Source organism: Salvelinus namaycush, chromosome 34 (genome assembly GCF_016432855.1).
Source record: "Salvelinus namaycush isolate Seneca chromosome 34, SaNama_1.0, whole genome shotgun sequence".
Lineage (NCBI taxonomy): Eukaryota > Metazoa > Chordata > Actinopteri > Salmoniformes > Salmonidae > Salvelinus > Salvelinus namaycush.
The window spans coordinates 730849-875027 of NC_052340.1; the positions used below are offsets into that span (position 1 = coordinate 730849).

General features: G+C 43.0%; 1 protein-coding gene across 1 annotated transcript; it reads left to right on the top strand.

Annotated features, from left to right (window-relative positions):
• Positions 1-9776: 9776 nt before the first annotated feature.
• Positions 9777-108106, top strand: nyap2a (neuronal tyrosine-phosphorylated phosphoinositide-3-kinase adaptor 2a). The gene is made up of 8 exons (XM_038974430.1): positions 9777-10166; positions 19805-20037; positions 33004-33275; positions 68799-68836; positions 71828-72950; positions 88732-88932; positions 90331-90440; positions 107867-108106. The coding sequence occupies exons 2-8, from the start codon at positions 19835-19837 to the stop codon at positions 108104-108106; spliced, it is 2187 nt and encodes a 728-aa protein (XP_038830358.1). The 5' UTR covers positions 9777-10166; positions 19805-19834.
• Positions 108107-144179: the final 36073 nt, after the last annotated feature.

The window sequence follows — 144179 nt, forward strand, 5'->3', positions numbered from 1 at the left end:
TATTTGGAAACGGTATATTGATTATATTTTTGTTCTATGGAGGGGTGATGCAAAACAGCTTCAAGCGTTCCATGCTTTCTAATCCACTAATTCAATCATTTGGCTTTTGGTCAGGGAAGCGATATAATGGAAAGATTCTGTTCTGAGCATCTGAGATTTACTATGCAATCTGACCCACGTCAAATCAGTTTTCTTGATCTTCTGATCTTGTGTGAAGATAATGTTCTATACACTGATCTTTAGAGGAAACCTACTGATCGTAACAGTTTGTTGAGGGCTGATAGTTGTCACCCACTTCCCTTGAAAAACAGTTTGCCCTACAGCCAATTCTGTCGAATCAAAATAATTTGTAAAAAACAATCAGATTTCGACAGAAATATGGCATACAAAAATGGTCAGATTAATACTGCCATTGAGAAAATTCAAAACCAAACATGACCTTGTTCAAGGTCAGTCTCGTAAAAATAAGCATTCTTGCGTTCTAAGTACCCGCTATTCAAAGTGCTCTGAACAAATGAAGGGAATCGTTCACAAACATTGGCACATTCTAAGATCTGATGATAAGTATCGGTAATGTGTTTTCTGGACCTTCCCTTGGTTGTATTCTCGCGGGGCAGAAACCTCAGAGATCAAATGGTAAACTCTGATTTTCCACCCCAGGATATTCTTGCACAACGTGTATTTGCACCCCTACTGGATGGAATCTACAAATGTAATGGCTGTGCTCAATGCAATGCACTTATAAATGTAGATCCTTCGAACACCCCCAAACAGGGAAACAGATCCCAATCAAAAGGTGTTATCACCTGCTCCACTAAGGCAGTAATTTATCTTATGACGTGTTCTTGTAGTAAAAAATGATGTGGGTAAAACAAAGTGCGAACTAAAAGTACGAATCTCGGAGCATCGTACAAAATTTACCCAGTTGCGGCCCACTTTTTGGAAGAAAACCACTCGATTTCATCTCTACGTTATAATGGCATCGAACATGTCCCCCTCCCTAGGAGAGGGGGTGACCTCGACAATTTATTGTTAAAACGAGAGGCTGCCTGGATCTTTAACTTAAAGACCCTTGCTCCCTTCGGTCTCAACGTAGACTTTGATCTGAAGCCATTCTTGTGATTATTGTGATTTTTCTATTGTAAATGTTTGTAGGCTTATGTAGCCAAATTGTATCTATGATCATACGCTATAATTTATGTTTTTTGTATGCTATTTTAATATATGAGAATTAACCAACGATATCAGGCCACACCCGGCCTGATTACAGACACCTGTGTGTGTCTTTTGACACTACATAAACGAGTCATCCTTCAGTGTTTGTCATTATACCCTGATGAAGACAGCTTGACTGTCGAAACGTTGGACATAAATTTTTGGGGATCTGAGCTCCTAGAGTGTGCGGCTCTCCTTAATTTTTTTCAGTGTTCCACTCCGCTAGCCAGCACCTCGCCTAAATAGGTGTGCGTTTCTTTCGCCTCTAAGATAGTTGGCCAGCCAGTTCAAATAATGACCATATCATATAGCTGACAGCGTCTTTACTTTAGCTCATGTGTCTTCATTATTGCGGCGGCAGGTAGCCTAGTGGTTAGTGTTGGACTTGTAAACGAAAGGTTGCAAGATTGAATCCTTGAGCTGACAAGGTAAAACTCTGTCATTCTGCCCCTGAACAAGGCAGTTAACCCACTGTTTCTAGTCATTGAAAATAAGAATTTGTTCTTAACTGACTTGCCTAGTTAAATTAAGGTAAAAAAACATGTTATACAAATATTGTAGGAAAATAAACTCAAGTCCATGATTTACAAGTGAATGCCGAGCCAATTACAGAAAATAGCTGACGGTTGTGAGCGTGATTAAATACAAACAGGGCATTCTACCAGAGAATTTTAGAACTTGGACAACGTTATATCCTAATTTCACTTTGGTGGAGGTCATGCTCGTCACATTACCGTCTCTGGTAAACACATGCTATATCAAATAAAATCAAAGTTAATTTGTCACATGCACAGGATACAGAAGGTGGAGTGAAATGGTTACTTGCATAGTGGAGTCTTTTGTTTGGACAATTAGCTAGCTAGCTAGCTAAACAATGAACCATAATCCCAACTCATAATGTTACTACCCTACATGAATCTGCAGGTAGCTAACCAACCAGGTGCAATGGTCGCTAGCTAGCTAACATTAGGCTATAACTAGCAATGCAAATGGCTCTGAGATACGAATAATATTACTGCACAGATCATACACATAACGTCAGCTAGCGAGGCAGCCAGCTAACGGTAGCTACCTAGCTAACAGTACGCTTTAACTTGAAATGAAAACGACTTTGACAAAATTAGAAACGTATAATATCTGAAAATGTAGCTTGCTAGGCTATCTTACCCGTATACATGGATGGATGTTTCTCCCTCTCTGTTATGGATGCTATGGTTGCCCTTAGTTTAAAGATATAATCTGGAGACAGGTGTTTTATACAACAGCCTTCTGTGTGTTCTCTTTTCGACTCCCTCTGCATATTTTCTATCAAACACCAGAATTTTCTCTATCTCCTTCCACCGGGCATTCTACTGATTTCAAATCTCGGTCCTCCAGAAAGTGGAGAGCAACACTTTTGCAGTTCTATTACATGATATATTTCAAAAAAGCCACGTTAGAAAGGATTACCTACACATACTGACCAGCTCATGGTATAAACAGAAGCGTGCTACATGGCAGACCAATCCGAACTCATCTCTCAGTATGTCCAGCCCAGCCATTATCTCAGCCATGGCTGGCTGGAAGGTTCCTGACTTTTTCCGTGGTTAAACCAACTAGGCTTATAATTTAACGATTGTATTTGCATTTACAGATGGCTTACAGTTTGTTATTAAGGCACATGAAAGTTCACATGTTCCTGAAGCATTTCTAGCAAAAAACGCATTTTGATTTAAAAAAAAAAGTTTACGTTCAAATGGCTTTCCTGTGAAGTAGTGATGAGCGACTTATGCCTAGCTTCCTGAAACGAGTCACACGTGACCAACACTTTACATGTTGCATTTATATTTTTGTTCAATGTATATCGCAATCTGTTGAGTAGAGTTTTCAATGTAACTGGTTTGATTGTGTGTGCTTGTGTATGTGGCTTTCGGTGATGCTAAAGGAGACCTTTTAAACCTGTCTTAGCGCTACTGTCAGCTACAGTATGTATGATGGATTTGATGACAAATGAAGGATTGTTTTGCTTTCTGCTTTCCTGAAAATTGCACCTGTCTCTGTAAATGCAACTTCCAACCGCGCAGTAGACCAGTGTAGTTGGAATTTGACCTATTACCCTTTCCAGAAATGGTCAAAATGCTTACATTTGTGCTTGCATCTGAGCGCTAATTGAAGTTCCAGCCCTACGACTGAATGTCTTTATTTGTGATTTTATTTCCACTTAATTATTTCACAGCATGCACAGACACACTCACTCTCCTCAGCATGGGCTTGAACAACAAGAAGTTTGAAAATATGAGCGCTTACCTGAGCAAATGATTCTGGAAGGGAACATTGAAAGATTGATTAAGCAAACAGTGGTGAATTCCTTAATGGTGTCTTATTAGTGACACCATGTTTTGTTAGCCTTGCAGTAAGGTTAATGGTAATCATTTTTTATATTGTCTGCTAATAAGATTACACATCATACTATATTTTCTCAGATTAATTTATTATTTTGTTTGTCTTTTTCATAGATCAAGCAAACACTTCAGAATGAGAAGGAGAGTTGAAGTTCTGAATAATTAACTGTCTGTGCATGATGGTGTGGTACAGACAGCAGTGTCTCACTGATGTCCAGAAGTAGGGAAAAAGTTGTATGTTTGTACAACTACATACAAATGTTTAATGGTGTTGCTCTCCAGCCTTGTGACAATTTACTTACTGACAGTCCTAATATAGGATCAAATGGAAAGTGCATTAAGATTAATCCTAGTTCTGTTGAACTTGTCGTTGACAAATGTGAGGTCCTCACCTCTAATGCTGTCAATTTAGCTTTGTATTTTCCATAACAGAAACAATGGAAGACAGTAATGATGACCTGTGTTCATTGAAACACCAAAGAAGGACCTGTCTGCAAGCATAACATCTTGCAGTGTAGTGTAAATTCTTTGAAACTGCTCATTATTATTATTATTATTATTATTATAATTTACAGTACCAGTCAAAAGTTAGGACCCACCTACATATTATATATTTGAGGTTCTTCAAAGTAGCCACCCTTTGCCTTGATGACAGCGTTGCACACTCTTGGCATTCTCTCAACTGGGCATTAGAGGAGAGGGTATGTATGTACATTGTGTCTTCACATCTTATCATTAACATAATCACTAAACTAATAGCATAGTCTTAGCATAGGTTTAAAAAAAGCTGTCTGGAATTGGAAAGATTCCACTTGAGGAGTGCCACTTGAGGAGTAACGCCAGAGAAAATGAACTGTCTTGCTTGTCATTTGACTTCCCTTAGTTGTTGTAATACCCTAAACGTACGTGGCAGTTTCTCAGAGCATACATTCTTGATTTACTACCATGTACAATTATTATTCTCACTCAGATCTGAAAATGTGCTCTTTTACATTGTCTTACATTATATGCAAATACTGTACACATTCATGAATAATATTTTAGACATTTCCAATATGTATTGTTCTATTTTCCTAGTTAAAGGTGACAGATGGAACCTCTCTGAAGATGGGACACCCAGCAATATTCTTGAGGAGACTTGCAGACCATGTCACCAATCCAGAGTCAGACATACCTACCTCAGACACATCGACCTGCAGGACGGGGACCTGGACCTAGAGGAGGACGAAGACCTCGACCCAATAAGACAACCCAGAGGAGGATGACATCTGCGCCGATGACAGCATCTCAGATGATCAGACTTTATTTTATTAGGATCCGACAGTTAGTCTTCCTGGGGTCCAACACATAACCGAAAAGACATTACAGACAAAAATGCTTTAAAATTGACCGAATTTTTTTGTGCACATGGAAAATGTCTGCGATCTTTTATTTCAGGTCACGAAACATGCGACCAACACTTTACATGTTGCGTTTATATTTTTGTCCGGTATATAATATTTTTTCTTCAGCGTATTTTCAACCAAGCTGAGATTGACTTTGAAGTGCAAAGTGTAGGAATAGGCCTACAGGTGAACTCAGTCATAGCAGGAAGATTGGAATGCCCTGAACAGAGATGTTAAATTCCCAGGTGAGGACATGTTAAACAACAATTACTGTATGAATAAACATACATAATGTAGTCATGTCAAAGTGTGTCAAATATGTAAAATTAAATGCACTGTTTTGTGGGTGGGAGAACCTTTCTTTGCGACCATCAGTTGAAGTCCCTAGTACAAACCGGGAACTAGACAAAAGCCTCCAGGGGCCCATGACACAACGTCCCAAGAATGTTCAGGGGACCTTGACATAACATCCCAAGAAAGTCCTAAAAACATCTTCAGGGACGTCCCCAGGACAAACCTGGAACTATTGTTTTATTTAACCTTTATTTTGACAAGGAAGTCATACTGAGACTACGGTCTCTTTTACAAATGAGTCCTGCATAAATACATCAAACGTATACAATGTACAAAATTACAAATCATATTAAGAAAAACATTTATCAACACAGTCTCTTATCATTACTCTGAACTGACCAAGGCGGACCAGAATGTCTAATTTCAGAGCGCTCGGGGACATCATTAGTAAATATTAAGTAGAGGGCCTACCTAGGCAGCTGCCTTGCGGAATACCATAGCTTAGACGTATACTGTACAGTATACAGCTTAGATGTATAATTATGTGGACACCACCCTAGCACAGCAGGACACACAGTACTAATTCAGTAATAACACCAGTAACTGTGCCCCAGGATAACTAGCCTAACCCCCACCTAAAATCAAGGTAGTTGAAGCTTCAGTAGGCTTTTTTAAATTAGTTTTGCGCTGAGTTTCAGTCAAATGCACAACAGCAAAATATAATTTACTGAGAAGCTGTTGTTCGTTTACCTTGCATTTACGTAGGCAAGTGATCAAGACTAATTATCCTGAAGTAAAAAAATGCTGAGACTGAAATGATTGGGAATATTCCCTGATTCTTGTGGCCTGGCTCCCAGCATCTTGGCGCTAACCAATGGTCCCTGTGACCCTGTCCATGACTGCTGGAGTGGTGGTGGGGGAGGGAAGGTTTGTACCACGGTCTGCATGGGGGCTGGTGAACTGTGGTGTTGGAACTACAGTCAATGTAGCGTTAGGCTTTCAGGGTGAGGACGGCGTAGGAGGTTTTCACATATACTGGGAACAAAGGACACGATTCTGATTAGCACTTTAAAAAAATATATTTTATTAATTTTTATTTTATTTAACCCCTTTTTCTCCCCAATTTCGTGGTATCCAATTGGTAGTTAGTCCTGTTCCATCGCTGCAACTACCGTACGCACTCGGGAGAGGCGAAGGTCGAGAGCCGTGCGTCCTCTGAAAACACAACCCAGCCAAGCTGCACTGTTCTTGACACAACGCCCGCTTAACCCGGAAGCCAGCTGCACCAATATGTCGGAGGAAGCCCCGCACACCTGGCGACCGTGTCAGTGTGCATTGCGCCCGGTTGTCTGAGGATCGCAGTGCTAGAGGTGTCATTACAGACCCGGGTTCGATCCCAGTCTGTATCACAACCGGGCGTCCCATAGGGCGACGCACAATTGGCCCAGCATCATCTGGGTTAGGGGAGGGTTTGGCCGGGGGGACTTTACAAGTAGGCCGTCATTGTAAATAAGAATTTGTTCTTAACTATCTTGCCTAGTTCAATAAGTGTAAAAAATATATAAACATCTATATTAACAATAATGACAGTTTTCATATAGAGACCCCGGCAGATTGGCTTTGTTCCGCTATATGTGAAGATCCATTGCATATGTTTAGGCGATTGGTTAACCTGTGGCAGTGTAAACCCTTTCAACCCGAGTGGAGTGTAAGGTCACACACAAACACACAAATCCCAAACATGCATGTGAAAATTCCACTGATACATTACAATACATTATGATCTCAGCAAAGGTTTAGTTTAGTTTATTAGGATCCTCATTAGCTTCTGGATATTCAGCAGCTACTCTTCCTGGGGTCCACATAAAATGTACTAATACATGACAAAGTACAGAACATTAATAGACAAGAACAACATCAGATATTACATTAAATTCAAAATAAAGTGGTTTATCATAAAGCTAAACTTGCTTTTTGCCTAAGTAACCTCTGGTGGCAGAGCGTTCTACGATGACATGGCTCTATACATAACTGAGCGACGCATTAAATCTATATTTGGTTTGGAAACCCATAGTGGCGTGTCTGGTGGGGTATGTAAGTCGGTTTGAAGTGTATGTATATAGATTGTACAAGTGGTTAGGCATTTTCAACACAAATGTTTCTTTAAAAGACTAAAAGAGAAGTAATCAATTTCTCCTCCAACTATTACGCATGTTGTTGATGTTAGTTCTGTGTGTGCAGTTAAGTGCAAGGTGTGCTGCTTTGTTTAGAGCCAGCTGCAGCTTTGCTAGGTCTTTTTTTGCTGCACCTGACCATATTACCGGACAGTAGATGGGACAAGATCAAAGCCTAGTAGGAAGGTTGCCAACAAATCGCGACTAGGGTTGCAAAGGGAAGGTTATTCCAGGAAACTTTAAAAGTTTACCAGTAAACTAACAGAATTTTGGTAACTTTCAAGGATTTTTAGGAATTTCATCAGATGACAACTAGTGGCCTTTTTGGGTAATTCAGATTCTCACAGGTGTCTGTAATTACCTGTGAGGCCTTATCACATGTAACATATATAACACAATCAAATAAGATGATTTTATAATACAACATTTAATGACAAAGCTGTACAATATTATCCCAAATATAAACCATCAACTTAGTGAATGCAATTGGTGTTTAATATGAGGGCATCAGCGTTACATCCTTAATTGTATTTTTAAATTTTTTATTTTAATATGTCAATATGTCTATGTTTTCAATATTTGGCACCAAACTGGTGGCAGTTGTGAAGAAAGTCATTATTTTGAAGAGTTGCAGATTTAATTGAAAATTATGCCATTGTTGACTAGATGTTTTTTAAATTAATGATGCTATTTTCACTTGAACCATATGGTCTATCCAATAGAAACTCATGGACCACATAGACATATATAAAAGATGAATACAATATATGAATAGATATTTTTGAAGTTATTCAAGTATAAATTACAAAAATGAATATAGATTATCATAGATTACCAAAATTACAGAGAATTCCAATAACTTTGGTAAATTACTTGCCTCATCACGCTCTAGCAATCACGCTGTGTGCCTGCAGGCTGACTGGATTAAGCGAGTGGGTGTTAAGAAACGTGTTGGAAAGAGGACAGGTACTGAAGGAACAACTTTCTCTATCAATGAACAACATCCCGGCGAAGTCATGGATAGGATGCGTGTACTGTTCGGAGATCAAACCCTTCCCCACCTCCAATAACCTTTTTGGAATCCTTTGCCTTACAAAGAACCCTCGAAAAACCCTGTTTTATTTTGACTTTTGCAGTGATTTTTCAAAATAAAAATGCACTGGCTTAGTGTTTGGCGAGTGCCAAACACTGGCCATGCATTCTGCAAGTTTGATTGTCTATTCAAACAATTTGAAAGTAAATGCTACAGCACACTTCTATGGAAAATACGACACTGTAGCCTGCTCTCTACCGATACTGTCAAATAATTTAAATAGGCTACTGATCTATTTACTTTCTAGCATGTTTGGCTATTAAATGAGTGATGGGGAAATAGAAGCCTAATATTTGTTGTGTAGTGGGAATAAACCAGTCATGTCATAAAAGGAGAGACAAGTCCTGCAATACGATAATGATTTCGGCCTATATAATAAAAGTTAAAGAAACATATTAGGCTACATGCTGCTATGCAATCTCCTTACCAACGGCAAATGCATCTGTTTTTACATTAGGCCTACATTTGAATGTTTTCTGTAGCCTACCGTTATTATAATTCCAATATAATTGATCAAACACAAGAAGTTGTGCATACGCATGGTCTGAGATGTGCACAGAGATACGCACACTTTCCGGTCAAGTTCCAAATGGATAAATACTAACCTTTTGTTTGAAAACAAATTATCTGGAGAGAGAGACGAGACAGAGCATGAGGCAGCGTGGAAGAGATACCGCATTGTGGGGGTAGAGCAAGGAGAACAGGCAGTTGCGAGCCAGTGAGGAGCAGGGGAGGAGATTGAAGTAGAAGGGATGGGAAGTGTAGATTAGCACACTTGTTCTTCATCTGTGTTGCGGTTTACCACTCGGAATCAGGGATTAATTCACAGCCGCTCTGCCACTCTGTGCTTGTCAGGCTGCCTGTGAGGCTACTACTGTATCATCATGTGAGGCAGCTGGAATGTGATAGAGAGCCAGACTGCCAAGGAGGTGACGCCATCACCAGGGAGGGAGAGTTGCCCTGGACCACTTCTGATCGCTGCCTCCTGCACCTAGCCTTCTCAGTTTGTTTTGCTGTGTTGCGTGTGTGTGTTTGTGTATGTGAGAGAACAGTGTGTGTCTGGGTGGATATGTGTGTGTGACACAGAGAGAAACACAGCCGCAGCGGAGGAAGGAGGAGCCAAGCAACCAGGGAGGGAGCTGGATGCTCGCGGGTTGCCGTGACAGCACCACAGCCTGCTGTTTCTAGTGACGACTGATGCAAGAATGTGTGTCTGAACTGTTCTAGGGAGGGGGAACCAGCGGCTGTCTGTGTCCAGCCCAGCTTGCAGTGTCCTGGGTGCCCCTTCTGTGCCTGTCTATCTGTCCGTCACAGAGGTTGGAGCTGGCCCTTGCTTTTTCACAACGCGGTACTCAGCACCTTGAAGATGGTCAACCTCCTCCTCCTCTTCCTCCTCATGCGTCCCTGTGATCTCCAACAGAAGCAGCAGCACTACCGGGCTCTCTCCTCTGTCGTGCTCTGTACCACTGGGGGCTCTATGGTGCTAAGCTCCGGGTGATCCTGCTTACCTGCAGCTCAGCCCCCTCTCCTCCCTCCTACCCTGTGTGGTGAACAGGACTGAACCCCCACTAGTGTGGTCAACCTCTAGGTTACCTTGGTCTGACCCCAGCACTACCCAGCCACTGTAAGTATCATTCCCCTTTGCCTGCTACACTATCCCGCTTTTATTCTGTTTTCCGGTTCCGCTTCAGCGTCTGCCTATGGATCTGTTTCAATGCTCTACGGTCAACATTGATTGTCTGTAGAATGTAGTCTACCTACTTTGAGCTGTATGTTGTTGGTAGTATACAGTATATGTCAATAGGGAAAGACAGTCCTCAAAAACCCACTTGGAGTATAGAGTAAACCCATTATATTGTACATACTGTCTATCCGTAGTGTTATTTGTATTCACACTATTCGTTATTGTCAGTTGTATACACAGTCTACGTCCATTGTAGCTGTATTGGTGGTGCACAGCTCACCACAAACCACTGCAGATATAACATTTCACGCTTCCCGTCTCTGAGGCGGAACAAATGTGTCTCAAACGATGAATTAGGAACTCCCTTTTCTGCATTATGTCACCCTCCACCGTGAGATGCTGTTGCCTGGCAACGGCCGGGGTCGCTCTCTATTCCATTTTTAGAATGCAGCTGTGACTCCATCAGGAGAGCAAGGAGTGGGGGGGTCGGGGGGGGGGTTGGATTAGGAGAATTGGGCCAAGGATTAGAGGAGAAATTTAGAATAGGAAAAAGAGGGACAAGCGGAGAGAAAGAGAGAGCGGGTAAGTGAGAGAGCGGGTAAGTGAGAGAGTGGGTAAGTGAGAGTGCAGGGAATGACAAAGGAGAAAAGAGATCGATTAACTCCTTTTACATTCTGCACCTTGATTTATTCACACCCATGTGCACGGACACGCGCACACACATACCTTCCCCCTCACCACATACAAGAAAACTCATCCTCCGATCTCTATAAATACAAACAAAAATACACACTCCCACCCCATCAGCTATGTATTGGTGTGTGCATTTGTGGGGTCGGGGGCAAGTCTTGGCTAGCAGCAGATCAGCCTGTTAGCCTGCTAGCTATGTAGAGTCTTGCAATGGGCTACACACAGCTTGCCTGGAAGAGGCTATGCTATCACCAGCTGGCTGAGGTCCGTACCACTCCCCCATTGTCTGTGTTCGAGAGCATCAAAACCATGATGTATCATTGATAAATTGTCACTGACTGACAAATACATCAAATAAAATTGAGTAGTTATTTATGAGGCAAGGCGATTTGTAGATCAGTCAGTCTCGACTCAACTTTAATGTCGGCTGCAATGTTAAAGGTGCCCAGTATCTCTGGCATGATGTAACTGTTACTCTGAGCGAGAGGTTACTCATCCAATCAGATCTCTCTGTGGTCTCTGGTGTGGCTAATAGGATCTCAACAACCTGCCCAAATTCACCCAAAATGCACTGCAACATAGGCTCACAAAAAAACTCTTTATGAAATATATATATATATATATATATATATAAACCTTATTTTGACAGCGAAGTCATATTGAGACTAGGGTCTCTTTTGCAGATGAGCCCTGCATAAATACATCAAACACACACAATATACAAAATTACAAAAAATATGAAGAAAAACAGGCACATTTATCAACATAGAGGTCTCTGATCATTACTCTGAACTGACCAAGGGGGACCAGAACATCTCATTTCAAAGAGCTCTGTAAGGTGTTCCACATAAAGGGTGCAAAAAAAACTAGAAGCAGCTTTACCCAACTCTGTGGAGACTGAAGGGGCATCCAGTGTTATCCAAGCCTGAGACCGGCTTTGGTCATTTGTAAGTCTAAATTCTATTAATGATGATAGATACATAGGAAGTTTCTGCATGAGAGCTTTGTAGATAACACAAGAAAATGCTGCTCTCTCCTTCCATACAATGAGGCCCAAACCACATTTTGATACAAAACACAATGGTGAGTTCTACAACCATCACCAGTAATCAACCTGAGGGCACAATGGAAAACAGCATCTAGTGGTTTAAGTGTAGATGCTGCTGCATGCATGTAGACAATATCCCCAAAATCTAAAATAAACCTAAAAGTGGCCTCTGCGATTTCCTTCCTAATTACGAAAGTCAGACATGATTAATTTCTGTAAAAGAAACCAACCTTGATCTTCAACTTCTTCAACAGCTCAGTGACATGTTTTTTAAATGGTCGTTTGTCCACAAGCCAGATACCAAGATATTTGAAGGATGGAACTCGTTAAATTTGTGTACCGTTCAAAGTAGTCATTACAAATTCATTTAAATATGGGTTATGGGACCTAGAAAAAAGCATGCATTTTGTTTCGTTTGCATTTAGCACACATTTTTGATTTGCTCTCACACAACTACACACACAATCCAACAAACATAGACAGGCTAATTTCAGTTGAAGCCATTCAAATATTCTCACAAAATCATACACAACGCTGTTAGTGCTCAAACACACAGACACACACACAGTTTTGTTGACATTTTATATTCATGCAAATCTACTCTAGATCCATTCAAAAAGAATTACCACTACCCCACTGGGCACACCATGTCATTTCAACGTGGAAATGTGGGTAATATTTGATTGAGAAGTTGATCAATGAGATTTCAACCTTTATTCACCCACTCAAAAAGACAGCCAAAAGTGTGTTGAATTACCAATCTGTTATTAAACCTCTTAGGGTTCGCGAACCGCTAGCGGAACACCTGTCGACAACATCCGGTGAAATTGGTGCGCGCCAAATTCAAATTGCAGAATCGTAATATTAAACATTCATGAACATACAAGTGTCTTATATCATTTAAAAGCCAAACGTCTTGTTAATCAAACTGCGTTGTCAGATTTCAGAAAGGCTTTATGGCGAAAGCATACCATGCGATTATCTGAGGACAGTGCCCCACGTCAAAATACTTTTTCAACCAGCACAGGCTTCACAAAATCACAAATAGCGATTTATTAAATCACTTACCTTTGAAGATCTTCCTCTGTTTTCCTCTCGTCCCAGCTACAAATGAATGTTAGTTTTTTTGATAAAGTCCTTCTTTATATCCAAAAAAACTCTGTTTGCGCCATTGATTTCAGTAATCCACTCCTTCAACATGCATACAAAGGAATCCAAAAAGTTCCGGTAAACTTCGTCCAAACAAGTCAAACAATGTTTCTATTCAAACCTCAGGTACCCTAATATGTAAATAAAGGATAATATTTCAGACGGAAAGAACGGTGTTCAATAGGAAAGGAAAATAACAAAGAGCGCACACTCATTCACACGCACCAAAAGCATTCTTTTCCTGTTGAGCTCACTTTGGAAAAACTACTATTACTTGTTAGTTTTTCAAGAAACAAGCCTGAAACCCTGTATAAAGACTGTTGACATCTACTGGAAGGATTAGGTTCTGCATTGGAAAGGCCTCTGACACCCCCCCAAAAAAAAAAAAATATCCTCAGGTTTTTGCCTGCCATATCAATTCTGTTATACTCACATACATCATTTTAACAGTTTTAGAAACGTCAAGGTGTTTTCTATCAAATTCTACAAATTATATGCATATCCTAGCTTCTGGGCCTGAGTAACAGGCAGTTTACTTTGGGCATGTCAGTCAGGCGGAAATTCAGTATACTACCCCCTAGCCTTAAATAAAATCACATTTTATTTGTCACATGCGCTGAAAAAACAGTTGTAGACCTTACTGTGAAATGCTTACTTACAAGTCCGTAACCAACAATGCAGTACAAGATTGAGTTAATTGCTAAATAATTGCTTTAGAAATGCTAAATAAATAAAAGTAAAAAACAAAATAGAAAGTAACACAATAAGATGTGCGGATGTACAGGTTAGTCGAGGTCATTTGTACATGTAGGTAGGGGTAAAGTGACTATGCATACATAATAAACAGTGAGTAGCAGCAATGTAAAACCAAAGTGTGTGTGGGGGGGGGTCAATGTAAATTGTCCGGGTGGCCATTTGAATAATTGTTCAGCAGTCTTAATACTTAGGGGTAGAAGCTTTTAAGGAGCCTTTTGGACCTAGACTTTGCGCTCCGGTACCGCTTGCCGCGCGGTAACAGAGAGGACAGTCTATGACTTGGGTGACAGGAGTTTTTGACCATTTTTTGGGCCTTCCTCTGACACAGCCTAGTATATAGGTCCTGGATGCCAGGAAGCTTGGCCCCAGTGATGTATTGGGCCTTACGCACTACCCTCTGTTACGCCGGGATGCTCTCGACGATGCAGCTGTAGAACTTTTTGAGGATCTGGGGACCCATGCCAAATCTTTTCAGTCTCCTGAGGGGGAAAAGGTGTTGTCGTGCCCTCTTCACGACTGTCTTGGTGTGTTTGGACCATGATAGTTTGTTGGTGATGTGGACACCAAGGAACTTGAACCTCTCAACCCGCACCACTACAGCCTCATCAGTGTTAATGGGGGCGTGTTCGGCCCTCATTTTCCTGTAGTCCAAATCAAATCAAATCAAGTTTATTTTATATAGCCCTTCGTACATCAGCTAATATCTCGAAGTGCTGTACAGAAACCCAGCCTAAAACTGGGAGAGAGGTCCCAGTTAGTCCACGGTCATCTCCTTTGCTTTGCTCACATTGAGGGAGATGTTGTTGTCCTGGTACCATACTGCCAAGTCTCTGACCTCCTCCCTATAGGCTGTCTCATCGTTGTTGGTGATCACTGTTGTGTCATCAGCCAACTTAATGATGGTGTAGCTTAGCCACGCAGTAGTGGGTGAACAGGGAGTCCAGGAGGGGACTAAGCACGCACCCCTGAAGGGCCCCGGGGTTGAGGAACAGCATGGCAGATGGGTAGAAACATGGCAGACTCTTACCACCTGGGGGCGGTCCGTCAGGAAGTCCTTGATCCAGTTGCAGAGGGAGGTGTTTAGTCCCAGGGTCTTTAGCTTAGTGATGAGCTTTGCGGGCACTATGGTGTTGAACGCTGAGCTGTAGTCAATGAATAGCATTCTCACATAGGTGTTCCTTTGTCCAGGTGGGAAAGGGCAGTGTGGAGTGCGATTGAAATGGCATCATCTGTAGATCTGTTGGGCATTGCGGCATTGCGAATTGGAGTGGGTCTAGGGTTTACGGGATGATGGTGTTGATGTGATCCATGACCAGCCTTTCAAAGCACTCCATGGCAACCAACGTGTGCTACGGGGTGATAGCCATTTAGGCAGGTTACCTGTGCCTTCTTGGGCACAGGGACTATGGTGGTCTGCTTGAAACATGTACAGTTGAAGTCGGACGTTTACATACACTTTGGTTGGAGTCATTAAAACTCGTTTTACAATCATTCCACAAATTTCTTTTTAACAAACTACAGTTTTGGCAAGTCGGTTAGGACATCTACTTTGTGCATTACTAAGTTGACTGTGCCTTTAAACAGCTTGGAAAATTCCAGAAAATTATGTCATGGCTTTAGAAGCTTCTGATAGGCTAATTGACAGCATTTGAGTCAAATGGAGGTGTACCTGTTGGTGTATTTCAAGGCCTACCTTCAAACTCAGTCCCTCTTTGCTTGACATCAGGGGAAAATAAAAAGAAATCAGCCAAGACCGCAGAATTTTTTTTTTAGACCTCCACAAGTTTGGTTCATCCTTGGGACCAATTTCCAAACGGCTGAAGATATCACGTTCATCTGTACAAACAATAGTACGCACGTATAAACACCATGGGACCACGCAGCCGTCATACCGCTCAGGAAGGAGACGCGTTCTGTCTCCCAGAGATAAATGTACTTTGGTGCGAAAAGTGCAAATTCCAGAACAACATCAAAGAACCTTGTGAAGATGCTGGAGGAAACAGGTACAAAAGCATCTATATTCACAGTAAAACGAGTCCTATATTGACATAACCTGAAAGGCCGCTCAGCAGGGAAGAAGCCACTGCTCCAAACCGCCATAAAAAAGCCAGACTACGGTTTGCAACTGCACGTGGGGACGTAGATAGTACTTTTTGGAGAAATGTCTCTGGTCTTATCAAATAAAAATAGAACTGTTTGGCCATAATGACTATCGTTATGTTTGGAGGAAAAAGGGGAGGCTTGCAAGCCGAAGAACATCATCCCAACCGTGAAGCATGGGGGTGGCAGCATCATGTTGTGCGGGTGCTTTGCTGCAGGAGGGACTGGTGCACCTCACAAAATAGATGGCATCATGATGCAGGAAAATGATGTGGATATATTGAAGCAACATCTCAAGACAGTCAGGAAGTTAAAGCTTGGTCGCAAATGGGTCTTCCAACTGGACAATGATCCCAAGCATACTTCCAAAGTTGTGGCAAAATGGCTTAAGGACAACAAAGTCAAGGTACTGGTGTGGCCACAAATCTCTGACCTCAATCCTATAGAAAATGTGTGGGCAGAACTGAAAAAGTGTGTGTGAGCAAGGAGGTCTACAAACCTGACTCAGGTACATCAGCTCTGTCAGGAGGAGTGGGCCAAAATTCACCCAACTTATTATGGGAAACCTGTGGAAGGCTACCTGAAATGTTAGACTCAGGTTAAATAATTTAAAGGCAATGCTACCAAATCCTAATTGAGTGTATGTAAACTTCCGACTTCAACTGTAGGTATTACAGACTCTGTCAGAGAGATATTGAAAATATCAGTGAAGACACTTGCCACACATCTGCTGCGAAAACCGTGATCACACAGTCATCCGGAACAGCTGGTGCTCTCATGAATGCTTCAGTGTTGCTTGCCTCGAAGCGAGCATTAAAGGCATTTAGCTCGTCTGGTAGGCTCGGGTCACTGGGCAGCTCTTGGCTGGGTTTCATTTTGTAGTCCATTATAGTTTGCAAGCCCTGACACATCCGACGAGCTTCAGAGCCGGTGTGGTAGGATTCAATCTTAGTAATGTATTGATGCTTTGCCTGTTTGATGGTTCATCTGAGGGCATAGAGGAATTTCTAATAAGCGTCTGGATTAGTGTCCCATTCCTTTAAAGCGGCAGCTCTAGCCTTTAGCTCGGTGTGGATGTTGCCTGTAATCCATGGCTTCTGGTTGGGATATGTATGTACAATCACTGTGGGGATGATGTCGTCGATGCACTTATTGATGAAGCCGGTGACTGAGGTGGTGCACTCCTCAATGCTATTGGATGAATCACGGAACATATTCCAGTCTGTGCTAGCAGAACAGTTCTGTAGTGTGGCACTATGCTTCCAGCCATCTAAAAGCACAACCAACTTCCAATGGAAAAACATTGTTTGATTTTTGGTTCAATTGACATCTAAATATGTTATCAATGTGCTCTCAACCATTATAAAAGCACCGCAAAGTTCAAATGGGAATACAATGTCAGATATTTTGTATTTATACAGTGCATTCGTAAATTATAGAGAACCCTTTGTTTACATTAGAGCCTTGTTCTAAAATTGATTAATAAAATATTTTCCTCATCAATCTTCACATAATATCCCATAATGACAAAGCAAAAACAGGTTTTTAGAAATGTTAGCAAATGTATTACACATAAAAACAGAAGTATCTTATTCACATAAGTATTCATACCCTTTGCAATGAGACTCGAAGTTGAGCTCTGGTGCATCTTGTTTCCATTGATCATCCTTGAGATGTTTCTACATCTTGATTATAGTCCACCTGTGGTAAATTCAATTGATTCGACATGATTTGGAAAGGCACACACCTGTCTATGTAAGGTCCCATAGACCGTGCATGTCAGAGCAAAAACTAAGCCATAAGGTCGAAGGAATTGTCCTTAGAGCTCCGAGACAGAAATGTGTCAATGTAAAGATCTGGGGAAGGGTACCAAAAAAATTCTGCAACATTGAAGGTTCCCAATAACACAGTGGGCTCTATCATTCTTAAATGGATGAAGTTTAAAACCACCAAGACTCTTCCTAGAGCTGGCCACCCGGTCAAACTGAGCAATCGGGGGAGAAGGGCCTTGTCAGGGAGGTGACAAAGAACCCGCTGGTCACTGACAGCGTTCCAAAGTTCCACTGTAGAGATGGGAGAACCTTCCAGAAGGACAACCATCGCTGCAGCACTCCACCAAGCAGGCCTTTATGGTAGAGTTGCCAGACGGAAGTCATTCCTCAGTAAAAGGCACATGACAGCCTGCTTGGAGTTTGCCAAAAGGCACCTAAAGGACCCTCAGACCAAAAGGAAACAAGATTATCTGGTCTGATGAAAGCAAGATTGAACTCTTTGGCCTGAATGCCAAGCGTCACATCTGAAGGAAACCTTCCACCATCCCTACGGGGAAGCATGGTGGTGGCAGCATCATGCTGTGGGTTTTGTTTTTCACAAATACAGGTTTGCCAACCTTGTAGTGTCATACCCAAGAAGATTCGAAGCTGTAATTGCTGCCAAAGTTGATTCAAGGTCTGAATACTTATGTAATTGTTTTTATTTTTAATACATTTTCAAAAATGGCAAAAAAACAGGTTTTGCTTTGTCATTGTGTGTATATTGATGAGGAAATACTTTTTGGGGTCCATTTTAAAATACGTCTATAACGTAACAAAATGTGGAAAAAGTAAAGGGTCTGAATACTTTCCGAATGCATTGATCTCCGCAGACCTACAGTATCTTGATCATGCACGCTTTCTATGATTAAAGAAGACATTTATAGTTACAGAAGGCTAACCTAAAATGTGGCCATGGATGTGCTTTTAACTTAAAGGTTGAATAAATACTGTTATATTAGTTTGTAAGATACTCTTTACTTTAGGCTATTTACTGTATTACAATTTTTAAATTGTGACTGGTTGACAACACAACCAAATACTAACATTTAAAGGATATCTAATGCTGGGATAGTTTCATCTAAGTCACTGGCTTAAAAACGGTCTTGTCTATAAATGAATATGAATGAATATGTCACGTCTCCATCTCAACCAACAATCTAAATTAAAGAATAGGACTAAATCAAATAAAATGTCAAATACACCTTCGATAAAGTTTGAGTTTTGTAATATTCTTGAACTCAGATTGTTGGTTGCGATGGAGATGTGAATCCCACATTTTAATGATTAACTTGAAGATTACATTTCAGATCAATCAAAGCTTGAAACCCTATGCCTAAATGTATTGTCTATTTGTAGTTGAACCCTGGGTTAAATTGAAACAGTTGTTGTTGATGATTTTGCCAATGCTATAGGCCTAAAAAGTATCATTGATGATATATGACTTATAAATTAAGGTTACATTTCATTTGCTCTGTTAAACCTACCTTTTGGAATGACTTCAATAGCAACATTGAACATATTTAGTTATTAAGAGGTCTCTCAATAATCGTTCTCACGATAGCACGTTGGTAGTAGTCAGTGACAAATACAAAAGCTAAGTAGGTCAGGCTTGGTTATAACCCTGGTTAACCCTGATACCAATTTAATAGCTGTAGATTAGCTCTGCAGTAGGAGGTGTTGCCCCTGAAAGTGGATATAATGTTGACGATCTGATGTTGTTTCAATGGTTCAAATTCAACATATCACATACAAGTAAATTGGTTACAATAACGACATAATCCTATGGTTGAAATGTCACCCTCAAAACAACAGTTTACGTTGATGACTTTATTCAAATCCAATGTATTTTCCACGTAGATTCCATGTCACAATACGTTGACAAATATTTGTGCCCAGTGGGACTTTGCATGTCATTTGCCTGCTCAACGTCGTTATACACCAGACGTCATTACTATTGACTTGACCTCCTTATCGTGTAACTCAGCCCTGTCTGTGTCTCTACCCTATCCCTCTACTTGCAGTGCTTTCTGCTCCACTGCCAGTGAAAAACAATGACTTCTCAAGAGGAGGAAGCATCGTTCAGCAGGTTCTTCCAGTATGTGGAGGACAGTGGACTCAGGGCCTATGACGGACTGGTCATCCAGAATGCCTCTGACATCGCCCGTGAGAGCGACCGCGTCCGGAAAGAGACCAACTGGGCCTACCTTCAGGAGAAACACGATAAGAAGAGAAGACAGGAAGAAGCCATTAAGAGGTAAGACAAAGAGCTCATGCGCATGCACACAAATACGAACTAAGACACGTCGTATGTATAAAAACCTGTGTGAAATGATGGGGGTTCTATTCCCAGCACTTCAATGACATACTGTGGGAATGTGTTCATTTTAACTTCACAGGACAATAACTTCACACACACATATACAGAGAAATACACACCAACACCCATGCAGTAGGGGAAAACTGGGACGAAAGTCACACTTTTTTTCCCCTTCCTAATTGCTCAGAGATCATATTTTATTACAAACTGATATATGTCCTCCACCATTAGAAATTTAATTTCTAGGGTAAATGAGTTTAAATTAAATAGACCGAGAAGAGAACTAGCCTAACGTTACTTTTGTACCTGCCGGCGGGACGGAAGGAACACTGTCTTGGGACGGAAGTAACAGCTGGTGAGAAGTGCACAATATATGTCTTATCTCCATGTTTCTGGTTTGTAGTATGTTACTTTAAAACAAATGTGACCGACCGGCTCAATTCAGTCTTATGGATTTTAAGGATTCACATGTGAGGCCATGGGCTAAACAGAGTAATTAAGGATGCTGCCCTTATCATCACCATGCCTATCTCTGGCCTTTTTAACCCTGTCTCTCCTCTCTGGGGAGGTTCCCAATGCTTGGAAGGCAGCCACGGTGCGTCCTTTATTTAAAAGGGGAGATAAAGCTGACCCCAACTGTTATTTTTTCTAATTTCTATTTTGCCCTGTTTATTAAAAGTGATGGAAAAACGTATCAATAATTAACTGACTGGCTTTCTTGATGTCTATAGTACTCTCTCTGGAATGCAATCTGGTTTCCGCTCAGGTTATGGATGTGTCACTGCAACCTTAAAGGTCCTCAAATGTCACCATTGCCATTGATTCTAAGCAATGTTGTGCTGCTATATTTATTGACTGGGCCAAAGCTTTTGATACGGTAGACCATTCCATTCTTGTGGGCCAGCTAAGGAGTATTGATGTCTCTGAGGGGTATTTGGCCTGGTTTGCTAACTACCTCTCTCAAAGAGTGCAGTGTATAAAGTCAGAACATCTGCTCTCTCATTCACTGCCTGTCACCAAGGGAGAGCCCCAAGGCTCGATCCTAGGCCCCACGTTCATCTCAATTTACAACAACAACATAGCTCAGGCAGTAGGAAGCTCTCTCATCCATTTTTATGCAGCTGTTCCCTCCCCTGGTTTTGTGTTAAACGCTCTGCAACAAAGCTTTCTTAGTGTCCAACAAGCTTTCTCTGACCTTAACCTTGTTCTGAACACATCCAAAACAAAGGTCATTTGGTTTGGAAAGAAGAATGCCCCTCTCCCCACATGTGTGATTACTTCCTCTGAGGGTTAAGAGCTTGAGGTAGTCACCTCATACAAGTACTTGGGAGTATGGCTAGATGGTACACTGTCCTTCTCTCAGCACATATCAAAGCTGCAGGCTAAGGTTAAATCTATACTTGGTTTCCTCTATTGTAATAACTCCTCTTTCACCCCAGCTGCCAAACTAACCCTGATTCACATGACCATCCTACCCATCCTAGATTATGGAGACTTAATTTATAGATCGGCAGGTAAGGGTGCTCTCGAGCGGCTAGTTGTTCTTTACCATTCGGCCATCAGATTTGCCATCAATGCTCCTTATAGGACATATCACTTCACTCTATACTCCTCTGTAAACTGGTCATCTCTGTATACCTGCTGCAAAGCCCACTGTTTGATGCTTATTTATAAAACCCTCTTCGGTCTCCCTCCCCACTATCTGAGATACCTACTGCAGCCCTCATCCTCCACATACAACACCCGTTCTGCCAGTCAGATTCTGTTAAAGGTCCCCAAAGCACATACATCCCTGGGTCACTCCTCTTTTCAGTTTGCTGCAGCTAGCGACTGGAACGAGCTGCAACAAACACTCAAACTGGACAGTTTTATCTCCATCTCTTCATTCAAAGACTCAATAATGGACACTTACTGACAGTTGTGGCTGCTTCTCGTGATGTATTGTTGTCTCTACCTTCTTGACCTTTGTGCTGTTGACATTGCCCAATAATGTTTGTACCATGTTTTGTGCTGCTACCATGTTGTGCTGCTGCCATGTTGTGTTGCTACCATGCTGTGTTGTCATGTGTTGCTGCCTTGCTATGTTGTTGTGGTATCTCTCTTGTCGTGATGTGTGATTTGTCCTATATATATATATAATTTTTTCTTCATCCCAGTCCCTGTCCTAGCAGGATGCTTTTTGCCTTTTGATAGGCCGTCATTTTAAATAAGAATTTGTTTTAATAACTGACTTGCCTAGTTAAATAAAGGTTAAATAAAAAAAAGAAAACATGTCGGTAGGGGTATGTGTGTGTGAGCGTATGTAGCTTGTACTCACGTGTGAGTGGAGTGCAATAGAGATTACATCCTCTGTGGATCTTTTTGTACAGTATGTGAATTGGAATGGGTCCAGGATGCCTGGGATGATGGTGTTGAAGTGAGCAATGGCCAGCCTTTCAAGGTATTTCATGGCTACAGATGTGAGTGCTACAGGGTGATAGTCATTTAGACAGGTTACCTTGTCGTTCTTGGGCACAGGGACTATGTTGGTCTGCTTGAAACATGTAGGTATTACAGACTGGGTCAGGGAAAGTTTTAAAAGTTAAATAAAGGTTAAATAAAAAATTCAAATAAATAAATAAAATGTCAGTGAAGACACTTGCCAGCTGATCAGCGCATGATCGGGTTACGAATCCTGGTATTTCGTCTAGCCCTGCGGCCTGAGAGCGTGCTCACACAGTCGTCCGAAACAGTTGGTGCTCTCATGCATGATTCAGTGTTGCTTTCCTCAAAGCAAGCATAGAATGTTTTCAGCTCGTCTTGTAGGCTCACGTTGATGGACCGCTCGAGGCTGGGTTTCTCTGTGTAATATTTGATCGTTTGCAAGCCCTGCCACATCCGATGAGCGTCAGAGCTGGTGTAGTAGGATTCTTGGTCCTTTACTGATGCCTTGCCTGTTTGATGGTTCGTTGGAGGGAGTTGTGAGATTTCTTAGATGCGTCCGGATTAGTGTCCCACTCCTTGAAAGTGACAGCTTTTACCTGTAATTCATGGATTCTGGTTGGGATGTGTACAGTACTAGTCAAAAGTTTGGACACATCTACTCATTCAAAGGTTTTTCTTTATTTGTACTATTTTCTACATTGTAGAATAATATTGAAGACATCAAAACTATGAAATAACAAATATGTTATCATGTAATAAGCAATAAAGTGTTAAACAAATCAAAATATATTGCCTTGATGACAGTTTTACACACTCTTGACATTCTGTCAACCAGCTTCATGAGGTAGTCACCTGGAATGCATTTCAATTAACAGGTGTTCCTTGATAAAAGTTTATTCCTTTTCTTCTTAATGCGTTTGAGCCAATCAGTTGTGTTGTGACAAGATAGGGGTGGTACACAGAAGATAGCCCTAAAGTCCATTATTACTTTAAGACTTGAAGGTCAGTCAATCCGGAAACATTTCAAGAACTTTGAAAGTTTCTTCAAGTCTTAAATACAAGTAAAACCAAGCTCATGCTGTTCTCTAGGTCATGAAATGTTGACCCTGAGGATCTGCATATGTACACTATAAATGGAGCCCACATTGATTTTTTTCTCAATATAAGTACCTGTGTGTCTGGATTGATGTAAAATTGTCCTTCGTAACGCATATAGAAAATCTGACTAAGAAGCTAAGATCCAAGATTTTGTTTTTGTATCTAAATAAATCAAGGCACAAGGCGAGACCTAAATGCAGACACAGGAGGCAGATGGTTGGAGTCTTATAATGTTTATTAACATTATCCAAAGGGATAGGAAAGAGAATGGTCGTGGACAGGCAAAAAGGTCAAAACCAGATCATAGTCCAGGAGGTACAGAGTGGCAGACAGGCTCGTGGTCAAGGAAGGCAGAATGGTCAGGCAGGCGGGTACAAAGTCCAGAAACAGGCAAGGGTCAAACCCGGGAGGACTCGAAAAAGGAGAATAGCAAAAAGCAGGAGAACGGGAAAAAACGCTGGTTGACTTGGAAACGTACAAGACGAACTGGCACAGAGAGACAGGAAACACAAGGATAAAAACACTGGGGAAAACAAGCGACACCTGGAGGGGGTGGAGACAACAAGGACAGGTGAAACTGATCAGGGTGTGACATTGGTATTAAAAATAGGAGAAAGATTGTTCAAACAATGCTTCTCCCTGCATTGGATTTTGTTTTAAAACCCTTGGTCACAGTCTACCATCCCGCAATACGTTTTATCAAAGGGGACAATTTTAGGACTCATTATTGTATTCTGTAAAAAAATGTGGGTTGGACCTCTCTGTCTGTAAGAAGAGAGCTCCATTCTCTTTTTTTATATACAAAGCAATCTTACAGAAACTCCCTCTATATGTAACATCATTAATTAAGATAAGAATCATAAGTTAACAAAACCATTCACAGGAATGGATAACACTAGAGATCCCTCCAGTCTCCACAGATTTGGGAAAATCTGCGTTTAGTTTATTTGGCCCTAATTTCTGGAACAATATGCAGTTCAATGCAGCTAGATGTGACACTCAGTCAGTTTAAATTATTGATTGAGGACGTTTATGTAGTTAAATGTGATTGCTTTTATTAAATATGTGCAAGGGGTGCGTAACTGTTGGCAGGGAAGTCAGACGCAGGAGAGCAGAACTAGGTAATAGTCGGAACAGATTAATTTCAAAACCAACGGCATAAAGAAATAACCAACATGGGTACAAAACCCAACGCGCACCAGTAAACATGTGCACAAGCACTTACAACAAACACTTCGGCATGGGGGGAACAGAGGGTTGCGAACACCGGGGCCTCACTGCGGTGCCGGTCTGCGCTGGCTTTCTGGCGCAGCATGGCGCAGCATGGCGCGCTGAAGGTGAACATGAGCGGCGTCCCATGTCTCCTCCGCGCGCCGGAACCAGTCGTCCACCGCAGAAGCCTCGGTCTGACTCTGATGCCAAGGAGCCAGAACCGGCTGATACCCCAATGCGGAAGGGGGAGAGGTTAGTGGAGGAGTGGAGGAGCGAGTTCTGGGCCATCTCTGCCCAGGGCACGAATGCCGCCCACTCCCCCGGCCTGTCCTGGCAATAAGACCTCAGAAACCTACCCACATCCTGGTTACCTCTCTCCACCTGCCCGTTACTGCCCGGGGTGAAAACCCGAGATAAGGCTGATCGAGACCCCCAGACGTTCCATGAACGCCCTCCAGACCCTCGAAGTGAACTGGGAACCCCGATCAGACACTATGTCCTCAGGCACTCCGTAGGGCCGGAAGACGTGTGTAAACAAGGCCTCCGCAGTCTGTACGGCCGTAGGGAGACCGGGCAGAGGGAGGAGATGGCAGGACTTAGAAAAACGGTCCACAACGACCAGGATCATGGTGTTACCCTGTGAGGGAGGAAGATCGGTAAGGAAATCCATCAACAGGTGCGACCACGGCCATTGTGGAACGGATAAGGGGTGTAGCTTACCTCTGGGCAGGTGCCTAGGAGCCTTACACTGGGCGCACACCGAGCAGGAGGAAACATAAACCCTCACGTCCTTAGCCTAAGTGGGCCACCTGTACATCCCACTCAGACAGCGCACCGTCCGACCGATGCCTGGATGACCAGAGGAGGGTGACGTGTGGGCCCAATAGATCAGCCGGTCACGGATAGCAGATGAAACGCACAGGCGCCCAGCGGGACACTGGAGGGGAGTGGGCTTTGCACATAGTGCCTGCTCAATGTCCGCATCCAGCTCCCACACTACCGGCGCCACCAGGCAGGAGGCCGGGAGTATGGGGGTGGGATCCATGGGCCGCTCCTCTGTGTCATACAGCCGGGACAGTGCGTCTGCCTTAGCATTCTGGGAACCTGGTCTGTACGAAAGGGTGAAAACAAAACGGGTGAAAAACATGGCCCTCCTTGCCTGTCGAGGGTCCAGTCTCCTCGTCGCCCGGATGTACTCCAGATTGCGGTGGTCAGTCCAGATGAGAAAAGGGTGTTTAGCCCCCTCAAGCCAATGTCTCCACGCCTTCAAAGCCTTGACGACAGCCAACAGCTCCCGGTCCCCCACGTCATAATTTCGCTCCGCCGGGCTGAGCTTCCTCGAGAAGAAGGCACAGGGGTGGAGCTTTGGTGGCGTAACCGAGTGCTGAGAGAGCACGGCTCCTATCCCAGCCTTGGACACGTCCACCTCCACTATGAACGCCAAAGAGGGATCTGGATGGGCCAACACGGGAGCTGAGGTAAACAGAGCCCTCAGGTGACCAAAAGCCCTGTCCGCCTCAGCCGACCACTGTAAATGTACCGGTCCCCCCTTCAGCAGTGAGGTAATGGGTGCCGCTACCTGACCAAATAAACCGCTACCTGACCGGATAAACCTCCGGTAGTAATTGGCATACCCTAGAAACCGCTGCACCTCCTTTACCTTGGTGGGAGTCGGCCAATTACGCACGGCTGAAATGTGGTCACTCTCCATCTCCACCCCTGAGGTAGAAATGCGGTACCCTAGGAAGGAGACGGACTTTTGGAAGAAAAGGCATTTCTCAGCCTTGACGCACAGGTCATGCTCTAACAGACGACCAAGTGCCCTGCGCACCAGGGACACATGCTCGGCACGTGTAGCGGAATATATCAGAATGTCATCAATATACACCACTACACCCTGCCCGTGCAGATCCCTGAAAATCTCATCTACAAAGGCTTGGAAGACTGATGGAGCATTCATCAACCCGTACGGCATGACGAGGTACTCATAGTGCCCTGAGGTAGTACTAAAAGCCGTCTTCCACTCGTCTCCCTCCCGGATACGCACCAGGTTGTAAGCACTCCTGAGATCTAGTTTGGTGAAGAAGCGCGCCCCGTGCATTGACTCAACCGCTGTGGCTATGAGAGGCAGCAGGTAACTGTACCTCACAGTGATCCGGTTTAGACCTCGATAGTCAATACACGGGCGCAGACCTCCCTCCTTCACAAAAAAGAAAATTGAGGAGGCGGGTGAAGTGGAGGACCGAATGTACCCCTGACGCAGGGATTCGGAGACATATGTTTCCATAGCCGCCGTCTCCGCCTGTGACAGGGCATACACGTGCCTCCTGGGAAGTGCTGCGTCTACCAGGAGATTTATCGCACAATCCCCCCATCGATGAGGTGGTAATTGAGTTGCCTTCTTTTTGGAGAAGGCGAGAGCCAAATCGGCATATTCTGAGGGGATGCGCACGGTGGAAACCTGGTCTGGACTTTCCACCGTAGTAGCACCAACAGAAACCCCTAAACATCTCCCCGAGGACTCTCGCGACCACCCGGTGAGAGCCCTCTGTTGCCACGAAACAGTGTGGTCATGACAAGCTAACCAGGGAAGGCCTAGCACCACGGGAAATGCAGGAGAGTCAATAAGAAAGAGACTTATTCTCTCCTTGTGATCCCCCTGCGTCACCATGCCCAGGGGAGCGGTGGCCTCCCTAATCAACCCTGACCCTAACGGTCGACTGTCTAAGCCGTGAACAGGGAAGGGCACAGCCACGGGAACAATGGGGATCCCTAAACTATGGGCGAACGATCTGTCTATAAAATTCCCAGCCGCGCCTGAATCGACGAGCACCTTATGCTGGGAATGCGGGGGGAAAATTAATGAGGGAAAAGAAAACCAGGTGTGTTGGAAAACAAGACAAAACAAATGGAAAATTAAAAGTGGATCGACGGTGGCTAGAAGACCGGTGACGTCGACCGCCGAACTCTGCCCGAACTTCGGTGGAAGTCGTGACAATATGTTTATTTTTGTTTATTGTGCTGAATTATATTTTATACACATATGTGTATGTTGTTTTAATATTCCGTTTTTATTGTAATTTGTTCAGGGCTCTCTTGTAAAATAGATTTTTTAATCTCAATGTGACTCCCTGTTTAAATAAAGGTTAAAACCATTAAGCGCTATGATGAAACTGCCTCTCATGAGGACCGCCATAGGAAAGGAAGAACCAGAGTTCCCTCTGCTGCAGATGATACGTTCATTAGAATTACCAGCCTCAGAGGTTTCAGCCCAAAATGCTTAAATGCTAAATGCTTCACAGAGTTCAAGTAAAAGTCACATCTCAACCAACAACTCACAGGAGTCTGCTTGAATCAAGCCTTCATGGTTGATTTGCTGTGAAAAAAACGCTACTAAAGGACACCAATAAGATGAAGAGACTTGCTTGGGCCAAGAAACACAAGCAATGGACATTAGACCAGTGGAAAACTGTCCTTTAGTCTTATGAGTCCATATTTGATATTTTTGGTTCCAACCTCCATCTCTTTCTGATACGCAGAGTAGGTTCCCACCGTGAGGCATGGAAAAGGAGATGTGATGGTGTGGGGGTGCTTTGCTGGTGATTTATTTAGAATTCAAGGCACACTTAACCAGCATTACCACCACAGCATTCTGCAGCGATACGCCATCCCATCTGGTTTGCGCTTAGAGGGACTATCATTTGTTTTTCAACAGGACAATGACCCAAAACACACCTCCAGGCTGTGTAAGGGCTATTTGACCAAGATGGAGAGTGATGGAGTGCTGCATCAGGTGAGCTGGCCTCTACAATCACCCGAACTCAACCCAATTGAGATGGTTTGGGAAGAGTTGGACTGCAGAGTGAAGGAAAAGCAGCCAACAAGTGCTCAGCATATGTGTGAACTCTTTCAAGAATGTTGGTAAAGCATTCCAGGTGAAGCTGGTTGAGGGAATGCCAAGAGTGTGCAAAGCTGTCATCAAAGGGAGGCTACTTTGAAGAATCTAAAATCAAAAATCTATTTTGATTTGTTGAGCACTTTTTTGGTTACTATCTGATTCCACATGTGTTATTTCATAATTTTGATGTCTTCACTATTAATTCAAATTCGGCAATAAAAGAAACGTCCCTTTTTCAGGACCCTGTCTTTCAAAGATAATTCGTTAAAATCCTATTTACTTCACAGATCTCCATTGTAAAGGGTTTAACCTCTCTGGTACAAGTGGGACGGTACCCACCTCGACAACAGCCAGTGAAATTGCAGGGCGCCAAATTCAAAACAACAGAAATCCCATAATTAAAATTCCTCAAACATACAAGTATTATACACCATTTTAAAGATAAACTTCTTGTAAATCCAACCACAGTGTCCGATTTCAAAAAGGCTTTACTGCGAAAGCACACCATGCGATTATGTTAGGTCACCGCCTAGTCACAGAAAACCATACAGCCATTTTCCAGCCAAGGAGAGGGCTCACAAAAGTCAGAAATAGCGATTAAATTAATCACTAACCTTTGATGATCTTCATCTGATGGCACTCCCAGGACTCCATGTTAGACAATAAATGTGTGTTTTGTTCGATAAAGTTCATCTTTATGTCCAAAAACCTAATTTGAAATTGGTGTGTTATGTTCAGAAATGCATTGTCAAAAACAAACATTCGGTGAAAGTGCAGAGAGCCACATCACATTACAGAAATACTCATCATAAACATTGATCTAAGATACAAGTGTTTAACATACGAATAAAGATAAACTTCTCCTTAATGCAACCGCTGTGTCAGATTTCAAAAAGGCTTTATGGCAAAAGCACACCATGCGATTATGTTAGGTCAGCGCCTAGCCACAGAAAACCATACAGCCATTTTCCAGCCAAGGAGAGGTGTCACAAAAGTCAGAAATAACGTTCAAATGAATCATTTACTTTTGATGATCTTCATCTGATGGCACTCCCAGGTCTCCATGTTAGACAACAAATGTTTGTTTTGTTCGATAAAGTTAATCTTTATGTCCAAATACCTCCTTTTTGTTGGCGTGTTTAGTCCTGGAATCCAAATGCACAATGCGCGGGCACTAAGTCCAGATGAAAAGTCAAAAAAGTTCCATTACAGTTTGTAGAAACATGTCAAACGATGTGTAGAATTAATCTTTAGGATGTTTTATCATAAATCTTCAATAATATTCCAACCGAACAATTCCTTTGTCTTTAGAAATGAAAGGGAACGGAGCTTGTGCTCACGGCTGTGCGCGTGACTAAACTAAAGGCTTTCAGCCAGACCACTGGTTCAAAGCGCTCTTATTCGCTCCCCCTTCACAGTAGAAGCCTAAAACAACGTTCTAAAGACTGTTGACATCTAGTGGAAGCCTTAGGAAGTGCAATCTGACCCCATAGACACAGTATATTGGATAGGCATTCACTTGAAAAACTACAAACCTCAGATTTCACACTTCCTGGATGGATTTTCCTCAGGTTTTTGCCTGCCATATCAGTTCTGTTATACTCACAGACATGATGTTATTAGTTTTGGAAACTTAAGATTGTTTTCTATCCAAATGTACCAATTATATGCTCTTCCTAGCTTCTGGGCCTGAGTAGCAGGCAGTTTAATTTGGGCACACTTTTCATCCAAAATTCCGAATGCTGCCCCCTACCCTAGTGAAGTTAAACACTGTTTCCCATGCTTGTTCAATGACCCATAAACAATTAATGAACACTTGTGGAATGGTCATTATGACACTAACAGCTTACAGATGGTAGGAAATGAAGGTCACAGTTATGAAAACATAGGACACTAAAGAGTCCTTTCTACTGACTCTGAAAAACACCAAAAGAAAGATGCCCAGGGTCCCTGCTCATCTGCGTGAACGTGCCTTAGCCATGCTGCAAGGAGGCATGAGGACTGCAAATGTGGCCAGGGCAATAAATTGCAATGTCTGTACTGTGAGACGCCTAAGACAGCGCTACAGGGAGACAGGACGGACAGCTGATCGTCCTCACAGTGGCAGACCACGTGTAACAACCCCCCTCTGAACATCACACCTGCGGGACAGGTACAGGATGGTAACGACATCTGCCCGAGTTACACCAGGAACGCACAATCCCTCCATCAGTGCTCAGACTGTCCGCATTAGGCTGAGAGAGACTGGACTGAGGGCTTGTAGGCCTGTTGTAAGGGCAGGTCCTCACCAGACATCACCGGCAACAACATTGCCTATGGGCACAAACCCACCCGCCGCTGGACCAAACAGGTCTGGCAAAAAGTGTTCTTCACTGACGAGTCGCGGTTTTGTCTCACCAGGGATGATGGTCGGATTCGCATTATGGTCGAAGGAATGAACGTTACACCGAGGCCTGTACTCTGGAACGGAATCAATTTGGAGGTGGAGGGTCCATCATGGTCTGGGGCGGTGTGTCACAGCATCATCGGACTGAGCTTGTTGTCATTGTAGGCAATCTCAACGCTGTGCATTACAGGGAAGACATCCTCCTCCCTCATGTGGTACCCTTCCTGCAAGCTCATCCTGACATGACCCTCCAGCATGACAATGCCACCAGCCATACTGCTCGTTCTACGCATGATTTCCTGCAAGACAGAAATGTCAGTGTTCTGCCATGGCCAGCGAAGAGCCCGGATCTCAATCCCATTGAGCACGTCTGGGACCTGTTGGATCGGAGGGTGAGGGCTAGGGCCATTCCCCCCAGAAATGTCCGGGAACTTGCAGGTGACTTGGTGGAAGAGTGGGGTAACATCTCACAGCAAGAACTGGCAAATCTGGTGCAGTCCATGGGGAGGAGATGCACTGCAGGACTTAATGCAGCTGGTGGCCACACCAGATACTGACAGTTACTTTTGAATGCCCCTTTGTTTAGGGACACATTATTCAATTTCTGTTAGTCACATGTCTATGGAACTTGTTCAGTTTATGTCTCAGTTGTTGAATCTTGTTATGTTCATACAAATATTTACACATGTTAAGTTTGCTGAAAATAAACACCGTTGACAGTGAGAGGACGTTTATTTTTTTGCTGAGTTTACAATGTAGAAAATATAAAAAATAAAGAAAAACCCTTGAATGAGTAGGTGTGTCCAAACTTTTGACTGGTACTGTATGTGGCAAGAATTTTCTGGGATTCTGTGCTTACTCCTTTTTGGATTTGTGAGTGGATTTGTGAGAGGCCACAAACAAACATAAAACTGCCGATAAATACTTTGATGAACTTTACAAGTGAGACACAATATTTTCCTCTAAAACTTGCTATACATATATACTGGGTGTACATAACATGACACATTTCCATGAGAGGTGCATTTTTGGGGGATTTTTAATTTTACCCTTCTTTTACCAGGTAAGTTGACTGAGAACACATTGTCATTTAAGGCAATGAACTACGGAATTGTTAGAGTTGAGAGGAGTCCAGGTGAAAGGTATGAACCCTTATTGATGGCACTTGTTAAACCCGCTTCAATCGGTGTAGATGAAGGGGAGGAGATAGATAAATTAAGGATTTTTAAAGCTTTGAGACAATTGAGACATGGATTGTGAATGTGTGCCATTCAGAGTGGGCAAGACATAAGATGTATGTGCCTTTGAACAGGGTATGGCAGTATGTGCCATGCGCACCGGTTTGTGTCAAGAACTGCAATGCTGCTGGGTTTTTCACACTCAACAGTTCCCTTGTGTGTATCAAGAATGGACATTCAGCCAACTTGACACAACTGCATTGGAGTCAACATTGGACAGCATCCCTGTGGAACGCTTTCAACAGCGTGTCCTTGTAGAGTCAATGACCCAACATGGTGAATTAAGACTAGGGCATCTCAATAATAGGAAGGTGTTCTTAATGTTTTGTGCACTCAGTGTATATGGGACAGATAGGACACATATTTAAGCTGTCTGTATATATTCTCTGTTGTTGTTGTTGTCGTGTGTGTGTGTGTGTGTGTGTGTGTGTGTGTGTCTGTGCGTACATGAGGCTGTATGTGTATGTGTGCACGTGTGTGCATCATTTGTCATAGTCATAGGCAACTTGGTAATATGGAGGAGAAAGTGCTTTTTGGGTCCATAATTGTGTCCTTGCATCTATGACATTTGGTATGTCTGAATCATTTTTCAAATGTAATGTGATTTTTGGATGAAACAAAATTATTTAAAAGATGTTTCCTGGCAGGATCGGTGAGGATGTGGCGAGGGCGACGGAGGGAAGCTACGCAGGGAAACACTTCCGCATGGGCTTCATGACCATGCCGGCGCCCCAGGACCGCCTTCCCTCCTCCTGTGGCCAGGGCTTCACTGTGCGTTCCCAGTCTCTACACTCCGTTGGTGGGGGTGACGAGGATGGGAGCCCCAACTCCCGTAAGCAACCGCCGCCCAAACCCAAGAGAGACCCCAACACCAAGCTCAGCATCTCCTCTGAGGGTGTGAACTCTGGATCTGCCTCCAGCAATTGCAACAGCGACAGCCTGGTCAAGTTTGACCGTGAGTGGCCTGGGCTGTGTGTGTATGTGTGTGTCCATGTCAACTTCAAATTAGATTACTGTTCTTATGAGGAAACCTTTTAGGTAGCCTGGTCCTAAATATTGTATATGGCATGACAACAAAATAGAAGTTGGCTACAGCACATACAATATGGGAATTGGCATCTTATTTGGTACATGCAACAAGACAAAACAGTCAACGTGAAGCCGCATTTCGTTGTCCTAGCACAAGGCCAGGGTGAGACTATTTTCTGTTTACAGTCCCGCACAGCATTGCCACAGGCTACTGTCCTTATTTACATAAAGTATACCAAGTTGCATTACTTTAATTTTAACATTCCAGAAGTTATATCCTTAAGTTTGCTATAGTGCTATTAGCTGGCCTGGAATGTCCATCTTTTTTTTCTTTCAAGATATCAACACCAAACTTGATATGTACCATCAGGATGGTGTCCTTGACCGACATGACAAGTTTCAAGTTAATGGAGCAAAGTGACACGCAGTTACCATGCGTTTAAATGGGGAAACAGTTTGACATTTTTTGATTGGCCAATTTCCCTGCCATCTTGGGAGATATCAAACTTTTAAGTGTCCTGAGCATACATACCATGTTTCGAGTCAATAGGACTAACAGTTCATGAGAATACGATTTTTTAAGGGTTTGACAAAATTAAGACTATACACTGTAAAGCATTTGCAAAGTCATCAACAGCTATTGTTTCAATTCAACCCAGAATGTATTTAAAAATAGACAATTCAATAGGCCAAGGGATTCCTAGGATTTCAGATGTAATGATGAGTGTCCAACGTATACGAATTAAAGCCAGACTAGGTCAGTGGCTCAGATGGAACTATCCAAGCAGTAGACACCTCTTTTAAATGTTGATATTTGTGACATGTTTCAGGAAACTAGGCGTATGTCACGGGTCACTACATTTGAACATAATCTTTTTTTAAATCAAAATCAAATGTATTTAAAAAGCCCTTCTTACATCAGCTGATATCTCAAAGTGCTGTACAGAAACCCAGCCTAAAACCCCAAACAGCAAGCAATGCAGGTGTAGAAGCACGGTGGCTAGGAAAAACTCCCTAGAAAGGCCAGAACCTAGGAAGAAACCTAGAGAGGAACCAGGCTATGAGGGGTGGCCAGTCCTCTTCTGGCTGTGCCGGGTGGAGATTATAACAGAACATGGCCAAGATGTTCAAATGTTCATAGATGACCAGCAGGGTCAAATAATAATAACCACAGTGGTTGTCGAGGGTGCAGCACCTCAGGAGTAAATATCAGTTGGCTTTTCATAGCCAATCATTCAGAGTATCTCTACCGCTCCTGCTGTCTCTAGAGAGCTGAAAACAGCAGGTCTGGGACAGGTAGCACTTCAAAATGCGGTTTTTGGCAGAAATGCCTTGTGGAACATGTGCACTTTCATGTGCCTTAATAACAAACGTGTATGCCATCTGTAAATATGAATAAAATAGTTAAATTATGAGCCTAGTTGGTTTAACCACAGAGAAAGTAAGCAACCTTCCTGCTAGCCATGATTGGCTGAGATAATGAGTGGGCTGGACATGCCGAGAGGTGAGTTTGGATTGGTCTGCCATATAGCACACTTCTGTCTATTTGAGCTGGTTAGTATGTGTAGGTAATCCTGTCTAACGCGGCTTTTTAAAACAAGTTTATTGCTTAGTAGAACTGCATAAGTGTTGCTCTCCACTTTCTGGTGGACCGAGTTTTGAAATCAGTGGAATAGAGTATGACAGCTAAGGAAATGGACAAAAGACCTGTCTCCGGATTACATCTTCAAACTAAGGGCAACCATGGCATCCGTGACAGGGAGAAGCATCCGACCATAATGTATACGGACGGGTAAGATAGTCTAGCCAGCTACATTTCCCGAAATTACATGTTTTTTTTTCATTTCAAGTTAAAGTGTACTGTTAGCTAGCTAGCTAACGTTAGCTGGCTGTCTCGCTAGTTAATGTTACATGTATGATCTTATTATTTGTATCTCAGAGCCATTTGCTTGGCTGGTTGGTTAGCTACCTGCAGATTCATGCAGGGTAGTAATGTCATGAGTTGGGATTATGGTTAATTGTTTACCTAGCTAGCTATGTAATCATATAAAGCAACGGTGTGCATGTTCAAGATAACATGCGTAGGTACTTGCAGGTCTGTGGAGAGCTTCACTATTGCTGTAAAGAACTCGAACGGCATTGACCACTTGCACTATGTACTTTTAATGTAATCTCAACTGCAATCCAGGTCTTTTGGTTCTGCTATTAGATGAAGCACAGTGATGTTGTACACCTATAAATAAACAAAATATCTGACATTGTATTCCCATTGCAACTTTGCTGTGCTTTTAAATATTTGAAAGCACATGTAGTGATAGACATTTGGGTGACAACTAAACCAAAAATCTGGTATTGTTTTTCCATTGGAATTTGGTTGTGCTTTTAGATGGTTGAAAGCTTAGTGATAACACAAAAGGAAATGAATCAAACCTTTGGCTGTCTTTTTAGCCCTTGGTTCAATTCCCACGGGGGGACCAGGATGAATATGTATGAACTTTCCAATTTGTAAGTCGCTCTGGATAAGAGCGTCTGCTAAATGACTTAAATGTAAATGTAAATGTCTTTTTGAGTGGGTGAATATAGGTTGTAATCTCATTGATCAACATCTCAAATAAATATTACCCAATTATTCACTGTACTCCACCTACAGTACATGCACATATTACCTCAATTACCTTGACTAACCTGTACATTGACTCTTTTTTAGCTTATTTAGCAAATCTTTTCTTAACTCTTATTTTTCTTTAAACTGCATTGTTGGTTAAGGGCTTGTAAGTAAATATTTCACGGTAAGGCTACACCTGTTGTATTAGGCGCATGTGACAAATAAAATTAGATTTTATATTATATTCACATTGAAATGACGTGGTGTTCCCATGTGGGATGGGGCTGAAGAAATCTAAACACTCAAGTGTATAGATAGAGCTATGTATGGAAGGACTGACCATCCATAATAACAAAATCATAGTTTAAACCTTGTTTTGTGGCAATACAGTGTTTGTTTACAATGACTTTGTTTTACAGGCAAAGGAGTAAAACCAGTTTATATTTTGGGTTCTGATGGGGCACATCAGTTGAACGAAGCTCCTGAAACATTTAAGTTATATTCTTCAAGAATTAATCAGTATAATCATTAATTAAAAGTAAAAAATGTATGTAGCAACTGCAGATTGCCCCTTTGAGGCAAATGTGTTCCTCATGAGGAGAGAGGCCTCTATACCCAACTTAGTGATGTTGTCAAACTGGGGTGTATCTTTATGTGTGTGTCAAATAAAATAAAATTGTATTTGTCACATGCGCCGAATACAACAGGTGAAGACTTTACTGTAAAAATCTTACTTGCGAGCCCTTTCCCAACAAAGCTGAGTTAAAAAATGTTTTATGGTAAAACAGTAAATAGCAATAACAAGGATATGTACATGGAGTACCGGTACATAGCCAATGTACAGGGGTATGAAGTAGTTGAAGTAAAATGTACATATAGGTAGACGTAAAAGTGACGAGGCAATTGGCAATCAGGATAGAAAATATACAGAGTAGCAGCAGCGTAGGTGGAGAGTGTAAAAGTGCATGTGTGTGTGGCGTCAATATGAACATGTCTGTGTGTTTTTTGTTTGTGTGTGTGTGCTGTTCAGATACCTTTTGGCCCCAGACTTGCCGTAGCAGAGTGTGTATAGCTTGAATGTCTGGGCTATTTGACAATTTTCTAGGTCTTCCTCTAGGCAAAGGGTGGCTACTTTGAAGAATATAAAATATAACACTTTTAGGTTACTATATTTTATATTTTATTTTACCTTTATTTAACCAGGTAAGCTAGTTGACAACAAGTTCTCATTTACAACTGCGACCTGGCCAAAATAAAATAAAGCAGTGCAACACAAACAACAACACAGAGTTACACATGGAATAAATGTCATGGCTTCCGCCGAAGTTGGCTCCTCTCCTTGTTCAGGCGGCGTTCGGCGGTCGACGTCACCGGCTTTCTAGCCATCGCCGCTAATTTTTTCATTGTTCCATTTGTTTTGTCTTGTTCCCTGCACACCTGGTTTACATTCCCTAATCACACTGCATGTATTTATTCCTCTGTTCCCCCCCATGTCTTTGTGTGAAATTGTTTTTGTTACGTGTTTCATGTGTATGCGCCAGGTTGGGTTTTTTCCCGTTATTCCGTGGTATTTTCACGAAGGATGTTAATTGTAAACATTTGCTCATTTTTGTGACTGTTTCGCACCTTGCACTTTTACCTTTGGCTGGAGGTTTTGACTCAGTGGCGTCTGTCTGTTTTATTGCCTCTGCCTAAATAAAGGGTGCGCCTGTTCACAACTCTCTGCTCTCCTGCACCTGACTTCTCCACCAGTAGCGCACACCTTGACAATAAACAAGCGTACAGTCAATAACACAATAGAAAAAAAAGAACGTCTATATACAGTGTGTGCAAATGGCACTCCAGTGTTAATTTAGCAAATTAACACTGGAGTGATAGATGAGCAGATGATGATGTGCAAGTAGAAATATTGGTGTGCAAAAGAGCAGAAAAGTAAATAAAATCAATATGGTGATGAGGTAGGTAGATTGGGTGGGCTATTTACCGATGGGCTATGTACTGCTGCAGCGATCGGTTAGCTGCTCAGGTAGCTGATGTTTAAAGTTAGTGAGGGCAAAATAAGTCTCCAGCTTCAGCGATTTTTGCAATTCGTTCCAGTCATTGGCAGGAGAGAACTGGAAGGAAAGGCGGCCAAAGCAGTTGTTGGCTTTGGGGATGACCAGTGAGATATACCTGCTGGAGCGCGTTCTACGGGTGGGTGTTGTTATCGTGACCAGTGAGCTGAGATAAGGTGGAGCTTTACCTAGCATAGACTTATAGATGACCTGGAGCCAGTGGGTCTGGCGAAGATTTTGTAGCTAGTGCCAACCGACTAGAGCATACAGGTCGCTGTGGTGGGTGTGGTATAAGCGGCTTTGGTGACAAAACAGATGGCACTGTGATAGACTGCATCCAGTTTGCTGATTAGAGTGCTGGAAGCTATTTTGTAAATGACATCGCCGAAGTTGAGGATCGGTAGGATAGTCCGTTTTTTGAGATATGTTTGGCTGCGTGAGTGAAGGAGGCTTTGTTGTGAAATAGGAAGCCGATTCAATATTTAATTTTGGATTGGAGATGTTTAATATGAGTTTGGAAGGATAGTTTACAGTTTAGCCAGACACCTAGATATTTGTAGTTGTCCACATATTCTAACACGGAACCCAAACCGGCTGCGCGCGTGCGCCATCGTTAGCTATCGTGCATAAATTAATTTTGTTCCTCTACACCAGGTTAAAATATCAAAACAAACTCTGAACCAATGACATTAATTTGGGGACAGGTCGAAAAGCATTAAACATGTATGGCAATTTAGCTAGTTAGCTTGCACTTGCTAGCTAATTTGTCCTATTTAGCTAGCTTGCTGTTGCTAGCTAATTTGTCCTGGGATGTAAACATTGAGTTGTTATTTTATCTGAAATGCACAAGGTCCTCTACTCCGACAATTAATCCATGTATAAAATGGCCAACCGAATCGTTTCTAATCATCTCTTCTCCTTCCAGGCTTTTTCATCTTTGAACTTATATGGTGATCAGCATCTAAACTTTCATAGTATTACTACGACTACCGGTAAAACAGTTCGTCTTTCAATCACCCACGTGGGTATAACCAATGAGAAGATGGCACGTGGGTACCTGCTTCTATAAACCAATGAGGAGACTGGAGAGGCAGGACATTCAGCGCGATCTGCGTCAGAAATAGAAAGGAGTTCTATTTTAGCCCTTGGTGTTGCAGACGCTCATTGGCGCGCACGAGCAGTGTGGGTGCAATAATTGAATAACATGGATTTCTACATTTATTTTGCGACGCTCGTGCATGCGACATGTCCGGTCTGGTCAGCATGTAAGTCAGAACTGTCCAGAGTAGTGATGCTAGTCGGGCGGACAAGTGCGTGCAGCGAACAGTTGAAAAGCATGCATTTGGTTTTACTAGCGTTTGAGAGAAGTTGGAGGCCACGGAAGGAGTGTTGTATGGCATTGAAGCTCGTTTGGAGGTTAGTTAACGCAGTGTCCAAAGAAGGGGCAGATGTACACAGAATGGTGTCATCTGCGTAGAGGTGGATCAGGGAATCACCCGCAGCAAGAGTGACATTGTTGAAATATACTAAGAAAAGAGTCAGCCTGAGAATTTAACCCTGTGGTACCCCCATAGAGACTGCCAGAGTACCGGACAACAGGCCCTCTGATTTGACACACTGAACTCTGTCTGAGAAGTAGTTGGTGAACCAGGCGAGGCAGTCATTTGAGAAACCAAGGCTGTTGAGTCTGCCGATAAGAATACGGTGAATGACAGAGACGAAAACCTTGGCCAGGTCAATGAAGACGGCTGCACAGTACTGTCTTTTATCGATGGTGGTTATGATATCGTTTAGTACCTTGAGCGTGGCTGAGGTGCACCCGTGACCAGCTCGGAAGCCAAATTTGCATAGCGGAGAAGGTACGGTGGGATTCGAAATGGTCAGTGATCTGTTTGTTAACTTGGCTCTTGAAGACTTTAGAAAGGCAGGGCAGGATGGATATAGGTCTATAACAGTTTGGGTCTAGAGTGTCACCCCCTTTGAAGAGGGGGGGGGGACCGCAGCAGCTTTCCAATCTTTAGGGATCTTGGACGATACGAAAGAGAGGTTGAACAGGCTGGTAATTGGGGTTGCAAAAATGGTGGCGGATAATTTTAGAAAGATATGGTCCAGATGGTCTAGCCCAGCTGATTTTTACGGGTCACGGTTTGCAGCTCTTTCAGAACATCTGCTGTCTGGATTTGGGTGAAGGAGAAGCTGGGGAGGCTTGGGCAAGTAGCTGCGGGGGGTGCGGAGCTGTTGGCCGGGGTTGGGGTAGCCAGGAGGAAAGCATGGCCAGCCGTAGAGAAATGCTTATAGACATTCTCAATTATCGGTGGTGACAGTGTTACCTAGCCTCAGTACAGTGGGCAGCCGTGAGGAGGTGCTCTTATTCTCCATGGACTTTACAGTGTCCCAAAACTTTTTGGAGTTAGAGCTACAGGATGCAAATTCCTGTTTGAAAAAGCTAGCCTTTGCTTTCCTGACTGACTGCGTGTATTGGTTCCTGACTTCCCTGAAAAGTTGCATATCCCGGGGACTATTCGATACTAGTGCAGTCCGCCAAAGGATGTTTTTGTGCTGGTCGAGGGCAGTCAGTTCTGGAGTGAACCAAGGGCTATATCTATTCTTAGTTCTACATTTTTTGAAAGGGGCATGCTTATTTAAGATGGTGAGGAAATTACTTTTAAGGAACGATCAGGCATCCTCGACTGACGGGATGAGGTCAATATCCTTCCAGGATACCCGGGCCAGGTCGATTAGAGAGGCCTGCTCGCAGAAGTGTTTTAGGGAGCGGTTGACAGTAATGAGGGGTGGTCGTTTGACCGCGGACCCATAGCGGATGCAGGCAATGAGGCAGTGATCGCTGAGATCCTGATTGAAATCAGTAGATGTGTATTCGGAGGGCAAGTTGGTCAGGATAATATCTATGAGGGTGCCCATGTTTACAGCTTTAGGGTTGTACCTGGTGGGTTCCTTGATAATTTGGGTGAGATTGAGGGCATCTAGTTTAGATTGTAGGACTGCCGGGGTGTTAAGCATATCCCAATTTAGGTTAGAACAAACTCTGAAGATAGATGGGGGGCAATCAATTCACATATGGTGTCCAGGGCACAGCTGAGAGCTGAGTGGGGTCTATAACAGGTGGCAACTGTGAGAGACTTATTTCTGGAGAGATTATTTTTTTAAATTAGAAGCTCAAACTGTTTGGGAATAGACCTGGAAAGTATGACAGAACTTTGCAGGCTATCTCTGGAGTCGTCTGCAACTCCTCCCCCTTTGGCAGGTCTATCTTGACGGAAAATGTTGTAGTTGGGTATGGAAATCTCAGAATTTTTGGTGGCCTTCCTAAACCAGGATTCAGACACGGCAAGGACATCAGGTTTGGCGGAGTGTGCTAAAGCAGTGAGTAAAACAAATTTAGGGAGGAGGCTTCTGATGTTAACATGCATGAAACCAAGGCTTTTTCGGTTACAGAAGTCAACAAATGAGAGTGCCTGGGGACACGCAGGGCCTGGGTTAACCTCCACATCACCCGACTCCATATGTGTTATAACATAGTTTTGATGTCTCCACTATTATTCTACAATGTAGAAAATAGTAAACATAAAGAAAAACTCCTGAATGAGTAGGTGTGTCCAAACTTTTGACTGGTACTGTATATATATATATAAACATACTGTTGACACGTACAGTGGTTGCTCATCTAAAAGTTTTGCGATTATGCTGTGGAACTTAGAGGTAATTTGTGGTTTAGTACGGTACCCTGCGTCACCACTTCATTGTTCCAGACCACCACAAGGGGGAGTTAGAGCACTGATTATGCTTTTGGGTCCTACTGTGTCTCTAACTGACAATGAATGGGCGACATAAACATAAATAGAAACTGAGAATTGTGCACAAATTCAGTATTACTTACTAAAACTGTTGTTACACTAAGGTTTTTATTATGTTATTAGGATTATTTTGCTCTTACTGTAGTACTGTAGCCCACTTCCAACCGGTCACGTTGTAGTGGAGCAAAGGTCTGAAACACTGCAAAGCAGTGCAAGCTACGTTGCTACAGATGCTGGTTCAATACCCATGCGTTGACTGGGAGACCCATGCGTTGAATGTAGGTTTTTGGTTTCTTTCCCTCTAAAAACCGAAATAAATAATTCTTAATAACAAACTGGCTTTATTTACAAATGAGTAACAATGTCTCACCCCATGTTCAAAAATTGCCTTTTTCTCGCTCATTTTACTTTATTTACAAAATAAATAATCTCCAAAATAGTATTATTTTTTAACAAAGCGATTATTATTATTATTAATTAATTTAGAATTATATAAAAGCCCCTTAGATATTCTCACAGATATATTATTAACCCTGTTATTAGCAGGACAATATATATTGGTCATGCAATGGGATTGCCTTGCAGTTTGTATCCACTGAAAGCGCGAGGTTCAAGGCACGAGGGCAGTGGGCACTGGATGTGCCGCAGAGCCGCGCACAGAAGACAGACTTAGCCCATGGGGAAGGGAGGAGGAGGGAGGGGAGGTGGACCCCCACCCCGCCAACTGGGTAGCACAGATCAACACTTTAAGGGACATTGCTCTAATAATAGCGCCGACGAGGGAAACATTCCCGCTGTACAATAGACTTGCCTAGATGGAGGGTAGGGGGAGAATTCTATTGTCAAATGTATTTCTAAGAAAGGTTCTAAGTTAAGTATTATTATTATCATTATGTATCACAGCTGAACGTGATTGGTAGTCCCATAGGGCGGTGCACAATTGGCCCAGTGTTTCTCCCTAAAAAAACTGAAATAAAGGTTTTGGCTTTTACAAATATTATTTTGGCCTTTATTCAGATTACTATCACTCACTTTCGTTTTTTTGAAAACGAAATAACCTCCAAAATGTCGTTATATGAATCCTACAGACGAAGAACCATATATGTGACATAAAAAAATTAGATATACATGAAAAATCATTATTGGACACCCTTTTTCTATAGTGAACCGGTTTCACAAGCTTTCCACGCGCTAATTAACAATCATTTTAAATTTAAAGATAGGCTCTCGTGGAATAACCGTTGATGTGCACCACTCAGAATGGGACAAGCGCACAACTTTTCTGTTGCTGATGAAAATCGCCGAAATGTGGGAAAGAGAAGTAAAAAAACCCTAAAAGAATGGAAAGACAGGCAAAGGAAGATCTTACGGGATGCGGGAAAACCCTATACAAATCGTAAGGGTCAAGAAAAAACTGTGAAAAGCTGTCCAAAAGAGGTATGTGGAAGAACCGTATATCAAACAATCAAGCTAGCTAGCTAGCTATAGAGTACAGTAATAACATGTATGTTATGGGTTGTCTAATTTGTAACTATAGAGAAAACATATTAGCTAAAGTTAATTGGCTACTAATTTATACATTATCGTTACAAATGTTATTGCTAGATTATAGAAGAAACATAGCTAGCTACTTTGACCCATCCACCGGATGATTCTACATGGCTACAGTAGCTAGCTAGTTATAGGTAACGTTACACTGTATCCTGCAGGGAAGAGCGTGTTCCACGACGTGCAGAAAGGATTGTGGAAAGTTGACTGATGAGCGCAAAGCTGCATCTGTTCAACAGTTTCTACACTGTCCCATACGAGAAACAACAAGCGTTGATTCTCTCCGGCTTAGAACAGGTTAGAAATAAGACAAAACGACTATTATTATAATAGCTATATTGAGTAATGATACGTACATTAAACGTTAACTCTAAAAGTGCAGTGTAACACAATGGTGCAATACAAACTCATTCTGTGTATAGGTTGGGAGTGTGTGAAAGATGGAGGTCCTGATCAAGCAATACCCTGAATGTGCAACAGTATATTAAATTCTGAATTTATCATTGTCGATTTTTATTGCAGCATGAGGTGAAACGGAGACGTTAACCTGAGGATACAAAGGAGAACAAACGACGGAAACAAACCTTCAAATACCATGTACACCAAGCAGGCCAGAGATTGAATGTGTGCAAGGTCACTTTCATGTCTGTGTTCCAGCTAACCAACAGCCGTCTTCAGGCAAGTGAAAATATGAATTAATGTCTATAATAATATCAATTACAAACATATTGTATTCTCTGTACTAGTTTTTAAGAACCTGCTGATTGAAATGTAATTGTTTTGGTCAGGTTGTTCAGGAAAAGTTAGGAGTTCAAGCTGAGGCAGGTGAGGTTGCAGGGACTCCAGATCAAGCTACTGAGGCTAGGTCTCCTTTAGAAGATGGAAGAGGGAAGCATAGCAATAGGTAATGCGCTATGGATTCCAGCCTGGATTATTTCACTATAGCAGTGCTCTAAACAATCTTCTAAACATTAACATAGAGTATCGAATGGATGAATAGCGAATTCTGAAACAAAAATATAAAAATGTTTATTACTTTTAAACAAAATGATGGTAACTAAGCTGTCCAACTACAACCTGAGCATTGAAGACTGAGTGCCGATTTCCTTCCCCCTCCCACCGGACAGCACTGGCCTAATTCTCGCAGCCCTACAGGCCCCCCGGCCACAAACGGCAATGGCGCGACCGGGATTTGTACCCCGGTTATAGCGACACAGTTGCACTCTAAGTCAGGTCCGTAGACCATTGAGAGAATACAAGTTTAACAACATCTTGTTGTCTCCTTACAGGCCACATCGGATACATGCTACAGTGAAAGAGGACATCAAGGAGCACATTCTATCTTTCCCAAGAACCCAGAACCACTACTCTCGGATGAAGGGGGATGTACACAGAGAATACCTCAGCCCTGATCTGAATTTGTTGCGAATGTACCGACTCTACAAAGAGAAGAATACCACATCTGCAAAATTCTGGGTTTATAGGGACATTTTCAAACAGCAGAGTCTCAATTTCGGCCAACCCAGGAGTGACACCTGTGGCAAATGTGACGCATTCTTCACTAAGATGTCAGCAGCAACATCTGAAGAGGAGAAGAGGAAGATTGCAGTTGAAAGTGAGTTGCACCATCGAAAAGCCGAAAAGGCCTACACACAGCTTCAAAGTGACACTGAGTGGGCTAAAGCCAATGCTGACTGCCATGTCATTTCTGTGGATCTACAGGGGGTGATGTACACCCCTAATCTGACCCACTCCAATGTCTACTACCAGCGGCAGCTGTCAAATTTTAACCTTTGCATCCAGGAACTTGGAAAAGAAGATCCTGCATACATGTGTGTTTGGCATGGGGGGATTGCACACCGAGGGTCCATTGAGGTGGCAAGCTGCATATTGCATATAAATTCACGCCACTCACCAAACCAGAGGTGCGCAAGTTGATCATCTTCAGTGACAGATGCTGTGGGCAGAATAACAACTGGCGGATGCTCAATCTGATGTCGATGCTCGTCTCTATGGGTTACTTTACGCAAGTTGAGCAGAAGTTCATGGTCTCTGGTCATTCTTTTCTTCCTTGTGATCGATCTTTTGCCACCATCGAGAAGAGGCGCAAGGTGTCAGTCCTTCATACACCTGATGATGTTTCAAAGATAATACTTGAAGCACAACCAGCAAAACCATTCAAGGTGATGAGGATGCAATGTGAAGACTTCAGGCACCTCCCAGATTCTGTTCTCAAGCGACCAGCTGGACTACAGATCACCTCAGTGAGGTGGTTAAAAGTCACAGGTATTGCACAGAGAATAGTTTACTAACATCCCATCAACATGCAACATGTTGTTCTAACAATAAAATATCCTAATGCTTGACTGTGAAAGTTGTTTATTGATGTCAGGAACTTAAAATGTTTCTGTTCTAATTTCAGTTGAGGATCCTTGGAATCTGTACGCCAGACAGAGCCACAGTCTATTTGAGGGATGGAAATCGTGGCTGATCTCCAAACCAAAACAAGGAGCTACACCACAACCTCCCTATTTTGCAAGCCACTACCCTAGAGCATATGAGAGTCCTCTGCCCATCAAAAAAAACAAGTACCAAGATCTGATGACCATGCTCAACTACTTGCCAGCTGCTGCACGCTCTTTTTATATATCACTGCAGAGTGAATAATTTGTTGTTAAACCAAGCTACATAATTAACCGTTTTTTCTGTGAGTTTATGATCCCCTGAACCTGTATAGTATGTTGAATCTGAATACATTTCAGAAGACATGTCACCCCTATTGTAGGAAATTAAATGTATAGTAGGTGTTTTCTATGTGAGTCAATTTGTGTATGATTTGAACCAGCACAATATATTGAATTAATTTAATTTTAAGATGTTGTTCCTAGTGTAGAAAATGTTATGTACAATGTGTTCTGTTGAGAATTATTTTGTGTGTGATCATTTGAACCGTTTTTAATCTGAATTAATTAAAAACAAATAAGTCATCACATACAGTATGTGAGTATTCATTTGATCTTGATTCCCTTTTTTTATTCATTACAATATACAGTACGTCTCTCTGTCACCACATTTAGCATCAACTCTAAGCAGTTAATACTTATTTACTGCTGTCACCTCAGTACAGAAGGACATTTCTTGCCTTTAGCATGGGTTTAACGCAATTCAAAACTTAATTGCTGATCATAGTGTTAAACGCAAAGAGAATGGTTTTCTGAACGTTTTGTAATATTGACCTTAGGGACCTGCATAATGGACATGCATATTGGCACATCACATTGATCCATATTTGATATGTACAAGTTGTGCTTGTTTTGATTGAATTTATTTAATTGTATTCTATTTGTGTAGTTATTCTATGGTATGTTCACATTGAGGGCTTCATTTTAAATGAGACTAAGATTTCATGACTCAACTTTTAAGAAAAGTCATCAGTGTTAAAGTTGATAGATCACCTTTAAATGAACCTCCATACAAATGAATTAACTACATATTGCATTTAAGTTATTTACATGAAGGGCATCTGTACTTGAAAGTACTTATAACATCATATCAGGTGTTAAAAAAAGGACATCTTACAGAGTCATGCAAAATGTCACATATACTGTTCTTCCACAAACTGAAATCATCACTGGAGATAAACTGTTCTTCCACATTCTAAAAATTAAAACAGCAATAAAAAAAGTATTTTTTGAAATAACAAAAAAAGATGAATTGTTGTTGGAAGATATGGGTATGGTGAATTATTTGTCAACCATAAAACACATAATGTGGTACACACAATTAATAATATAAAAATAACTGATTATCTTAAAATGGAAAAATTGTCACATATATGGTTCTTCGTCTGTAGGATTCATATATTATCAAGTTGATGGCACAGTCATATAGCGGCACCTACATAAGCTGTGACTCACTCATTCATGGTTTTGGATCAAAATAAATAAATACCAACATTATTTCTGATAGTCTTAAAAAAAAAAAAAGGGGGTTATCCTGACCTGGACACCATGTACAGTATTATAATAGCCCATTATGGGCTATTATCAGGACAATATACCTTTACCAACACCTCTCTGTATTTTGATACTTTGCGGATGGGGCCGCATTGCAATGCAAAATGCTTTGCTACAGATACCAGTGCAGGAAGCCTCCGGAAGACACGTGAGGTGGCTTTTGGTTTTAATTTAGAATCCTCCAATCCTCCAATCCTCTATATGTAATTATTGGTTGAGAGTCACGTCATATTTTTTGATATACTGTATGTCCTACCGTAGGCGACATGAGTCTCACTAGTGTTGAGTAATGTGCTGTTAAAAGTGGTGTAGGTCTTATTTATTTAAAGGGCATTTTGAAGTTAGAAGCAATAGGATATGAATCATTAGCCTACAACTATTTCAGCATCATTTCGCGCTGCTCTGAGACAAGCATGGGGACAGGTCTTGATAAATCAACAAGATTTGTATTTGGACTGAATCTCCGTTTGGGTATTGGTTAGACTACAATTATGGGGTAGAAATGTTATGCTCTTAGTGTAACCTTTAGTTAAGAACAAATTCTTATTTACAAGGACAGCTTACTCCTTCCTCCCAGTCAGGGAATTGAACCCTGGTCTCTTGCATGCCTGCGCACAACACAGGAATTCTTTAGCTAAATAGCCCAATACTGTGTAGACTACCACCAACCATCAAGTTGTACAGCGACTTATTTTTCGTTCCATCCTAACTGAAACCCAGAGGATTTTTCATTTTTCTTGGAATATCAACAACATAATATTAATGAAATGAATCCCAAACTCTAAAAGTAATTGGAACGGTAGATACAAATTATTTGTGACATTGTGGTTACAATAAAGAATGTAAACAAGATGCTGTGTTTTAATTTACAGTAGTGATGGACAGCTGGTGGCATTTTGAAAACAGGTTTTCGAGCATTTGTAGCCCGTTTATCAGGACAATAGACTCTTTATAGACCGGCTTCTCTATGTGTGAACACCTCCCTAACTGCAACATATTCAATGCTTAAGTACTCTGAAGTGTTACATTTCTCATTCAAAACAGCGATACAGTATTTATTCATCATCTTTATGCTTTCATTAATAAAATAACTTGAAAAAAGACATTCAAAATGCAGATGGTTATTTCAACCACATTTTAGTTGCACTTCCACTGTAACGCTTGTTCTCCTCCTCTTCGTCCGAAGAGGAGGAGTAGGGATCAGACCAACATGCAGCGGGTTTAGAAAACATAATGAATTTATTAAACGACGAAGACGAACACGAAACAACACTTGGAATAATTACAAAATAACAAAACGAACGAAGACAGACCTGAACTAGAGAACTTACAAATAACACGAAGAACGCACGAACAGGTATAGACTACAAACAAAAAACGCTACAGTCCCGTGTGGTACGAACATACATACAGACACGGAAGACAACCACCCACAAACAAACAGTGTGAACACCCTACCTTTATATGGTTCCCAATCAGAGGAAACGTCAAACACCTGTCTCTGATTGAGAACCATATAAGGCTAATTACCAATGACCTAAACATAGAAACACAAAACATAGAATGCCCACCCCAACTCACGCCCTGACCAACTAAACACATACAAAAATAACAGACAACAGGTCAGGAACGTGACATCCACTCTGTTCCACGACCAAGGGTAAAACCTTGCTGAGATGATCAATGTATTTGTTGCATTGTAGTATCATCAAATTCTCTAGTCAAAATGTCTTGATGGCCTCAAAAGTTTGGAGACACCTAATTCCAGGGTTTTTCTTTATTTTTACTAATTTCTACATTGTAGCATAATAGTGAAGACATCACAACTATGAAATAACACATATGGAATCAGTTACAAATTCTTATTTACTAGGACAGCCTACTCCTTCCTCCCCAGCAGGAATTGAACCCCAGTCTCCCACATGCCCACACAACACAGGGATAATTTTGCTAAACAGCCCAGCGCTGTAGCCTACTCATGACCGTCACGTTGTACAGTCGTGGCCAAAAGTTTTGAGAATGGCACAAATATTAATTTTCACAAAGTCTGCTGCCTCAGTTTGTATGATGGCAATTTGCATATACTCCAGAATGTTATGAACAGTGATCAGATGAATTGCAATTAATTGCAGTCCTTCTTTGCCATGCAAATGAACTGAATCCCCCCCAAAAACATTTCCACTGCATTTCAGCCCTGCCACAAAAGGACCAGCTGACATGTCAGTGATTCTCTAGTTAACACAGGTGTGATTGTTGACGAGGAAAAGGCTGGAGATCACTCTGTCATGCTGATTGAGTTTGAATAACAGACTGAATGCTTCAAAACGAGGGTGGTGCTTGGAATCCTTGTTCTTCCTCTGTCAACCATGGTTACCGGCAAGGAAACAAATGCCGTCATCATTGCTTTGCACAAAAAGGGCTTCACAGGCAAGGATATTGCTGCCAGTAAGATTACACCTAAATCAACCATTTATCGGATCATCAAGAACTTCAAGGAGAGTGGTTCAATTGTTGTGAAGAAGGCTTCAGGGCGCCCAAGAAAGTCCAGCAAGCGCCAGGACCGTCTCCTAAAGTTGATTCAGCTGCGGGATCGGGGCACCACCAGTACAGAGCTTGCTCAGAAATGGCAGCAGGCAGATGTGAGTGCATCTGCACGTACAGTGAGGTGAAGACTTTTGGAGGATGGCCTGGTGTCAAGGGCAGCAAAGAAGCCACTTCTCTCCAGGAAAAACATCAGGGACAGACTGATATTCTGCAAAAGGTACAGGGATTGGACTGCTGAGGACTGGGGTCAAGTCATTTTCTCTGATGAATCCCCTTTCCGATTGTTTGGGGCATCCAAATAAAGCTTGTCCGGAGAAGACAAGGTGAGTGCTACCATCAGTCCTGTGTCATGCCAACAGTAAAGCATCCTGAGACCACTCGTGTGGGGTTGCTTCTCAGCCAAGGGAGTGGACTCAGTCACAATTTTGCCTAAGAACACAGCCATGAATAAAGAATGGTACCAACACATCCTCTGAGAGCAACTTCTCCCAACCATCCAGGAACAGTTTGGTGAAGAACAATGCCTTTTCCAGCATGATGGAGCACCTTGCCATAAGGCAAAAGTGATAACTAAGTGGCTCGGGGAACAAAACATCGATATGTTGGGTCCATGGCCAGGAAACTCCCCAGACCTTAATCCCATTGAGAACTTGTGGTCAATTCTCAAGATGCAGGTGGACAAATAAAACCCCACAAATTCTGACAAACTCCATCAGTCAGGATGTGGCCCAGAAGTTAATTGACAGCATGCGGGGGCGGATTGCAGAGGTCTTGAAAAAGAAGGGTCAACACTGCAAATATTGACTCTTTGCATCAACTTCATGTAATTGTCAATAAAAGCCTTTGACACTTATGAAATGCTTGTAATTATACTTCAGTATTCCATAGTAACATCTGACAAAAATATCTAGACACTAAAGCAGCAGACCTTGTGAAAATTAATATTTGTGTCATTCTCAAAACTTTTGGCCACGACTGTACAGCACCATATTTTCCGTTCCATCCTAACGGAAACCCGAGGGCTTTTTGTTTTTTTTGGAGTAGAAACACCATAATATTAATCAAATGAATTAAGCTAAATTTCTTAAAATTAGTCCCATATACTATGTTCTTACAAAAAAAGGTTTTAAATTGTCTTGTACAGCCGCGATTGAAGGCTATCAAATGCTTCTCAAAGATGCCCTCTGGTGGACAAACTAGCACTAACTAGCATTAATGGTAGCAGTGGTTGGCACTTAAATAACGTGCTATAGAATTCTGCATTCCATATAATGTAACTTTTAAAGGACGAACCACTGTAGGCTATGGTGTAATGGAATGTTTTCCCTTGTGTGGTAGGTTTTGTTGGTTTTGACATTCTTATGTAGGTGTCATAATAGCCATAAAATAAGTACCGTGGTAGGTTTTGTTGGTTTTTACACTCTTATGTAGATGTCATAACCAGCCATAAAATAACACAATATATTTCACAACAGGTCTAAATAAATGTGTCATGTCCATGTTATGACCATATTATGAAATGGTCATGACCGTGTTATAACATGTTATGCGTTAGGTGTCAAGTAAAGTCTTACCAGACATTGTTTATGAGACCTGTGTTCATTTTCTCTTAAGGCCTGCTACAAGAAGTTGGTCATTATTAGTGGATGTGCATTGTGCATTGTTCTGGTTAAATTTGTAACAAAAATTGCATTTTCATAACCATACAAGTGTGTTATTACGGCACATGAAAGTTCACAAGTTCGAGAAGAAATGTCTGCCAAAAAAACGCAGTTTGATAAAAAATATTCAAACGGCTCTCCTGGGAAATCGTGACTTACGACATACGCTTAGTTTCCTGAATCGGGTCACAAATAAAGGTTAAATAAGACATTAACAAATATAAAAAATGCTGGGTGTTATCGTTCTGGAAGGCTTATATTTAGCATAGGTATAATTTTACAAGCCCTACCTACATTCATTAGATCATTCCTCACTGTTTGAAATGCAGTGTATTGACCTATAATTGCACAACAAATCTTTTTTCTAGAAAACATTAAAATAAATGTTAGTGTGAATCTATATATATATAGTGAATATATAGTGAACGTTTTTGAAACAATCGAGTTATGATTTTTAGGCCACATCGCCCAGCCCTAGCTTAGAGGTGACTATGGTGTTGAACGCTGATCTTGTCCATGTGGAAGAGAGAAGTGTGGAATGCAATAGAGATTGCGTCATCTGTGGATCTGTTGGGGCGGTATCTGAATTGGAGTGGGTCAAGAGTGTCTGGGATGATCTTGTTGATGTGTACAATGACCAGCCTTTCAAAGCATGGTTACAGATGTGAATTTAGGCAGGTTACCTTTGAGTTCTTAGGAACAGGGACAATGGTGGTCTGTTTGAAACTTGTTGGGATTACAGACTGGGACAAGGACATTTTGAAAATGTCCATGAAGATACTTGCCAGCTGGCACTTATTGATGAAACCCCTGAGTGAATTGGTAAACTCCTCAATGTTATCGGATATTCCAGTCTGTACTAGCGAAGCAGTCTTGTAGCTTAGCGTCCGCATCTTCAGACCACTTCCATATTGACCACTGGTACTTCCTGTTTGAGTTTTTGCTTGTAAACAGGAAACAGGAGGATGGAGGCATGGTTTGATTTGCCAAAGGGATGCAAGGGCCTTGTATGCGTTTCTGTGGGTAAAGTAAAAGTGGTCCAGAGTGTTGGTAAAAGTGGGGTCTCCCCACATTAAAGTCTCTACCCACTAGAAACGTTACCTTTGGGTGAGCATTTTCTCGTTTATTTACGTCACCGTCATTTCCCCAAGCCGCAGTAGCAGCACGTTGGTACCAGCAGTAGCAGTGTGCTGCTGATGTGCTGTATATGTCTATACTCTGAATCTTTCAGGAGAGAAATATAGGATTCTTCTTCATCTCCTCAGCATTGTCTGTATGCAGATGTCATCAATTCCCTCTCTTTCCTATCTCTCTCTGTTCCCCACTCTACACTTGTCATTCCTCTCTTAGGCTTTCACATGTCTTCATACATACTATGGTTGAATATTTTCACGGTATTTTGCTAATCTTCCATCCTGAGAATAAATAACTTTTCTCCCAACCCGGTGTTTCCTGTCAAAACCGGAAGTGTCATTTAGAAGCATATAAAGCACATAAATATGTCTGAATTTCATTTGAGCTGTGATCAGCATTACAATTCAAGCCTGATGCTACCTGAGCTTGATGAGCCATACATTACTGATTTTTTATGAGCTTAAGATTTTTTATGAGCCCAAACCCAAAAAAGCCCAAATGACTGTGCCGTTATCCAACACATGGATAGCACATTACGCACTACAGAAAAACATAAAAGCCCATAGATGTAGTTATGTTGTCTTGGATAAATAAATGAAACAAGCTCTAGTAGGCTAATCTTTTTGAGTGTGAACTATACTACTGTACTGTATTGTATTCTACTGTGTTATATACTGGAATTACACACCTCATTCGAACCATGAAGCTGGGAGAGAACATGCAATGCTGGTGCAGGACATGCGGCCCACAAAGTTGCAATTATATGCTAGCGAATTTGATTTGAATTTTGAAATAAGATACGACCTATTTAAAATTGTTATGTTTAGTAGGCAGACCCATATATACCATTCATAATATTTATCCTAATGTTGTGCGATGTGCGATGTGCGATTTACGCTGCTGCTACTCTCTGTTTATCATATATGCATAGTCACTTTAACTATACATTCATGTGCATACTACCTCAATTGGCCCGACCAACCAGTGCTCCCGCACATTGGCTAACCGGGCTATCTGCATTGTGTCCCGCCACCTGCCACCCACCACCCGCCAACCCCTCTTTTATGCTACTGCTACTCTCTGTTCATCATATATGCATAGTAACTTTAACCATATCTACATGTACATACTACCTCAATCAGCCCGACTAACCAGTGTCTTTTATTTGTATTTATTTTGTTTCACCTTTATTTAACCAGGTAGGCAAGTTGAGAACAAGTTCTCATTTACAATTGCGACCTGGCCAAGATAAAGCAAAGCAGTTCGACACATACAACAACACAGTTACACATGGAGTAAAACAAGCATACAGTCAATAATACAGTAGAAAAATAAGTCTATATACAATGTGAGCAAATGAGGTGAGATAAGGGAGGTAAAGGCAAAAAAAGGTCATGGTGGCGAGGTTAATACAATATAGCAAGTAAAACATTGGAATGGTAGATTTGCAGTGGAAGAATGTGCAAAGTAGAAATATAAATAATGTCTGTATGTAGACTCGCTACTTTTATAGCCTCGCTACTGTTATTTTTCACTGTCTTTTTACTGTTGTTTTTATTTCTTTACTTACCTATTGTTCACCTCATACCTTTTTTGCACTATTGGTTAGAGCCTGTACGTAAGCATTTCACTGTAAGGTCTACACCTGTTGTATTCGGCGCACGTGACAAATAAACGTTGATTATGATTTGATTTGATTTATTACTCTTTCTCTTGCTTCATTCCTTCCTCGCTTTCAACAGTTAACTGAAATTCGTTTCGTTGTCCTTATCGTCAGCATTGTAATGACATGCTTGAATAATATTGGACTAGAATAAGATGCAGGCAGCCTTCACTTCTCTTCACAAAGACTGAATGGTAATGGGTCTGAATAAATACCTGCTCTTTTTTCACTGGACTCCAGGAGCTAAGAAGCCTTTTTTAAGGCGTGAGGCCATGCATAACCCATTATTCATTAGCTAAATATAAGGCTAACACTGCGTAGAATGTATTACCTGAAAGAGTTAGGGTAGGACATCTACATACACATCATTATCAAAAGTATGTGGACACCTGCTTGTCAAACATCTCATTCCAAAATCATGGGCATTAATATGGTGTTGGTCCCCTCTTTGCTGCTATAACAGCCTCCAATCTTCTGGGAAGACTTTCCACTAGATGTTGGAACATTGTTGCGAGAACTTGCTTCCATTCAGCCACAAGAGCATTAGTGAGGTCGGGCACTGATGTTGGGTGATTTGGCCTGGCTCACAGTCGGCATTCCAATTAATCCCAAAGATGTTTGATGGGGTTGTGAGGCCAGGGCTCTGTCTAGGCAAGTCAAGTTCTTCCACACCGATCTCGACACACCATTTCTGTATGGACCTCACTTTGTGCATGGGGGCATTGTCATGCTGAAACAGAAAAGGGCATTTCCCAAGCTTTTGCCACAAAGTTGGAAGAACAGAATTTTCTAGAATGTATGCTAGTATGCAGTAGGGTTATGATTTCCCTTCACTGAAACTAAGGGGCCTAGCTTGAACCATGAAAAACAGCCCCAGATCGTTATTCCCCCTGCACCAGACTGTAGAGTTTGCACTATGTATTGGAGCAGGTAGCATTCTCCTGGCATCTGCCAAACCCAGATTCGTCCGTCGGACTGCCAGATGGTGAACCGTTATTCATCACTCCAGAAAACGCATTTCTACTGCTACAGAGTCCAATGGTGGTGAGCTTTACACCACTCCAGCCGACGCTTGGCATTACGACATGATAATATTAGGCTTGTGTGCGGCTGATAGGCCATGGAAACCCATTTCATGAAGCTCCCGACGAACAGTTCTTATGCTGATGTTGCTTCCAGAGGCAGTTTGGAACTTGGTAGTGAGTGTTGCAACAAAGGACAGACCACTTTTTATGCTCGATGCACTTCAGCCCTCGGTGGTCCCGTCTGTGAGCTTGTCAATGTAAATAGTTAGGGTGGCCATTTTATTAATTGTTCAGCAGTCTTATGGCTTGGGGGTAGAAGCTGTTAAGGAGCCTTTTGGACTTAGACTTGGCGCTCCGATACCACTTGCCATGTGGTAGCAAAGAGAATAGTCTATGACTTGGGTGACTGCAATCTTTGACAATTTTTTGGCCTTCCTTTGAAACTGCCTAGTATATAGGTCCTGGATGGTAGGAAGCTTGGCCCCAGTGATGTACTGGGCAATACGCAATACCCTCTGTGGCGCCTTACGGTCGGACGCCTAGCAGTTGCCATACAGTGGTTCCTCCTTTAAAAGTTGCAGTGTACTGAGGCACAGTTTGCATGGTGCTGCAGAATTCTATGGTACATTATTAAGTGTGAACCCCTGGTACCATTAATGCTAGTTAGTGCTAGTTTGACCACCAGAGGGCATCTTTGAGAAGCATTTGAAAGCAGGCACGCAGGAGACCGGGGTTCAATTCCCCGACTGGGAGGAAGGAGTAGGCTGTCCTTGTAAATAAGAATTTGTTCTTCACTGATTCCCATGTTAATGGGGGCCTGTTCGGACCTCCGTTTTCATGTCGTCCACGATCAGCTCCTTTGTCTTTCTGATATTGAGGGAGAGGTTGTTGTCCTGGCACCACATTGCCAGGTCTCTAAACTCCTTCCTATAGGCTGTCTCATCGTTGTCGGTGATCAGGCCTACCACTGTTGTGTCGTCAGCAAACTTAATGATGGTGTTGGAGTCGTGCTTGGCCACGCAGTCGTAGGTGAACAGGGAGTACAGGAGGGGACTAACCACACACCACTGAGGGGCCCCAGTGTTGAGGATCAGCATGGCAGATGTGTTGTAGCCTATCCTTACCACCTGGGGGCGGCCCGTCAGGAAATCCAGGATCCAGTTGCAGAGGAATGTGTTTAGTTCCAGGGTCCTTAGCTTAGTGATGAGCGTTGTGGGCACTATGGTGTTGAATGCTGAGCTGTTGTCAATGGACAGCATTCTCATATAGGTGTTCCTTTTGTCCAGGTGGAAAAGGGCAGTGTGGAGTGTGATTGACTAGTCTCCCAGTCCCTGCCGCTGAAAAACACCCCAACAGCATGATGCTGCCACCATCATGCTTCACCGTAGGGATGGTGCCGGGTTTCCTCCAGACGTGACGCTTGGTATTCAGGCCAAAGAGGTCAATCTTGGTCTAAGAGTCTTTAGGTGCCTTTTGGCAAACTCCAAGCTGGCTGTCATGTGCCTTTCACTGAGGAGTGGCTTCCGTCTGGCCACTCTACCATAAAGGCCTGATTGGTGGAGTGCTGCAGAGATGGTTGTCCTTCTGAAAGGTTCTCCCATCTCCACAGAGAAACTCTGGAACTCTGTCAGAGTGACTATTGGGTTCTTGGTCACCTCCCTGACCAAGGCTCTCCTCTCCCGATTGCTCAGTTTGACCAGGCATCCAGCTCTAGGAAGAGTCTTGGTACTTCCAAACTTATTGCATTTAAGAATGATGGAGGCCACTGTGTTCTTTGGGATCTTCAATGCTGCAGAAATTAGTTTTTACCCTTCCCCATATCTGTGCCTCGACACGGACAATTCCTTTGACTTCATGGCTTGTTTTTTGTTGTTGTTGCTGTGCTTGTTGAATATCCTTCCGTATCAGAGTGCTGAAAGACTGTTGTCAATTTGTTTACTGTAAAATAGCATTGTATCTGGGCGAACAACATTTTTCTCAAAAGTTTACTAAGGGTTGGTAACAGACTGATTGGTCGGCTATTTGAGCCAGTAAAGGGGGCTTTACTATTCCTAGGTAGTGGAGTGACTTTTGCTTCCTTTCAGGCCTCAGGGCACACACTTTCTAGTAGGCTTAAAATGAAGATAATGGCAAATAGCCCTAGTGGCTTGTCATTGTTGATTGACAATAATATGTTTTTCACCTCTTCCACACTCACTTTACAGAATTCAAAATTACAATGCTTGTCTTTCATAATTTGATCAGATATACTTGGATGTGTAGTTTCAGCGTTTGTTGCTGTAATGTCATGCCTAAGTTTGCTAATCTTGCTAATGAAAAAATCATTAAAGTAGTTGATAATATCAGTTATTTTTGTGATGAATGAGACCTGGTGCTTTCATTTAAGTGCTCCTGAGTGGCGCAACTGTCTAAGGCACTGCATCGCTGTGCTAGAGGCTTCACAACAGACCCTGTTTGATCCCGGGCTGTATCACAACCGGCTGTGATCGGGAGTCCCATAGGGCGGTGCACAATTGTCTTGGTTAGGGTTTGGCCGGTCTAGGCCATCATTGTAAATAAGAATTTGTTCTTAACTGACTTACCTAGTTAAATAAACATTTAAAAAGGTGCTCCAAAATGTTTTACTATTATTTTTCATGTCATGTGTCTTTGTTTCATAGTGTAGTTTATTCTTCTGTTTATTCAGTTTAGTCACATGATTTCTCAATTTGCAGTATGTTTGCCAATCGGTTGTGCAGCCAGACTTATTTGCCATTCCTTTTGCCTCATCCCTCTCAACCATAACATTTTTCAATTTCTCATCAATCCACAGGGATTTAACATTTTTTACAGTCATTTTCTTAATGGAGACATGCTTATTAGTAACTGGGACAAGCAATTTCGTAAATGTGTTTGCTCTTCAATACACACCACGGACCAACAAATATTCTTCACATCAACAACATAGGAATCACTACAAACTTATTGTATGACCTCTTATACACTATGTTATGGCTACTATATTTTGATCACTACATCCGATGGATCTGGATACTGCTTTCAAGCTAATTTCTGAAACATTAATAAACATGTCATCAATGCATGTTGATGATTTAATTCCGTTACTGTTTTTAACTAGCCTGGTAGGCTGATGATAACCTGAAACAGGTTGCAGGCATTGGTTATAGTTTGAAGCATTTTCTTGAGTGGGCAGCCTCATGACAGCCAGTCAATATTTAAAACACCCAGAAAATATACCTCTCTGTTGATATCACATACATTATCAAGCATTTCACACATGTTATCCAGATACTGACTGGTAGCACTTGGTGGTCTATAGCAGTTTCCCACAATAATGGGCTTTAGGTGTGCCATATTGTAACGGCAGTCTAGCTCTTCCTCCTCCTCGGACGAGGAGAGGAGAGAAGGATCGGAGGACCAATGTGCAGCGTGGTAATTTTCCATGAATTTAATAAACACAAAGACAAGATACTGACAAACTAATACAAAACAACAAACGACCGTGAAGCTACAAACGAAAGTGCAATACACAAGCTACTAACGTTAGACATAGACACGATACAAAATAACAAACGAACTAACCGTCACAGTCCTGTGTGGCACAAAAACTGACACAGGAAACAACCACCCACAATCCCCAACACAAAACAAGCCACCTATATATGATTCTCAATCAGGGACAACGATTGACAGCTGTCTCTGATTGAGAACCATATTAGGCTGAACACAGAAACAGACGAACTAGACACACAACATAGAATTCCCACCCAGCTCACGTCCTGACCAACACTAAACAAGCAAAACACATAAGAACTCTGGTCAGGACGTTACAGTACCCCTCCCCCTGAGGTGCGGACTCCGAACGCACCCCTAAAACTCAAGGGGAGGGTCTGGGTGGGCATCAGTCCGCGGTGGCGGCTCCGGCGGTGGACGAGGACGCCACTCCACCACTGTCTTTGTCCCCCTCCTTAGCGTCCTTTGAGTGGCGACCCTCGCCCACGACCTTGGCCTAAGAATCCTCCCCAAGGCCCCCACATGATTTAGGAGGTAGCTCAGGACAGAGAGGTAGCTCAGGACAGAGAGGTAGCTCAGGACAGAGAGGTAGCTCAGGACAGAGAGGTAGCTCAGGACAGAGAGGTAGCTCAGGACAGAGAGGTAGCTCAGGACAGAGGGGCAACTCCGGACAGAGAGGCAGCTCAGGACGAATGGCAGCTCCGGACTGAATGGCAGCTCCGGACTGAATGGCAGCTCCGGACTGGAGGGCAGCTCATGACTGGAGGGCAGCTCATGACTGGAGGGCAGCTCATGACTGGAAGGCAGCTCATGACTGGAGGGCGGCTCATGACTGGAGGGCGGCTCATGACTGAAGGGCGGCTCTGGCAGCTCCTGACTGGCTGGCGGCTCTGGCAGCTCCTGACTGGCTGGCGGCTCTGGCAGCTCCTGACTGGCTGGCGGCTCTGGCAGCTCCTGACTGGCTGGCGGCTCTGGCAGCTCCTGACTGACGGACGGCTCTAGCGGCTCCTGACTGACGGGCGGCTCTAATGGCTCGTGGCAGACGGACGGCTCAGATGGCGCTGGGCAGACGGATGGCTCAGACGGCGCTGGGCAGACGGATGGCTCAGACGGCGCTGGGCAGACGGATGGCTCAGACGGCGCTGGGCAGACGGATGGCTCAGACGGCGCTGGGCAGACGGATGGCTCAGATGGCGCTGGGCAGACGGATGGCTCAGACGGCGCTGGGCAGACGGATGGCTCAGACGGCGCTGGGCAGACGGATGGCTCAGACGGCGCTGGGCAGACAGATGGCTCAGACGGCGCTGGGCAGACAGATGGCTCAGACGGCGCTGGGCAGACAGATGGCTCAGACGGCGCTGGGCAGACAGATGGCTCAGACGGCGCTGGGCAGACAGATGGCTCAGACGGCGCTGGGCAGACAGATGGCTCAGACGGCGCTGGGCAGACGAGCAGTGCAGGCGGCGTTGAGCAGACGAGCAGTGCAGGCGGCGTTGGGCAGACGGCCGACTCTGACCTGCTGAGGCGCACAGTAGGCCTGGTGCGTGGTGCCGGAACTGGTGGTACCGGACTGGAGACACGCACCTCAAGGCTAGTGCGGGGAGCAGGAACAGGGCACACTGGTTTCTCAAAGCGCACTATAGGCCTGGTGCGTGGTGCCGGAACTGGTGGTACCGGACTGAGGGCACGCACCTCAAGGCTAGTGCGGGGAGAAGGAACAGTGCATACAGGGCTCTGGAGACGCACAGGAGGCTTGATGCGTGGTGCCGGAACTGGAGGCACTGGGCTGGAGACACGCACCACAGGGAGAGTGCGTGGAGGAGGAACAGGGCTCTGGAGACGCACTAGAAGCCTGGTGCGTGGTGTAGGCACTGGTGGTACTGGGCTGGGGCAGGAAAGTGGCGCCGGATATACCGGACCGTGCAGGCGTACTGGCTCCCTTGAGCACCGAGCCTGCCCAACCTTACCTGGTTGAATGCTCCCCGTAGCCCGTCCAGTGCGGGGAGGTGGAATAACCCGCACTGGGCTGTGTTGGCGAACCGGGGACACCATACGTAAGGCTGGTGCCATGTACACCGGCCCGAGGAGACGTACTGGAGGCCAGATATGTTGAGCCGGCTTCATGGCACTTGGCTCAATGCTCAATCTAGCCCGCCCAGTGCGGGGAGGTGGAATAACCCGCACCGGGCTATGCACACGTACAGGAGACACCGTGCGCTCTTCCGCATAACACGGTGTCTGCCCGTACTCCCGCTCTCCACGGTAAGCATGGGAAGTGGGCGCAGGTCTCCTACCTGACTTCGCCACACTACCCTTTAGCCCCCCCCCCCCCCCCCCCCCCAAGAAATTTTTGGGATTTCCTCTCGGGTTTCCAGCCTCGCTTACGTGCTGCCTCCTCATACCACCGCTCCTGGGCTTTAGCTGCCTCCATCTCTTCCCGAGAGCGGCGATATTCTCCAATGTGAGCCCAGTGTCCTTTACCCTCCAGAATTTCCTCCCATGTCCAGGATTCCTGTGTAGTGGGCCGCTGCTGCTCGTACTCACGCTGCTTGGTCCGAGTTAGGTGGGTGGTTCTGTAACGGCAGTCTAGCTCTTCCTCCTCCTCGGACGAGGAGAGGAGAGAAGGATCGGAGGACCAATGTGCAGCGTGGTAATTTTCCATGAATTTAATAAACACAAAGACAAGATACTGACAAACTAATACAAAACAACAAACGACCGTGAAGCTACAAACGAAAGTGCAATACACAAGCTACTAACGTTAGACATAGACACGATACAAAATAACAAACGAACTAACCGTCACAGTCCTGTGTGGCACAAACACTGACACAGGAAACAACCACCCACAATCCCCAACACAAAACAAGCCACCTATATATGATTCTCAATCAGGGACAACGATTGACAGCTGTCTCTGATTGAGAACCATATTAGGCTGAACACAGAAACAGACGAACTAGACACACAACATAGAATTCCCACCCAGCTCACGTCCTGACCAACACTAAACAAGCAAAACACATAAGAACTCTGGTCAGGACGTTACACATATGAACCTGTAGCCATATTACTTCAACAGTATTTAACATGAGATCCTCTCTAAGCTTTACAGGATTCTGGTTCTGAATGCAAACATCAACACATCCACCATTGGCATTTCTGTATTTTCTGTAAATGTTATAACCTTGTATTGCTACCACTGTATCATCAAAGTGATTACTAAGTGAGTTTCAGAGAATATGAATGTAATCTGTTACTAGCAAGTTATTAATTTCATGAAACTTGTTTCTTCAGCTACATATGTTTAACATGGGCTATTTTGAGCACTTTTCTGGGATTCTTGCTTGTTTTCATTGCTTTACTGTGAAGCTTAGCAGAAGTAGACATGCTCATGTTATTTATGTTAGTGCAGGGTGAGCTGCACACAGTGGACTTCCTACCAGGGCACACCGCCTCAGTCCTAACAGCATACATCTGGTTCATGGGCACATGATTGCTGCATACAATATATGTAGGATCAGCAGAGGAATTCAGGGCAGTTACCAACACCCCTGGTTTAATGTACATTTGCTGAAGAATTATGACAACTCAGCAACACAATGGTAGGGATTAACTGAGCTGGGCTTGGGTCATTGATAAGTCATTGTCTCAGCACAGCCATATAATCCTGTGAAAGGATCCAGGAACCCAAATGATTTGGGTGGATTCCATCCTCCTTATTAAATGGGTTTTGTTTCCAAAAGGTATCGAAATTGTCAACAAAAGTTATACACATTGAGCAGCAATAATCACGTAGCCAGTTGTGAAGAGAAAGAATCCTGCTAAAACATTGCATGCCACAATTCAGAGAGGGCACAGTGTCGGATATGATGTGTCTTTTATCAGTGTATAGCAGAGAGTCAATCAACTCTTTAAAATCCAGTTTCAACTGTTCAGAGCTGCCCTTCATAATGTCAATTAAACCCACATGGACCGCAATAGAATCGATTTCTATCTACTAACGTTGTACATTCGGGAGCAGCTTATTTATGTCATTGACTCGATATAGTTTATGCACCAGGAACAGTCACATTTCTTACCATGGAGCTGCCCAAAATCACTCCTGGCGAGAAGGACGAGGAAATCCGCCCACTCCCATGCTTCACAGGATTCGGAGAACCCTTTAAGAATGTGTGAGTGGCAGGATAACTTGAGCCCGTAGCTCCTAGTGCCTGGTGCAGGCATCCGACAGATGGAGAAGCCATCGATCCAGAGTGGGGCTCAAGTTAGGGGAAGGAGTAGGAGTAGGCACAGTGGCCGCAGACACAGGTACCTCCAGCGACAAATGTGCAGGAAGATCAGGGTCCAGGGTTGTGAAACTATTCGTTGTTTCAATCCGTTCTGGGCCTCTCGTTGGGAGTGTAGACTGCTTTGCGGGAGGCCGCTGTGTTCGGCTTCTACAACTTGTGACATGCGACCATCGTCGATTGCTATGCTCCTCTTGCTGTGCTCCTTCGACTCCGCAATCAGATGGGGGATGAGAGGCAGGAGATGCAAACGAACTCCGGGCAACACCGGCCTAGAAAAGGTAAACATTCCACTCTGTGCTTTCCAAAGTTTCTTACCTAGACTGTTGACCTGCGTGCTCAAGGAAGCAACCTCAAGCCCACACACCTGTCTATATAAGGTTGACAGTGCATGTCACGGACATGAGTTGACAGTGCATGTCACAATAAAAACCAAGTCATGAGGTCCAAGGAATTGCTCGTAGAGCTCCGAGACAGGATTGTGTCGAGGCACAAGCGTCACGTCTGGAGGAAACCTAGCACCATCTCTACATTAATGCATGGTGGTGGCAGCATCATGCTGTGGGAATATTTTGAGTGACAGGGACTGGGAGACTAGACAGGATCTAGGGAAGATGAACGGAGCAAAGTACAGAGAGATCCTTGATGAAAACCTGCTCCAGAGCACTCAGGATCTCAGACTGGGGCGAAGGTTCACCTTTCAACAGGACAATGACCCCAAGCACACAGCTAAGACAATGCAGGAGTGGCTTCTGGACAAGTCTCTGAGTGTCATTGAGTGGACCAGCCAGAACTTGAGATGATCTGTAGAGAAGAATGGGACAGACTCCCCAAACACAGGTGTGCCAAGCTTGTAGCGTCATTCCCAAGAAGACTCAAGGATGTAATTGCTGCCAAAGGTGCTTCAACAAATTACTGAGTAGTGTCTGAATACTTATGTAAATGTATTATTTCATTTTTTAAAATGTTTTTTTTGCAAAAATGTCTAAAAACGTGTTTTTGCTTTGTCATTATGGAGTATTATTGTGTGTAGCTTGATGAGGGCGAAAAAACATTTTAATACATTTTAGAATAAGGCTGTAACGTGACAAAATGTCAAAAAAGTCAAGGGGTCTGAGTACTTTGCACTGTAGTTCCGTATTTCAAAATGTTCAGTGGTGATAAATACAAACAATTTAACTGTTCTTTAGTTCCAAAAGCCTGTGGTATTTTCTTTCCAAAATTTGTCATTCTTCCAAAGAGAATCTCTGCTGCTATTACATTCAATGGAGGATATGGTTGATGGTAACTTCCTGTTGGTGTGGGCTTTTCGGATTCTTCTCTGGGGTTTAAGAGGTGCCACCACCTACTGTACGTAGTGTGCATTTCTCTAGTATTGACAGTGTTGTAGTGAGAGTATGAATCATAGACTGTAGCATATATCAAGACTTAATAAGGCAAAAAATATATATTGTCTTTCAAATGAACCCATGGCTAGATTGCTTGATGAGGTTTTACAGTGGTCCTCTGAGTGGGGGCTTCCTGCCAGAGATGCAAATAACATCTTAAATGGCAAACTCTGCTCGCCCTCTAGTGGTAGGAATTTAAAGCCTTGGGTATAGGGAAATGGCAAATATCAAGCCAGAGGCCTTTTTTTGCGTACTGGGTAGTGAAGTGTTTCAATATGATAGGTTTGTTTGCTTTTGAGATTGTGCGTAGTAGGAACAGTGTGTGCACAGGAAAAAGCCTATGAAATAGGAGGCCATCAATGGTCTATTGTTTGGGTGCTATTATTTCCTACAATTGACAAGAACTTTTGAACATCATCTTGGCAATTACTTACCCCAATTCTGGCTTCAACTTCGACTCATCTGCCCTGGGCTCTCTCTGTAATTCCAACCCAATTTTTGGGCTACCAAGAATAAACTCCGGCGTTACAGAGGCAAGAGGGTGGATCCTAGTGAGATGAAGGCAAATGGTAAACCGGCCACCTCTTCCCTCCATTCTACTCGCCAGTCACTTGATAATTATCTGGATGACTTCCAATCGGGGATTTACCACCACTCTCGAAACTGCAATATTCTTTGCTTTTCTGAAACATGGCTCTCCAACTTGATGGATTCTCCATTCACCGGGCGGACAGGACAGTGGAGTCTGGGAAATCGAGGGGGGAGGTTTGCCTCTTCATCAAAACCAACTGGTGTGCTTACTCCAGCGCGGTGGAAGTGTTCACCTGTCTTGGAATGCCTGATGGTCAAACGCTGACCCTTCTACCTCCCGAGGGAGTTTGCGTCTGTTATCATGACTGCTGTATACATTCCGCCTCAGGACCAACAAAAATAACAAGCGAACTGTACAAGGCTATAAACAAGCAATAAAACCTGTATCCAGAGGCTGCTTTTCTGGTTGCCACCGATTTTAATTCTGCGTCACTAAGACACGTGATGTCCAACTTCCATCAACACATCTCCAACGGCACTAGGGACGATAAAGTCTTAGACCACTGCTATTCTACCTACAAGCAAGAATACAAGGCCCTCCCTCGTCCGCTATTCGGAACATCCGATCATGACTCTACTCCTGCTTCCTGTTTACATACAGAAATTCAAACAGGGAGTACGCGTGACTCGCTCCGTTGAGAAATGGCTACCAGAATTAGAGATTATGCTACAGGACTGCTTTGCACTGCTTTGCTAGCACTGATAGGAATATGTTTTGAGACTTCCCCGATAGCATTGATGAGCTAACCACCTCTGTCACCGGCTTCATTAGAAAGTGCATTGACTACATTTTCCCCACAGTGAGGGTTCCCTGCTTCCCCAATCAAAAGCCCTGGAATAACACAGAGGTTGAGAACAGGGCTACCACACACAGAACTATCGTAGACAACCCTGAGACTATGCCGACAGGAATAAGTACAAGTCCCACAATGACCAGTTGGCAGGCATATTCACAATCATTTTCAACCTTTCCTAGTACCAGTCTGTAATCCCCACATGTTTTAAGATGATCACGCTCATTCCTGTCCCCAAGAACTCTAATGCTTCATGCCACAATGACTACCGCCCTGTAGCACCCACTTCTGTATTCATAAAGTGCTTTGAGAGGCTATTTATGGCACACATTAACTCCACAATCCCAGATACCCTCGACCCACTCCAATTTGCATACAGCCCCAACAGATCCATAAATTATGCAATCTCAACGTAACACTGGCTTTGAGTAAGGCCAATGTGTCTATGTATGCGGGTGACTCAACACTATACACGCCAGCTACTACAGCGACTGAAACGACTGCAACACTTAACAAAGAGCTGCAGTTAGTTTCGGAATGGGTAGCAAGGAATAAGTTAGTCCTAAATATTTCCAAAACCTAAAGCATTGTATTTGGGACAAATCATTCACTAAACCCTAAACCTCAACTACATCTCGTAATGAATAATGTGGAATTTGCGCAAATTGAGGTGACTAAACTGCTTGGAGTAACCCTGGATTGTAAACTGTCATGGTGAAAACATATTGATACAACAGTAGCCAAGATGGGGAGAAGTCTGTCCATAAAAAAGTGCTGCTCTGCCTTCTTAACAACACTATCAACAAGGCAGGTCCTACAGGCCCTGGTTTTGTCGCACCTGGACTACTGTTCAGTCATGTGGTAAGGTGCCACAAAGAGGGACTTAGGAAAATTGCAGTTGGCTCAGAACAGGGCAGCACGGCTGGCACTTAAAAGTACACGGAGAGCTAACATTAATGAGATGCATGTCAATCTCTCATGGCTCAAAGTGAAAGAGTGATTGACTGAGCCAACTCCTCGTGTTTACCATGGGGAGCTTGTAACTGGTCAGGCACCGTGTTATGCAGAGATGCACACGGTGTCTCCAGTTCGCATTCATAGCCCGGTGCGCTCTATTCCAGCTCCTCGCATTTGCCGGGCTAAAATGGGCATCCAGCCAGGACGGATGGTGCCGGCTCAGCGCTCCTGGTCTCCAGTACACCTCCTTGGGCCAGGATATCCTGCGCCGGCTCTGCGTACTGTGTCTCCGGTGCGTCTGCACAGCCCAGTGCGTCCTGTGTTAGCGCTCCGCACTTGCCGGGCTCAAGTGAGCATCCAGTGTTCTTTCTTTAATAAAAAAGAATGTACGCATACCACGCTGCACCTTGGTCCGATCTTTATGACAAACGTGACAAGTGAAGACATCAAAACTATGAAATAACACATATGGAATCATGTAGTAACCAAAAAAGTGTTAAATAAATCAAAATATATTTTATATTAGAGATTCTTCAAAGTAGCCACCCTTTGCCTTGATGACAGCTTTGCAAACTCTGGGTATTCTCTCAACCAGCTTTATGAGGTAGTCATCTGGAAAGCATTTCAATTAAAAGGTGTGCCTTGTTCAAAGTTAATTTGTGGAATTTCTTAATGCTTTTGAGCCAATCAAAAGCATTACCTTGTTGTGACAAGGTAGGGGTGGTATACAGAAGGTAGCCATATTTGGTAAAAGACCAAGCCCATATTGTGGCAAGAACAGCTCAAATAAGCAAAGAGAAACGATAGTCCATCATTACTTTAAGACATAAAGGTCAGTCTATTCAGAATATTTCAAGAACTTTGAAAGTTTCTTCAAATGCAGTCGCAAAAACCATCAAGCGCTATGATGCAACTGGCTTTCATGAGGACCACCACAGGAAAGGAAGACCCAGAGTTACCTCTGCTGCGGAGGATAAGTTCATTAAAGTTACCAGCCTCATAAATTGCAGCCCAAATAAATGCTTCACACAAGTAACAGACACATCTCAACATCAACAGTTCAGAGGAGACTGTGTGAATCAGGCCTTCATTGTCCAATTTCTGCAAAGAAACCAGTACTAAACGGCACCAATGAGAAGAAAATACTTGCTTGGGCCAAGAAACGGACATTAAACGGACAAGAAATGGACATTAAACCAGTGGAAATCTGTCCTTTGGTCTGATGAGTCCAAATGTACGATTTTTGGTTCCAACCGCCATGTCTTTGTGAGACGCCTAGTAGGTGAAGCATGGAGGAGGAGGTGTAATGGTGTGGGAGTGCTTCGCTGGTGACATTGTCAGTGATTTATTTAGAATTCAAGTCACTTTTAAACATTATGGCTACCACAGCATTCTGCAGCGATGCACCATCCCATCTGGTTTGCGCTTAGTGGGACTACCATTTGTTTTTCAACACGACAATGACCCAAAGCACATCTCCAGGCTGTGTAAGGGCTATTTGACCAAGAAGGCGTGTGATGGAGTGCTGCATCAGATGACCTGACCTCCACAATCACCCGACCTCAACCCAATTGAGATGGTTTGGGATGAGATGGACGGGGAGTGAAGGAAAAGCATCCAACAAGTGCTCAGCATATGTGGGAACTCCTTCAAGACTGTCTGAGAAAATGCCAAGAGTGTGCAAAGCTGTCATCAAGGCATTGAAGAATCTAAAATGTAAAATATATTTGGATTTGTTTAACACTTTTTTTGGTTACTACATTCCATAAGTGCTATTTTATAGTTTTGATGTCTTCACTATTATTCTATAATGTAGAAAGTAGCAAAAATAAAGAAAAAACATTGAATGAGAAGGTGTGTCCAAACTTTTGACTGGTATTATACATGTTGTCGCTATTATTAGGCTAACAGAAGAACACATATCTTTGGACAGATCCAGGGAGGCCCGCCACGAGTCCCAGGGATTGCTGGTGGTCATAGGGACAAAGAAAGTACCTTCCTGCCGCTGGCAAGTTGAAATTAAATAGAATGGATAGTTCATGAATAATTTAATAGCCTAGGCAACTTATTGGAAATGTCAGAATAATTGGGATACCAATAGTTACTGTAGGCCATATGCATTTAATTTTAATTTCAAAGTTCCAATTAGTTGTTTACTCACATAAATCCTGCATATTATTGTTAAGAAAAAGGATCACTTCCACGGTGGAGGGTTCAGGCATGGTTCTCCTTTTGCCTATGGTCCAGCTTGCCACGTCGGATACTCATTCACTGCTGCTGCTGGCCTGGGACGCAAATCACACTTCTCGCCAACTTGGCTAGCCGTGGATATACTGTGCTCTTTTGGACTTCCCCCAGCCAAACATATCTCTTTTGTCTGCCATCACAGGCCTCTGTTGTGTATCTTGTCACGTCGTCATCATCTTCTTTTTTCCCACTCTGAAAAGTCCAACTCTCTTCTCTTGGCGGGTTGTGGCACAGACGCTTCGTATTCTGTAGGCTCCTCTGATGGTGGCACGACCATGGATTGTAAAAGTTTGCGCACATGGTCAAAGACATCTTGCCTGTCTTGGGCGGGCAGCATCCTCAACTGGTTGAACTTGGGCCAGAGGAATGTTGCCACCTTGTGTGGGTCTTCGATGTTCACCTTCCTCTCCAATCAACCGCTGTGACGCTGTCGAATCAAGTGCGTGGGGTTGACAGGGATACCTTAGTCTCTCTAACCCGAGACAAACCAGGTTAATTATGAGGAAGATACTTTTCCAGTTCCTTCTGTGTGTCAGAAAATGGCTTTAGGAACTCCAGGGGATACTGCAGGTAATTATTTTGCCTCTCTCTGAGGGCCTCTTTCTGCGGGCCTCCAGCTTCGCGTGCACTTCATTGTACATGTCCTGAACAGAGTTGAGGGTCGGGTACACCGTACTAAACCTTGTGTCTCCCATCTGCAGCAGGATCTTTGAGAGTTGCGCAGCCAGCCCAGACTGCTTGACATAGCTGTAGAGAGTATAATAAGCACATCATAAACTTTCAAACCCGTTACATGGCAAATAAGATGCCCATGGAAAGCTATATGAATGCATTAGGTCTACATTGTTATTATTATTATATTGGCTATATTCATTATATTCCTAAATGCATTGTTGCTAAAGGTATTACATGTTTATATAAAGCAAAATAATTAGGATAACATACTGCATTGTATTTATTTTGCTTATATCATCATGTCATAAGTAGCCTACCTGACAAGGGACTTTACTGCGGTGAGCGTTTCAGCAACGTCAGGTGCATCGATGGCCAGTGCTGCTCCCTCAAGGCCATGTCACAGCACCGCATATAGAACTTGGTTCCCGGCAGTCCAGTCTCTGATATGGCCGAAGGGCTAGAACGATGTTGGAGCCCTGGTCAGTTACCCAAACAATTTTGCTTAAAATGACGTAGCGTTGAGGCCAAATTTGGTCACTAGCAGCTTCACTATTTCCCCCGGTTTTGGCATCTTCTGCTGGAAACTGTGCTGTGGGTCAGGTTGGAAATCTGGAAATCGGCAGTAGTATAACGGCATGTTATCGTCAGATAACTAAGCTGCCGATAGTCATCAGTCCGTATGTCAGGATGTTTCAACTTCTCTGTCAGGGTTTCTCTCTTTTCGTCTGCCAGGCTCAGACATCTGGCGGAGACAGTCTGGTGGAGGGGCAGAACAGAGGTAGCATGCACCTCCCCGTAAGTAGCCAGCACATCAATAAGCTTTTGGGCGAGCTCGTCAAAGCCTGCCCCTTCTACAGTACAGGGCCAAACATCCTTACAGCAAAAACTGACGGATTTGTCAGGTACCGACTGCTTTACTTTAAGTGGCGCAGTTACGTTTTTGTTTACAAATGCAGACATAGAGGTTTGGACTGGGGAAGAGGCCGTCGCACCAGGGCACCTGTTAAAATGGCACTACAGAGAAGACGTACCAGTTGTCTTGCTGTCATACTTTAAAAATGCCCCGCAAGCTTTGCATTTTTCATTGCCAGAGGATTCGCCAGTGGTTGAACAACCAGGTCAAATGTTTTCCAGAGATCAGACTTCCCCTTTCCCTCCTGAGCAACCAATATACATTCGCCTGTGGCAAGACCCTTCTTCACATCCATTTTGCTGTGTTATAACAGTTTTCTGAGGTTATAACCAATTTATTAATGCAATTATGGTTGGCTGTCCTATGGTCCGGCCCTACCTTATCGGTCATGCCCTACTACATGCAAGTGCCACATGAATAGAGCATGGTAACGGTTGAAGGGAAATGGTTTTGCTGTCGAAACAAATGAGGGATTTCATTAATAACAGAACTTTTCAGTAAGAGAAACAACAAGTAAAAAAATGAATAAAATGACTGTAATTGGGTATAGCGTCAGCAACATGGACAACGGGATACACACTGTTGCTGGCTGCACTGCCTGTCCTGCTCATTGACAGAGAGGAGGAGAGAGACAAGGTGCTGCATTTATTTTATTTTATGTACACAGCCAGACAAGCCCGAGCTGGAATTTGAGGCCCGGCTTGGAATGACAACTCTACCCCTAACCTTGAGCCTAATGCTAACCCTAACTCTGAAGAAACAAGTACCCATGTACTTGCAAGTGGGGGAACAAAATACAGTGTGGCAGTCCCCTGCACCTCTCCATGTATATGTATGTTTATGTATCTGTGTCTTTCAGAAGGGTAAAAAAGCGTAAGTCAAATTTGGCTGGACCAATAAAGTGATCTTAAACTTAAACAATTCTGCCACTATTGTCCTTTGTATCATGGCCATCTGCTGATGACCTGTTTTAACGCTGCTGTCTGTCTGTCCCCCGTGCAGGGTCCAAGTCGCGACCGTTCAGTGAGGAGTACAAGCGGATCCCTCCTCCCAAGCCAAAGAGGAACCCTAACACGCAGCTGAGTACCTCCTTTGATGAGTCCTACATCCAGAATCATGGCAACAGGAAGGAAGGAAGGAGGGAAAAGTCCTCATCGCAGAGCCAGAGCCCGAGCCCAGCCCCAGACACGGAGGATGAGGACGAGCCTGTCTACATCGAGATGGTGGGTAACATTCATAGGGACCTGAAGCAACGCCTCCTGGAGGACGAGGACCAGAGTGAGTCGGTCTATGAGGAAATGAAATACCCCATGTTCGACGACATGCTCCAGGACGCTAAGTGGGAACAGGACATGGAGCAGGGTCGTTCCTCCTCCTCCCACACCACCCCCCGGGGGTCCCTCTGTGACATCCCCGCCCCCTTCCCCAACTTGCTCACCCACCGGCCGCCCTTGCTGGTCTTTCCGCCAGCGCCTGCCCAGTGCTCGCCTAACTCGGATGAGTCACCCCTCACACCGCTGGACGTCACAAAGCTGCCCATGCTGGAGAATGTTGCCACTGGGTACACCAACAAGCCCGGGGGGGGTGCCTCACCCACGACCTCTGAGGCTCCTCCCCCCTCCTCCTCCCCCCACCACCGCAAGGGGGAGAGAGAGAGAGACAGGAAACGAGAACGGGAGAAGGATAGAGAGCGGGTAGAGCGGGATCACCAATTCACCCACACTATCACTGCGTCTGGTCGCTCCTCTGCCCCTCCCATGCCCTCCACTCTCTACAAGGCATCGGCGTCGGCCCATGGGTATCCCAGAAGCCATTCCGCATGTCCCTCACCTGTAAGCATGGGCCGCTCGATCACACCGCTCAGCCTCAAGCGCCCACCACCTTATGACGCCCTGAAGCTAGGCGGCAGCATGCCTCGATCCACCTCCGTTGCGCATGCCGCCAAGAGCTCGGTTGGTAAGGAAGGGGGAGGCAAACTGAGTAACTCTTCTTCGGCCCACAGCTCCATGCAGAATGTGTCGCGTTCCCGCACCTCTACAAGCCCTCTGGATGAACTCACCAACCTGTTTACCGGTGGACGGAATATGCTAAAGAAGGGATCGGGAGGGAGGAAGGTCAAGGAGTCCGCTGAATGTGAGTGCCTATGATTAGGTATTGGCACATACAGTATTTTGTGCATGAGGGTTAAATTGTCTCAAACTATCTATGTAAATTCAAAGGGTGACTGCTAAAAAGTTGCTAAAAGGTATTGAATAAATTCACACATGGATTATACCTGTCAATCTGTCTCCTGACCAGAGACCATGAGAGACACATAGAGAGAGACAGGCCATGTCAGAGAGAAAAAAGAGTGAGAGAGAGAGGCAGTGTCAGAGGGAGAAATATAGAGAAACAGTGTTGGGAATAGAGGAAAATACACAAAGAGATAGTGTCAGTGTCAGAGGGGTTTTCAAGACGTTCAAACATTCATAGATGACCAGCAGGGTCAAATAATAATCACAGTGATTGTAGAGGGTACAACAGATCAGCACCTCAGGAGTAAATGGCTTTTCATAGCCGAGCATTGAGAGGTTGAGACAGCAGGTGTGGTAGAGATAGAGAGGGAGGGAGGGAGGGAGGGAGGGAGGGAGGGAGGGAGGGAGGGAGGGAGGGAGGGAGGGAGGGAGGGAGGGAGGGAGGGTCGGTCGAAAAAACAGCGCGTCTGGGACAAGATAGCATGTCTGGTGAACAGGTCAGGGTTCCATAGCCACAGGCAAAACAGCAGAAACTGGATCAGCAGCATGGCCAGGTGGACTGGGGACAGCCAGGAGACATCAGGCCAGGTAAACCTGAGGCAGTCCTGAGGCATGGTCCTGTAGAGATGAGTCAGAACAAGCCAGAACTGTGCGATATAGTAGGGAGTTGTGGTTTCCAACAGACCAATATTCTACATAGATTAGTGCAGAGCACGTGGCAATAAACTACAATGGCCATAATGCATTGCTCACCCGCTTTGGTGTGTCAGGTAGCCTAGTGGTTAGAGCATTGGGCCAGTAACCAAAAGGTTGCTGGATTGAATCCCAGAGCTGACAGGGTAACAATATGTCACTCTGCACCTGAGCAAGGCAGTTAACCCACTGTTCTCCGGGTGCCGAAGACTTGGATGTTGATTATGGCAGTCCCCCGCACCTCTCATTCAGAAGGGTTTGGTTAAATGCGGAAGACACATTTCATTTGAAGGTTTTCAGTTGTACAACTGACTAGGTATCCCCCTTTCCTTTCCTTACTTGTCAGGGAGAGAAGAGAGAATGCACTAGAGGGAAAGAAAGCAGTTGCTTTGCGAGGTACAGTATCTCTACCTGAAAATACATGATCTTAGTCACTGGTTACCAAAAATATATATTTTTAAAACATGTTTTAAAAAACAAAAGCCTATGCAACATTAACTTATATAAAAAAAAGTCTAAGTCGTTATTTAATCAAATACATTTTGCCTTTACTACTATAGCCCATAGAAACGCATTGAATAACACAGTCATAACCGGGAAAAAAAGTAACATAAATAATCAGGAATAAGTAAAAATTCCCTGTCTTAGGTCTGTTAGGATCACCACTTTTTGTGTAAGAATGTGTAATGTCAGAATAATAGTAGAGAGAATGATTTATTTCAGCTTTTATTTCTTTCATCACATTCCCAGTGGGTCAGACGTTTACATAAATTCAATTAGTATTTGGTAGCATTGCCTTTAAATTGTTAAACTTGGTCAAACGTGTCGGGTAGCCTTCCACAAGCTTCCCACAAAAAGTTGGGTGAATTTTGGCCCATTCCTCCTGACAGCGCTGGTGTAACTGAGTCAGGTTTGTAGGCCTCCTTGCTCCCACAAGCTTTTTCAGTTCTGCCCACAAATTTTCTATGGGATTGAGGTCAGGGCTTTGTGATGGCCACTCCAATACCTTGACTTTGTTGTCCTTAAGCCATTTTGCCATAACTTTGGAAGTGTGCTTGTGGTCATTGTCCACTTGGAAGGCCCATTTACGTCCAAGCTTTAACTTCACGACTGATGTTGCTTCAATATAGCCACATAATTTTCCTTATTCATGATGCCATCTATTTTGTGAAGTGCACCAGTCCCTCCTGCAGCAAAGCACCCCCACAACATGATGCTGCCACCCCCGTGCTGCACGGTTGGGATGGTGTTCTTCGACTTGCAAGCCTCCTAATTTTTCCTCCAAACATAACGATGGCCAAACAGTTCTATTTTTGTTTCATCAGACCAGAGGACATTTCTCCAAAAAGTACGATCTTTGTCCCCATGTGCAGTTGCAAACCATAGTCTGGCTTTTTTATGTCGGTTTTGGAGCAGTGGCTTCTTCCTTGCTGAGCGGCCTTTCAGGTTATGTCGATATAGGACTTGTTTTACTGTGGATATAGATATTTTTATACCCGTTTCCTACAGCTTCTTCACATGGTCCTTTGCTGTTGTTCTAGGATTGATTTGCACTTTTTACAACAAAGTACATTCATCTCTAGGAGACAGAACGCGTCTCCTTCCTGAGCGGTATGATGGCTGCGTGGTCCCATGTTATTTATACTTGCATACTATTGCTTGTACAGATGAACGTGGAACCTTCAGGTGTTTGGAAATTGGTCCCAAGAATGAACCAGACTTGTGGAGGTCTACAATTGGCTGATTTCTTTTGATTTTCCCATGATGTCAAGCAAAGAGGCACTGAGTTTGAAGGTAGGCCTTGAAATACATCCACAGGTACACCTCCAATTGACTCAAATGATGTCAATTAGCCTATCAGAAGCTTCTAAAGCCATTACATAATTTTCTGGAATTTTCCAAACTGTTTAAAGGCACGCTTTTTTTAGTGTATGTAAACTTCTTACCCACTGGAATTGTGATACAGTGAATTAGAAGTGAAATAATCTGTCTGTAAACAATTGTTGGAAAAATTACTTGTGTTATGCACAAAGTAGATGTCCTAACCAACTTGCCAAAACTATAGTTTGTTAACAAGAAATTTGTGGAGTGGTTGAAAAACGAGATTTAATGACTCCAACCTAAGAGTATGTAAACTTCCGACTTCAACTGTATTGTGTATGGGTTACCTTCAGACGAGTCCCGTGACACTTGTGAAAAAACCCCCAGAGATTACCAGTGTGTATGTGAGAGTCTCCCCTTTCCACATAGTTGTCATACTAGTTTGAAGGCCAAACCGTTCGTACGCTACTATTTTCGCAAGAAGACCAATTTTCGGGACGTCTCATGCTCTGACAAACATAGCTGTATATCGTCCACCTTCCACCGCAGTTGCGGAAGGCCGACATTGGCAGATGTGGTGGATTGAAACGCAGCCCATGCAGAAAAACTGACATCTCTAGCTTAAATTGACAGATTCTGACGGGCATTTTTTTTAAAAATTATGTTACTTGAAGGGGGTGTCAATAGACTCTTAAGGATACAAAACTGTTCTGTAAGCAATGAGGTTTGTGCAGTAGGCTATAGGCCTATGTTGGCTTTGGTTGAATTGCCCTGCCAATGGTGTTCTTCTCAGACCATTTAGAAATTATATATATATTTTAAATGTATATGATCACAATGGTAATAGATTATTTGTTATATTCGTTGTGAGACATGGCGGAGTGAGCATAATAATTTGCCTTCTTTATTTTACTGGACTGATGGCATGCATCTGATGGTTGGAGGGTAGGGAGGAAAGGAGGCTGCCTCTCACCTGTCTCACCGTTCCTCTGCTCTCCCTCCTTGCGCTGAGAAAAGGGGACACAGTCATCAGTCCAGCTGATGTGGTGCATCATGTTGTTATACCTACGACCAGAGAAAGTGAAATATTCCTCGATACTAAAAAAGAGACATGCTACTAACAATAACAACGCAAGCTTATTGAAACACTTCGTTATACTCATTCATTGCATCTCCAGTGCTGGTTGTAGCATGAGTGCAAGTAGGGAGAACATGCATTCTATGATTTACAGTGGCTTCGGAAAGTATTCAGACCCCTTGACTTTTTCCACATTTTGTTACATTACAACCTTATTCTAAAATGGATAAAAAAAAAAAATCTACACACAATACCACATAACGACAAAGCAAAAACTGGTTTTTAGACATTTTAGCAAATTTATATATGAAAATAAATATTTATCACATTTACATAAGTATTCAGACTATTTAGTCAGTACTTTGTTGAAGGACCTTTAAAAGTGATTACAGCATCGAGAGTCTTGGGTATGATGCTCCAAGCTTAGCACACCTGTGTTTGGGGAGTTTCTCCCACTCTTCTCTACAGATCCTCTCAAGCTCTGTCAGGTTGGGAGCTCTATGGACAATTCCTTGAACCTCATGGCTTGGTTTTGCTCGGAAATACACTGTCAACACACTGTCAACTGTGAGACCTCATATAGCCAGGTGTGTGCCTTTCCAAATCATGTCCAATCAATTGAATTTAACACAGGTAGAATCCAATCAAGTTGTAGAAACATCTCAAGAATGATTAGTGGAAACAGGATGCACCTGAGCTCAATTTCGAGTCTCATACCAAATACTTATGTAAATAAGGTATTTTTATTGTTTAAAAATGTCCACAAATCTCTAAAGTTTTTGCTTTGTCATTATGGTGTATTGCGTGTAGATTGTGATTTCTTTTTTCATCCATTTCAGAATTACTCTGTAACTTATCAAAATGTGGAAAAAGTCAAGAGGTCTGAATACTTTCCGAAGGCACTCTATAAAAGTGTTGAAGAAACTATTGACAGCTCTTTGTTGTATTAAATTAGTCTCTCTCTAGTCAGGGCTTTAAACGTTTTGAAATCTCACTGTATCAACTTTGCTGTCCGCTCGAGGCTTGTTTTTACAGTCTATGGCTCGATGAAACTGTGCAAACACAGTAATCTGAGCTATCTGATTGGTCGGCAGTAGGCCTATAGCTGCATTTAATTTTCTCTCTGGGCCTGCCGGGTTTGCAGAGTTCTACCTTCAGACACATTAAATGGTTAAAAATGGGAAGTCATTAAATAAAACAAATATTTTATTAAAGTCAATTAACGTGAATACATTATGGTTAATAAGTGAGAAGCAGTAATGGGCAGTCACTACCATCATGTGACTTTTATTTTAAAAAAAATATTCTGTGTTGTTTACAGCATTCAATCCACATAATGCATATTGCATCTACTGTACTGTGTAAAAATCGTAATCAAAAACTGTGATCATTTTTTCAACATCGAACCGAAACCGAACCGACTTAAAAAAATACTAATCGCTCAGCACTAGTGTGTGTGCCCGGATGTATCAGAGAGCCAGCGAGATGTGGAGAGAGACAGCAGACAGTGTGTGCTGTGGGATTGAGGGTGCATGGAGGAGGTCAAATCAGCGGGTGGTGTTTGTGCATGGGCACTGTCAGCAGTGTTAGGAGTATGTGTCCAGCAAGGAGAATTAGCATGAGCCTAGAACTTCTGTGACACACTGTCTCTCCCATAAACCTGTCATGATGCAGATCACAAGCATGGGCACACACACACACAGACACACAGAAAGACTCCCTCAATCTCACACACTCATCCCCCCCACACACATGCAAACTAAGAATAAAAAAGCAACTGAAGTACTCAATTTAAAAACACGTTCCAAACCAGTTCTCAATGAGATTATTAATCCCCACTTGGAATCCTGGAATCCTGTTAGATAGGACCTTTAACGTTGCTGTGGATGTCGCAGATTGAACCAGATTATAGAGCAAGTGCGCCACAGATTATAGTAAACTCTCATGAGGACCTCTTCACCATCAACCACATACTGGCATGCAAGGCAAGCCACACGGTAACGCACGGCAAGGCAACCCATAAGGTGCCCTAAATGGGATCAAGAGGGTAAAGTCTGATTTCTGTGTCTAGAATGGCACTGATTTAGGTTAAATCCATTGATTTCAGTTTTTATGAAATAATACACAGAGCTTTTTAATGTTTGGTGTCCATATTAGGAATCTATTCTTCACAGCATTATATTCTTCACTATAATTCTGTGTTGACTTGCCGGGCTGATACCAGTCTCCTGTCATAGGACTTGGCTGCGCTTGTCTTATTGTTTTATTGTTTCTGATTGGCGAAGGCCTTTGCTCTGGTGCCAGGGGGATTGGCTGCGATACCTCAACGAAGCTCTGTGCACCCAATAAAAGTATAACCTCCAGGATTCAGCAGCATGGGGCTAGAGAAGCAGGGGAGGTTAGAAGATTCTGGAGCATAGCAGTGTAGCAGCAGTATAACACAGCATGGCTGGCCTATTTATAGGCCTGAAATTGCATGCATCCTGAGACTCACAGCACAGCACAGCACAGAGTGTAGCAGGAATACAACACGCGAACAGGAATAGGAACAAACACATGGCACGGATGATAGTCGAGAGTCGTAGTGTTTACCCACATGGAAAATATGTATACAGTACCAGTCACAAGTTTGGACACACCTACTAATTCAAGAGTTTTTCTTTATACTCTCTGGTACAACGCTAGCGTCCCACCTCGACAACAGCAAGTGAAATTGCAGGGCGCCAAATTCAAAACAACAGAAATCCCATAATTGAAATTCGTCAAACATACAAGTATTACAAACCATTTTAAAGATAAACTTCTTGTAAATCCAACCACAGTGTCCGATTTCAAATAGGCTTTACGGCGAAAGCACACCAAACGATTGTTAGGTCAGCGCCTAGTCACAGAAAACCATACAGCCATTTTCCAGCCAAGGAGAGGGCTAACAAAAGTCAGAAATAACGATTAAATTAATCACTAACATTTGATGATCTTCATCAGATGGCACTCACAGGACTTCATGTTACACATTAAATGTGTGTTTTGTTCGATAAAGTCCTTCTTTATGTCCAAAAACCTCATTTGAAATTGGTGTGTTATGTTCAGAAATGCATTGTCTCAAACAAACATCTGGTGAATGTGCAAAGAGCCACATCAAATTACAGAAATACTCATCATAAACATTGATAAAAGATACAAGTGTTAAACATACGAATAAAGATAAACTTCTCCTTAATGCAACCGCTGTATCAGATTTCAAAAAGGCTTTACGGCGAAAGCACACTTTGCGATTATGTTAGGTCAGCGCCTAGCCACAGAAAACAATACAGCCATTTTCCAGCCAAGGTAAGGTGTCACAAAAGTCAGAAATAGCATTAAAATTAATCACTTCCCTTTGATGATCTTGATCTGGTGGCACTTCCAGGTCTCCATGTTAGACAATAAATGTTTGTTTTGTTCGATAATGTCCCTCTTTATGACCAAAAACCTCCTTTTTGTTTGCGCGTTTAGTCCAGTAATCCGAATGCACAATGCGTGGGCACTAAATCCAGACTAAAAGTTTTTTTAAAGTACAATAAAAGTTCTTAGAAACATGTCAAACGATGTTTAAAATCAATCCTCAGATTGTTTTTGTCATAAATAATCAATAACATTTTAACCGGACAAAAGCTTCGTCAATAGAAAAGGAGAAACAAGAAAGGCGCGCTCCCGATCACGCGCTTGGCTCATGTCTGGAAATTTCCACTGTCCTCTCATTGAAAGTGCTGTATCTCCCTTATTTTCAGAGTAAAAGCCTGAAACAATGCCTAAAGACTGGTCACATGTAGAGGAAGCCATAGAGCTCGTGAACTGGGTCCTAAGTCTTTGTATGGTGGATAGGCTTTCAATGGAAAACAGCCTTTCAAAATAATAGTACTTACTGGTTGGATTTTCCTCGGGTTTTTGCCTGCCATATCAGTTCTGTTATACTCACAGACATTATTTTAACCGTTTTGGACACTTTAGAGTGTTTTCTATCCAAATCTACTAATTATATGCATATCCTAGCTTCTGGGCCTGAGTAACAGGCAGTTTAATTTGGGCACACTTTTCATCCGGAGGTAAAAATACTGCCCTCTGCCCAAGAGAGGTTATTTATACTATTTCCTACATTATAGAATAATAGTGAATACATCAAAACTATGAAATAACACTTATGGAGTCATGTAGTAACCAAAAAAGTGTTAAACAAATCAAAATATATTTTAGATTTTAGATTCTTCAAATTAGCCACCCTTTGCCTTGATGACAGCTTTGCACACTCTTGGCATTCTCTCAACCAATTTCACATGGAAAGCTTTTCCAACAGTCTTGAAGGAGTTCCCACATACGCTGAGCACTTTTTGGCTGCGTTTCCTTCACTCTGCGGTCCAACTCATCCCAAACCATCTCAATTGGTTTGAGGTCGGGTGATTGTGGAGGCCAAGTCATCTGATGCAGCACTCCATCACACTCCTTCTTGGTCAAATAGCCCTTACACAGCCTGGAGGTGTGCTTTGGGTCATTGTCCTGATGAAAAACAAATGATAGTCCCACTACTGTGGTAGCCATGCTGGTTAAGTGTGCCATGAATTCAAAATAAATCACTGACAGTGTCACCAGCAAAGCACCCCCACACCATCACACCTCCTCCTCCATGCTTCACGGTGGGAACCACACATGCAGAGATCATCAACCGTTCACCTACTCTGATTCTCACAAAGACACAGCGGTTGGAACCAAAATTCTAAAATTTGGACTCATCAGACCAAAGGACAGATTTCCACTGTCTAATGTCCATTGTTCTTGTTTCTTGGCTCAAGCAAGTCTCTTCATCTTATTGGTGTCCTTTTGTGGTGTTTTTTATGTAGCAATTCGACCATGAAGGCCTGATTCACACATTCTCCTCTGAACAGTTGATGTTGAGATGTGTCTGTTACTTGAACACTGAAGCATTTATTTGGGCTGCAATATCTGAGGCTGGTAATTCTAATGAACTTATCCTCTGCAGCAGAGGGAAGTCTGGGTCTTCCTTTCCTCTGGCGTTCCTAATGAAAGCCAGTTTAATCCGAAAAAATTCAAGAAACTCCGGATTTACTGACCTTCATGTCTTAAAGTAATGATGGACTGTCATTTCTCTTCCTTTATTTTGAACTTATTTGAAATTCCACAAATTAACTTTTAACAAGGCACAAATGTTAATTGAAATGCAATTCCAGGTGACTACCTCATGAAGCTGGTTGAGAGAACGCCAATAGTGTGCAAAACTGTCATCAAGACAAAGGATAGCTACCTAAGTATAACATATATTTTGATTTGTTTAACACTTTTTTGATTACTACATGATTTCATATGTGTTATTTCATAGTTTTGATGTCTTTACTATTATTCTACAAATTTGATACTAGTAAAAATAAAGAAAAACCCTGGAATGTGTAGGTGTGTCCGAACTTTTGACTGGTACTGTAGATGTTTTCTCAAATATGGAAATTATTTTGTTAATGACAGATGGCTGCTATGTTTATTTTTATTTTGGTTGAGACAGGTTGGTTTGAGAATGTTGTACTAAGAGGGACTGACCCAGATTTTCCCGGAGCCCCACCTCAAGTGTAGCTTCTTAAAGTAAAACTTCAATGAATGTTAATCTTCAGTACTGTTACAAACGTCTCAAATTATCTATGTAAATTCAGAGTGACTGCTAAAAAGTTGCAAAAAAGTACTGAATATATCCACCCACGGATTATACCTGTCAATCTGTCTTCTACCCAGATACCCTGAGAGAAAAATAAAGACACAGGCCATTTAAGAAAGAAAAAAAGAGGAGGGGGCGGGTGGATGCATTGTCAGAAGGAGAAAGATAGACAGTGTTGGGAATAGATTAAGAGACACAAAGAGAGAGGGAGGCAGTGTCAGATGTGTGTGTGTGTGTGTGTGTGTGTTTGTGTATGTGTGTGTGCACGTGTGTGTGTCCGGTGTATAAGAGAGCCAGTGATATGTGGAGAGAGAAAACAGACAGTGTTTGTATTTATAATGGATCCCCATTAGCATCTACTCTTTCTGGGGTCTGGTAAAATTAAGGCAGTTATATACAATTTAAAAAACATTACAATACATTTCACAACATACAGTTGAAGTCAGAAGTTTACATTCGTTTTTCACAATTCCTGACATTTCATCCGAGTAAAAATTCCCTGTTTTAGGTCAGTTAGGATCACCATTTTATTTTATGAATGTGAAATGTCAGAATAATAGTAGAGAGAATGATTTATTTCAGCTTTCGTTTCTTTCATCACATTCCCAGTGGGTCAGACGTTTACATACACTCAATTAGTATTTGGTAGCATTTCCATTAAATTGTTTAACCTGGGTAAAACATTTTGGGTAGCCTTCCACAAGCTTCCCACAAAGAGTTGGGTGAATTTTGGCCCATTCCTCCTGACAGAGCTGGTGTAACTGAATCAGGTTTGTAGGCCTCCTTGCTCCCACAAGTTTTTTCGGTTCTGCCCACAAATTTTCTATAGGGTTGAGGTCAGGGCTTTGTGATGGCCACTCCAATACCTTGACTTTTTTGTCCTTAAGCCATTTTGCCACAACTTTGGAAGAATGCTTGGGGTCATTGTCCATTTGGAAGTCCCAATTGCGACCAAGCTTTAACTTCCTGACTGATGTCTTGAGATGTTGCTTCAATATATCCACATACTTTTCCTACCTCATTACGCCATCGATTTTGTGAAGTGCACCAGTCCTTCCTGCATCAAAGCACCCTCACAACATGATGCTGCCACACCCGTGCTTCACGGTTGGGATGGTGTAAGGCTTGCAAGCCTCCCCCTTTTTCCTATAAACATAACAATGGTCATTATGGCCAAACAGTTCTATTTTTGTTTCATCAGACCAGAGGACATTTCTCCAAAAAGTACGATCTTTGTCTCAATGTGCAGCTGCAAACCGTAGTCTGGCTTTTTTTATGGAGTTTTTTGAGCAGTGGCTTCTTCCTTGCTGAGCGGCCTTTCAGGTTACGTCGATACAGGACTTGTTTTACTGTGGATATATATACTTTTGTACCTGTTTCCTCCAGCATCTTCACAAGGTCCTTTGCTGTTGTTCTGGGATTGATTTGCACTTTTCGCACCAAAGTACGTTCATCTCTAGGAGACAGAACGCTTCTCCTTCCTGAGCGGTATGACGGCTGCGTGGTCCCATGGTGTTTATACTTGTGTACTATTATTTATACAGATGAACGTGGTACCTTCAGGCATTTGGAAATTTCTCCCAAGGATGAACCAGACTTGTGGAGGTCTACAATTTTTTTTCTGAGGTCTTGGCTGATTTATTTTGATTTTCCCATCATGTCAAGTAAAGAGGCACTGAGTTTGAAGGTAGGCCTTGAAATACATCCACAGGTACACCTTCAATTGACTCAAATTATGTAAATTAGCCTATCAGACGCTTCTAAATCCATGACATAATATTCTGCAATTTTCCAAGCTGTTTAAAGGCACAGTCATCTTAGTGTATGTATACTTTTGACCCACTGGATTTGTGATACAGTGAATTATAAGTGAAATAATCTGTCTGTAAACAATTGTTGGAAAAATTACTTGTGTCATGCACAAAGCAGATGTCCTAACCGACTTGCCAAAACTATAGGTTGTTAACAAGAAATTTGTGGAGGGGTTGAAAAACAAGTTTTAATGACTCCAACCTAAGTGTATGTAAACTACGACTTCAACTGTATTAAGTATGTGCCCTCAGGCCACTACTATACTATCACATATCTTACAACATAAAATCCATGTGTATGTGTGTGTATAGTGTGTATATTTTCTGCTGTGGAATTGAGGGAGCATGGAGGAGGCAAGACCAACGGGTGGTGTGTGTGTGCACAGACGCTGTCAGTCAGTGTGTGTCCAGCAAGGAGAATTAGCATGAGCCCAGAACTGAAATATATTTATATTTTTTACTTTTACCCCGTTTTGTCCCCAATTTCGTGGTATCCAATTGGTCGTCAGTCATGTCTCATCGCTGCAACTCCCGTATGGACTCGGGAGAGGTGAAGGTCGAGGGCCGTGCGTCCTCCAAAACACAACCCAGCCAAGCCGCACTGCTTCTTGACACAATGCCTGCTTAACCCGGAAGCCAGCCGCACCAATGTGTCGGAGCAAACACCGTACACCTGCACCCGGCCCGCCACAGGAGTCGTTAGGCTGCGATGGGACAAGAACATTCCTGCCGGACAAACCCTCCCCTAACCCGGACGACGCGCGGCCTATTGTCTGCCACCCCATGGGTCTCCCAGTCGCGGCCAGCTGCGACAGAGCCTGGACTCGAACCAGCATCTCTAGTGGCACATCTAGCACTGCGATGCAGTACCTTAGACAACTGCGATGCAGTAGCTTAGACCACTCGGGAGCCCAGAACTTCTGTGAAACACTGCTTCTCCCATAGTCCTATCATGATGCAGATCACACACACACGCACCTGACCAATTGTGCTATTTTGTGTTTTTCAACCTCTCCTTGACCTAGTCTGCAATACCTACATGTTTCAAGCAGACCACCATAGTCCCTGTGCCCAAGAATGCCAAGGTGCTCAATGAACAGCATGCTCAATGAACAGCATTCTCATGTAGGTGTTTCTTTTGTCCAGGTGGGAAAGGGCAGTGTGGAGTGCAATAGAGATTACATCATCTGTGGCTCTGTTGGAGCAGTATGCGAATTGGAGTAGTTCCAGGGTGTTTGCGATGATGGTGTTGATGTGAGCTCACCAGCCTTTCAAGGCATTTCATGACTAGAGATGTGAGTGCTACAGGGCGACATAGCAACACGAAAACACACACACTCTCTCCCTCTCTCTCTCCCTCTCTCTCCCTCTCTCTCTCTCTCTCTTTCTCTCTCTCTCTCTCTCGCCCTCCCTCTCTCACTCTCTCTCTCTCTCTCTCTATTTCGCTCTCTCTCGCTCTCTCTCTATATTCTCTGCTCTGGCTGGCAAATGGACCGTGCTCAAGAAGGTTATTACGGCTCATACACTTGCCAGTGAATATAATTGAAAAAAGCTTTCATCTGCTAGCAAAGCAATTTCCTTAATGCCTTTAGAGCACATGAAGGACGTGATGAATGTGGTGGCAAATGGACAGGCTGTGAGCGCAGGTTGCAGGGTTTAAAAAGACAGCCCAGCCGCCCAGCAGAGGACAGGAAGAGAGGGATGAGGATGTGTGGGCGGGCGGAGAAAGGAGAAAGCATGAGTAGAATAAGCATGCAGAAATGGACAGTGTAGAAGAGAAGGGATGACCAGAACACGACACCATGATCTCGCTGGTGTAGGGTGCTAGACCATACAACCTGAGGGGTTGTACAGAGATAATAGGCCATCTGGCTTTGCTGTAGCATCCTCTTGGCACAATGTACACAACCTTAGACATCTGCAACATTTTTGGAAGTATGGCCTCCTCCCTTCCTTGCTACACACCTCTGCACCCAACAGTATTCAGCTCTGTAGTGACACCCCGTGGTCATATCATACTGCAGTATCTTAACATCCCGAAAGACCCAAGGACTCCCTAGGGACCTGTTCTGTGTTGATCTGAGAGGATTGGAGTGGAGCCCTGATTGAAGATCTGATCCTTTCTTATCTACATACATTTGTATTTGTATTTATTTGGGGGGTGATTTAACATTTATTTAGTCAGGGATGTCATATTGAAACTCATGCTGCTGTTTTTTTAGTGACCCCTGCACGACATACAACATAATAAACACATACATCAATACAAAATAAATACACTCTGGAAGTAAATATGAACCTTTGCTTAGACAGGGAAGTCATATTGAGAGACTCGGGTCTCTTATTCAAATGACCTATGCACAACATATAAAATACAAAACACACACATCAAATATAATGTATACACCAGGGAAGCAAATACCAAAATACACATAATCAATCAAATAATCATGGCATTAAAACAACCTTAGGGGGATAGCTTTGTCCAATTCTTCCTGGAGTTCATTCCATGTCTGATATATATATATATATATATATATATAATCGAATGCAGTTTTCCCTAATCATGATGAGGTACGGGGGACATCAAGAAGAAGCCAGTTCTGTGAGCAAGTCAATGGCTGTGTTTACACAGGAAGCCCAATTCAGATCTTATGCTAATTAGTTCCTTATCTGATACCTATCTGATCTTTCCACTAATGGGTGAACAGGTGAAATGGGTGAACAGGCAAAATAAATATGCAATCTAATCTTTTGACTTCCACTTCCAAATGTGGATCTCAGTGGAGGCTCTTCAGAGGAGGAATGGGAGAACCATCCTCCTCAGTGAATTTCATAAAATGTTTAATTGTAAAACATTTTAAAAGTAAAACTTTTTAGATAATACTATACTAAATATAATCACATCACCAAATAACTGATTAAAACACACTCTTTTGCAAAGGTCTACAGTAGCCTCAACAGCACTCTGTAGGATAGCACCATGGTGTAGCCGGAGGACAACTAAGCTTCCGTCCTCCTCTCGGTACAAATTCAATACAAAACCTAGGAGGCTCATGGTGTTCACCCCCTCCCATAGACTTACAGAGTAATTATGACAACTTCCGGAGGTTGTCCTCTAGCCTATCAGAGCTCTTGCAGGATGAACTGACATGTTGTCCACCCAATCAAAGTATCAGATAATTAATCTAGCACTGACAGCATAAGCTACAGCTAGCTAGCACTACGGTGAATAAAAGTTGGTGAGTAGTTGACTCAAAGAGAGAGGAAGACAATAGTGGAACAGTTTTAAACAAATTAATTTCTTCCAAAAAGAAGGAGAAGCAAGAGAGAAATAGAGAGGGAGAGATTTTGTCATTTATTTCACTCTCAGTTTCACTTCCCTAACTAGCAAATGCAGCTAGCTAGCCTAGCCTACTGAAACACCCTGCTCAAACAGAGGGATGCTATGTTAGCTAGCTGGCTATGACTTTCCAACACAACACTGGAACTCTTCCAAGTCAAGGTAAGCTTTTGATTTGTTGTGCATTAAAGTCCACAAGCAAATACAGTGTGGCTGTTATGAGAGTGAACTCTGTTAACGCGTGATCAAAGGTGTAGTCATTCCGCTGATTCTGTTGAATTTTTTTTTCTTAAACGTAACAAACTGCAACTGTTGGACTAATGATTACACCCTATAGCAGCTAGATGCAGGCAAGAGTTTGCAAGGCGGTATTGAATGTCACTTTCTATCACCTCAAATTTGTCTCTCGAACCTGTGTGCACCTACGTTGTAAACTTTCATTCATCGGCTAGGTTGTAGCAACCTCATGAGCATAGGGGAAATTAAAGTACCATGTGAACTGGGTGAATTGAATATGAATGAGAGTCATCCAATATGCAGTAATAGAAATAAGGCCATGCTCATGAAGCATGTTTTGTCCTCCCTCATCTTAAACGGCACTGACCGCCACTGGTAGATCTCAATCCTGATACAATTCTCATGTTCCATATGTGACCTCAGTCTGGACCCTCAGATCAGATTTTTTGGGCTGTGAATTGGCTTTTTTTGCATATGACCTGCAGCTACCACAACAATCACCCAAAATGTAAAGGAACAGTGACAGAAAATGAGCATTCCATCTGTATGCTACTTCAGAGGCTGCATCAGTATAAATGCGCAACTTTGATATGGGCCACATGTAAATCTGAGTAAAATTGGATACAAATCTGAATTAGGTTCTTAGTTTGGTAGTATAAACACAGGTGGTATGCCTCCAATTAAGAAGGGATGAGTGATAGGTATGCTGTGCTTATTCCCACGTATTGGTCTTTTGACAGCTCTTTCTACAATATTTGGGGAAAAGATCGGAATTGGGCTGTCTGTGTAAATGCAGCTGTAGGGAGTTTCTGTAAAACTGCATTAAGCAGCAATGGAAACCAGGCCACAGTAGATGGTGGTCTGGTTTCAGTAATAACAGGAAGGGGACTATGGTACACCGAGTCCAGAGGTTTTAGTGTAGTGGTGGCAGCGTGCATATAGATTGCGTATAAGCATTTACTAAATGTGATAGCCTTTTGAAAACAACCCTCTCCCTCCCAGGTGAGGCCAAGACCAGGAGCCACAGTACAGAACCTCTATCCAGGCACGAGAGCAAAGCTCACCACGGAGGCAGCCAGGAGTCTCCCAAATCCCAGGAGTGGGATGGGCCCTCCGGACATTCATCCAACCCCACTGCCATGCCCAGCCGCCTGGGACGCTCTTCTGTCAGCCCCACCATGATGCTTGGGAGTGGGGTCACAGGTGAGGGCCTCTGCCTGGAGTTACACACAAATTGTTTTTAATTACAGAAATGAATGTGGAAGAGAATGTTTCCATAATTGATTGGTTTTGAATTAATGTGTTTTAGATGGAAATAGTTCAAAATGATTTGACTTCCAATGTTGGAGCCCATAGTGTTCGATTGCTAAGAGCTAATAATTTAGAAGGCACATGAAATGTGTCTACAAAATGTATTGGCATGACATCTGAGAATTATAAGTAGGCTATATGAGTATTTTTTTACAGAAAAAATGCATTATATCAAGGTAGGCTAAATAATTCAGATATGGTGAAAGAAATGAATGTTACTTCTTTAAATTTTAATGTGTACAAAATGTGGCTCAGAATCCTTGATACAGTGCATTGGGAAAGGATTCAGACCGGTTGACAATTTGTGACGTTGCAGATTTAGTCTAAAATGTATTTTTTTTTTTATTCCCTCATCAATATACACACAATACCCCATAATGACAAAACAAAAACAGGTTTTTAGATTTTTTTTAATGAAATATCACATTTACATAACTATTCAGACCCTTTACTCAGTACTTTTTTGAAGCACCTTTGAGTCTTCTTGGGTATGATGCTTGGCACACCTGTATTTGGGGAGTTTCTCCCATTCTTCTCTGCAGATCCTCTCAAGCTCTCTCAGGTTGGATGGGGAGCGTCGATGCACAGCAATTTTCAGGTCTCTCCAGAGACGTTTGATCGGGTTCAAGTCCGGGCTCTGGCTGGGCCACTCAAGGACATTCATAGACTTATCCCGAAGTCACTCCTGCGTTGTCTTGGCAGTTTGCTTAGGGTCGTTGTCCTGTTGGAAGGTGAACCTTCACCCCAGTCTAAGGTCCTGAGCGCTCTGGAGCAGGTTTTCATCAAGGATCTCTGTGTACTTGGCTCTGTTCATCTTTCCCTCGATCCTGACAAGTCTCCCAGTCCCTGCTGCTGATGAGGAAATTTAAAGAAAAATTCATTTTAGAATAAGCCTGTAACTTCATAACAACATTTGGAAAAACGAAAGGATTCTTAATACTTTCCGAATGCACTGTACATTAAGATTGATCTCTTCTTGAATTTACTGTTGAGTTGGTTAAAGTCATATGCAACTGAAATGCAACTTGTGTGACCACTATGCATTTCTGACATTCAGTGCAACTGAGATGAAGTTAATAAAACGCAGGTGCTGAGGACAGAGCAGTCAAGGTTAGCTAACCGAAAGAATTGTGTTTAATTATTTGGGTTTTATCTCCTTTTGAAGGCTAAAGCACAGCTAAACGAAGGACAGGGCAAATGTGCCTATAGGTCCTGACAACACAGGTCCTCACAACATCTCTCGCAACAACGTACTGTACATCCTAATTGACTGAGCATGTCTCCCTACAGAATCCAAAGCGGTGTGCAAACTGGGCCGGTCAGCCTCTACATCGGGGGTTCCTTCCCCGTGCGGTACTCCCCAGCACCAGCCCTTCGAGCCCCAGCCAGGCTATAGTCAGGTACCGCCGCATGCCACCACAGAATAAGAGACCAAGCTGGAAAGAAAGTGCTTGTGAGCCCACGTGGGGCCCTTGTCCCTGTCTCTCTGTGTTCACCTGTGTGTCGGCTGTCTGACCCCATCCCCAAATCGTATTTTCCTCACCCCGTAGCCCCGTCCCCCTGTCACCTGTCCCACCACTATGTAGCTGTTTTGTCTCGTCTGTATTGCATTCATCCAGGGGCACTCTGCTTATTTGTGTTTTGTGTTTTGTGGAGACATCTTCATCCTGTGGTATTTCAAGGTGATTGGTATACTCATATATACAGACATCAAACCTCAGTGATATAATAATCTGTTTCCATCTCAGGACAAGGAGCCAGGGCAAGCTTTCTTCCTCCCTCCTCCTTTTACTTTTACCACTATACCTACCTGGCCCTCCTTAATTTAGCTGGCCCTTACTTACTTCAGCTAAGCCCTTCCCTTTGTACACTAACTGAAACTTCCAATTTACTGGAACTGTACCACTGCCCTTTGACCTTACCTCCACCTGTGCCTTTAGCTGGCCCTTAACCCGGACTTCGATCTGGTCCATAACTGGCACCTGCCATCTTCCCTTTTCTTTTACCTCTATGACCATCTGTGCTATAACCTGACCCTTTAATCTGTACATTGACCAGCACTTTGAACTATGCCTGGCATTTTAACTGTTCTAACTGTCTTTTACCCAGCGTTTTACCTGCTTTTCTCCCTGGCAGCACCGTCAGTTCCCAAACCCCTAGCAGATGTGCAGTTTCTACTTCTAAAAATGACCAAACGTGACTCATTTCATGTTTGATGTATGAATATACAGGGCCATGAAAAAGCATTTGCCCATTTCTGATTTTCTCTATTTTTGCATACTTTTGATACTGAATGCTATCAGATCTTCAACCAAAACCTAATATTAGATAAAGGGAACCTAAGTTTAAAAATAACAAAAAATCTATCTATTATTTGTATTTATTTAATTAACAAAGTTATGCAACACCCAATTCCCCTGTGTGAAAAAGTAATTGCCCCCTTACACTCAATAACTGTTTGTGCCACCTTAAGTGCAATGACTGCAAAGAAAGCTTCCTGTAATTGTTGATCAGTTGCATAACTTTGTTTATGAAATAAATTAAATAATGTTGTAATTGTTGTGTTATTTGTTCACTCAGGTTCCCTTTATCTAATATTAGGTTTTGGTTGATTACAAAATCTAATAACAAATATGCAAAAAATTTGAAAATCCGAAAGGGGCCAAAGGCTTTTCCGCACTACTGTATGTATACACAACATACAGTGCCAGTTAAAAGTTTGGACACACCTACTCATTCCAGGGTTTTTCTTTATTTTTACTGTTCTACATTGTAGAATCATAGCGAAGAAATCAGTGAAGACAAATTATGAAAAAAACACACATATGGAATCATATAGTAACCAAAAAAGTGTTAAACAATTCAAAATATATTTAGCCGTCCTTTGCCTTAATGACAGCTTTGCACACTCTTGGCATTCTCTCAACCAACTTCATGAGGAAGTCACCTGGAATGCATTTGCTGCAGAGTATAAGTTCATTAGAGTTACCAGCCTCAGAAATTGAAGCCCAAATAAATGCTTCACAGAGTTCAAGTAACAGACACATCTCAACATCAACTGTTCAGAGGAGACCACGTGAATCAGGCCTTCATGGTTGGATTGTTGTGAAGAAACCACTACTAAAGGACACCAATAAGAAGAAGAGACTTGGTTGGGCCAAGAAACACGAGCAATGGACATTAGACCGGTGGAAATCTGTCCTTTGGTCTGATTAGTCCAAATTTGAGATTTTTGGTTCCAACCGCCTTGTCTTTGTGAGACACAGAGTAGGTGAACGGATGATCTCTGCATGTGTGGTTCCCACCATGAAGCATTGAGGAGGAGGTGTGATGGTGTTGGGGTGCTTTGCTGTCTGTCTGTGATTTATTTAGAGTTCAAGGCACCCTTAACCAGCATGGCTACCACAGCATTCTGCAGCGATACGCCATCCCTCTGGTTTGCGCTTAGTGGCACTATCATTTGTTTTTCAACAGGACAATGACCCAAAACACACCTCCAGGCTGTGTACGCCAAGGTTTTTGATCAAGAAGGAGAGTGATGGAGTGCTGCATCAGATGACTTGGCCGAAAACAATCACATGACCTCAACCCAATTGAGATGGTTTGGGTGAGTTGGACTGCAGAGTGAAGGATAAGCAGCCAACAAGTGCTCAGCATATTTGAGAACTCCTTCAAGACTGTTGGAGAAGCATTCCAAGTGACTACCTCATGAAGCTGGTTGAGAGAACGCCAAGATTGTGCAAAGCTATCATCAAGGCAAAGGGTGGCTGCTTTCAAGCATCTAAAATATACGTTTTTGATTACTACATGATTCCATATGTGTTATTTTATAGTTTTGATGTCTTCACTTTTATTCTAAAAAGTAGAAAATAGTTTTAAAAAAAGATCACTATGTGTTTGTGTATGCTGTTGGTTATGGAACAAGTTTTTACTTTTCTTATATCTCTTTATGAGTGATCAACCATTCTTGAACATGTCACATTGATGTATACATATGTATCTCTCTACTGGGGAGGCAGCATATGACGCTTCAGAAGTGACATACTACACACAACACACAACACACACACACACACACACACGTCACTCAACCATTTGCACGAATCAGAACTAAGCTACCCAGCTTTCTTCATTCTCACTCCCCAGCTTATAGAAAAAGTAGTCTAACTAAAAACAGAAGGCCTATCCTACTGAAAGTCATCCAATCAAAACAGAAGCCAAGAAAATAAAACCTTGTCAAATCCTTCTGTCATTCCGCCCTTTCTGTGTCCTTTTTGTGTCTGTGTCCTTGTCTATATATTGTGAGAATGCTGAAAAAGCATTTGTTGTTCTGTGTGTTTTCAAATGAATGTCTTACTGTGTGCATGTTTGTGTATTTGTGTGTTTGTGTGTATGAACATGCAGTGGGCCATGTTTCACAATTAGATAAATACTGCTTAAACTTCCTATCTGAATAATTGATTATTTGATTACCGTAATGTCTACATTTGAATTTACTGTTATATAAGCCTTGGTCAACGATGACACTGTTTTACTGTTCATGGAAAGGAGGACAGTCTTATACATATCAATGCATCATATAGTGTTATACACACGTAGACTACGTAGGCTTTTCAGACAAAATCAATACACACTTCACAACCAACACATCTACCGAGACAATACACACATTATCATAGACTTGTGGTGTCATTCAAAAAACACCACTGTCTGTACCTTTCCTTAACATTAGGAAAGTAGTAGCACTCACTACCAACTATTTTCTACTTCTGTCTATAACATAAACCTAGACCATTGGTTCCTAACCTTTTCTTAACCGTGGCACACCTTGATGGGATAAAACATTCTGTAGCACACCTAAACTTTTCCTAATAAGGTATTTTGTGGTAATCTGATCCATACTGCAAGTAATCAATTTTATGTAAAAGAAAAAAAATCATCGAATAAATAGGGTTTATTTAAACTATTTTCATAGTTCCTTACTCATGTTTAGTTTGTATGGACCCATTTATAAGCGTCCTGCAAATCTCCAATAGAAAGAAAAACTCTGGTAGATCCAGTAAAATAGGTCTTTGGGTTTTTGGCATTGTAAAATGTGCAACCCCAAACACAAAGCCATGCTCCGTTTGTTTCTTTGGCAGAGGCTGTGGTATTGCTAAGTCTCGTCAGACTTGCCTGTGCAAAGGGTTCTCGCAGGAGAAGTAAAATTATACGAATGACCATGCTCGTTGTGCGCCCCTCAAATGATACAAATGTAACAGCTCCAGCGCATTGGACTTGAAACAACGATACAGATGCAACCATGTGTGCCATTCAATGTATTATCTACAGTCGTGGCCAAAGGTTTTGAGAATGACACAAATATACATTTTCACAAAGTCTGCTGCCTCAGTTTGTATGATGGCAATTTGCATATACTCCAGAATGTTATGAAGAGTGATCAGATGAATTGCAATTAATTGCAAAGTCCCTCTTTGCCATGCAAATGAACTGAATCCCCCAAAAACATTTCCACTGCATTTCAGCCCTGCCACAAAAGTACCAGCTGACATCATGTTCGTGATTCTCTCGTTAACACAGGTGTGAGTATTGACGAGGACAAGGCAGGAGATCACTCTGTCATGCTGATTGAGTTCAAATAACAGACTGGAAGCTTCAAAAGGAGGGTGGTGCTTGGAATCATTGTTCTTCCTCTGTCAACCATTGTTACCTGCAAGGAAACACATGCCGTCATCATTGCTTTGCACAAAAAGGGCTTCACAGCCAAGGATATTGCTGCCAGTAAGATTGCACCTAAATCAACCATTTATCGGATCATCAAGAACTTCAAGGAGAGCGGTTAAATTGTTGTGAAGAAGGCTTCAGAGCACCTAAGAAAGTCCAGCAAGCTCCAGGACCGTCTCCTAAAGTTGATTCAGCTGCGGGATCGGAGCACCACCAGTACAGAGCTTGCTCAGGAATGGCAGCAGGCAGGTGTGAGTGCGTTTGCACGCACAGTGAGGCGAAGACTTTTGGAGGATGGCCTGGTGTCAAGAAAGGCAGCAAAGAAGCCACTTCTCTCCAGGAAAAACATCAGGGACAGACTGATATTCTGCAAAAGGTACATGGATTGGACTGCTGAGGACTGGGGTAAAGTCATTTTCTCTGATGAATCCCCTTTCCGATTGTTTGGGGCATCCGAAAAAAAGCTTGTCCGGAGAAGACAAGGTGAGCACTACCATCAGTCCTGTGTCATGTCAACAGTAAAGCATCCTGAGACCACTCATGTGTGGGGTTGCTTCTCAGCCAAGGGAGTGGGCTCACTCAACATTTTGCCTAAGAACACAGCCATGAATAAAGATTGGTACTAACACAACCTCAGAGAGCAACTTCTCCCAACCATCCAGGAACAGTTTGGTGACGAACAATGTCTTTTCCACCATGATGGAGCACCTTGCCATAAGGCAAAAGTGATAACTAAGTGGCTCGGGGAACAAAACATCGATATTTTGGGTCCAGGGCCAGGAAACTCCCCAGACCTTAATCCCATTGAGAACTTGTGGTCAATCCTCAAGAGGCGGGTGGACAAAGAAAAACCCACAAATTCTGACAAACTCCAAGCATTGATTTTGCAAGAATGGGCTGCCATCAGTCAGGATGTGGCCCAGAAGTTAATTGACAGCATGCGGGGGCGGATTGCAGAGGTCTTGAAAAAGAAGGGTCAACACTGCAAATATTGACTCTTTGCATCAACTTTATGTAATTGTCAAATAAAGCCTTTGACACTTATGAAATGCTTGTAATTATACTTCAGTATTCCATAGTAACATCTGACAAAAATATCTAAAGACACTGAAGCAGCAAACTTTGTGGAAATTAATAGTTGTGTCATTCTCAAAACTTTTGGCCACGACTGTAAGTGGCACTGGTGCTCCCAAGTCAAAATCCCATGTTCATTCCACAGGTCACGTTTATAAGTGTTATAAGAGTGTTCCAAAAATGTTTACCCGAGAGTTCCTCAAGTCACACCAGTGTGCCGCGGTACACAGGTTAAAAACCACTGACCTAGACTACTCACAATTTGTACTCTTTCCAGACACCAACAACACACACTTCAGGACACATACATCTATCATACAAATACAGTGTCTAGTGAAAGTCTACACACCCCTGTCACAATTGTCACATTTTGCTGCCTTAAAATGTTTATCTAAAAAGGGATTCAATTAGATTTTTACCATTTTTACTATGATCCCTTATTGATTTCACTAGTTAAATCTACCTCCGTGTAGATTAATGGGAGGAGATAGGTTAAATTAGGATTTTTAAGCCTCGAGACAACTGAGACATATATTGTGTATGTGTGGCATTCAGAGGGTGAAAGGGCAAAACACAAGATTTAAGTGCCTTTGAACAGGGTATAGTAGTAGGTGCCAGGCGCACCGGTTTGAGTGTGTCAAGAACTGCAACCCTGATGGGTTTTTCATGCTCAACAGTTTACCGTGTGCATCAAGAATGGTCCAACACCCAAAGGACATCCAGCCAACTCATTGGCGTTGACATGGGCCAGAATCCCTGTGGAAAGCTTTCAAAACCTTGTAAGAGTCCATCCCCGATGAATTAAAGCTTTTCTCAGGGCAAAAAAGCGTGCAACTCAATATTAGGAAGGTGTACCTAATGTTTTGTAGACTCACTGTATATCCATTGTTTTTTGTCAAAATTGCTGAAGCTCGGTAGATTTGGTTGGGAATCATTATTGGACGGCAATCTTCAAACCTTTTCAAGCAGTTTTAATGTCAGGACTGAGAATGCACCCCTCAGGAACACTCAACAACTCTTGGAAAGCCATTCTGTTATCTTTGGCATAAACATTTGTTTAATTGTCCCACTGAAAAATACAACTCTATCCCAGTGTTCAAAACATGCATTCAGAAGACTGAGGCATGTTTTCCTCTAGCTTTTTACCTGGGCTTTGCTCCTTTCATATTCTTTTGATCCTTTCAAACTCTACAGCCCCTGCCAGTGACAAGCATACCCATAACATAATGCTGCCACCACAAAAGGGATCAACAATATGACATTCACTCCACATTGCTGGCCAGTATGACAACATGAAAAGAAGGAAGCCTGCATTAAAACAAATCTATTTCAAATCATCTATTATGTTTGCAAAAAGGTCCTTAAGTAATACTGTAAGACAACATGGCAAATAAATACACTTTTTGCCTTCAGGTTTGGGACAAATCTAATAAAACACATCACAGAGTGAACCCCTCTGTATTTTGAAGTAATGTGGTGGCAGCATTATATTATGTTTATGGTTGTCACCGGCAGGGAAAGATGAGTTTGTCAGGATCAAAATAAATATATATACAGTACCAGTCAAAAGATTGGACACACCTACTCATTCAAGGGTTTGTCTTTATTTTTTACAATTTTCTACATAGTATAATAATAATTCAGACATCAAAACTATGAAATAAAACATATGGAATCATGTAGTAAAAAAGTGTTTAACAAATCAAAATATGTTTTATATTTGAGATTCTTCAAATGTAGCCACCCTTTGCCTTGGTGACACCTTTGCACACTCTTGGCATTCCCTCAACCAGCTTCATGAGGTAGTCATCTGCAATGCATTTCAATTAACAGGTGTGCCTTGTTAAAAGTTAATTTGTGGAATTGCTTTCCTTCTTAATGCATTTGAGCCAATCAATTTATATTATTATTATTATTTATTTTTTTAACCAGGTAAGCTAGTTGAGAACAAGTTCTTATTTACAACTGCGACCTGGCCAAGATAAAGCAAAGCAGTGCGACAGAAACAACAGCACAGAGTTACACAAAAAATAAACAAGCATACAGTCAATAACACAATAGAAAAAAAATAAAGTCTATATACAGTGTGTGCAAATGGCATGAGGCAATAAATAGGCCATAGTAGCAAAGTAATTCCAATTTAGCAGATTAACACTGGAGTGATAGATGAGCAGATGATGAGCAGATGATGGTGTGTAAGCAGTGATACTGGTGTGCAAAAAAGCAGCAAAGTAAATAAAAACAATATGAGGATGAGGTAGGTAGATTGGGTGGGCTATTTACAGATGGACTATGTACAGCTGCAGCGATCGGTTAGCTGCACAGATAGCTGATGTTTAAAGTTAGTGAGGGAAATGTAAGTCTCTAGCTTCAGCGATTTTTGCAATTCGTTCCAGTCACTGGCAGCAGAGAACTGGAAGGAAAGGCGGCCAAAGGAGGTTTTGGCTTTTGGGATGACCAGTGTGATACACCTGCTGGAGCGCGTGCTACGGGTGGGTGTTGTTATCGTGACCAGTGAGCTGAGATAAGGCGGAGCTTTAACTAGCACAGGCGTATAGATGACCTGGAGCCAGTGGGTCCGGCGACGAATATGTAGCGAGGGCCAGCCGACTAGAGCATACAGGTCGCAGTGGTGGGTGGTATAAGGGCGGCAGGTTAGCCTAGTGGTTAGAGCGTTGGACTAGTAACCGAAAGGTTGCAAAATTGAATCCCCGAGCTGACAAGGTAGAAATCTGTCGTTCTGCCCCTGACCAAGGCAGTTAACCCACTGTTTCAAAGGCCGTCATTGAAAATAAGAAATAGTTCTTAACTGACTTGCCTAGTTAAATAAAAAATAAATAAATAAATAAGGTGCTTTGGTGACAAAACGGATGGCACAGTGATAGACTACATCCAATTTGCTGAGTAGAGTATTGGAAGCTATTGTAGATGACATTGTAGATGAGCCAGACACCTAGGTATTTGTAGTTGTCCACGTATTCTAGGTCAGAACCATCCAGAGTAGTGATGCTAGTCGGGCAGGCGGGTGCGAGCAGCGAACGGTTGAAAAGCATGCATTTGGTTTTGCTAGCGTTTAAGAGCAGTTGGAGGCCATGGAAGGAGTGTTATGGCATTGAAGCTCATCTGGAGGTTAGTTAACACAGTGTTCAAAGAAGGGCCAGGTGTATACAGAATGGTGTAATCTGCATAGAGGTGGATCAGGGACTCACCCGCAGCAAGAGCGACATCGTTGATATATACAGAGAAAAGAGTCGGCCCGAGAATTGAACCCTGTGGTACCCCCATAGAGACTGCCAGAGGTCCGGACAACAGGCCCTCCAATTTGACACACTGAACTCTGTCTGCGAAGTCGTTGGTAAACCAGGCGAGGCAGTCATTTGAGAAACCAAGGCTATTGAGTCTGCCGATAAGAATACGGTGATTGACAGAGTCGAAAGCCTTGGCCAGGTCGATGAAGACGGCTGCACAGTACTGTCTTTTATCGATGGCGGTTATGATATCGTTTAGTACCTTGTGCATGGCTGAGGTGCACCCATGACCAGCTCGGAAACCGGATTGCACAGCGGAGAAGGTACGGTGGGATTCGAAATGGTCAGTGATATGTTTGTTAACTTGGCTTTCAAAGACTTTAGAAAGGCAGGACAGGATGGATATAGGTCTATAACAGTTTGGGTCTAGAGTGTCACCCGTTTTGAAGAGGGGGATGACCGCGGCAGCTTTCCAATCTTTAGAGATCTCGGACGATACGAAAGAGAGGTTGAACAGACTGGTGATAGGGGTTGCAACAATGACGGTGGATCATTTTAGAAAGAGAGGGTCCAGATTGTCCAGCCCAGCTGATTTGTACGGATCCAGGTTTTGCAGCTCTTTCAGAACATCTGCAATCTGGATTTGGGTGAAGGAGAAGCTGGGGAGGCTCGGGCAAGTAGCTGCTGCGGGGGGCGGAGCTGTTGGCCGGGGTTGGGGTAGCCAGGAGGAAAGCATGGCCAGCCGTAGAGAAATTCTTATTGACATTTTTGATAATCATGGATTTATCGGTTGTGACAGTGTTGCCTAGCCTCAGTGCATTGGGCAGCTGGGAGGAGGTGCTTTTGTTCTCCATGGACTTTACAGTGTCCCAAAACGTTTTGGAGTTAGAGCTACAGGATGCAAATTTCTGTTTGAAAAAGCTAGCCTTCGCTTTCCTGACTGACTGCGTGTATTGATTCCTGACTTACCTGAACAGTTGCACATCGCGGGGACATTTACATTTACATTTAAGTCATTTAGCAGACGCTCTTATCCAGAGCGACTTACTATTCGATGCTAGTGCAGTCCGCCACAGGATGTTCTTGTGCTGGTCAAGGGCAGTCAGGTCTGGAGTGAACCAAGGGCTATATCTGTTTTTCGTTCTACATTTTTTGACAGGGGCATGCTTATTTAACTTCTCTAGGATATGTGGGACGCTACCGTCCCACTTGGCCAATAGCCAGGGAAAATGTAGAGCGCCAAATTCAAAAAAATGATATAAAATCAAACTTTCATTAAATCACACATGTAAGATACCAAATTAAAGCTACACTCGTTTTGAATCCAGCCACCATGTCAGATTTCAAAAAGGCTTTTCGGCGAAAGCATAAGATGCTATTATCTGATGATAGCACAACAGTAAACAAAGAGAGTGTAGCATATTTCAACACTGCAGGCATGACACAAAACGCAGAAATAAAATATAAATCATGCCTTACCTTTGACGAGATTCTTTTGTTGGCACTCCAATATGTCCCATAAACATCACAAATGGTCCTTTTGTTCGATTAATTCCGTCCATATATATCCAAATTGTCTATTTATTTGGCGCGGTTGATCCAGAAAAAAACAGCTTCCAATTTGCGCAAAGTCACTACAAAATATCTAAAAAATTACCTCTAAACTTTGCCAAAACATTTACAACTACTTTTGTAATACAACTTAAGGTATTTGTAAACGTTAATAATCGATCAAATTGAAGACGGGTCTATCTGTTTTCAATACAGGAGATCAACAAACTAACGCTACCTTTCTAGTCTTGCGCAACTCTCAAACAGTACACATGACATTACACTGTTTCCAGGTGGCCTCACTTCTTCATTGCACAAAGGAATAACCTCAACCTATTTCCAAAGAGTGGTGACATCCAGTGGAAGCGGTAGGAACTGAAAACAGGGTGATTAGAAATCCAGTATTCCAATGAAAACTCATTGAACAGACAGTGACTTTAAAAAAATAAAAATAATAATGGTTAGTCCTCGGGGTTTTGCCTGCTACATAAGTTCTGTTATACTTACAGACATGATTCAAACAGTTTTAGAAACTTCAGAGTGTTTTCTATCCAAATCTACTAATAATATGCATATCTTATATTCTGGGGATGAGTAGAAGGAAGTTAAAATTGGGCACGCTATTTATCCAATAGTGAATTTGCTGCCCCCTATCCTAGAGAAGTTTTAAGATGGTGAGGAAATTACTTTTAAAGAATTAGAAATGCCTGCTCGCAGAAGTGTTTTAGGAAGCTTTTGACAGTGATGAGGGGTGGTCGTTTGACCGCGGACCCATAGCGGATGCAGGCAATGAGGCAGTGATCACTGAGATCCTGATTGAAAACAGCAGAGGTGTATTTGGAGGGCAAGTTGGTCAGGATAGCATCTATGAGGGTGCCCATGTTTACGGATTTAGGGTTGTACCTGGTGGTTTCCTTGATAATTTGTGTGAGATTGAGGGCATCTATCTTAGATTGTAGGACTGCCGGGGATGTTAAGCATATCCCAGTTTAGGTCACCTAACAGAACGAACTCTGAAGATATATGAATTGATTGTCCCCCATCTATGGTGTCCAGGGCACAGCTGGGAGCTGAGTGGGGTCTATAACAGGCGGCAACAGTGAGAGACTTATTTCTGGAGAGATTAATTTTAAAAATTAGAAGCTCAAACTGTTTGGGCATAGAACTGGAAAGTATGACACAACTTTGCAAGCTATCTCTGCAGTAGATTGCAACTCCTCCCATTTGGCAGTTCTATCTAGATGGAACATTTTGTAGTTGGGTATGGAAATCTCAGAATTTTTGGTGGCCTCCCTAAGCCAGGATTCAGACACGGCAAGGACATCAGGGTTGGCGGAGTGTGTTAAAACAGTTAGTAAAACAATCTTAGGGAGGAGGCTTCTAATGTTAACATGCATGAAACCAAGGCTTTTTCGATTACAGAAGTCAACAAATGAGAGTGCCTGGGGACACACAGGGCCTGCTTTAGCCTCCACATCACCCGAGGAACAGAGGAGGAGTGGGATGAGGGTACGGCTAAAGGCTAGCAAAACTGGTTGTCTAGTGCGTTGGGGACAGAGAATAAAGGAGCAGATATCTTTGCATGGTAGAATAGCTTCAGGGCATAATGTGCAGACAGGGGTATGGTGGGGTGCGGGTACAGTGGAGGTAGCCCAGGCACTGAATGATGATAAGAGAGGTTGCATCTCTGGACACGCTGGTTATACTGCGTGAGGTCACCGCATGTGTGGGAGGTGGGACAAAGGCATGTACAGTGGGAATAGGGGCTCCGCAGTAAACTAAAACAATGATAACTATCCTAAACAACAGTATACAAGGCATATTAAAATTTGAGAGAGACATAAAGCGAGGCATAAAGCAATCACAGGTGTTGATTGGGAGAGCTAGCTAAGACAACAACGGGTAAGACAACAACAGCTAATCAGCTAAGACAACAACAACAGGTAAAATGGCGATGAATGGGCAGAGAGCGTCGGTTAACTACACACAGGGCCTGAGTTCGGGGCTAGGGCCGACAGATAAACAAAGGTAAACAAAGTGGAGTACTGTGATAAATTAACAGTCAAGCAGGCATCAGCTATGTAGCCAAGTGATCATAGGGTCCAGTGTACAGCAATAGATGGAACAGGGAAGCCGTGGGGTAGTCGTTGCTACGCTAGCACGCGGGAGACACAACGTGTTAAAGTTAGCAGTCCGGGTTAAGTAGAAGCGTCTGCTCTGACATCCAGCAAAGGCCGGATGAAGGCACAGCTGATGGAATTACGTCTGCGGACCAGTCGTGGTGGTACGGCGGGGCGCCGAATCGACGAAGGGACCGGGCCAGATGGCGAAAGAGGTATTGTAGTTGTGGTAATTACATTTGCTAGCCGGGAGATGCGCCTGGCTCAGGGCTAGCTTCGGGGCTAGCTAGCTAGCTGTGATGATCAATGGTCCAGGGTTTATGGCAGGAATCCGGCGTTGTAATGGAGAAAAACAGTCCGAGGCTGGCAGGTATTATCCAGGCTAAAAAACAGGCTAGTGCCTGAGCAGAGGGTAAAGGTCGCTAGCAGTGGCTAACAATGACTAAATAACATTGAGTGAGGCGCGTTACCGGAAGGTTTATTTAATTGAAAAATGGAAAAAGAGATTGAAAAATAAATTGAAGTATATAAAAAAAGACAATAAAATACAAAAAGTAAACGAGAGGACGAAAAACCACATCTGCACTGCTACGCCATCTTGGTTCACAGTTGTGTTGTGACAAGGTGGTGTTGGTATACAGAAGATAGCCCTATTTGGTCAAATACCAATTCCATTTTATTGCAAGAACAGGGCAAATAAGCAAAGAGAAATGACAGTCTATCATTCCTTTAAAACATGATTGTCAGTCAATCCGGAAAATTTAGAGAACTTTGAAAGTTTCTTCAAGTGTAGTCGCAAAAACCATCAATTGCTATGATATACAGTTGAAGTTGGAAGTTTACATACACTTAGGTTGGAGTCATTTAAAGTTTTTCAACCACTCCACAAATTTCTTGTTAACAAACTATAGTTTTGGCAAGTCGGTTAGGACATCTACTTTGTGCATGACACAAGTCATTTTTCCAATAATTGTTAACAGACAGATTATTTCACTTATAATTCACTGTATCACAATTCCAGTGGGTCAGAAGTTTACATGCACTAAGTTGACTATGCCTTTAAACAGCTTGGAAAGTTCCAGAAAATGATGTCATGCTTTAGAGGCTTCTGATAGGCTAATTTACATAATTTGAGTCAATTGGAGGTGTACCTGTGGATGTATTTCAAGGCCTACCATCAAACTCAGTGCCTCTTTGCTTGACATCATGGGAAAATCAAAAGATATCAGCCAAGACCTCAGAAAACAAATTGTAGACCTCCACAAGTCTGGTGTATACTTAGGAGCAATTTCTAAACACCTGAAGGTACCACGTTCATCTGTACAACCAATAGTACACAAGTATAAACGCCATGAGACCACGCAGCCGCCATACCGCTCAGGAAGGTTCTGTCTCCTAGAGATGAACGTACTTTGGTGCGAAAAGTGCAAATCAATCCCAGAATAACTGCAAAGGACCTTGTGAAGATGCTGGAGGAAACAGGTACAAAAGTATTTTTATCCACAGTAAAACGAGTCCTATATCGACATAACTTGAAATGCCGCTCAGCAAGGAAGAAGCCACTGCTCAAAACCGCCCTAAAAAAGCCAGACTACGGTTTGCAACTGCACATGGGGACAAAGATCGCACTTTTTGGTCTGATGAAACAAAAATAGAACTGTTTGGCCATAATGGCCATTGTGCAATCCGAAGAACACCATCCCAACCGTGAAGCACTGGAGTGGCAGCATCATGTTGTGGGGGTGCTTTGCTGCAGGAGGGACTGGTGCACTTCACAAAATAGATGGCATCATGAGGAAGGAAAAAATGTGAATATGTTGAAGCAACATGTCAAGACATCAGTCAGGAAGTTAAAGCTTGGTCGCAAATGGATCTTCCAATTGGGCAATGACCCCAAGCATACTTCCAAAGTTGTGGCAAAATGGCTTAAGGACAACAAAGTCAAGGTGTTGGAGTGGCCATCACAAATCCCTGACCTCAATCTGATAGAAGATTTGTGGGCCTACAAGTAGGCCTACAAACCTGACTCAGTTACACCAGCTCTGTCAGGAGGAATGGGCCAAAATTCACCCAACTTATTGTGGGAATCTTGTGGAAGGCTACCCGAAACATTTGACCCAAGTTAAACAATTTAAAGGCAATGCTACCAAATACCTATTGAGTGTATGTAAACGTCTGACCCTGTAATGGCTGTCAATGTCGTTCTCCTCCTCAGACGAGGAGGAGCATGGATCGGACCAAGATGCGGAGTAGTAGGAATTCATGTTTTAATGGCAAACCAACAAACACTACAAATTAACAAAACAACAAACGTGACTAACCTGCAACAGTCCTGTGTGGCCCAAACGCTGACACAGGAACAAACACCCACAAACCACCAGTGAAACCCTGGCTGCCTTAGTATGACTCTCAATCAGAGACAAACGACCCACACCTGTCTCTGATTGAGAATCATACCAGGCCGAACACAAAACCCCACATAGAAATAGAAACCTAGACTAACCCACCCAATTCACGCCCTGACCAACTAAAACAAATACATAACAAAGGAAAACAGGTCAGGAACGTGACAGACCTACTGGGAATGTGATGAAATAAATAAATAATTATCTCTACTATTATTCGGACATTTCACATTCTTAAAATTACGTGGTGATCCTAACTGACCTAAAACAGAGAATTTTTACTAGGAATAAATGTCAGGAATTGTGAAAAACTGAGTTTAAAGGTATTTGGCTAATGTGTATGTTAACTTCCAACTTCAATTGTAAGCATTAAGACACTTTATTCAGTATTTTGTTGAAGAACCTATTGCCAGCGATTACAGCACTGAGTCGTCTTGGGTAGGATGCTACAAGCTTAGCGCACCAGTATTTGGGGAGTTTCTCCCATTCTTCTCTACAGATCCTCGCAAGCTCTGTCAGGTTGGATATGAAGCTTGCTGCACAGCTATTTTCAGGTCTCTCTCGAGATGTTTGATCAGTTTCATGTCCGGGCTCTGGCTGTGCCACTCAAGGACATTCAGAAACTTGTCCCAAAGCCACTCCTGCGTTGTCTTGTCTGTTTTCTTAGGGTTGTTGTTTTGTTGGAAGGTGAACATTAGCCCCCTTTCTGAGGTCCTGAGCGCTCTTGAGCAGGTTTTCATCGAGGATCTCTGTGTACTTTGCTCCGTTCATCTTTGCCTCGATCCTGACTAGTCTCCCAGTCCCTGCTGCTGAAAAACACCCCCACATCGTGATGCTACCAGCACAATGCTTCACCGTAGGGATGGTGCCAAGTTTCCTCCAGACGTGACGCTTGGCATTCAGGCCAAATAGTTAAATCTTGGTTTCATCAGACCAGATAATCTTGTTTTTCATGGTCTGAGACATTAGGTACCTTTTGGCAAACTCCAAGCGGACTGTTATGTGCTTTTTACTGAGGAGTGGCTTCCGTAGTAAAAGGCCATAAAGGCCTGGTTGGTGGAGTGCTGCAGAGATATTTGTATTTCTGGAAGGTACTCCCATCTCCACAGAGGAACTCTAGAGCTCTGTCAGGGTGACCATCGGGTTCTTGGTCACCTCCCTGACCAAGGCCCGTCTCTCCCGATTGCTCAGTTTTTTAAAATCAATTTTAGAATAATGCTGTAATGTAACAAAATGTGGAAAATGTCAAAGGGTCTGAATACTTTCTGAAGGCACTGGAAAAATGTTAAATGTTTTGCCACATTTTTTGCAGTATTACTTTAGTGCCTTGTTGCAACAACAATGCATGTTTTGGAATATTTTTTTTCTTGACAGATTTCCTCCTTTTCACTCTATCAATTAGGTTAGTGTTGTGGAGTAACTACAATGTTATTGATCCATCCTCAGTTTTCTCCTGTCACAGCCATTAAACTCTGAAACTGTTTTAGTCACCATTGGCCTCATGGTGAAATCCCTGAGTGGTTTCCTTCCTTTCCGGCATCTTAGTTAGGAAGGACGTCTGTAACTTTGTAGTGACTGGGTGTATTGATAACCATCCAAAGTGTAATTAATAACTCTCCCATGCTCAAAGGGATATTCAATGTCTGTTGTTTTCACCCACCTACCAATAGCTGCCTTTCTTTGCGGGGCTATGGAAAACCTCCCTGGTCTTTGTGGTTGAATCTGTGTTTGAAATTCACTGCTCGACTGAGGGTCCTTACAGATAATTGTGTGTGTGGGGTACAAAGATGAGATAGTCATTAAATAATTAAAGAATCATGTTAAACACTATTATTTCACACAGAGTGTGTTCAAAATTCTAGTGCTGTGGAATGCCAAGGTTGTGGGTTCAATTCCCATGGGGGACCAGTAAAAAAACATATGAACTCAGTACTGTAAATTGCTCTGGATTAGAGCATTTGCTAAATGATTAAAAATAAGCTTAATAACCTCTATGGGATCGGTGTCCCTCCACAATTACGGTTGAGCTAAGGTGATTAGCATGATGTTGTAAGTAACAAGAACATTTCCTGGGACATAGACATGTCTTATATGGTCAGAAAGCTTATATTCCTGTTCACTGAACTGTCCAATTTACAGTAGCTATTACAGTGAACAATTACCATGCTGTTGTTTGAGGAGAGTGCACAACAACAAAAACATTTTATCATGGCAACTGGTTTGATACATTCACCTCTGAAGGTAAATAATGTACTTACATTCAGTAATCTTGCTCTGATTTGTCATCCTGAGGGTCCCAGAGATAAAATGTAGCATTGTTTTGTTTAATAACATCTATTTTTATATTCAAATGTAGGAACTGGGTTCATGTCTTCTCAACTTTTTATTTCACATTGAACATGTAGATCAAGTTGTGTTGATATGTAGGAAAAACATCTAATGTAAATCCCTTTTTAGATTAAATTTTAAGGCAGCAAAAATGTGATAGCTGTGCAAGGGGTGTAGACTTCACTAGGCACTGCACATATTATTGACTGAGTTTATTACACTCAACTTACTTTGCCAGTAAGATTGCACATGTCTGTTGATAGAGACGAATTACAATCATAGTCTCTCTCTTCGAATGCTGCTGTCTGTCTATGGCAACACCAACATTCTGGGCAACCCCCTCATACCCTCTGTCCCCCACCCCTCCTCACCCCAGATGATCCCTCCCATGCTGTGGGCTTGCGGAGACAACACCATGATGGAGATGATTGAGAAGAAGCGCAGCCTGTGTCGGGAGATCAAGGCCCGCCGAGGGCCAGCAGACAACAACCTGTGTAAGCAGGACAGCATGCCCATCTTGCACAGCTGGAGGAAGAGCAGCAATGGGACCAAGAAGTATGGCGGCCCTCCCCCTTACTCCACACAGACCACCGTCTTCTGGGACACGGCTATCTGACAGGAGTGATCCACCCTGTCCTGGGCCTTGTCACGGGCCTTGTTCAAATGGAAGAACCAGGACTTGACCAGTATGTCCAAGACTACCTGGACTTGACTAGTGAGAAACACATTTTGTTTTCCGTTGCAAAACATTTTAAAACGTTTCTGTTGCGTGCCCTAATGAACACAACCCTGTCCTCAGACTCCTCCCCCTTCCTTTCACAAGCCAGATATGGGCATTGAGCTGGTGACCAATCAGAACACAGGGAGACAAGAGTTCCCCCCCACCTCTCTGTTGTAGCAATTCAAATATCTGGTATATCTCCCTGGTTTCGTATTGCTAATTTATATTTAAAAAAATTGTACCTCAGTAATTGTCTTAATATTGAATATGCTTAGAACAATTATATATTTTCTAAAGATGAAAAAATATAAAATAATTAGCAAATTTTAGTCTACTGTTGTTAAATGGTTTTTCAAACCTTGTCTTGGATATTTATGTTGCAACGACACTTGTCTGTGCGTTGGAGAAAATAATATGTTGCCAATACGTTGAGCCAATTCAGTAAGAACACCATGTTTTTTTATACAACAAAATCTAAAGGATAAATGTTCTTATTACTATGAAAAAAGCACTAATTTTAAATGGAATATATTTTGGCATCTTGAATTTAGATGTTGTTGTATTGGAATGCTGTGGTGAACCATTTGAATGATCCACAATGTAGGTTTGGCTTGCTCCACTGCCCTAACAATCACTATGACCATGTCCCAATACTTAGGGCAAATCAGCCATATCATATAGGGCCAGGACCTAAAGTAATGTGGTAGCACAAATCCTATCAAATCAGTGGTCGCACAAAGAGACAAGGGTAACAATTCACTTGACACCCAGCGTCATAACACGTTATGACACGGTCTTAACATGTCACATGTCATAACAACTGACGTAACGTGTCATAACCTGCTATAATATAGTCATAACACTGTCATGACCCATACATTTACAAATGTGACATTTATTGCATTCTTTTATGGCTGGTTATGACACCTACATAAGTGTCAAACCCACAAAACCCACCGCACAAGGCAAAACATTCCATTACACCATAGCCTACCTGTCAACAGTATATTTATGTTATATAACATTTTCTGAAATTGAACATATTCAATTATTATTGTAATTGCGCACAAATTAATGTCATACATGCACCTACCCCAATGCTCTGTTGCTGATGACTGGGATGAATGCAGCAGAAGATTTCAGGAGCAGGACAAGACAACTTCTTTATGACTGATTACTGACATAAGGGCATGTATGGCTTATATGATTATGATGGTCATAATACCTCTTGACAGTGTCATAAAGTATATTTTCTTAATCCAAGTAAAGTGACACAGGAAGGTCATAATGCTTCATGACAGTGTCATAAAGTGTATTTTCTGCAAGTGATTTAAAATATGATGAAAAACAACATGACTGGAGATAATGAATTACGACAACAACAAAGCACTTAAGAAACAATCTTTCAAATGAAAGGAACCTTCTTGGCTGGGATTTTTCTTTAAATAAATGTGGGTTTTGACAGTCTTATGTAGGTGTCATAACCAGTCATAAAATAATGCAATATATGTCACATTTGTAAATATATGGGTAATGACAGTGTTATGACCATATTATGACAGGTTATGACAAGTTATGTCAGCTATTATGGCATATTATGACATGGTCATGACCGTGTCATAAAGTGTTATGAAGCTGCGTGTCAAGTAAAGTGTTACCGAGACAAGAATATAGGAGACAAGGAGATAGGAGGGAAGGATGCCATTTATTAAGAGTGTTGGGACAAGATGGTTTGTACAGTACCCAACAAGTGCTTCATAATCTTTTCACACGACTGAGCCCAGCCAAACTTCACTGCCCTGGCCTGCCCTGGTTACACATCAACCGTAGTTGCTGGAGCCATGCTGGAAAGAACAATGTGAAAACAAAATGTTGACGCTAGCAACTACGGTTCGGGTCTACACAAAAGTGTTAAAAAAGTATAAGAGATTATAAGAGAGTCGGTGACCCACATCACCGTGCCAGAATAGTGACTGACCGGGCAGTGGAAGACTCGGCCATAGGGATGGAGATACTGTCATGGTGTATTTAATGAAGGCAGTTAAGATTATCTACCTTTTCAGACAGGAACTAAGCTTGAATTAAAATTATGTCATGTCTTATCTGAGTCTGGGGGTATTTCTCTGGCCTCCAAATGAAAACAATGATAGTGAGTTTGAACTTTCCCACTGATTAACCGAAGTTCTACACATGTTATATCTTTCCAAATCGAGTCGTATCAAAATAATGTGAGGAGACATGATTATTGTTTATAAATGACCACACATACCATAACATATACACACACACATCAGGAGCCTATTCGGGAGGATGTAGCCTCCGGAGCTAAGGCGTCTCACATTCTGTTTGAAAGCCTGGGGAAGTTCTCATCCGAAAAGGTGATCAAAAGTGGTGGATCACGGCAGAGTCTCGTGACACATTTCCACTTCTCAAACAAATAAAGTATTTTACATGGTTGGAGCTCCAAAAGAGCTGATGTTTCTGAAAAATGTTCTGACTTGCAACAAGCGAGCTAACATAAAGACAACAAATAACCCCATCTAAGCTACGAAAGAGGCACAGACCAAAAAATAAAGAAATACAAGTAAAGAAAAAGGAAACGCGTATCCTGAGGGGGAACATCATTTCTACTCAGAGCCAATCAAATACAAGCAATGAATGCCACCGGTCCCATTCAAACGCAAAATCCAATACTGAAGTTCTCCAAGTCAAGTAGATATAATTTGGACGGATTCAGCGAGACTAAAGATGTCACAGTGCATTCAAATAGAAAACTATTGTGTAGAACAATAAGGATTGTCCATCAGATAAAATAGGGTTCGAGTATTGTCTGCTCTTTTCATTCTATTTCTATCTGCAACATTCAGTTGTTTCACTTCCCATTCAGTGTCAACAAAGTTTCTAACATGCAATAATTAGTGATTAGCTAGTTGTGTCATCTAATTATTTGTGATTGGCTGGCTGTGTTATACTGTCATCAGTGATTGGATGGCTGTGACATTTGATTAGTCATGTTTTGCCGGCTGCCTTGATGAGGTTTGTAACAGTAGTCTACAGAGAGACCATGTCAGTTGTAGATCATTCCGCTAATAAGGACAGTATCTACAGTGGCCCAAAAACGTGTCATCACTGTCAATCAGTCTGGTAGAAGTTGCCCTTGAACACAGATCTAACCATTTAAGGGGGAAAAGACACAACTGCCCTCAGGTCAGTGTCTAGTGACAACTTCATCCTTCTCCCTGACATCAGCCAAACTGGCCTGTGAAGTTCTAACACTACACATCTGCTCGGTAAGAAATGTACACTTGGAGCACACATGAGAAATTGCAGAATGCTCAGGCGAGCTATGGCAGTGGCCTATGGAGGGACCAGCACTCTTGCCATCTCCTTACTCCTTGTCACTATTTTCTTTAATCTTTCTTAACCTGCTATTTACTCCATTGCATTTATCCTCAATTGCCCTTGTCGCCTCATTCTGATTCTCTATTCATCCTGTTTTGATCCTTTCCCCTTAGAATACTGTGTGAGGCACACACACACACAGTATTGACAATGATGTACGCCAGTGTGGAAATCCTTGCTATAAACATTGCTTTGGAGACCAGGGTTTACTGTGACTCAGAGAGATGGTCACTAAAGCTCACAGAAATAGATATATGACCTAAACATTTATGATTACAGACCAGTGACAAGGTTTTACTTCAGAGGACGGATCTATCTATCCACACAGTAGGTTTTCATTGACCCAGGTGTGTTTGACAAAAGCAATGTCGCAACATGTGTAATGGAAAAGGTAGATATATATAGGAGACCTTTTCTAAAGATCAACAACATTTGTATCCGTTCGACAGGGGTGGATTATTCTTTTGTCGAACATTATTGCGACAAATGACAATGGAAACTGTGATTTTCAAAATAAATGATGATTGCCCAATATTTTTTAAGGCACGTGATGTCAACACGTAACTATGAAACTCCACACCACATTTAATTATAAATGCTTACTGCCTGTTAAATCTATTTTTCAACTATACAAATAATGTTTCTTTGCAGGATCCTTCCAAGACTGGCTGAATTGCTTTGCCTTGCTTTTCTGGTTGGCTGGATGCAAGTTTCACCATCCAATTACTTCACCATGGCACAGACTGTGGAGAAAAAGTTGGCACAATTCTTGCATTCCATCCATACTGGCTTCTGCGGGTTACCTGAGACATGAAACAGATAGGTGGGAGGGCATACAGACTGTCACCAATTTATGAATGTCCAATTTGCCTAAATAGGTAAAGCAAACTTGATTTTTATTAGACTGTAGGTTTTTGCAAAAAAATATATGTTTTTAAAGGTGTGATGTCATTACGTTCAGCTGTTCTTATTATCGACACAAGATGGTTAAATTATTAAGCGTAGGGGAGAGTGGCATAAGTTGAGCCAAAGGGTTAGTTGAGCCACCTCTTGTTTTTACATTAACATTTTTGTCCTTTAGCAGATGCTCATATCCAGAGCAACTAACATTTAGTGCATTCATCTTAAGATAGCTAGGTGGGACAACCACATATCTCAGTCACAGTAAGTACATTTGTACATTGTTTCTAGGAAACCATAAACAAAATGAATAATGTCACCAAATATGTAGGAAGAGGTCACAATTTCATGGAGTCTGTGAAGGAAGAGACCACATGGAAAAAGTTAAATCAAATCGAAACAAATTTTATTGGTCACATAAACATGGTTAACAGATGTTAATGCGAGTGTAGTGAGAAACGCTTGTGCTTCTAGGTCTGAGAGTGCAGTAATATCGAACAAGTAATCTAACAATTCCACAACAGCTACCTAATACACACAAATCTAAAGGGATGGAATAAGAATTTGTGCATATAAATATATGGATGAGCGATGTCCCGAGCGGCATAGGCAAGATGTAATAGATGGTATAAAATACAGTATATACATATGAGATGAGTAATGTAAGATACGTAAACATTATTAAAGTGGCATTATTTAAAGTGACTAGTGATCCACTTATTAAAGTGGCCAATGATTTGAGTTTGTATGTAAGCAGCAGCATCTCTATGTTATGATGGCTGTTTAACAGTCTGATGGCCTTGAGATAGAAGCTGTTTTTCAGTCTCTCGGTCACAGCTTTAATGTATCTGTACTGACCTCGCCTTCTGGATGGTAGCGGGGTGAACAGGCAGTGACTCGGATGGTTGTTGTCCTTGATTATCTTTTTGGAATTCCTGTGACATCGGGTGCTGTAGGTATCCTGGAGGGCAGGTAGTTTGCCCCCGGAGATGCGTGATATGCACCACCGTGTGGAGAGCCTTAAGGTTGAGGGTGGTGCAGTTGCCATACCAGGCGATGATACAGCCGGACAGGATGCTCTCAATTGTGCATCTGTAAACGTTTGTGAGGGTTTATGATGACAAGCCAAATTTCTTCAACCTCCTGAGGTTGAAGAGGCACTGTTGCGCCTTCACCACACTGTCTGTGTGGGTGGACCATTTCAGTTTGTCCGTGATGTGTACACCGAGGAACTTAAAACTTTCTACCTTCTCCACTGCAGTCTCATTGATGTGGATGGGGGGGTGGTCCCTCTGCAGTTTCCTGAAGTCCACGATCATCTCCTTTGTTTTGTTGACGTTGAGTGAGAGGTTGTTTTCCTGACACCTCAATCCGAGTGCCCTCAGCACCTCCATGTAGGCTCGTCATTGTTGGTAGTCAAGCCCACTACTGTTGTGTTGTCTGCAAACTTGATGATTAAGTTGGAGGTGTGCATGGTCACGCAGTCATGGGTGAACAGGGAGTACAGCAAGTGGGATGAGCATGCACCCTTGTGTGGCCACAGTGTTGAGGATCAGCGAAGTGAAGATGTTGTTTCCAGGACCAAATTGCACAGGGCGTCTTTGAGACCCAAGGCTTCAAGCTTAATGATGAGCTTGAAGGGTACTATGGTGCTGTAATCAATGAACAGCATTCTTATATAGGTATACATAGGTATTCCAGATGGGATAGGGCAGTGTGCAGTGTGATGGCGATTGCATCATCTGTGGACCTGTTGGGGCGGTATGCAAACTGAAGTGGTTCTAGGGTGGCATGTAAGGTGGAGGTGATATCATCCTTGACTAGTCTCTATTCACAGTCATCTTTCCATGGTTAAATGCGGATGTTGGCGCTTCCAGTTTTGCGCGAATGCCGCCATCTATCCACAGTTTCTGGTTAGGATAGGTTTTAATAGTCACAACATTTCCAATGCACTTCCTTATAAACTCACTCACCGAATCAGCGTATAAATCGATGTTATTCTCTGAGGCTGCCCGGAACATTTCCCAGTCTGCGTGATCAAAACAATCTTGAAGCGTGGATTCCGATTGGTCAGACCAGAGTTGAATGGTTCTTGTCATAGGTACATCCTGTTTGAGTTGCTGCATATAGGACGGTAGGAGCAAAATGGCGGGGGAGGGTGTTGTATGTATCACGGAAGTTAGAGTAGCAGTGATCCAGCGTATTGCTACAATCAATATGCTGATAGAATTTAGGTAGCCTTGTTCTCAAATTTGCTTCGTTAAAATCCCAAGCTACAATAAATGCAGCCTCAGGATATATGGTTTCCAGTTTATATAGAGTCCAGTGAAGTTCCTTGAGGGCCAACGTGGTATCTGCTTGAGGGGGATATACACGGCTGTGACAATAACCGACGAGAACTCTCCTGGGAGATAAGATGGTCGCCATTATATTGTAAGTAATTCTGGGTCAGGTGAACAAAAGGACTTGAGTTCCTGTATGTTTTTACGATTACACCATGAGTCGTTAATCATGAAGCATACACCCCACCCTTCTTCCCAGAAATATGTTTATTTCTGTCGGCGAGACGCATGAAGAAACCCGGTGGCTGTACTGACTCCGACAACATATCCAGAGAGAGCCATGTTTCCGCGAAACAGAGAATGTTACAATCTCTGATGTCTCTCTGGAAGGCAACCCTTGCCCTAATTTCATCTACCTTGTTGTCTAGAGACTGGACATTGGCGAGTAATATACTTGGAAGCGGTGGGTGGTGTGAACGCCTTCGAAATCTGACCAGGAGGTCTGTCTACCTCGCAGCGACGTTGTTTTGGGTCGCCTCTGGAATTAGATCCAATGTCTTGGCTGGTGTTCCAAACAAAGGATCCGCTTCGGGAAAGTTGTATTCCTGGTTGTAATGTTGGTAAGTTGACGTTGCTCTTATATCCAATAGTTCTTCCAGGCTGTATGTAATAACACTTAAGATTTTCTGGGCTAACAATGTAAGAAATAATACATAAAAAAGAAAATACTGCATAGTTTCCTAAGGACTCGAAGCGAGTTGACCATCTCTGTCGGTGCCATCTTGCTAGGTAAGTAGGTAAGTGGAAAGCAAGTTAGGTCCAACTAAGATTTTCAAATACATACAATCAAATACATTTCTTGTGTTATAGGTTTCATTATTGCTTGTTCTAAACCAAATTAGATCATTGTAAGATTGTTTTATATATCAGTTGGGGTCTCTATGAGCTAAAATGTGATATTCTAAACCTAGCATGAAAGTGCATCCTTGTAGCTACAGTATGTGGGCTAATATAGTGAAAATGTTTGCCATGGGGTAACTTGAGGTAATGGCCACCATACCCCATACAAATGATGATAGCATTTTGTTTGTTTTATGCATAATAGGCCCGATTCAGAATCTATTCAATTTTTTTTGCATTTTGATTTAAGCACTTCTCTGTATTTGGTATTCAGACCTAATGTGATTTGAACCTTTGAAATGCTAAACGGTCGCGGTATACAGCCACCCCTTCATCCCCTTCCAACCTCCCTACTTTCATTTCTGTCTTAAATGACTATACAATTATTATCGTCTCATGAGTCCAGTCAGATAATATGAATAAAAACACAGGAAAAACTGGATTTTGACTGCACAGTGCCCTTTCAATAAGTAATCTCAATGGGCTGGCGAATCGGGCTGCTGAATCGGGATTACACTGAAAACAATTACAGTATATTACGGTTTTATGTGCCGTCCGATATTCTTAAAGTTGAAGCATTGCAATATTTGTAAAAGAGGCTATATCAAATAGGCAAATACATAATGACAAAGAAACAAAACATATAGGCAATATCAGTGCTTTAATGGTGAATAAGGAAGGAAAATTGTTCATTAGGAAGTGATGATCAAGTTTATTGACGTGCGTAATAGGCCTACTGCTTCAGAATTCCATCTTACAAGAGCACAAAACGTAGCCACATTAAAGAGGAAGTCTGCATTCTTAAATACAACAAAGGAACACCTCATCACTGTTCTGGTAAAAAGCTGAGGTATGGGGACAAATGTAACCTCTCTCAAATTCATAGACAGAGCTGTGGCTGCAAGGACTGGCCATCCATGATATCCAAATGATAGTTGATTTACTTTTTTTTCAATTACTTTGTTTACAAACAATGGTGTTAACCTATTTTAGGTTCTGATGGGGTATGACAGTTTATTTATTTATTTTTATTTAACCTTTATTTTGACAGGTCAATGCTGAGACCAAGGTCTCTTTTCCAGATGAGCCCTGTATAACACAATACACATAAAAATACAATAAACACATTCAACATCAAAATACACGTTACTAAACACAACAATACATGTCAAGCAAAAAACAATCAGACACATTCTTTGGTAAAAAGGTCCTGGAAGTTTATGCAAAAGGTTTATAGACAAAAATAGTTCAATGCATCGATCCACGAGACTTCAAGGAGGGCCAGTCCACATTCTGATACAAAATGCAATGATGTATACTATCATAAATTGCTATGATAAAGTGCATCCAATAGCTTCAATAAGCTGCATTCTGCATTCATATACAGATGTAGGATCTTAATTTGAGCCAGTTTGCTAGAGCAGGAAAAGAATCCTGCAGCAACAGGAAATGTGATTTGATTATAATGAATGGACATTTTTTTTGTAGGGCTTGATACATTTTTCATTAGGGCATGAAAAGACAGGACATGTTCCTATAGAAGGAGCCTGTTGAATATTGAATGAGGCATTTATAAGTTATATTTTTCAAGAATCAATGGGTATATACAGTCGTGGCCAAAGGTTTTGAGAATGACACAAATATAAATTTTCACAGTCTGCTGCCTCAGTTTGTATGATGGCAATTTGCATATACTCCAGAATGTTATGAAGAGTGATCAAATGAATTGCAATTAATTGCAACGTCCCTCTTTGCCATGCAAATGAACTGAATCCCCCAAAAACATTTCCACTGCATTTCAGCCCTGCCACAAAAGGACCAGCTGACATCATGTCAGTGATTCTCTCGTTAACACAGGTGTGAGTGTTGACGAGGACAAGGCTGGAGATCACTCTGTCATGCTGATTGAGTTCGAATAACAGACTGGAAGCTTCAAAAGGAGGGTGGTGCTTGGAATCATTGTTCTGCCTCTGTCAACCATGGTTACCTGCAAGAAAACACGTGCCATCATTGCTTTGCACAAAAAGGGCTTCACAGGCAAGGATATTGCTGCCAGTAAGATTGCACCTAAATCAACTATTTATCGGATCATCAAGAAATTCAAGGAGAGCGGTTCAATTGTTGTGAAGAAGGCTTCAGGGCGCCCAAGAAAGTCCAGCAAGCGCCAGGACCGTCTCCTAAAGTTGATTCAGCTGCGGGATCGGGGTACCACCAGTACAGAGCTTGCTCAGGAATGGCAGCATTCAGGTGTGAGTGCATCTGCACGCACAGTGAGGCGAAGACTTTTGGAGGATGGCCTGGTGTCAAGAAGGGCAGCAAAGAAGCCACTTCTCTCCAGGAAAAACATCAGGGACAGACTGATATTCTGCAAAAGGTACAGGGATTGGACTGCTGAGGACTGGGGTAAAGTCATTTTCTCTGATGAATCCCCTTTCCGATTGTTTGGGGCATCAGGGAAAAAGCTTGTCCGGAGAAGACAAGGTGAGTGCTACCATCAGTCCTGTGTCATGCCAACAGTAAAGCATCCTGAGACCATTCATGTGTGGGGTTGCTTCTCAGCCAAGGGAGTGGGCTCACTCACAATTTTGCCTAAGAACACAGCCATGAATAAAGAATGGTACCAACACATCCTCAGAGAGCAACTTCTCCCAACCATCCAGGAACAGTTTGGTGACAAACAATGCCTTTTCCAGCATGATGGAGCACCTTGCAAGTGATAACTAAGTGGCTCGGTGAACAAAACATCCATATTTTGGGTCCATGGCCAGGAAACTCCCCAGACCTTAATCCCATTGAGAACTTGTGGTCAATCCTCAAGAGGCGGGTGGACAAACAAAAACACACAAATTCTGACAAACTCCAAGCATTGATTTTGGAAGAATGGACTGTCATCAGTCAGGATTTGGCCCAGAAGTTAATTGACAGCTTGAGGGGGCAGATTGCAGACGTCTTGAAAAAGAAGGGTCAACACTGCAAATATTGACTCTTTGCATCAACTTCATGTAATTGTCAATAAAAGCCTTTGACACTTATGAAATGCTTGTAATTATACTTCAGTATTCCATAGTAACATCTGACAAAAATGTCTAAAGACACTGAAGCAGCAAACGTTGTGGAAATTAATATTTGTGTCATTCGCAAAACTTTTGGCCACGACTGTACAGTATTATTGGTTTAAAAGTCAAAAAATTTAAATGAGACACAGATAGACCTACTTAAAACCCAGAATATTAAAGGCAAATATAAAGAGTAGCAACAACATCAAAACTTTAAAGCGTATGATATTGCAGATCATTTTTCACTGACTATTGTTGTCCTAGTTTTTCTAAAATGTCTTGATAAATTCATAAACATGATGTGGAAAGGCTAATAAACATACTACTGCACACATTCCTGTGACACTCCCATTTCCTGCTCAACCTACATACAGTAGGTGCAAAGTGTTACAGTATCTGTGTAAACCAAATTTGCCAATGCTAACTTTTTTTTGCTTGTTGCTTTTGTTTTAAACAGAAGAAAATGTCGCCCTAAATCTCACACAACTCTGTTGCAATGTTAGAAGACTATCACACTTGCAAACTTACTGCTGCAAGGTGCTCGCACAGTCGAACTGTGCTGCATGGAGAAAAAAAACACATTTTCAAGCAGTCTGCTTGTTTGCATAGAAATAGGATGGATAGAAAGGACACAGTCCTTTTTCACACAAGCCCATTCATGATAGATTGTGTCAGGAGCATTGAGTGCGTTAACCATTTGATGTTCAATCACTGAGGACATGAGCAGTTATGTCCATTCTATTCAATTCATCTCTATATGTGTTCCAACTCTTATGAATACATGACAGTTCTTCTTTGATTGTCTAGCTTCCACTTATCTGTCCTGTGGGGAGAAGATCTTGAATCTAAGGGTACGTATATATATTATATTTTGTGTATACATTTGCACTGTGGGGCTAAGACAGAAGCACTGTGATGTCACAGTTTTGTCTTTCTTGCAATGAGAGTGTTTGAGTGTTTTTTATGACTATGTCCGAGGACAAAAAATAGAGTATGCTTATTGTAACACTGTTTTTCTTTAAAAGATTTATGGAGTATGAGATAAATAAATATGTTTTTGCATTTCGCTGTGTGGTGTGGTTGTTTTGCCAAGACAAAGTTAGTTCTCTACACTCGCCCACTTCATTTCAATTCAATGAAATTAGATCAGGCTCACAAGGATCTACTCAACAGTATGACGTTATTTCCACAGTGCTTGGTAGGCTACATTCCCTTGTAGTGAGGGCAGGTCACGATGGCTTATGAAGGCTTCTGACTGTAGGCCATTTGATATCATTAATAGCACCCATTTTGAGATATTACACTGGAATGAGCCAGAAACCCCACAGATGACTGGCTGCTTCAGACCCACTAGACACAGACGTCAATTCAATGTCTATGTCACGTTGGTTCAATGTAATTTCATTGAAATGGTGTGGAAACAACATTTTTCAAATAAAAAAATCAATTTTTATTTGTCACATGCTTTGTAAACAACAGATGTAGAGTAACAGCTTTGCCTTTTTGATGGTTCGTTGGAGGGTGTGGCAAGATTTCTTTTAAGTGTCCATTTTAGTTTCCCGTTCCTTGAAAGCGTCAGCTCTAGCCTTTAACTCAGTGTGGATATGCCTGTAATCCATGGCTTCTGGTTGGGATATGCACATACTGCCACTGTGGGGACGACGTCATTGATACACTTATTAATAAAGCTGGTGACTGATGTGGTAAACACCTCAATGGAACATGTTCTAGTCTGTGCTAGCGAAACAGTCCCATAGCTTAGCATCTGCTTCATCGGACCACTTCCGTGTTGATTGCCCCACTGGTACTACCTGTTTGAGTAGGAATAAGGAGAATAGAGTTGTGAGGTTGAGGGAGTGCTTTGTATGCATTTCTTTTTGTGGAGTAAAGGTTATCTGGAGTTTTTTTACTCTCTAGTTGCACAGGTGACATGCTGGAAGAACTTAGGTGAGAAGGATTTCAGTTTCCCTTCATTAAAATCACCGGCCAGTAGGAGCACCGCCTTCGCATGAGCATTTTCTTGTTTGCTTATGGCCCCATACAGCTCCTTGAATGCGGTCTTAGCGCCAGCATCAGTTTGTGTCAGTCACAACACCTCAACACTGGGATGCGGGGTTCGATCCCAGGCTGTATCGCAATTGGCCCAGCATCGTACAAGTTAGGGGAGGGTTTGTCCGGGGGGCTTTCTTTGGCTCATCGCGCTCTAGCGACTCCTTGTGGCAGGCTGGGCACCTGCAAGCTGACATCAGTCATTAGTTGAACAGTGTTTCCTCCGACACATTGGTGCGGCTGGCTTCCGTGTTAAGTGAGCGGGTGTTAAGAAGCACCGCAGCTTGGCGGGTCATGCTTCGGAGGACACATAACTCGACCTTCGCCTCTCCGGAGCTCGTTGAGGAGTTGCAGTGATGAGACAAGATTGGATCTCAATTAGTTATCACAAAATTGGGGAGGGGGAAAAATAATAATACAATTACTGTAAATGAATAAGAATTGTCCATCACCTAAAGGACTTCCAGCCAACTTGACACAACTGTGGGAAGCATTGGAGTCAACATGGCCAGCATCCCTGTTGAACGCTTTCGACACCACACTCTTAGAAAAAAGGGTTCCAAAAGGGTTCTTCGGCTGTCCCCAGGTATAACTATTTTGGGTTCTATGTAGAACTCTCTGTGTAAAGGGTTCTACATGGAACTCAAAAGGGTTTTTCAAAGGGTTCTTCTATGGGGACAGCCAGAGAAGGTTCTAGATAGCATCTTTTCTTCTAAGACTGCATGTAGAATCAATGCCCGACGAATTGAGGCTGTTCTGAGGGCAAAAGGGGGTGGCTAAGGCAACATTAGGATGGTATTCTCAATATTTTGTAGACTGTGTATATTAGAGGTTGACACGGGAGTGACAATTCATACCTGTCCTGTCAATTATTTTCCTGTACTGTTCTGATCCTGCACAGTTCTATAACTCTGGAACTTTCCTGTCCCTTCCCGATAAATTTCACTCCCATCTCGTGCTCATTTTTGCATGCAAAAATAAGTTGGTTATTGTGTTTGTTTAAGAAGTATTGAAAATTATTTCAGTAATGCAATATGCGACTGTGATATATCTTAGTTAAATGCACTGACTGTAGGCCAAGTGGCTCTGGATAAGAGCGTATTCTAAATTACCTAAATGCAGATTAAGCTGGAGGATGAGGACTGAGACCCCAGCAGGATGGTCTGCTCTGCAAAACAGTCAAACTATTTTTATTTATCTCTTCACCTCAGATGGCATGGGTTTAGTTAAAAATGCAAACAATTGAGCTTGAGGGTAAAGTTGTTGGGAGTAAAGCAGCTTTGCCACCTCAGGCCTCTTGTCCCACTCTCCGGTTGGTAGCCTATTTGATTAAACCACAGGATTTTGTATAAGCCGTGTACTCTGTACCTTCATTGTCAAAGACAGCTCCATAAAATGTTGCTAAAACATCGTTCTTTCCTAACATCGCTCTAATGTTAATGTTAGTGATGGGTCCTTGGCTGCAACAAGATTTTGCATTTCCTCTATTGAAGGCTTCATAATTTATCCTACCAATGTAGATTGGCATCTGAGGTAGCCTATAGTGACTAACTAAAATTGGAGCGAGGCACGAGAGTGAGTGGGGGGAGGGGGGGGGGGGAATTACATTTACTTTGTATTTAATTTTTGAAGTAAAATGTATTAGGCCTAGCCCCACACATGACATGTTTCCACCGCAAAAACTATGTTTAGAACTATTCCTGTACTGCCCTTTCCTGTGAACTGTTGATCCTGTCCTATCCTGTCCAGAACTTGACTCAAGAACTTCACTCCCATTCCTGCCAGAATCCCAAGGGACCCACAAGACCTGCTTCCATGTAAACCTCTAGTCAGTCCCTCCAGGATTCTGCAATTCTGCGATTGCATAATTAAATGCAAAATCAACCAATCAGCGCATATTATGAGAGAGCTTGCAATTTTGACCAATCCCCGCACTTTTAGAGCATAAAAAGGTCCAATCAAAAGCGTGTTCGTAATTTTGACCAATTACTGCACTGTTACCGTGGAAAATGGCCCAATCCAACCAGACGTCAACAAAGTTCTTTCTTCCTGGCCTGTCACCGTATTCACGTGCGAAGATGATGGCTGATTGTTGATGGCAGACAATGAACAGAAATCTCATTTGCCAACAAAAATAACAGCTAACGACCGTGTGAAACAATTTCCAAATGTTTTACATCGCGAAATCCTGGAGGGACTGTCTAGTGCATATTATCCATGCCCTTGATCAGCCACAACTACGAGAAACATATGTTACCAGAAATCTTCAGGTCCCGTTGATTGGATAGTCTCGAATGGAGCTCGTCCAGTTTGTTCCATAGAATGGAGGGTAGAGGCAGTTTATGTACTCGCCGACATAGTTTCATCAAGGTGCTCGCGCACCGTCTTTTTCTTTTCCAAGTTAGGGACTGGTCCGGGGTGAACAGTATGTCCTGCGCCTTCGACTCGTTGAAGAAGAAATCTTCATCCAAATTGAGGTTAGTGATCGCTGTTCTGATGTCCAGAAGCTCTTTTCAGTTATAGGAAATGATGGTGGAAACATTATGTACAAAATAGCAGAATTGGTGAGGAACCCTTTAAACGTCTGCTATCTACTGCACCGCCATTCTTTCATTCTTCTCATTCAACCAGTTTGTGCACAGTGGGGATGTACAGCTGCACCCTAAACAGCCTATAGACATTAATGGATCAGGTACAATTTGGGGTCTCAACATACTATTGAGAGTATGAATAGGTGCAATTTCGAAATTTGCTTGTGCATCTGCATTTCTTCTCTTGTTATGTCAGTCACTGAGAGTCACTCAATTAGCAATTTTTTTGATTTGTAGTTAGTCTAGCCATCTATCCAGTTATCATGGCCGAATACCGACCGAGCACACAGGGCACGTGCCCAGGGGCCCTGATCTCCAGGATTCTCACTCAGATATTATATTAACGTGGCACAAGTGTCACATCATGATCTATTTCACCTGTCTTGTGTGTCATGCCCTGATCTGTTTCACCTGTCCTTGTGATTATATCAGGACCTCCTGGAGGTTTTCAGCAAGGCTCAAGCTACGTCCCTTCCTACACATCATCCCTACGAGTGTGCTATTGACTTCCTCCCGGGCACCACACCGCCTCGAGGTCGGCTATATTCCCTGTCCGGAGCTGAGACCATTGCCATGGAGGAGTACATCGAGGACTCACTGGCTGTTAGGAGCATTCGCCCTTCTATCTCTCCTGCTGGCGCAAGAACCTGCGCCCAAGTATTGATTACCGGGGTCTCAATGATACTACGATTAAAATTTGGTACCCTCTACCACTCCTGTCCTCAGCTTTCAAACCTCTCCAGGGGGGTACTATCTTCACCAAATTGGATCTTCGGAATGCCTACCATCTTGTGCGGATACGCGAAGGAGACGAGTGGAAGACAGCTTTCAACACTGCCAGTGGACATTATGAGTACCTGGTTATGCCGTTTGGTACCCTTGGTAAATCGTTACCCTCTATCACTCCTCTCCTCAGCTTTCAAACCTCTCCAGGGCATACTATCTTCACCAAACTGAACCTTCAGAATGCCTACCATCTTGTGCGGATACGCGAAGGAGACGAGTGGAAGACAGTTTTCAACACTGCCAGTGGGCATTATAAGTACCTGGTTATGCCGTTTGGACTCACCAACGCGCCTGCCATTTTCCAGGCTCTGGTCAACAATGTGCTCCGGACATGTTGAATCGTTTTGTTTTTGTCTACTTCGACGACATCCTTGTTTTCTCTCGTTCGGCCCAGGAACACATTTACATGTTCGACAGGTTCTTCAGCGCCTCTTGGAGAATCAGTTGTTTGTAAAGGCTGAGAAATGTGAATTCCACCGCTCCACTATCTCCTTTCTAGGATACCATATTGCTGAGGGGAATGTACAAATGGATCCGGAGAAGGTGAGAGTGGTGGTGGATTGGCCCCAGCCCACGTCCAGGGTGCAGCTCCAACGGTTTCTGGGTTTTGCCCATTTCTACCACCGTTTCATTCGGGGTTACAGCAACCTGGTGGCTCCCATCTCTGCACTCACCTCTCCCAAGGTACCGTTCACATGGTCTCCAGCAGCTGGACAAGGCTTTTGGGGATCTTAACTTCTTATGGATAGGGGGCAGCATTTTCACGTTTGGATGAAAAGCGTGCCCAGAGTAAACTGCCTGCTACTCAGTCCCAGTTGCTAATATATGCATATTATTAGGATTGGACTCCTCATGAAGAAGGATTTGGATAAAAACCACTCTGAAGTTTCTAAAACTGTTTGAATGATGTCTGCGAGTATAACAGAACTCATTTGGCAGGCAAAAACCTGAGAAAAATCCAACCAGGAAGTGGGAAATCTGAGGTTGCTCGTTTTTCAACTCATTCCCTATTGAAGATACAGTGGGATATTGGTCATGTTGCACTTGCTAAGGCTTCCACTAGATGTCAACAGTCTTTAGAAGCTTGTCTGATGCTTCTACTGTGAAGTGGGGCCGAATGAGAGGGGAATGAGTCAGAGGTCTGCCAGAATGCCATGCGCTCGTGACGCTCGTTCACGTGAGAGCGAGCTCTGTTCCATTGCTTTTCTGAAGACAAAGGAATTCTCCGGTTGGAACATTATTGAAGATTTATGTTAAATACATCCTAAAGATTGATTCTATACTTCGTTTGACATGTTTCTACGGACTGTAATATGACTTTTCGTCTGAACTTTTGCCTGGACCTGCCTGCGCGTCGTGAGTTTAGATTGTGTACTGAACGCGCGAACAACAAAGAGGAATTTGGACATAAATGATGGACTTTATGGAACAAATCAAACATTTATTGTGGAACTGGGATTCCTGGGAATGCATTCTGATGAAGATCGTCAAAGGTAAGTGAATATTTCTAATGTTATTTCTGATTTATGTTGACTCCAACATGGCGGATTGGCTTGATTTGTCGTTTGAGCGCCGTACTCAGATTATTGCATGGTGTGCTTCTTCCGTAAAGTTTTTTTGAAATCTGACAGAGGTTACATTAAGGAGAAGTGGATCTAAAATTCCATGCATAACAGTTGTATCTTTTATCAATGTTTATTATGAGTATTTCTGTAAATTGAGGTGGCTCTCTGCCAAATCACAGGATGTTTTGGAACTACTGAACATAAAGCGCCAATGTAAACTCAGATTTTTGGATATAAATATGAACTTTACCGAACAAAACATACATGTATTGTGTAACATGAAGTACTATGAGTGTCATCTGATGAAGATCATCAAAGGTTAATGATTCATTTTATCAATATTTCAGCTTTTTGTGACTCCTCTCTTTGGTTGGAAAATCGCTGTATGCTTTCTGTGACTAGTTGCTGACCTAACATAATGATATGTTCTGCTTTTGCCGAAAAGCTTTTTTCGAAATCGGAAACTGTGGTTGAATTAACGAGAATTGTATCTTTAATATGGTGTCTAATACTTGTATCTTTGAGAAATTTGAATTAAGATATTTCTATTGATTGAATTTGGCGACATGCAATTTCGTTGGCTGTTGCGGCCCTAGACAGGTTAAGCAGCAATTCACTACTGCTCCTATCCTCATCCATCCGGACCAAACTCGTCAGTTTGTGGTGGAGGTTGATGTTTCCGACGTGGGAGTAGGGGCTGTTCTTTCCCAGCGATCCGTCCAGAACAAAAAACGTCATCCCTGTGCCTTCATGTCCCATCGTCTCAACTCTGCATAGAGGAACTATGATGTTGGGAACCGGGAACTCCTAGCTGTGAAGATGACTCTGGAGGAGTGGAGATACTGGCTGGAAGGGGAGGAACTCCATTCCTGGTATGGACGGATCATAAACATTTTGAATAACTCCGTACTGCCAAGCGTCTCAACCCAAGGCAAGCTCGTTGGGCTCTTTTATTTACCAGGTTAAATTTCACCATCTCCTACTGACCAGGGTCAAAGAACATGAAGCCAGACGCTCTATCCCATCTGTACATTTCCACTGCCACTCCCTCTGAGTCTGAGACCATCCTCCCTGCCTTTCTGTCCCTTGTTTGGCGGCTTCTGTCGTTTGGGAAATTGAGGCTCTGGGTCGCAAGGCACAGACTTCCCAGTCGGACCCTGAGGGTGGTCCGGCTAACCGGCTGTTTGTTTCGGATTCAGTCCGGTCTCAGGTTCTGGAATGGGCTCATTCCTCCAGGCTTACCTGTCATCCTGGTACTCGTCGAACACTGGCTTTCCTCCGTCAACGCTTCTTGCGGCCCACCATGGTTCCTGATGTCTCGGCCTTCGTCACCGCATGGATGGTGTGCACACAAAGCAAGACTCCGCGGCAAGCTCCGTCTCGCCTCCCCTGTCCCTCATCGCCAATGGTCCCATATTTCCCTGGATTTTGTCACTGTGCTTCCTCTGTCATACGGCAACACCACCATCCTAACAGTGGTTGTCAGATTATCCAAGGCCACCCATTTCATCCCTCTTCCGAAGTTACCTTCAGCCAAGGAGACAGCCCAGTTTATGGTGCAGAATGTCTTCCGAATCCATGGACTCCCAATTTACATTGTCTCGGACCGGGGTCCTCAGTTCTCGTCCCAATTCTGGAAGACTTTCTGCACTCTTATCGGGTCGTCAGCCAACCTGTCCTCTGGGTTTCATCCCCAATCCAACGGCCAGTCGGAGCGAGCCAATCAAGATATGGAGACGGCGCTCCGGTGTCTTGTTGCCAGTATTCCCACCACCTGGAGTCAGCAACTGGTCTGGGTGGAATATGCCAGGAACACTCTCCCCTGCTTGGCTACTGGACTATCCCCCTCAAATGCTCCATGGGGTATTAACACCCACTCTTCCCAGAGCAGGAAGTGGAGGTCAACATATCTTCAGCTCAGATGTTTGTCCGCCGCTGTCAGCGTACCTGGAGAAGAGCTAGGGCGGTTCTTCTCAAGACCACCTCCAGGTATCGTCGAAAAGCGGATCGCCACCGGACTCTGGCTCCTCGCTGTCTGGTTGGGCAGAGAGTATGGTTGTCCACTCAAGACCTACTCTTCCGGGTAGAATCCCATAAACTTTCCCTCTGTTTCATTGGTCCTTTCCCCATTTCTAGAGCCATTAGTCCCACTGCTGTCCATCTGTTGTTGCCCCGTACCATCCGTGTTCACCCCACTTTTCATGTGTCCAGGATTAAGTCCTTGTCTCACAGTCCTCTTTCTTCTGTTTCTAGGCCCATCCCTCCCACCCGGGTCATCGATAGCCAGCCAGCATATACGGTGAGACGCCTCCTGATGGTTCAACCACAGGGCAGGGGTTTCCAGTACCTGGTTGACTGGGAGGGTTATGGCCCGGAGGAAAGGTGCTGGGTTTCTGCTAAAGACATCCTGGACCTGGCCCTAATCGCCGATTTTCACCGCCAACACCCCAGTCAGCCAGGTACGTGCCCAGGTAGGACGCCAGGTGGCGCCCATAGGGAGGGGGGGGTACTGTCACACCCTAATCTGTTTCACCTGTCCTTGTGATTGTCTCTACCCCCCCAGGTGTCGCTTATTTTCCCCAGTGTATTCATCCCTGTGTTTCCTGCCTCTCTGTGCCAGTTCGTCTTGTCTGTTTCAAGTCAACCAGCGTGTTTTTCCCGTGCTCCTGCTTTTGCTATTCTCTCTTTTGCTAGTCCACCCTTGCCTGTTTTTCTGGACTCTGTACCCGCCTGCCTTTCCAGTCTGCTTGCCCTGACCTCAAGCCTGTCTGCCACAATGTACCTCCTGGACTCTGATCTGTTTTTTTATGTTTGTCTGTTGCCAGTTCGTCTTATCTCGTCGGGCCTACCAGTGTGTTTTTCCGTACTCCTGTTCTCTTTAGTCCCTGTTTTCTAGTTCTTCCGGTTTTGTTCATTCTGCCTGCCTGTCTACCAATCTGTACCTTTTGACACTGTCCTGGATTACCGACTTCTGCCTGCACTTGACCTGTTGTTTGCCTGCCCCTTGGTTTGTAAATAAACTTATGTGATTCAAACTGTCTGCATCTGCAACTTATTCTGAGTTCTGATTGTACAAACTGTCCATGACTGACCCAGCAGACTTGGACCAGCTCCGCAACGCCATCTCTTCTTCACGAGGAGTTACTTTGAGGTCTTATGGAAGTATTCCAGACCTTGGCAAACACCATGACCATGCTTTGAATACATTGCTGGTGCAATTTCGCAGATTGTCTGTTAGGCAGCCAGCCAAGACAGTAACCGCCCAGCCCCTAAGTAACTCCACTGTCAGTCTCCCCAGGTCACCCCAGCTTGCCGAGAACCCTGCTTACCTCCTCCGGAACGCTTCGCTGGAGAGTCAGGAACCTGTCCCATATTTCTCTCCCTGTTTTCTCTCATCTTCGAGCTGCATCCCTCGTCCTTTCCCTCGGACCGCTCGAAATAGCATACCTCATAATGCTAATGTCCGTGAGGGCCCTCACCTGGGCTAGGGCAATGTGGGAACAACAACCTGCCGTGTGCTTCAGTCTGGAAGAATTCGTGGCTGAGGTGAAAAAGGTTTTCGATTCTCCATTGTCTGGGAGAGAGGCTGTACGGAAGTTACTCCAGCTTAATCAAGACTCCAGCAGTGTGGCAGACTATGATGTTGATTTCGGCACATTGGCTGCCGAGAGTGCCTGGAACCTGAAATCCCTGTTCGACACATTCCTCCACGGATTATTGGAAGAGGTTAAAGATGAGCTCGCAGCGTGGGAGCTGCCTATTGATCTTGAATCGCTCATCGCCTTGACCATCCGGATTGATGGGTGGTTATGGAAATGTAGGAGGGAGAGGAGGTCTGATTCCGGTCCCACTCCCTCGCCCAAGGATCCCACCTCGCCTCTGATGAATCCCAGACGTACCCGGCGCCTACATTTCCAAGAGAATCAGAGGTTACCAGAGTTCCCCCGGGAGTCTCTGAGGTCTGCCAATTCGCCCCTTCCAGAGCTGATACAACTCGGCAGAGCTAGCTCGTCTCCAGCCGAAAGTTTACGCAGACTTAACACTAAGAGTTGTCTGTATTGCTGGACTACCGGTCATCATGTGTCGACCTGTCCATTAAAATACCAGGCTCATCATTAGGTACAAGTACTCTGGTGGGCGTCACAATCCCCTCATCAACTGCTGGTGCTATCATTGGCTGGAGTGGTTCTGCCACGCTCATTGCCTGAAGTCGCCACACCCTGCCCCGGGACGTCTTCTTGTAGGCTCGGAAGAAGCCTCGGACCTCACCGCCTTTCCAGCAGAGTACCAGGACCTCCGGGAGGTTTTCAGCAAGGCCCAGGCCACTTCGATTCCTCCGCATCAACCCTATGACTGCATGATCAACCTTCTCCCGGGCACTACACCACCCCGGGGACAGTCCGAAGGCAATGGAAACGTACATCGAGGACTCCCTGGCTGCAGGGTGTATCTGTCCTTCTGCCTCCCCCGCCGGGGGAGGGTTCTTCTTTATGGAGAAGAGGGCCAAAACCCTGCACCCGTGCATCGACTACCGGTGCCTCAATAACATCATGGTTAAGAACCGCTACCGGCTACCACTCATCGCCTCGTCTTTTGAGTTGCTCCAGGGAGCCACCATTTTCTCTCAGTTGGACCTGCGGAACGCCTACTATCTGGTGTGGATACAGGAAGCTGACGAGTGGAAGACTAGTCACCTTCAACATGGCTAGCAGACACTATACCTGGTGAATACCTGGTGATGACATTCGGTCTGACCAACGCTCCTGCTGTGTTCCAGGCCCTGGTTAACCTCTACTTCCACACAATCCCGGATCCGGGAGCACCCCCATCAGTAAAAAAGCTGACTAGCATAGCCTAGCATAGCGTCACAAGTAAATACTAGCATCTAAATATCATTAAATCACAAGTCCAAGACACCAGATGAAAGATACACATCTTGTGAATCCAGCCATCATTTCTGATTTTTAAAATGTTTTACAGGGAAGACACAATATGTAAATCTATTAGCTAACCACGTTAGCAAAAGACACCACTTTTTTTTACTCCACCATTTTTTTCCTGCATAGGTAGCTATCACAAATTCGACCAAATAAAGATATAAATAGCCACTAACCAAGACACAACTTCATCAGATGACATCTGATAACATATTTATTGTATAGCATATGTTTTGTTAGAAAAATGTGCATGTTTCAGGTATAAATCATAGTTTACATTGCAGCTACAGTCAGAAATTGCACCGAAAGCAGACAGAAAAATTACAGACACCAACGCCAAATAACTAAATACTCATCATAAAACATTTCTGAAAAATACATAGTGTACAGCAATTGAAAGACAGGCATCTTGTGATTCCAGACAATATTTCCGATTTATCAAGTGTTTTACAGCGAAAACACAATATAGCGTTATATTAGCTTAGCACAATAGCAAACATAACAACAGCATTGATTCAAGGCAAAAATAGCTATAACGTATAAACCACCAAAATATATTAATTGTTTCACTAACCTTCTCAGAATTCTTCAGATGACAGTCCTGTAACATCATATTACACAATGCATATAGAGTTTGTTCGAAAATGTGCATATTTAGCGGCATAAATTGTGCTTATACAATGAGAATAGTGTCCATAACGTCAAGCAATCTGTCCGGCGCCATCTTGGAAAGCCACCTACTCTTATCGAAAACTATTCATAAACTTGACTAAAAAAATACAGGTTGGACAGCAATTGAAAGACAAATTAGTTCTTAATGCAATCGCCGAATTACATTTTTAAAATTAACCTTACTGCGCAATACAGGCTGCGATAACACAATGCTACACTGCAAGCCATTCTGATGTCTTCATGCGTCAAGCGCACTGTTGAAAAGAACGGTACTTCCTGTTCCACGGTCTAATATAAGGTCCCAGATTGCGCAATCGACTCCATTCAAAGTCTCACCGCTTACTGACATCTAGAGGAAGGCGTATGCAGTGCATGTACCCTCATAGCTTGCATGGGGACTTATAAACTGATCTCAGAACAGGGACCTGGATTTCTGAAATCTCACTCCCTGACAGGAAAAGTGCTGCAGAATGAGTTCTGTTTCACTCAGAGAAATAATTCAAACGGTTTTAGAAATTAGAGAGTGTTTTCTATCCAATAGTAATAATAATATGCATATTGTACGAGCAAGAATTGAGTACGAGGCCTTTTTGAAATGGGCACCTTTTATCTGGCTACTCAATACTGCCCCTTGAGCCCAAAGAGGTTAAGTGCAATTTTGCTACAGTGGTAAATATGAAAATAAAAGCTTATTCCAAATGAAACAAACACCCCACCCTCTCTGTCATGGTAATAAAACATTTAAAAACATGTGGCTACACTTGTCATCCTGGGACCGTCCCGTATTTCATCCCGTTTTCACGTGGCCTGACTTCTCTTTTTGCAGAATAGGTCAATATATTAGCAAGACACATCAATTAATTCAAGCTACAAGAGTGTAGACCTAATGACAATCGCCTTAAATTATTACACTTTTTGGTGTTTTGTAACAGATGTCTCAGTCTTTCCATTCATTAAATGGTGGGTGCATGCTGAAATTATTTTGGAGTGGACGAACGTGAGCAGGTAGCCTACATTTTGAAGTAATTTGTTTGACAAGCAGATGAAAAAATCATGACATGTTAAAAATAAACATATTTTTACCATTAAATGACATCTCATTACAATTAGGTACATAAAACATTTTAGTGTGTGCGCAAGCAATACAGGCTCTCTGAATGTCACTATAACTCACTCTGATTTAACCTTTATTTTAGCAGGGGAGCCCTGCTCAAATGTTTACAAGGGAGCCTTGCACTACAAAGTAGCAAATAATAGTGAAACAATTACATAAATTGAGCGTAGGAAACACAAAAATAAAAAACACAAAAATAACTATAAAAAGTGCACATATTACTCTATGAAGATGTGATTTACCAATACTCTGAATAGGCCAAAAGCTTCCAGTTTTAGGGTATTGTCACAACTCCTACCGAAGGTGGCTCCTCTTCCTGTTCGGGGGTGCTCGGCGGTCGTCGTCACCGGTCTACTAGCTGCCACCGATCCCTTTTTCCTTTTCTGTTGGTTTTGTCTTATTAGTTACACCTGTTTCTTGTTTACGTTTAGTTGGGCTATTTAAGCTGCTCTTTGAGCGGGCTTATTTTTTCCACTGTGTTTGTGTGTGGTAGTGTTTTGGTAGCGTGTTTTGTTTTGGGGTTATCCCTCTGGACTTGTTAGGTCCTGGTTTTGGGTATTGTGTTTGTTTGTGCCCGTGAGTGTTGGCGCGCACGTATTTTCCCTGTGCCTAATAAAGGACTACTCAGTACTTTCTGCCTCCTGTGCCTGACTCCGCACCCACTACGCTTAAGTGCGTCACAGAAGCCCGCACCACCCGAATGGAGTCAGCAGGAGCCACGGCCACCCCCCTTCCCTCGATGGAGGAACGCGTCCACCATACCACCATCCACCATCCTCCACCATCCTCCACATGCGCCGCGCATGTGTCTCTGGTGCGCAAGGTGCTTGGAAGACTGCTGGAGCATGACCTATACGTTAAGGTTGAGAAGTGTGTGTTCTCCAAACGAGCCGTCTCCTTCCTGGGTTATCGCATTTCCACCTCGGGGGTGGTGATGAAGTGTGACCGCGTTAAGGCCGTGCGTAATTGGCCGACTCCGACCACGGTGAAGGAGGTGCAGCGGTTTTTAGGGTTTTCCAATTACTACCGGAGGTTTATCCGGGGTTTTGGTCAGGTGGCGGCCCCCATTACCTCACTGCTGAAGGGGTGTTTACGGTGGTCGGCAGAGGCTGACGGAGCCTTCAATCGGTTGAAGGCTCTGTTCACTGATGCGCCCGTGTTGGCGCACCCGGACCCCTCTTTGGCGTTCATAGTGGAGGTGGATGCATCCGAGGCTGGGGTTGGGGCCGTGCTATCACAGCGCTCGGGCACGCCACCGAAACTCCGCCCCTGCGCTTTCTTTTCGAAGAAGCTCGGTCCGGCGGAGCGTAACTATGATGTGGGGGACCGGGAGTTGTTAGCTGTAGTCAAGGCCCTGAAGGTGTGGAGACACTGGCTTGAGGGGGCTAAGCATCCTTTCCTCATCTGTACTGACCACCGTGATCTGGAGTATATCCGGGCAGCTAGGAGACTGAATCCGCGTCAGGCAAGGTGGGCCATGTTCTTCACCCGGTTTAGGTTTACTATCTCGTATAGACCGGCTTCCCTTAACATGAAGGCCGACGCGCTGTCCCGTCTCTATGACACGGAGGATCGGCCCATCGATCCCACTCCCATCCTTCCAGACGCGGACATTGAGCGGGCGTTACGGGTGGAACCTGCGCTCCAAAAGCGGCAAGTACGTGCCGCTTGGTGTCCGTGATCAATTGATTCGGTGGGCTCACACACTACCCTCTTCGGGTCATCCTGGGATGGCGAGGACACCACGGGGTCTTAGGGGGAAGTACTGGTGGCCCACCGTGGTTAGGGACGTGAGGTTCTATGTCTCTTCCTGTTCGGTGTGCGCCCAGAGTAAGGCTCCTTGGCACCCTCCTAGAGGGAAGTTACAGCCCCTTCCCGTTCCACAGCGGCCGTGGTCTCACCTGTCAGTGGACTTCCTGACCGATCGTCCCCCGTCTCGGGGGAACACTACGGTCCTGGTTGTTGTGGATCGGTTTTCTAAGTCCTGCCGTCTCCTCCCGTTGCCCGGCCCTACAGACTGTGGAGGCCCTATTTACCCACGTCTTCCGGCACTACGGGGTTCCCGGAGGACATCGTCTCTGACCGGGATCCCAAGTTCACGTCCCGAGTGTGGAGGGCGTTGATGGAGCGGCTGGGGGTCTCGGTCAGCTTGACCTCTGGTTATCACCCCGAGAGTAATGGGCAGGTGGAGAGAGTGAACCAGGAGGTGGGTAGGTTTCTGAGGACATATTGCCAGGACCGGCCAGGGGAGTGGTCAAGGTACGTCCCATGGGCGGAGTTGGCCCAGAACTCACTCCGCCACTCCTCGACGAACATGTCACCATTCCAATGCATGTTGGGCTACCAGCCGATCCTGGCACCGTGGCATCAGAGTCAGACCGAGGCTCCTGCGGTGGAGGAGTGGGTGCAGCGCTCCAAGGAGACCTGGAGGGCCGTCCAGGAATCCCTCAAGCAAGCCGGTGAACGGCAGAAGAGGGGCGCTGACCTCCACCGCAGTGAGGCCCCCGTGTTTGTACCGGGGGACAGGTTCTGTCTCTCGACCCGAAACCTGCCCCTCCGCTTGCCCTGCCGGAAGCTGGGGCCGCAGTGTGTGGGGCCTTTCAAAGTCCTGAGGAGGATAAACGAGGTGTGTTATCGATTACAACTCCCTTCCTATTGTCGTATTAACCCCTCGTTTCATGTGTCTCTCCTCAGGCCGTTGCTAGCTGGTCCCCTGCAAGAAGGTGAGGTGCCGGAGGTCCCTCCGACCCTCTGGACATCGAGGGGTCCCCGGCGTACACAGTACGTGCTGTTCTGGACTCGAGACGCCGGGTGAGGGGCCTGCAGTACCTCGTGGACTGGCAGGGGTACGGTCCGGAGGAGAGGTGCTGGGTACCGGTGGGGGACATCTTGGATCCGTCACTGTTGAGGGATTTCCATCGCCTCCATCCGGATCTACCTGCGCCTCGCCCTCGAGGCCGGTGTCAGCGCGCTGCGGGAGCCACGCGTCAGGGGGGGGTACTGTCACGACTCCTACAGAAGGTGTCTCCTCTTCCTGTTCGGGCGGTGCTCGGCGGTCGTCGTCACCGGTCTACTAGCTGCCACCGATCGCTTTTTCCTTTTCTGTTGGTTTTGTCTTATTAGTTACACCTGTTTCTTGTTTACGTTTAGTTGAGCTATTTAAGCTGGTCGGCCCGCCTGCTCTTTGTGCGGGCTTATTTTTTCCACTGTGTTTGTGTGTGGTAGTGTTTTGGTAGCGTGTTTCGTTTTGGGGTTATCCCTCTGGACTTGTTAGGTCCTGATTTTGGGTATCGTGTTTGTTTGCACCCGTGAGTGTTGGCGCGCATGTATTTTCCCTGTGCCTAATAAAGCACTACTCAGTACTTTCTGCCTCCTGCGCCTGACTCCGCACCCACTACGCTTAAGTGCGTCACAGGTATTCTGAATGTTGTTCCATGTGCGTGGTGCATAAAAACTACTGTTTGACCTAAATCTGTAGTGACAGAAGGAATTTCATAAGTTAGCCATCCCTGTGATTGGGTAAGCTATCTCATACATACTTCAATAGGTTAGCCACGGTGTAAGGTAATACGGGAGTTTTGCACAATAGCTTCATAAGTGAACAGAATGCAAGCCTAAGTTATGGCAAGCCTAAGTTCAGGAGGAAAAATGTGCTTAACAAGTCATATAATAAATTGCACGGACTCACCCTGTGTGCAATAATAATGTTTCACATGATTTTGTATTGGCTAGCTCATCTCTGTAGCCCACACATACAATTATTTGTGAGGTTGAGTTGAGCAGTGAATTTCAAACACAGATTCAACCACAAAGGCCAAGGAGGTTATCAAATGCCTCACATAAAAGGGCACCTATTGGTAGATGGGTAAAAATATAAAAGCAGACATTGAATATCCCTTTGAGCATGGTGAAGTTACTGATTACTATTTGGATGGTGTATCAATACACCCAGTCACTACAAAGATACAGGCGCCCTTCCTAACGCCGGAGAGGAAGGAAAGCACTGGTTTAATGGCTGTGACAGGAGGAAACTGAGGATGGATCAACAACAATGTAGTTACTCCACAATACTAACCGAATTGACAGAGTGAAAGAAGGAAGCCTGTACAGAATACAAATATTCCAAAACATGCATCCTGTTTGCAACAAGGCACGAAAGTAATAATATAAAAATTTGGGCAAAGCAATTAACTTTTTGTCCTGAATAGAAAGTCTTATGTTTGGGGAAAATCTAATACACACATTACCACTCTCCATATTTTCAAGCATAGTGATGGCGGAATCATTTTATGGGTCTGCTTGTAATCGTTAAGGACTGGGGATTTTTTCTGAAAAAAAATGAACAGGCAAAATCCTAGAGGAAAACCTGGTTCAGTCTGCTTTCCACCAAACACTGGGAGTTGAATTCACCTTTCAGCAGGACAATAACCTAAAACACAAGGCCAAATCTACTGTGGAGTTGCTTCCCAAGAAGACAGTGAATGTTCCTGAGTGGCCGAGGTGCATTTTTTACTTAAATCTACTTGAAAATCTATGTCTAGCAAGAATCACCAATCAATTTGACAGCGCCTCAAGACATTTTTAAATAATAATGGGCAAATGTTGCACAATCCAGGTGTGGAAAGCTCTTAGAAAGACTCACAACTGTATTCGCTGCCAAAGGATCTTCTACAAAGTATTGACTCAGGGATGTGAATACTTATGTCAATTAGATATTTCTGTATTTCATTTTCATTTTCAATACATGTTTTCACTTTGTCATTATTGGGTTTTGTGTGTAGATGGGGTAGAAATATTTCTTATTTAATACATTTTGAAATCAGGCTGTAACACAACAAAATGTTGAATAAGTCAAGGAGTATGAATACTTTCTGAAGGCACTGTAACTAGCAATTACATTTTTATTTGTCAAGATGGCTAAGCTTTATGTGGTAGCATGGTGTAGCAACACCTGCTATGCAAAAGTGAGTATGCCTCTATGGCCATGCAAATGAAACATTTCATAAATAGAGGGATACATTTGTGAGAATGAGGTTTGGCGAATTGGGCATCTACTCGTCAACCTGCAGGGCACATTTCAACCATGAGAACTTCCATGGCTATCAACAATGGAAGGAGGGCTTCAGGGAAACGTTACTTTTGAAAGTGGATACTGTCCCTACCAACAACGTGGCGTATAAGGTATCACAAATAGAGTAAAAACATGATCAGGGCTTCACGAGGTATGTGAAAGAGCTAGTTTACTATCTCTATACTAACGTTAGCTAGCTATAGAGCTACCACATTTAAACACATGTCATCCATCTAAATAACACTGATTAACGTTAACGCTCAAGTAAAAAATGTACTCGTCGGCCAGCTGTTGATTGCTAATTTTCCTACTATAATCTGATTACATTCCGTTACTTTTAGATTACTTTCCCCTTAATAACCTCTCTTGGGTATGGGGCAGTATTTTCACCTCCGGATGAAAAGCGTGACCAAAGTAAACTACCTGTTACTCAGGCCCAGAGGCTAGGATATGCATATAATTGGTAGATTTGGATAGAAAACACTAAAGTTTCCAAAACTGTTAAAATAATGTCTGTGAGTATAACAGAACTGATATGGCAGGGGAAAACCTGAGAAAAATCGATCCAGGAAGTGGAATTATTTTCATGTGGCTGTTTTTCAACTCAATGCCTATAGAGAATCCAATGAGTTAAGACCCAGATTGCAGTTCCTATGGCTTCCACTAGATGTCAACAGTCTTTAGACATGGTTTCAGGCTTTTATTTTGAAAAACGACGAGTAAACAGCCATTTTGGTCAGAGGACAGAGGATCTTGCAGATCTGATGGGCGCCGTTTGTTATTTTTCCTTTCTATTGAAAACAGTATTGTCCGGTTAAAATATTATTGATTATAAAGACAATAAACAACCTGAGGATTAATTATAAACATCGTTTGACATGTTTCAACGAACTTTATCGGTACTTTTAGTATGTATTCGTCTGCCTGCTGTGACCGCCTTGGAGCCATTGGATTACGGAACAAAACGCGCCAACAAAACTGTGTTTTTGGAACATAAAGAGGGACTTCATCGAACAAAACAAACATTTACTGTGTAACTGGGAGTCTTGTGAGTGCAACCATATGAAGATCATCAAAGGTAAGTGATTCATTTTATCGCTATTTCTGACTTTTGTGACTCCTCTACCTGGCTGGAAAATGCTTGTATGCTTTTGTGTGCTGGGCGCTGTCCTCAGATAATCGCATGGTATGCATTTGCCGTAAAGCCTTTTTGAAATCTGACACAGCGGCTGGATTAACAAGAAGTTAATCTGTAAACTGATGTATAACACTTGTATGTTTTATGAATTTTTATTATGAGTATTTCTGTTTTTGAAGTTGGCGCTCTGCAATTTCACCGGATGTTGGCCAGGTGGGACACTAGCGTCCCACATACCCTAGAGAGATTTTAAGAGGCATTAGAATAAAACATTTTTTTACCAATTGAAAGACATCTATTGCAGGATAAATCAATGTTAAAGTTTACATAGCTGGCCATAGATGGATGTTACATTTCACTTTATGTATTGGTAATGTAGGCTTCTTCTAACCCATCGCTTTCACCTACATATAATAATATGATGAAATTATATTCTTTAAAAACCAAAGTCTATCAGAATTCCAGTCATTCCAATAAATGTTATACCACTTGATCTTCAAGAATAGGACTTAAAAATATTGAAGTAAAGATTTGCCAAATTGTTTTACCTGAGCATGACCCCAAAACTAAAGACTTATTAGCCAGCCCTACTCTGTTCTTTATGATTTGTTGTCATGGAGGACTGATTCGATTTGAAAAATAAATGCTGCGCTCATGGAATGGCATGCTTTGCCAAGGGTGTGCAAAGCTGTCATAAAGGCAAAGGGTGGCTACTTTGAAGAATCTAAAATATATTTGTATTTGTTTAACACTTTATTGGTTACTACATGATTCCTTATGTGTTATTTCATAGTTTTGATGTCTTCACTATTATTCTACAATGTAGAAAATTGTAAAAATAAAGAAACATCCTTGAATGAGTAGGTGTGTCCAAACTTTTGACTGGTACTGTATATATCATTTATAAGTCCAAAAATAGATGTAGCAACTACAGATAAACTACAGCTACAGATAAAAAATAATAATAAGTCTATCAACAAGTGTGCAAGTTTGAGCATGTGTCCATTAAGCCTATGGATGTTTCTTTTTCATCAGCATGAATTAGATTGGAATAAAAGTGGGGCTTTTATTGCTCAAAGACTTGATCCGCACTATGCAGCTGTTGCAAGGGCACATTTTTTCACTGGCTGTCCAAAAGGTTTCAAAAACAATGATTGATAGGAAAATTAAACTTCTTGAATTCAACCATTATTGGGTTCCAATACACATTTAGATTTGTGAACAGCCATCCACAACAACCACACTCCGTGAGGCGCAAATAGCTAAATGAGAGAGCAGCAGCGTGATAAAAATAGTGGACAGATGAAGCAGATGCTAAGCTACAGGACTGTATTGCTAGCACAGCCTGGAATATGTTCCGGGATTCCTACGATGGCATTGAGGAGTACACCACATCAGTCATTGGCTTCATCAATAAGTGCATCGATGACGTCGTCCCCACAGTGACTGTACGTACATACCCTAACCAGAGGCCATGGATTACAGGCAAGATGCGCAATGAGCTAAAGGCTATAGCTGCCGCTTTCAAGGCGCGGGACTCTAACCCCTAACTCTAACTCGCAAACCATTACAGACTACAAAGGGAAGCACAGCTAAGATCTGCCCAGTGACACGAGGCTACCAGATGGGCTTAAAACTACTTTTATGCTCGCTTCAAGGCAAATAACACTGAAACATGCATGAGAGCACCAGCTGCTCCAGAAGACTGTATGATCATGATCTCCGCAGCCGATGTGAGTAAGACCTTTAAACAGGTCAACATTCACAAGGCAGCAGGGTCAGATGATTTACCAGAACCTGTACTGCGAGCATGCGCTGACCAACTGACCAACTGACATTTTCAACCTCTCCCTGTCCGAGTCTGTAATACCAACATGTTTTAAGCAGACCACCATAGTGCCTGTGCCCAAGAACACTAAGGTAACCTGCCTAAATGACTACCGACCCGTAGCACTCACGTCTGTAGCCATGAAGTGCTTTGAAAGGCTGGTCATGGCTAACATCAACACCATTATCCCAGAAACCCTAGACCCACTCCAATTTGCATACCGCCCCAATAGATCCAAAGATGATGCAATCTCTATTGCACTCCACACTGCCCTTTCCCACCTGTACAAAAGGAACACCTATGTGAGAATGCTATTCATTGACTACAGTTCAGCGTTCAACGCCATAGTGCCTTCAAAGCTCATCAATAAGCTAAGGACCCTGGGACGAAACACCTCCCTCTGCAACTGGATCCTGGACTTCTTGACGGGCCACCCCCACGTAGTAAGGGTAGGTAACAACACATCCGCCACGCTGATCCTTAAAACAGGGGCCCCACAGGGGTGCGTGCTCAGTCCCCTCCTGTACTCCCTGTTCACTCATGACTGCACGGCCAGGCACGACTCCAACACATTTATAAAGTTTTTTGGTAGGCCTGATCACCGACAACGACGAGACAGCCTATAGGGAGGATGTCAAAGAACTGGCCGTGTGGTGCCAGGATACCAACTTCTCCCTCAACGTGATCAAGACAAAGGAGATGATTGTGGACTACAGGAAAAAGAGGATCGAGCATGCCCCCATTCTCATCGACAGGGCTGCAGTGGAGCAGTTTGAGAGCTTCAAATTTCTTGGTGTCCACATCACCAACAAACGAACGTGGTCCAAGCACACCAAGACAGTCGCGAAGAGGGCACGACAAAACCTATTCCCCCTCAGGAGAATGAAAAGATTTGGCATGGGTCCTCAGATCCTCAAAAGGTTCTACAGCTGCACCATCGAGAGCATCCTGACTGGTTGCATCACTGCCTGGTATGGCAACTGCTCGGCCTCCGACGGCAAGGCACTACAGAGGGTAGTGTGAACGGCCCAGTACAAGCTTCCTGCCATCCAGGACCTCTACACCAGGCGGTGTCAGAGGAAGGCCCTAAAAATTGTCAAAAACTCCAGCCACCCTAGCCATAGACTGTTCTCTCTGCTACCGGCAAGCTGTACCAGAGCGCCAAGTCTAGGTCCAAGAGGCTTCTAAACAGCTTCTACCCCCTAGCCATAAGACTCCAGAACACCTAATCAAATGGCTACCCAGACTATTTGCTCTGTCCCCCCTCTTTACACCGCTGCTACTCTCTGTTGTTATCATCTATGCATCGTCACTTTAAACTCTACCTACATGTACATATTACCTCAACTAACCGGTGCCCCCGCACACTGACCCTGTACCGGTACCCCCCTGTATATAGTCTCGCTATTGTTATTTTACTGCTGCTCTTTAATTGCTTGTGACTTTTATTTCTTATTCTTATCCGTATTTTTTAAACTGCATTGTTGGTTAGGGGCTCGTAAGTAAACATTTCACTGTAAGGTGTAATACCTGTGGTATTCGGCGCATATGACTAATAACATTTGATTTGATTCACATCAATGCACTAACGTTTTGTAAATATCAATAATAACTGATATCCGTGTCGCTTTAGACTATTCAAGTTGGATAATCTTTGGATGCCGACAGCAGTCACACCATTGGAAGACATAGCTTGGACTGTAGCCTAAAAAAGCCTATTCCTACACTTTTTCTGCGATCCATCAAACACATTTGGTGTGTCATCATAGTGGTCTCTGACTTGTGGTCAGACTCGCTCAGGTGGAACAAACTTAAACTTGCGCCTTTTTTCAATGCTGATTTGAATGTCATTGAGAAAACAGAGAATTGTCAAAGATTTTTTTCCGCAAACATCCTTTCCGAATTTAAAAGTAATCCTCGAAGTAATCATCTAGTATCATTTCAAAATCATTTCTAAAGTATCGGTAATCTGATTACAATATTTTTGCAGGTAATGTAACGGATTACAGTTACCGTTTTTTTTGTAATCCGTTACTCCACAACCTTGCCTACTACCATACCCTGTTCAAAGGCACCTCTTAAGGATCCGAACCTTTTTCAAATTTCGCCTAAAAGTACATACCTTATTCTAACTGCCCTTAGCTCAGGACCTGAAGCAAGGATATGCTTATTCTTGATACCATTTGAAAGGAAACACTTTGAAGTTTGTCGAAATGTGAAATGAATGTAGGAGAATTTAACAAATTAGATCTGGTAAAAGATAATACAAAGAAAAAAACATTCTTTTTTTTGTACCATGATCTTTGAAATGCAAAAGAAAGACCTACATGTATTATTACAGCCCATGCGCAATTTAATTTTGGCCACTAGATGGCAGCAGTGTATGTGCAGAGTTTTAACGGATCTAATGAACCATTGCATATCTGTTCAAAATGTTGTATCAAGACTGCCCAAATGTGCCTAATTGGTTTATTAACCTTTACCGAGCCTCAACCCCGGATCCGGGATCACCCCCCACCCCCCCCCCCCACACTGATTAGCATCGCTAGCATAGCGTCACAATTAAATAGTAGCATCTAAATATCATTAAATCACAAGTCCAAGACACCTAATGAAAGATACAGATCTTGTGAATAAAGCCACCATTTCAGATTTTTAAAATGTTTTACAGGGAAGACACAATATGTAAATCTATTAGCTAAACACGTTAGCAAAAGACACCATTTTTCTTTGTCCACCATTTTTTCTCAACACCAGTAGCTATCACCAATTCGGCTAAACTAAGATATTGATAGCCACTAACCAAGAAAAAACCTCATCAGATGACAGTCTGATAACATATTTATGGTATAGGATAGGTTTTGTTAGAAAAATGTGCATATTTCAGGTATAAATCATAGTTTGCCATTGCAGCCAGCATCACAAATCTCACCAAAGCGACTAGAATTACTACAGAGAGCAACTTGTATTACCAATTTACTCATCATAAAACATTTCTTAAAAATACACAGCACATAGCAATGGAAAGACACAGATCTTGTGAATTCAGACAACATTTCAGATTTTCTAAGTGTTTTACGGCGAAAACACAATAAATCGTTATATTAGCATACCACATATGCAAACGTTACCCCAGCATGAATTCAAGCCAAAGAGAGCGATATCGTATCATCGCCAAAATATATTAATTTTTTCACTAACCTTCTCAGAATTCTTCCGATGACACTCCTGTAACATCATATTACAACATACATATAGAGTTTGTTCGAAAATGTGCATATTTAGCCATAAAAAAACGTGGTTATACAATGAAAATAGTAGCAAAACAAGCCTGGAAATGTCGGTCGCCATCTTTGAGTGATCTAGTTTAATCAAAAGCTAATCATATACTTGACTAAAAAATACAGGGTTGACAGGAATCGAAAGACAAATTAGTTCTTAATGCAATCGCTGATTTACATTTTTTAAATTATCCTTACTTTTCAATACAGGTTGCGCCAAGCGAAGCTATACAAAACAAAATGGCGCCATAAGCGTTTAACATTTTTCGACAGAAACACGATTTATCATCATAAATTGTTCTTACTGTGAGCTGTTCTTCCATCAGAATCTTGGGCAAAGAATCCTTTCTTGGGTCTAATCGTCTTTTGGTCGAAAGCTGTCCTCTTGCCATGTGG

Excerpts from the sequence above, each read along its gene's own strand:
- nyap2a (XM_038974430.1), top strand. The coding sequence starts at position 19,835 with ATGACTTCTCAAGAGGAGGAAGCATCGTTCAGCAGGTTCTTCCAGTAT. Across the intron at positions 68,837-71,827 it reads AAAAAACATTGAATGAGAAG|TCGCGACCGTTCAGTGAGGA; the intron begins GTGTGTCCAAAC and ends GCAGGGTCCAAG. Across the intron at positions 72,951-88,731 it reads GGTCAAGGAGTCCGCTGAAT|GTGAGGCCAAGACCAGGAGC; the intron begins GTGAGTGCCTAT and ends TCTCCCTCCCAG.